Here is a 117,157-nt window from a genome sequence, read left to right as displayed (position 1 = left end):
TGATGGTAAAGTCAGTTCAGTTTTCAATTTGTGAAAGTGAGCTTCAAAAGGTCTGGATCTGACTTAACACATAAGCTTGAACTTTTGACTGCTTATCTGAACAACTAGAAATCTCAAGAGAGAAGGCATTTTCATGAGCTTTCTAATAACTCACAAGGTAGGGCAGGGGTGGTGAAAGAAAAGAAGGAAAATAAAAAAAACAACTTCTCTTACAGTATTTCATAGCTGTGGATTTCCAAGCCTGGTTGAAACCTAGAAGAGAAGCAGAACACTACAATGTAAAATACTAAAAAAAAAAAAAAAAAAAAAAAAAAAGGAAAAAGAACATTTTGGGGGTTATAGTAAATGGGGTTACATTGGGCTGGTGACCAGTCACTAGCGGGGTTCCGCAGGGATCCATCTTAGGGCCAGTGCTCTTCAATATCTTCATAAATGACTTGGATGCAGGATTTGAAGGTTTGTTATCAAAGTTTGCCGATGACACAAAACTGGGAGGAGCCATTGACACTCTTGAGGGCAGAGAGATCTCAACAAATTAAAGAGCGGGGCAATCACCAACTGTATGAAGTTTAACAAGGGCAAGTGCCGGATTTTGCACCTGGGATATGGCAACCCTGGATGTACCTACAGACTGGGGAACAAGAGGCTGGAGAGCAGCCCCACGGAGAGGGATCTGGGGGTTCTGGTCGACAGCAAGTTGAGCATGAGCCAACAGTGTGCCCTGGCAGCCAGGAGGGCCAACCGTGTCCTGGGGTGCATCAAGCACTGTATTGCTAGCCAGTCGAGGGAGTGATTGTCCCGCTCTACTCTGCACTAGTGCGGCCTCATCTTGAGTACTGTGTGCAGTTCTGGGCCCCGCAGTACAAAAAGGATATGAAGCTACTAGAGAGTGTCCAGAGGAGAGCCACAAAGATGGTGAAGGGTTTAGAGGGGAAGCCGTATGAGGAGCGCCTGAAGTCACTTGGTCTGTTCAGCCTGGAGAAGCAGAGACTGAGGGGAGACCTCATCACGGTCTACAGCTTCCTCCCAAGGGAAGGAGGAGGGGCAGGCGCGGATCTCTCCTCCCTGGCGACCAATGATAGGACCCGAGGGAACGGCAGGGAGATATGCCAGGGGAGGTTTAGGTTGGGCATTAGCAAAAGGGTCTTCACCCAAAGGGCAGTGGAGCACTGGAACAGGCTCCCCCGGGAGGTGGTCATGGCGCCAAGCCTGACAACATTCAAGAAGCATTTGGACAACGCCCTCAGACATATGGTGTGATTTTTGGGGTTTGTCCTACGCAGGGACAGGAGCTGGACTCGATGATCCTTGTGGGTCCCTTCCAACTCAGGATATTCTACGATTCTATGATTTTAAAACTTAAGTTTTGTTAAATGAGGCCTGGCCAGAAAATAAGAATTCCTTTAACCAAAAATGCTGCAGTTTCTACAGCTTTGTTCTGCATCCAAACAAAAATTGAAAGCTTCAAAAATAAATTTTAAAAGACAGCAGAATTAAAGAAGCCAAAACTGTCCACAGTAAAAATTCTAATGCTGAGTGTTCCGGAATAATTTATTTAAAACCTTTGTCTCTCTTTATGTTCTTTGGAAAAGGAGCCACAATTCATATCTATTTTACTTCTGCCTAACTATATAATTAATGAGTACAGTCTCTTACACGGACTCCAAACACTCCCCACCTACAGCAGCATTATCATTTTAGTCTACTTACCCATTTACTTACTTGGCAGGTACTATGCATGTATCCGAGGCATGACAAATAATTCCCTGACAAAACTTTTGGCAGAAAACTGCATTTTCAATTAAGTTTTGGGTAATTTGGGGTAAAGTTCTTCCTTAAGCATTTGCAATGCTTCAGAAATGTTTTCATTTTTTTAATTAGTCAATTTTCTGCTGCTATTTTTCCTGATTCTAATTTGGCTAGAACTGCTGTTGCTTGCCTTGCTAAAGTTTCTCCGTGAGTTCAAATGGGATACAGTATTCTCCTTTTCGGTGTCTAGCGAGGGTGTATTCCAGCCACACCTATTATTCATACATTTCTCTGGGACAACGGGGCAGTTGAAGTACCTAGCTGGTAGTACATTTCTAGGTCATTTCACTTTCAAAACATAACACCAAACAAACATTAGTTAAAGCTTCAGAGGTACATTTTCAGTTAGGAAAATATCAGGAGCCAAGTAAATCCTGTTAGTAGAAGAAAAACTGCTTTTGGAGAAATAACCAGAAGACTAAGTCATGAAATGCCAAAGTTAGGAAGCTGAAGTCCTATTAACAGTCAATACTTTCTAACAAATTAATCCCTATGTGAGCTGAGGGAGGGAGTCAACACTATTCTGGTACAACATGCTGCCACTCGTGAAAAGACAACCAAGGACAGAGTAGCTTCTGACTACAGAGGTAACTGCAGTAGGTCAGCTTCAAACCATGTTACCAGATTAGCAATGGTGACAGATTCCAAACTGCCAAGTAATTACTAAGCATCAGACCAATTCTCATGGCAGTAAAACCAGCACTTTCTTACTTTAAAAGCATGTAACACTACAACATCACACAACCAAAAGTACATCTAAAAAACAGCAGGAAGCAGTGGTCTGTTGATACTCTCTGAACAATCTGGGTGAGCATAACTGCCCATTATCAGAAAGGTGGTATGCTTGCTACTCTTATTTAAGGACAGATGCTTACATTGGGACAGAAAACAATTATCTGTTGTTTGGCACACTCTGACATTCTTTCTTCTTAATATTTATATTTACTAAAAGCTAGAAAAACATACGTTGCCTTGCTCCATCTTGTACTTTTGTCCCCTCTCAAAATCTTAACTACAAGATTTTGTAGTTAAGCAAAGCCATTACAAGGGGTTTTTCTAGAAACCATAATATTGGCAGAATGTCAATGTCATACTTAAAAGCTTTTAGATCCAGATTTAAAAGCAACTCAAATAGCCAAGAAAAGAGCTTAGCCTGTCAACAGCATTAATTCCCTATCTAATTTTCTCAGGGCAATAAATTAAATGCTTCAAAAGAAGTCAAAAAGACTTATTAGCCAGCAACTTCACAGACAACTAGCTAGGGTTTCAGCAGAACAGCTTATGTGCCAGAAAAGCTCAGATGGAATGGTTTTAGAAAAGCCACCATGTTGTAATAAGTAACATACCTGATAACTTAGTGTTATTATACTAGTAAAACAAGCCAGACTATCCCAGCCGGGCTCATAATTGCAAGCAAGCAAATATTAAAAAAAAAAAAAAAAGACATTAAATCCATGCCACCCTTAAGACCTTGTTTCTGCAGTATCAGCTGTAGGTGTTTTATTCAAGTGTACGTTTTAGGCTTACCTTGAGGACATGCTCATTGTAGGAAGTTCTGATTCTGTCAGGTCATAGGCTGCTCCTTGAAGAGCCTGAAAATTTGTCTCAGGGTAATTTCACCAAGGTCTTAGCAGCAAAACTAAAAGAAATACAAAAAGCGGTTTAGAAGTCTAATTTTTAGGGGACAACAACAGCCTACATAAAAAGACAACACTTTCAAACACAACGCCTCCTATGGAATCACAAGGAAAAAAAAATAACCCTGCAATCATCACTTTTGACCATAATTATGTAGAAGGTTAATTTATGTTCTCACAGCATGATTTCAAATATATGGGGGCAAACTGTACCAACCCACTAGGAGTACTACACAACCAATATTCTGCCATTCAAACTTTTCAGAATTTGCTTGCCCAGGTCCTAATACCAATTTCTCCTCTATTAAAGGTAACCTAAACTACATATGCTTTGCTAACTAAAAAGAAATAAGGGGCTGCTTCTACAGGTAGAAGTCGGATAAGAAAAAAAACAAAATCTGTTCAGTTTTTCTCAAAAATAGAAGGTTCTTCTTGTCTCAATGCAACAGAAAATAATTGAAGTACTCATAAAAATACAAATAAAGTTTTATACAGTCACAGAATTTTCCAGCTAAAGGTTACAGGTCATTGAGTCAGGACTAGTTTATGACCAAGTATATTAGTAGATCCTTGCCTAGAGCTGCCTTTTAGCTTCTGGCTTTCAGTGATCTCTCACACATCCCAAAATAACCTAGGTCCTAGATTTGGATACATTATTTGCTTCTTAGGTTCTTCTTCAGAGTTCCAGCTAACAAATGTGCCACTGCACACATAAGGCTGCTCTTCATTAATAGCAGAATAAAAAAAAAAAAAAAAATCTATTACGGCACCAAATCTTTGTGCTCGCCATCATGTGAAACTAGCCCCTCACAGTGCCTGCTCCAGAGTAGGTGAGACAATGAAGGCAGACCAAATGTCTGACCCAACTATCACCTCAAACTGTTCCTCAAGCTTTTCTATTGCACCAGTACACCTGCCAGTTTCTGCTCAGTGTTTAAAAAAACTTTCAATGAAGCAGACAAGCAGTACCACCACAACTTAACTGCCACTTCCAAGACAACTACTGATTTAAAATTAAAACCTGTATCTGATGTAGCTGAAGTTACACCTATTAAATGAGGAAAAAGATGGGAACTCCATGATGCATCACAGTCACGTATCGATTGTATTTTCTCTAGCAGCACAGCATTTCACCTACAGTTACATGTTGTAACCTGAAAGCTGCAATTTATTTACCATATTTTGAAGTTCAGAGTATATTTTTCAGTTTCTCTCCAGGCGAGCTTTTCTGTATGAAGTACGCAATGTGGTTTCTCTTCCCCAGTGCACCAGTAGAGCAGGTACTCTCCTATTCCGTCTTGAGGCCCTTCCAGCCAGCATTGCTGGGTGAGGAACTCCCAACAACAGCTCAACACCCCCACTTATTGCCAAGTTCCCAGGCAGCAGGGGACGAGTACTGCCGGGCAAGGCAGTTTCAGGCTCTGCCTGCATAAACCGACGGGAGCCGCCGGCCGGGACCCGCGCTCGGCTTCTCCAGGACACGGCCGAGCTGCCGCCGCCTTCGCGCCTTTCCCTGAGGGGAGCGGCTGCCTTCGCGCCCCCGCGCGCCGGGCCCGCCACCTCCCCCGCGCGCGGCTCCGCATGCGCGGGGCCGAGCCGCCCCGCAGCGGGGAGCCTCGGCGCGCTGCGGGCGGCGCCGCCTCTCAGGAGCCCGGCGACGGTGGCCGACCCAGCGCCCCTCTCCTCTCCCCCCGGCGGCGGGCCACTGCTGGCCCGGCCGTCACTGCCGGCCCCTCCGCTCAGCCCCTTGACCAGTGCTTCCCGCCGCGACGCCCTGGCGCCCCCCGTGCTGCGGCCGAACGCGGGGCTACGCTGGAGCCGTGAGACAGCGGACAGTAAATCAGAGCGTAGCCTGCAGGTGGTTACGGGTGGGGGTTGAATCGAGGTGCCCATGGTTATTTGGAAATGAAAGCACTCCTGAAGTCAGTGCTACCTCAGGCATAAAGCTTCCCTCTCTCCCACTGGCCTTCCACAGCAGCTCAAACAGCAGCTTGAGACACGAAAGCGCTTGCTCGCTGCAGAACTGGCCTCTTGGGATAACAGCGCAAGCGATGAATCCGAGCTTGCAAAAGCTGGCAAGATGGAAAGTTAAATGCTTATTTAAATCTCAAACTTGTTGATACACAAGTAGTCACCTGGCAAACAGATCTGCCACAGCCTTAAAAGGTAGAGTGCTCAAGACTACATCTTTGTGCCTCACAATGAAAAAATCTGCTTACCCACACTTTTAGCCCATTCAGTAACAGCTATCGTTAGCTGTATTTCAAATCATGTGACATGCCATTGCTTTCCCCTCAGTCCTCTGTACCTGACATAGAAGAATCCTTGGAGGGCCCCAAAGGTGTCCCAATCAAAAATTAAGTTCTTAAATTCCGGGTTACAGATCGTTACATAGACAGCATCTGGTCAACCCTTCCCACCAATGTAAAAAGCAAGAGGTAATGATTAAAGGAGAAAAGAGGACAAGACGGATAAGAGCTCTGGGTCCTAGCAGTCAGTGCTGTTTTCATAAATGTTCCTATCTAACCAGTTGCTGGAAGTACTAAAGGTCAATATCTACCATCTATTTAAATATCTGGAATTAGATTCACAGGTAACATGCCTATAGCAAATGCTATTTATCAGTGCAAAAGAAAACTGAAAGACAGTAGAGGTCCCTTCCATCTTCTCTTTTAATGCCTACAGGCCTGCCTGGGTATCAGCTGCAGCATTTAGGGTGGAGGGAAGATGAGAAGTAGCCACTTACTGTTGCAAATTCATCAGTAACATTAGCACAATTGTCTAACTTGGTAAACTCCTTCTCACCAAATATCAGCAAAACTAAAATTACAGTTTCCCCGTTACTAACCAGACTTCTGGACTAGTTTCATGGTGGAAAACACTATTTATACCATTTTTCAGAAAAAGATTTTTACTACTTGTGACTTACAAGGAGTTAGTAAATGCAGCAAATTGGAAAATTACCTATTATGTCTTTCCATGTAAACAATTATAACTAAGGTGACCTTTGCACTTGCTGTTTGCTTTTTGTCTAGTCTCAAAGTATATTTTGTGCTAAAATATCACAAAAGTCCTCAAAGAATGAACACTGCAGGAGAAATTAAGGTTATGTTTATTCCTACACAGGTACCTTCTAGTATGGTTACTCTTCAGACAAGATTTATGGGAAAGTCTGCAGCCACCAGAGCTGCAGCTACATACAAGCTATTAGAACTGATTAAAAAACACAGCCCTAGTTCAGCGCTGTAAGACCACCATTTAACATCTGCATATAGGTAATCCTTTTTAGAGTGTCACAAGGGTATATATACTGAAGCACCACTTGCTCAAGCAAGCTATGCCCAAACTCAAACAGAATAAAGCCTCATTTGCTGATCTTACTTTCCAACAGTGGCTTCCACTCTGACAACTTGTTGCTCTGTTCTCAAAACATGAAACAGTTTTGCTTTCACCTACGACAGTATGAAATGCTTCATCTATACAGTAAGGAGCAGAAACCAAGTGAGTACTCTGGGCATGGTCTGTGGTCATGCACCCCCATTCAAGAGTGCATGGCTTACCATTTTTAATAATCTTGATAATGTCAAGTTTTCTGATGGGTGGAAAGTTTCATACAGTAAGTGTAGTTGTTATGCTGGAGTCCCTTAGAATTTGCATTCAGTTGATGAGATCTACTGCGTTTCAGGGGTTAGAATAAAATTTGAGTCCCCTTAGCTCTCCACAGCATGCATAGAGAATGATACATTGTAAGAGAAAGTAATACCAAGTTATAGCAGATATATTCTGCAGTTTCTCCTTTTCTTGCAGGCTGTGCAGCACGTTGAAAAGCTTGAGTCTTCTGCTTCTGAAGTAGATTCCTCCCTGTGCTTTTCGTCTGGTCTGATTTCAGCTGAAGGAGTTACAGCAGTTAACATTTTCTTTTAATCACATGCACAAGGGACAAACAAGATTGTTTATACAGTTTGCTCACTGTTGGAAAAGCAATTGAGGCTTGATTGTTGTTGTAGTGTTTTTTAAGACAAACTAGAACTTGAGTATTTAGCCAGAAGTTGCCACCTTTTACTTCCTTAGTGTTGCACATGGTCTAACATGGGAATAGATTATGAAATAAATGTTTGGAAGTTAGTCAAGCAAAGGACTGCTGATTACTACATTATCAAATGATAGGGTCTGTTGTAGGAAACAAAAGGAGCAATTTCCTGTCCTACATTTGTTTCCCTTCAGAGTTGCTATGTGAAGTAAATCATCTTTAACTCAGCAGCTATTTCTTGTGATTCTGGCTGCACAAGCAGTCATGAAAAAGTCAGCTAGGTAAATGAGATAGCACATCTCTAAGCAACAGCTGTCAGCTGAAGACTTTCTTAGCAGGTAGGGCAGACTGCTCTCCAGTTCCATCAGTCAGGCAGAAAGGTCACCAGCAGGCTCTGTACTTCTAGAAGGCCTGTCTAGTGCCAAGACTCTTCCATACTAAAGAGGAGCAGGAAGCCTGTGCAGGAAGAAACATGCATCTTTGGAAGGGGGAGGATATGTTAAGATTGTATACAGCCTTGACTTTTGAAGAGTCCAAGAAGTCTTGTCATCACAGGGAGTTTCTGCTGTTCTTTGTGGAAGACCTACCACCTTCCCAGTATCCCAATTCCTGCATGACAAAGTGCACTGAGAGCATACATTGTTAGCTTGCATTCACAGAAAACTGGACTTAAGTCATGGGCTATGATCTGTATGTAGTGGTTTCTCCATTCCCTTTCATACTACAGTATCCATTGTGAGAATGACAGAGGTGAAGCATTTTAACTTCATTGTAATGAGGAAACATTCTTTCCTCTGCCCTCTCAGCAGGATGGCCTGCTGGCTCAAAGCTAAGAGTGAAACCTATTATTCTAGGAGGAGGTAAAGGGTTGCTATTTTCACTCACCTAGCTCCGGTACTCTGCATGTGGATCATTCTTAGCAATACACACCTTCATTGTTCCTATAAACACTGAGTGGTAGGAGGAACATGCAATTCCACAAACTTTGTCTTAAAATTCTTTGTAATCCCCTCATGGGTCATCAAACCTCTTTCATGAGTCCCAACAGAACAGTAGCAACAAGGACTAAGTCTAAGGTAGAATCACAGGAAAAATGGAAAATGTGTGATGCTGAGAAGGCTCACAAGCAACATGATCAGACGAATATTCCTTACTGCTTTTCCATACTGCTGTTATGTCAGACAGCATTGGCAAACACCAGGTGAATCTAGGGAATTGTTGTTAGGATCTCAATGAAGTCTCATTAGTCTCAATGAAGTTCCCATTTTTATTGTTATTTTTTTTTTCTTAAGCTGATACAGACCATAAACTATCCTCTACAGACTTTGCTTCTGCCAGCCTTGAAAAAAATAGCTGAATTAAAGCTAAACAATGGGACTCTTTTGTCATCTATAAACATTACCAGAAACAAAAGTGAGCCCTAGTGAGGGTGAAGAGTTATTTAAGCTAGAGGTCAGTTTTGTTAAGCGATCGAGTGACTGTAAACTGGGAATAAATCTAGGTTCGAAATTAGAAGGCTTGAGAAGAGTTCTTGAACTAGATCTCATATCTTAGTAGCTAGGCAAAAAATCCTAGCTATTTGAAATGTAGAACTCAAGTTTGCAAGGGATGCATCCTGTTTTCCCACATTCACAGAATAATTAGATTTAGTTCAGTCCTATCATCATTTACAGCTTACTAACTTTTGAGCAAGCCAATATGCTGCCCTAAACTCAATATATGAACCAGTTATTTTATATCTGCTGTTCTGAGAAGTGAGGATGTTCACAGTGTATTCCCTGGCTAAAGAAAGTCATAGTCATTGCAAGTCTAAAATATCAGAAATTGTATCTCTGGCCATTTCAGTGCATGAGCTGAGAGTTCTTCCAGGTGGAATATAAAGACTCTTAGGAGAAAAAATAGGGTATTTTGCTGGTAATGAAAAATACAGAACAAAACAAGTTATCAGTGCAATCATACATGTACACTGAATGTAAAGCCTTATTCCATGAGGTTCTTCAGGCTTCAGCAACTGCTCTGGATTTTGTCCTGCCATTGTTCCTCCACTATTCTTTGTGGTAGAAAGTTCCTAATGGCAGGGAACAAGGGCACCACTTTGTCTTACCTACTTCTTCAATAATCACATTAGCACTAAAGTTAATGAGTTAATGTAACAGTGTTGTCTTGAATAGATAATAGTAGTATTAACTGAACATCACAGATGGGCTAAGCCTGAACAAAAGTCACAATGGTTGACACAAAGTACCCCTGGGAATATTGTGATATTTAGGGAAGAGGTAGAGCAAGCATAGTTTGCGAATAGATTCTTTACTGCATGGCAAATTTCCCCCTTTTGTTGTCTGTCATGACATACTCCTTCCTTGCCTCGCACTTACTTCCTTTCTTCACCACAAAGCATTATTGCAAAAACGCTGTTGGCCTTACAAAAGTTACTTTACTTTTCACAACTTCTCCATACATTCTTCCCTGCTACAGCTGAAAGAAATCCCACAATACCACATTAACAAGGCTGTGGAATGAGGTGTAAGAGTTTATTATTTACTGCAAGAACCAGACTTTGCTGCAAGTGAAACAGCAGAGGCTGGACTCCTCCAAAAAAAAAACCAGAATTGACTTTAATTGTTGTCCCTGTGGACATCATTAAAGAGGTATCATCACCTGCTGTGCTGGGTTTCCAGGATGAGATCTCTGGTGCATATCAATTCACAGGTCTGTTGGGTTCTGTATTGTTTAAGAAGTCACACTACTGCAGGGTTTACCATGCTTTCATTGCTGGCAGTAGCCTTGAGCAGACCCTGTCCCTTCTGAAGCTGAACACTCCAAGTTCCCATCTAAAATGGGGGTTCAGGAAGAACTGGGAACTGTAATATAGCCACTCAAAACAAAAACCCATAAGCTTCCTGGAGGCAACTTAGTACTTGAGCAAAACTAGAGTTTGCTTAGTGCTGCCTCCTGCTCTAATCAAAAACATGGCTAACTTTAGAACATCTAACTTAAATCTTCATTTCTTAGTACAGTCAGGAGCATTCTCCATAGATGATAGATATTAGTTTATAAACTCAAGTTCACAATGAGCTTGTGATTACCACAGAAACTTCATCACATCTCATCCCCTAGTTGGGTAAAAAACATTTCTTGCCCCAGACAGATTTAATGAGACAAAATAAACACTATACAAAAACTATATGGAAATGCAGCCTTCCTTTCCCCTGCCCACCCTAACAACCTTTAATTCTGATCAGTGTAAGCACCCACCATAACTGACAGTTGTTCCCACCCCATAGAAGCACACTCCCTACTAGCCACATTCTGACTGCAGCTGACTGACCACAGACTCCATATCTCAGTAACTGGGCTAAGAGAATTAAGAGGTAGGCTGTTTGGGTAGAGAGGAAGGCAGAATTTGCCTCCTTCCTTCTTCTTTTTGCTCTCTTAGATTTAATATCTTTAATTTCAGTCAAATTAGCAGTTGTCTCCCCACTTAAATTTTTCAGCCATACAGCTTGCCAGCAGTACATTCTTCCCAAATCAGACTTACTGCCAGCTCACAGGGCATCTTTAACATTGATTACTTCACATCTATGTATTTGCTTTGCAGCTTTCATGGAAGAAATACAACTGGTCCCAATTTTAGAACAAGCTTTCAGTGCAACAGGAGTAGAGATTGGTGCTGTCAGTCACATGGGTACCAGCATTCCCGAAACATTGCTACACTTCTACCATACAATTCCAGCAAGTGCTTTGACATCTTTCTTGAAAGGATGTAGATAGAATCATTTATTCTGATACATTGGCTGTGAAAGCGATGATTTTGTGGAATGAATGCTCCACATAAAAACTTCTGGCAAAGGTCTGCTTTGTTCTCTGACAACTCACATAGGTACCATGTACACATCTGGAACAGGGCAACACAAATCAGATGATAGAGAAAGATGCTGTCAAATTTACTTCATTTCAGGTTGTTAATCATCAAGTTTCATCATACAAAAGGTCTTATTTCTTACTTTGTCTTCATTTGGGAGATGTTTTTATAAACAAAAGGTTTTTTGCGTCGTGGAAATTTTGTCTCTCAGCCAACTCTGATTATGGTTCTCACACTAAATATATCATAAACATGTATTTTGGCAGGGGCAAAATTAATGTCTTCCAAGTATAAAGAAACCAGAATCCTGCTGGTTTGAGCTGTCCTAGCTCCACCTTCAATTCATTGTCCTTCTGAACTATAAGATTTTTTTCTATTGCTTCAATTGCAGAAAAAAAAAAATCTAGGTATATTTGAATCATGCATACCACTTTTTCCTGCAGCTGTCCATCTAGAAAAAATATATATGTAAAGTATCCTGAAAAATTAAATATTTCAAACAAAAGTCTATACTAAGGATACCCAAACTTTTTTTATTTTTATTTTTTAAATACAGCCATGAGCAGAAGCAGTGACAGCAGGGGACCCAACTGCTGATAGCTCACAGCTATGTGAAAACCTTCATACCACTCTGAACTAGCCTGTTTACTAGTAATATGTATCCTCAACAGAGGAACTGCTCCTCTAAGCCATAACAACCAGCTATCTATTTGATTGCCACATCTTTTATGCAGGCCAACCAAAAATACTCGAATAAAAGCTGCACATGTAAGTCATTTGTCTCTGCATATTCTTTCCTGCATTGTAGAACAGAAGGAGTATAGCTCTCAGATCATCGTGGCACACTGAGAAAAACGAGTATTTTCCATACTCCATCATGGAAAAGGAGCTGCATAGGAGCCCTTCCCAGTGCATTTGTAACCTAGCCACATAAAGAACTACTGCAATAGTTCATACTTCAAGGGCATAGGACAGCAAGAGACTAAACAAAGGCAATTCTAGCTGAATTGCTTTTTCCAGAGCCGCAATACTGTCCATGCCTTGCTGGCTTTGTCTCATAGAAGCAAAAAGAAGACAAGCTTTAGCAGCATTAGAAGAGCAGGTGACAGCAAAAGAAATCTTACTCCTCCTCCCCCCTCCCCAAGTACTAGCACCAGTTTTTAGAAAAAAGTGGAAAGCAAGGCAGACACTAGAGCAGTTTGCAGTCATTAAGAGGTGACAGCCTGGAAGTTATCGAATGGGGTCCAATTCTAGAAACTGCATTTCAGAGTAACTTTGTAGAAGATCATTTATAATATGTTTCAGTGAGAGGGAAGACATTGGCTTCTTTCTTCACTTGTCTGAACTTTCTACAACAGTGCAGACAAACCTTAGATTTCATATAGGTTATCTTTAGCACCATTTCAAGACCACTACTGCAGGCGAGAGTTTCTGCTAAATTGCTACGCCTTATTTCTGTTGCAGTGTGTGGGTTCTTGACTGTACAGAGTCAATGGTCCCCAGTGTGAACTCCAGAAAGGAGAACTTGTCCACAGTCAGGGGTATTTCTATTACTAGACTGTTGTTAGTAACTGTTGTTGCAGACTTTGGTCTCATAACCCCAGAAAATGTAGGAACTAGGCTATTTGAGATAACGTCACCACATCAGAGAAATCCTTCTGACATTTAATCAGTTCTCACTTAGTCCCTTCACATATTGATACAAATCTCATTTATCCTGGAAGGCTCATAAATGAGTGCAGTCTCTGGAACTTCTAGGGAGATGTTGTTGAAGAGGGCTTGTCAGCAGTGTATTCACTTGAAAGCAGTCTTAATAGAAGTTTACAAATGTTAAGCTAGGGAAAGGTAAACAGGACAGGTGTTCTGTTTACAATAACCAGCAAATCTCACTGGAGCTTTCAAGACTTGATGTCTATCTTGGAGCTTTTAAGACTCAACATCTCTTGCAGTAGGCTATATATAGGCTATTGAGACTGAGATAAAGAGACCGGTTCCGTTTTACACATTAAAAGGCTCAAAAACAAGGGCTTACTGTAAAATAGTACACATAGGATTGCGTATAACATAAGTCCTCTCTGAACTGGCAGTTTCACCTATTCTGTGACACATGCTTTGTGAACACAGTACACTGTTTGCAACCCATGTAAGAGTGGTGTGCTACCAACAAGCTCTTACAAATTACAGTTACAACTCTTTCTCTCCCCTCCCCTTCCCAACCTGAGAAACTTCAAGGTCAATACTCGGTAATGATGGTTTCAGAATGAATTTCATAACTGAAAAGGCAAATCAACTGCTCACTGCAAGGTACCACAATTTCGTCTTTTCCATCCCACAACTTAGACATCAAAGTAATATTTGTTCACCACACCCTTCTGACCATTTCCCAAGATAAGTCACAGCAGTTTTCCCATAGACTAGCCAGGTTTTGCACCCAAAACAAGATTTGGTGTCAGTATTTCCAGTAACCCCCAACGGCATGTAGTAGCAACAGGCTGCCTTTTATTCTGATTACTTGCAGGTCGTTTGTCTTTTGTTCTCTTTACGAGGTTCTATGCTACTTTGGCCTCCTCACTCTTTCATACACCTGCTTCTTAAAGGATTCTTCTCCAGTGACTGTGGGAGCACAGGTTTAATCAAGAAAAAGCCTTATGTTTGTGCCAGATCCTACACAAATCAGTGGCAGCTTTGCTCAATGCTGATACTGGGGCACCAGAAATTCTTGGGAGATGCAGAGGAGAAAACTCTTTGGAATTACCTCAAAGTTAGAATGACAAGCTGTGGGATCCTATTGCTTGAGCTACAGTCAGCTTTTTCTTGAAGAGTACTTCAGATCTTGCTTAGACTGACAGTAAAAAGGCAAGGGTACGGCACTCTAGTGCCTCATTTCTGCTGTAGCTGTGAGCCCTCACACAGGAGTCGGATTTCTGTCACTAGGTTAGCTGTCTAGCAGGGCATGGTTGGTTTTCTTTAGCTGCAGGGTACCTTGTGAAGCCTCTAGGCTGTTCCATCGATAATCCTGTTCTGGCTTCTGGTAACCAGGAAATCAAGTAAGTGGCACCAGCAGCATTTCTATTTCTCATTGAGGCACTTTGCCCAAGGCACAGTGTTTTGAGAAGCTGCACCTATCCTCTCACAGAAAGCAATGTTCTACTGTTTGGTTAGCTCTGCAGGAGCTATCAACAGTCAGTAATGCAGGTATGCACATAAACAGGGCAGGGAGGATAAGCAAGGCAGCTTGTTTACTCTATCCCGTTTAACCTTTGTATGAAGGTTAAGTCTAAGCTTTTCACCACAAAAATCTCTAGGTCAATGTAGCCAAAACAATGAGATTAAGTAGCCAAAATGCTTCTCAATCTCTCTCTCAATAGGAAGAGATTTTGATTGATTACTTTAGAGGCTTTGAGCTTTTCTTCTTTATACCTTTCCCAGTTAGTTCTCCTATGAAACTGCCGTGTAGATCTTAGGTTTTAAAAGCAGTGGTTTACCTTGCCATCCTACAGGATGCCTTGTATATATCTTGCCCTTCTCTTTTCTGATACCTGAGGACCTTCTCCACATGTTTCCTCTCCTTACAGGGCTGCTCTTTCAGGAACTTGGTCTTATCTTTCAGGACCATATAATCATGTTTAAAAACAATTTGACTAAAGAGAAGAGACACCAGGGAGCCCATTTCCATATCTGCTTCTGATAAACGAGTCAGTCAGTCGAAGAGTTGGATTTTTCTGTCTGAGTTATAGGTGCTTAATGTGCTTGCCTCCTGCCCAGTTACTAACCCATAGTAGAGATGCACATGCTTGTTAACTCACCCCGAAGAGAGTCCCTAAGGTCAAACTCCTTTGTGTGGGTACCTGCATGTGAGGTGGCACAACCAGTTCCCACAGTCATTCTTACAGTTTATTCTAAAAAGACAGAGAAATAACAGACATTCATAGAGACAGTATAGCTACTCCAATAATCCAGTTGCACCTTTGACAACAACTTGCTATTCACGCCTCCAAAAGACCAAAGTACTCAAGAGCTCAAGGTAAGCTAGGAATCAGGAACAGCTTTAGTCACAGACACCACTTGTGTTACATAAAAAGCCTCTCACAAATTTGTTGAACAAGAGATGTAGTCTTGCAGAATTCTCACGTAGACATTTGGAGTACCGCACCATAAATAGCTTAAAATCCTTACTAAAAGATATCTGCAGCAGAGCACTAGGGCTTCTGGGTATCAAAAAATACTCAAAATCCCAAATCATACTGATCATAAACCCTCCAAGCACCAAAGAAGCTAACAGACTGAGAGGCAGTTTGCTTTCTTAAGGAACAGTAAGGCAAATAATTCTTTACAAGCCTCAGATGACAACCAGTACTTCCAAAAAGATAAAGCAGTGAAAGATAAACAACTAACCACAGGCAGATGCTGCTGGCGTACAGCACCACACTGTTCCCAAGGACTTCACTGTCAGGAAGGAAGCTCTGGTATATATGTGAGAGTCCATTTTAACCTAGTCAAAAGTTGCACTAGCCAGAAGCTTCAAGAACACAGGCACAGCCTTGAAAAAACAGGTCTCTTCCTTCCACAGGTGGTATTAATACTCATCAGAAGAGCTGCAGACATGAGTGGCAGTCACTGCTGGCCTATAGAAACCCCAAGGATCTAATTAGCATTGCTGTTCTCTGGACCTAGGAGTTCTGCATCACCTGTGGTGCCACCAGGTGCCCTCTCTGGGTATTCAGGATTCTTCCAGATCACCAGTAGTAACCCAGTGATGGGTTTCATTGCTCTCATGGTCCAAAACATCCAAATTACCTAGGGGCTACAGCCAAGTAGCATGCAGAGGGCAACCTGGAGGCTGGACTGTAAGCCTTGGTATCTCAGAAAGAGCGGTGCAGATATACAATATGAAGAAGGGACTGGAGTCGAAATGCTGGAGGCCCAACAAGGGAAAATGTGGAATAGAGAAGGATCAGCCTTTTACTGAGGAAAGAGAGCCCTTCTCTTAACATTATCAAGAGTAGGTGCTGAAATGGAAATGAACTCAATAACATGATAGGCCTAACAGTGGTATCCAGGCAAGTAGGCTGCTACGGGGTGGCACTACGGACTATCTCTATTCACATTTGGTCATAGTGGTATGCTGAGCATCTGGCAACTTCTGTTTAAGAGACCTTTTATTGAAGTATATCAATTCAGGGAAAAACAAACTTCTTCCTGAAGGCAGGTGTTGAAGTATGAAACTTCATGGAGTTGCCAGTGAGCACATAAATAATACATTTTGAAATGTGGAAGACTGAGCAACATTTAATTGCACAATTCCAGTCTTGAACAAGAAATTGCATAAATTCCCAAGGCTCCTATTCCTACGGCATGTCCTGAGAAACATGACATCAGTATACTGAGAACCTCCTTATTTTCTTTCAAAATTCAGGCAGCTTTTAGCAGTGGCTAAAGAGACTGCTAGGGATATGACATACATAATGTCACTTTCCCAGTGACATTAATGGAAGTTGTGTCCATTCATAACATGTTTAATATTTATTACAAAAAGAGCAGCGAATAAAAAGCATGGGGGTTTTCCTTGCTGCTGAGCCTGGCTGCAGAAAGGCTCTTTAATTCGTTCAGTTCATGTACTGAGAGTGGCCACTACGCCATCTGCGTTGGAGTCGGAGACTTTTTTTGCTGAGAGCAGAGATCAGAAATCTCAGCTTCTCCCTGAGGATGTACATGGTCCATCGGGCAATAATGGAGACAAGTTTTATTTCACATTCCTGGTACGGCAACAAAGACGACATTAAACCAAGCATATTTTAACTGTCCTTTTGAAAAGAACGGTTATTTGAACACAGGACTATGGGACCTGACAACTGAAATAGAAGCTGGATTTTTATGTTGCTACTGTCTGTTTAGTTTTCAAAGGTAAACCAAACAGTATGAAGAACCATGTATTTGTGCTAGTAAATAAGGTTTTCAGATGTAATTCTGATGAGGAGAGGAGTTTAACACAAGAAAAACTCTAGCCTCTTCCTTTGGCTTAGCAGAGGTACCTGGACCTCTTTAAAGTTTCTTTTTTGTTTTATTTGTGGTACAAGTAACCTATGGAGATGCCCTCAGCCTGCAAAATTTTCATCCAAATTCCACTGTAATCCAATAACTCAGACTCACAGTATTGCATTTGGAGTAATTTCTGATTTTAAACTGAACATCGAGTGTTCATTTTAAACTCCAAAATTTAACCGAAAAATTGGCCCAGGCTACATGATGACATCTGAGTCTTATTTCCTGAGGAGTTCAACAACTTCTGTGAGTGCTACTATCTCCAGGAAATTTATAGATGTCACAGGCTCGGTACCCTAATGCAGCACGTTTGGAGTCTCTCTCTGAGTGTTTGACGTGGGTTTCTTTGATGATGCCAGTATACAAAATGACTTGGACATCTGGGATTGCAGCATGTCTGTTTCTGTAGTTACAAAGGTGAGATTGATTGCTTGGCCAAGTTTGGTATCTGTGAGATACACCTTAAAGCAAAAGAAATGTCGGTATCAAGAGAAGGTCAGCTTTGCTAAAATATGTAGACTTTTTCCTCTAAACCTTTTATCTGTAGGACTATTGACTTTAAATCTTTTTTCTAAGTTGCTTCCTCCGCTTCTTAGAAAATTTACCACTGTATGCCCAATTTAAAGACATTATTGAGTTTCCCTAAAAATACTGACAGGCAAGTTGTAGTACCCAGGATTTGATTGTGGACATGTGGTTAGTAACAAGATTCTAATTAGATTTTGATACTTAAGCCTGGTGTGAGAAGGGTTGGTCTCTTAATCGTGTTAGACTTTGAAGAGATTACAGGCGTGACTTTTTCCTCCTTACAGACTCTGCGCTAAGAGCTGCCTCTCTTTAACTAGATTGCAACACTAAATGTAACTTGATAAATGTTGGCGCATTATGCTTTATAAGCTATAAAATCACACACACAAATTTATTCATTTTGTCACCCCAGAGCACTGAATTTCAATATGGAAAAGGGCACCCCACACATATTCCTACTAGAATAAACTCTTGGCATAATCACAAATGTCCAATTAAACAAGCACTGTGAATTCTAGCAGGATTTGTTCTCTCTGCAGACGTCACTGACAGAGGTGAATTAACACAGAAATAAGACTACCTCTAACTTCAGTCTCCTGGTAAGTTTTCTTTGACTTACTACTTCTGTGTAGATCAGAAATAATAGTAAAGAGCATCTCTGTCACTTCTACTGTCATTTTTGTTCTAACTTCATGCAAAAATGAGTGTTTCAGGAAAATGAACACCACTCCTGGTACCAGAGGAATGCTAAAGGGGAGAGGAAAGTGCAGGGCTGTAAATCCATGGCCTTAGAGGGCACGCGGTCTAAAACTTATGACTTGGCATTCTCATCTCACCTACCTATCCTCCCTGCACCTCCTCTCCAACAAGTACTAGTTTTTACAGCCATGAGACACCTTTCAAGTAACTAGATCTGTCCTACACAATTTTCAACAGCAATAGCATTTATTTATGTACATTAAAAAATTGACACGTGCTTTAGATCAGAGGCTGTACTTTGAGTTATCTCATCTCCCTGATCTTGCGTATAAGTTTACATTAACAGAGGTCAAGGAGCCTTCAAAGTGAAAGATCTCTAACTGTTACAGAAAGAATAACCTACTTTCTCCAGAGCTGCCATCGTACCCAAGGTACGGTCTGTACCTGAAGCCAGAAGGAATTCTGTGCATGAGGTGGCAGAAGATGCAAACATCAGAATTGGATTTAGCCCTATTAGGATGTAGCCATACTGACTTTCAAGACAATGTTATGTACTCTCAGTGTGCGTTCTTAAGATGTGTGGCCTGATTGTACAGATGCTGAGGTCAAACACTTCTGTTTTACCCAATTATATAGATTATGCCAGTTTCCATTCATTACTGACATAACAGCTGGCAGAAAGAAGAAGGTAGATGGAGTGTTCTGTCCCCAAACACAAGGAGTAAATCATGCCTGTTTAAAAGGAGTTGTTTTTAAAATCTGAGGAAAAAAACCCAACATTGTAGAAACGATGCACCGCTCTGGGAACAATAAAACTGCTAAGCTTTGTGCGTAGCAGAATCTTACACAGCTTTAGCTTTAGTGTGTGATAAACAGGGCTTTGGGGGTTAAGCTGAATCCACCTAAGAGACAGGCTGGAGTAAAACTCACCTGCTTTTTATTTTCAGTATGTTCATTTTAGTTGGCTGGCCTGCCTGACCACTTCAATAAGTACTTTTGAGGTGAGAAATATCTTCATAAATGCAAGCAAGTTGTTGAAAATGGTAATGAACGGAGCACAACCAAACACACTTTTATGAAAAACAGAGCTGAAGCCACTCTGACGAGACAAAAGTTGTGCTAGTTTGAAGCCCATAAACAATAAACAGGGCCGTGCTTCACCCCTAGCACAGCTGGCCTCTGAGGAAGCTAATTGTACCTGTCCTTGAAAGAGAAAAGAGCAGATAAGCCACAAAGAGTTATATTGTGGAAACAGCTTGTATGGACTCTGGCGAAGGACATGAAAGGAGCCAACTAAAAATACATTCAGTCCTGATTATGGCCAGCTTATTTTGATGGGGACTATTTACATATTCCATTTAGATCTTTAATGTTTCTGTGGTGAATTTGTTTCCTTTTTTTTTTAAAGCCTCAGCAATTGATTCCTTATTAGCTGTAAATTTAAAAGCAGACCGAAATTAATTGTTATACTTTTAGGAAATTGTTTCAGATGTGTAACAAGAAAATCCTATGTATTCGGCTGTATAAAGCAGGCAAGTTTGGCAAAACACTGCATTTGTATGACTTGCTACCTTGTGATCTATATTAAGTCTTGAATTTAGAATTTATGCCTCAATGTTAAGCTGTAATTCTTAAAATCCTTACTGTTGCTTGCAGATTGAGAACAGGTCTTATGTAGAAGTAGTAACTGCCTGACATTTCAATGACCCAACCAAAAATGAACTCCCACAAACAGATCATGAGAAACTGAGGAGCAATAATCAAGATCGGTTCATAAGCTTACTGACTTTGGGTTCTTTCTTTCTGTTTCTATTTCTGCAAACCCTTTTTTCATTCACATGCTCTGCTGGCTGCTGGTTTTGCCTGTGGTTGATGCACAGTGCAAAGGACTAAGTTGTCAGAGAGGGACTACACATCTTGGCGGGGACAGAATCATACACAACTGCTCAATGTAAGTCACAGTCTGTACAATAGATATATACACTCTTGCATTAAATCACATGGAAAAGAGAGGCTCACCTCAGCTCTTCTGTTTCAGTTTGCTGAAGAGAAGAGCTTTTCAAAGGTATCACTTTTTGAAACTTAAATGTCTGGATTGGGTTGGAAAGAAGAACTTACATTCGCTCGGGTTAATTGCCCTGACCTCCTGCAGAAGTGCCAAGGACACGCCAACCCCATCTTACAAAAATACGAAGCTGGTGTTTCTCTTGAACCCTCCAACTAAGAGTGTATGATGTGGCGCATTCCCTACACTATGAAAGCTATGGTTCAAATCCCTCCAGTACTTTACTGTAGTTGAGCCTTGGCAATTGCCTTTTGTCTGGAGGTGTACGGACAATATTGTGTCCTCCAGCAGTGGTATTTTATTGGAAAGAGAAGAAGCTGCATCAAGAGGACATCTCCCATCTTGGAGCTGGCAGGCAAAATATGTGGTGAATTGTCTACTTTGGTTCTTCTTAAAAAGGATCATTTTATGAAGACTGACTTTGCCAGACATTTAATTTTTCTCTCACATCCAATGCTGCAGTTTAAAGAGGAGTTTAAATGGGCATAACTTGTCACTGCTGTCAAAAGGCATGGTCCCATCCCATTGCTACATGGCTGTGTGCCTGCTTGTGCCAGCACAAAATGGGCAGAGGTAGAAGACGCAAGAAGATGCAGGAGAGGGCCAGCAGGACTGCCTCCAGAAGCAGTAGCGAGCTATGGCAATTCAAAACCTTTCATGAAATTCCCTAGATTGAAGCTGAGAGTAATGTTGAGCAAGAATGGTTAGATGTGTATCTGACAGCAGAAACATCATAGGCACCTCCTGGGTTGGGTGAAAGGAAACAGATGACTGGTATCCAAGTGCTGGATATTTATGCATCAAAATAGTAGCTCCCTGCTTTCGTCTCCCTGTTGAAGCTAACCCAGAATATCCTCTCATAGATCCTGATTGCCTTCACTTAGAAGATTAGTGGCCCAGCTGGTATTTTCCTCTTCTAGTAATTCTGTAAAAACACCTTCTTTGGTGAGATAGCTCAATTTTTGTTTTATTTATTTAGTAATGGATGAGATTTATGCAGCATAGAGTCTCATCCTCTGCCTCTTACATTTCTTTTAACATCATAGAATCACTGGTCTACTTGCACAACACGGACCCCTAAAAGGTTGAGGCCTCTGTCCGAGGTCTCTAACTTTGTTACTAACCCAGTAGCAATGCCACCTCTGTGGGCCAGGGACACATCCTGCCACATTGCTCTTTCAGTAGCGACATTTATATTATTGACTTTACCAGGGAATAGCAGACATCACTGCAGGCTGGAGAGCCTCAGACCTTGTGGTGTCAAGTACCGACAGCTATCTTGGGAGTCCCACGAGACGGTGCAGAGAAGTGAAAGAGAACCTCAGACAAAGCCCTGTGCAGAGATAAGTTAGGGACACCTCCCGTTGCCACTCAGCACTAGCCAGGTACCCCTTTACTTTGGAAATTGCCCTGTTTGCTCAGCCTTTCACCCATTTCTCAGCTCACATTTAGCCCGTCACACACAGTAAGTGCACTGGCTGTCTAGCACTTCTTGAAGCGTGAGGACAGGCTTGCTTCAGGAACTGACAGAAAAAATGACCAGCAGGCCTGCCAGTAATAAGCAGTATCTGCCCAGCTGGCAGGCGCCTTCCCCAGCTAGAGGAAGAGGCATGCCCTTACGATGCTTTTCCCAACAGCGAGAGGCCTGCCTGCATTATTTTAAGGGTGGAGAGGGAATTTCGGAGAGAAGTTGCCAACTATAGACTCCATTTTAGTCAACTGTCTGCTGGCAGGGCGCGTTCTGTTCAAAGAGCTGCCTGAACTTGGAATATAGAGTGCGACTATGATGGGAAATTTTCTTCAAAACCCCATCACCTCCTGGACTGCGCGGTAGTTCTGACTGCTGCTGTCTGACATGGCAAAGAGAGAGTGATGGGGTACCGCTCCCCAGGGGAAGACCTGGGCCAGTGACTATGCAGGGGGATAATTACTCCAGAACGGAATGAGAACTTTTGACCTCCGGAGCACAGCACGAGGCAGTTTTTCCCTTCCCAAGGGAACTACTGAAGAAGCAAACATTATTATGGATGACGCAGATGAGAAAATGAGAAATGGGGACAGGGGAGGAGGATGTATTGTTTAAATGGAAATTTTTTAATTTATCACGTTTCATTTCCTATCAGTGCATCTAGAATTCAAAGTAGTTCTGTTCAGATGAATAGCATGAAAAATTACCACTCAACGCTAATTTCCACATCATCTGGGTAACTGCTGTGGTATTTCTTCAAGCCTAGGAACCACCAAAAGAGGCAGCCCAGTGCCCTCTTGTGGGTCTCAGTGGCAAAACGTGTCCTGCAGACCAGTGCTATGAAAATGAGGGGAGCAAGGCACTACCCCTCACAGAAAGCAAAGCAGCTTTTTGACTGCAGGTTTTTTTGGTTGCGAGTTTTCTAGAGGCGAAAGATAAAGCAAAGTGACATCTTTGTGCTACAGCAGGATTTTTTTAATAACTCACTAATTATTAAAACTATACCATAGAGGTTTTCAGTATAATTCTCTACACTGCTGTACAAAGAGCTTAACTGAACTTTGTCTTGTTGTGTTTTAATTGCAATGGTCTCATCACCTTACCAAAAAAAGGTTTTAGAGTAGGCCCAGCAATGGAAGATGACCATTCAGTTACCCTCACAGAAGCTCACTCAACTAGAAATTACCTTCTTCATTGGTATTTTTCTTACGCGACCTTTTCCATGCCAGTTTTCACTGACATGTGCCCCTCGACTCTGCACTTTAATGTAAGCCAAGTCTCGGAGGAACTTATTTTGAACCTTCTATATCTAGAGCTATTTTACATAACTGGAGCCTATGAAATCCTTGGGGTCCACACAATGCTGAATTAGGATTTTTTTTAATCCACATTGCATAGAATCACCTCTGAAAACCTCACCTAATGTATCTGTAAGGATAGTCCCTTGGTTGGTTTGATGTTGAAAACATAATAAAGCCACAAACAGGTTACTTGGGTCAGGTAATGGATGGCACTGAAAGCCTTTTGTGAGGTGGAGTTACATCATCCAAATGCATAAAATTTCATAAGGAGTAAGTGTATGTATTTCTCAGCATGTTTATATTAGAAGTTTATGTTTGGTAAAAGAAAGTTAATATCTCAGTTAGACCTACAAAAGTCTGAGAAATAAAAAAGTTTTCATAAACTTTTTTTATTGCTCCTGTAAAAGAATGCTTGCAAATAGGTGTTAACCAGCATTATCGCTGTACACTTGCATACTACTACTCAGTTGTCCGAAGACATAAAAATGATCCCTCTACAAATAGCACACTATTTACAAATAAGCAAGCTTTATTCTTTCCATTGGTTTTAAAATGTGGGTGAAGTGAATTTTGATTTTTCAAAACCAAAAAAGCAAAGACTGTTGTTAAAAAAATAAAAAATACGCAGTAGAGTGTGCACCCGACTTGTTTCCTGGCTGTTGTCTTGCAGGGATCTTGCACACACTAATACCATCCTGCTCCCATCGAGTATGTCCTATTTCAGAGAGAGTAAAAACTTAGGCTTTAACTATAGAACTCTTATAAAAAGCCTTTTTTTATTATCTTATTCAAGATAAAAGCCTGGATAGTTTCTCAGATTTCTATCTCACAGACAAATTGGTCATGCTGTTACCAGTGAACCAACCAGGAGTACTATCCCAGCAGGGCTGACAGGACTAGTATACCAACTAGCAAGAGCACACGGGTCAGAGAATCACGTCAGTCCACACCTTTCTTCCCATGCTACTCACCCATCCCACAGAGGTTAGCTCACGCTTGTCCCTTGCATGGGATTACTGCTTTCCCAGTCAGCCAGAAATCTTGAGGGGGTGCCGGCTTGCATGTGTTTCATAGTCTACAGGTACAGAGTTCTGCCTGGCTGTTGCATAGGGTAGTAACTCCAGACCCAGAAGCCTTTACTCACTGAGGCATGCCACCAGGCTGCTTTAAAGACTAAGCTGGCACCTCCACAGTGCAGGACTTGTGCCATTTGGGGGAGCACCAACACCTTTCCACCACCTTCCCCTCACACAGCGGATCCACCGGTGCTGATGCGCTGAAGTCAGATCACAGCAGTTCTGCGCAGGGAAGGACAGATGGGGTTTTCCTAGGTAATTCACCATAGCACACAGAACAGAGAATAGGTTCAAAGTGTATGCAACATTTTATTGAAAAAATACGAATGTTCTGTACATAAAGTACAACTCAAGGGGCTTGATAAAAGCTCCAGAGACTTATTGGTTAATATAGGTTGTCTTTTCTTCTTTTTTCCTCTAAGGGCATAAAGCATACAATGAAGGAGCAGGTCCCCTGTACTCGTGCAAGTGCAATCCCATCGCTGTGCGTGCAGCGTAGCACCTGGCTCTACAGACGGGACTCCAACATGCTCAATGTACTTTGATGAATGGTCTGCAAGAAATTTAAAGCATGGAAGAACTGCACAGGACTGGTCCTTCAATCCACTGACGATTCAGAATTTATTGTGAGATCTCTGTTATCCTAAACAGTCTGCATCTGCGTATCCAATATTTCTGACAAATAAATACAAAAATAAATAGGGATCTGGCCTCACAGAACCTCAAGTCTCAGAAGCAACACAATTTGTAGCAAGCTACATACATAATTTCAACTATATCAACATAATTTATTTAAATCTCTATCAATAAATGTATTAAAAGTATAAATTCTTATCCAATACTGAGTTTAGTTCTGGAAATAAACCCAGAAAAACAAAGCTTTTTCAGTCCTCTCTTACAATTTAGTGTGCTCTTAGAAAATGCTTTAGAGCTGAACTTCAGCAGAAACTAGCTGCTATATAATGTAATTCTATTCCCCAAACCTAATATAAAAAGCTTTTAAAATCTTTTTACAGTAACTGGCTTTCATGTCCTAACTTTACATACAGTTACTAAAAATACTGCACATAGCAGTGCTGACTAAAAATAGGTTTAGTGTTAGAACTAGATGCACAAATGCTGGAGTACCAAAGCAGAAACTGAATAACGTGGCAGCTTCACAATTAACTTATGTTGCTAATTGGATGGTGTAACGATACAGCAATCCCAAAAGATATGTATGTTGCAAATGGAAAGACAATGAACAGGACTGGATGAGGAGAAAGTTAGGCAAAAAACCTTTTTTTCTTCTCCATTTAAAACTGGAATGTCCATTATCACCAAGAAGGTAAATATAGACCAGCGTTAGAAGCTTGTACTAATCAGGAGTAAATTGTGATGACTTCTCGGCCGCCGCCTCGAACAAGTAATACTCTCTCCAGACCCTCAGTCAAGACTTCAAGAAACTCCATGTCTGTTTCAATGAAGTTAAGGACAAAAGAAGTATCAAAACCAAAATACACAGCGGTTAGCCTCTGTATTGGGTTTCTGTGGCAAGGCTGTGGTAGCGGGGAGGCTGCAGGGGCAGCCTCTGTGAGATGAGACCAGGGGCTGTCCCCATGTTGGACAGAGCCAGTTTCAGCCGGCTCCAAAACGAACGCGCCGCTGCGGTGATGCTGGTGGCACCAGGTTACACGGTCACACTCCCTCCCAGCCACTCTCCATGACTATTGAGTGCTTTTCAATCACAGTGGCTCAGCCTCTCCAGGGAAGGGTGAAGGAATAAGCATCCTCACCCAAAACCTCAAGTTTAAAATCTCTCCTGAGCTGCAGTAGCTGTGGTTGAAACCCCCTTATGCTACGAGGAATGTTTTTATCCTTTCTTTGGCCAGCACACTGTTGTGAAACAGATGTTACTGCTATCTAGATTTAGGAGAAAACAATCGTTTGGTCTGTGATTTGTGACTCGTGACATAGATTTTTTTGGCCCAGGCCAGTGAAAGGCTTGCTAATTTAATGGTACAAACCAAGGCTGAAGAGCAGCTGTGGACGGAGAACTGCGGTGCCAACAGGCTCACCAGATCACAACTCTCAGCTCTGGCCTTGCTCAGAGGCACGGTGCAGGTATCCCTCTAAGTGCCTACCTACCGTGGGTTTGAATTTTAACCTTACCGGAGCATTGCACTTGGAGCTAAGCTCCCAAATTCTGATGTGTGAGCTATGCCTGAGATACACACTCTCCTTCAGGGCTTCTCGTCACTCGAGTTCAGACATCGCCCTGCCCAGAGCGCTGCCTGCTGTGAATGCTGCCTTAAACATCTGCTACATCCACTATTGATAATTAAATTAAATGAATAAAAAAATTAAATCAAGTAAGAATTTAGACAAGACTGATTTCAAACCTACAAGGCTTCCAGAGCAACCAGTGGCAGCTTAAGACTTCAGGTAATCACTACATAACAGCCACGAGCCAGTACCTGCTGCTCAGTGGACACTTCGTCACATATTACAGCTTGGCAGCATTTGTGGCAAAATTAATTCAAGAGCGCAGATTAAATGAAGATCTTCTACGTGGACCAGGCCTTGCCTGAAAGGATACAGTTTTCATCACCATCAGTATTCTTTGGAGGACCAGGCATGTTGAGGAGAACAAGTCTGGCATCATGGGATCTATTTACAATAACTTCATTGAGCTTCACTGCTGTGTGCATTCTTCGGACATTAGACTGGTTCCTGTAGAAGAAGCACATTCAGACTTACTGTTACAAACGTGCCTCTGAAAACTGAACTATTAAAAAGGCCCTTAAAAGCATACCTGAAATCTCCTAAATACCCTGTTAAATGGCAACACAGAGTAAAATTTTTCAAACTTAATGATGAAGATACAACAGAGATTTCACAGAGTTCTTCAGGTACTGCTAGTCCATCAGTTTTAAGATCCCTGGAGTTAAGTATCCAGTTTACGAAGTTATATTGCTCTTCAAGAAGCACGTTTTATAAAGATGATTTACAGTCTTGCATAAGAAATTTAAACGCATTTGGACAAGGACAAATTGGTCTTTGACCGTGGACGCTTGTGACTGCAGAGCCTTCCCTTCTGGCAGCCTCTCCAGATCCCCTCACTCCCATGGCAGCACAGAGCATGAACCTCTCTGGACTCAGTACCGGAAAACTCCTTCCCATCAGTGCACTTGTCTTTTTGTGTTGAACAGCAGTTGACATCTCCAGAGAAAGCCTGGTTTCCTACAGATTCGTAGGCTGGAACACAGCCTACAACGGCTGGATGTGTGCCTGCTTATGGGGCTTTTCTGGTGTATAATAAGGATTTTAACCTTTCCTTCGGTTGGAAACTAATCAACCTCTCTGCCTGGCTATTTGAAAGAAAAACTTATGACCCAAGTATCTTTAAAAATCTCAATCATGCTTTCAAATTTGAGTAGCCACTTGGTTCAAAAGTTATGGGAGAGAAGGGAATAGATGCAGCATGATCTCATAAGCCTCTGCTCCTTAAGATTCCAGGCTAAGAGAGGTAACAGGATTAATTATTCGGAATATATCATCACAAAATAACATCAATTCATGCAGTAAGAGAACTGTAAAGTATCCTTTGGGGAGTTTGAGCCAGGGAATATTTCCTTCCTACAGGAAATTAATGATTATTTTGGTAACATAAAAGGAAAAACAATACAGGAATAGACTTCTCAAAGGCAGAATATATTTGCAGCTTTGAGGATTTTCCACTTGTTCTTTTCTTCATTTTTATATATTAAAAACAAGTATTAGTAGAAACAAATCAAATATCAATCTGTAGTTTTGTTAATTCAGCTTTACATGTTATGAGTGAAAGTCTTTAGTAACCTTGCTGCTCTTCCAAATATTTTGGTTTGCAAAGAAATATTTTATACATACATAAAAGAGAAGATGCAATGGTAAGAATCATGTTTATTATACTAACACCACAATTTACCCACTTTGAATTACCTCTCTGTTATTTCATGTTCTTATGTAATTTAGAGCAAGGACATCCTCGGTCCTCACCACGTCAGCTTCAGAAAGCCAGGGCCAACACAGAGGCTGTGTTCCTGTACGTCTACAGGAAGCGAGGCAGAATCCAGCGCCAGAAACAATATACTGTTGTTAACTACGCATAGTTTTGGAAAAGCAATGGAAAACTAAAGGTTTGGTATTCTCTGAAGTGACATTTAAAATTGGCATCTCCCCAGTGATTTGAAGGTGTAGGCTGTAAGAAAGGGTTTGTTTAGTGTCCAGAAACTGCCAGAAATAACATTATAGCAGTGTTGTGGAACAAGAGCTTCTCTAAACAAGGGATGTTTCCCACTTCTTGTGTCATACTCTCCTTAAGAAAATAGGTTCAGACTTGTAATTGTTTTCTATCCTGACTTAGTTCTTGTTAGGACAACTCTTGTAGTTTATTACATGCTATTTAGAATGATACTTAGTGTAAGTGGCTAATCCTGCTCCCTTTAAAAACTTTGCTAAGACTGCTCAACTATAACTCCTTTTCTTCCATAATTACATATAGTTTTCCTGCTTTTAGTTGAGAAGATGAAGTCTTCCCTCTCAACCATCTTAAGGTACTTCTAAGTTAAATAACAAACTTACAAGTTTTCCCACTCTCTGAAAGCATGGAAGAGGAAAAAGTACAGGTAGTTAACACCAAATTCAGCAGAATGTCTACAGTACATGAACTACGTATGATTCATCCTAAACCAGATTTGAATTCTCACCGATTTATTAGGAAGAAGAATCTGGAACTTGCCAAGTATGCAAAGCTGACTGAGTGAGCTCTTCGTGTAAGACGTAGTACATCAAAGAGGTCACAGGAGATTCACACGTTTTTATACAAAGCCACAAATAGAGCTTTACTTGTAGCTATTCAAGGGGCACACGCATGGTAATACTAACGGTGCTGTTACGTGTCAGTGCTCCTTCAACAGCACGTCTGTCTTAAGAGGGTTTTATCACACACATATTCTATTCACAGTCATTCATCACCATCTCCACAGCTGCTTCCTTGCTGCGTGAAACATCCCCACTACTCATTAGATTAGTGAAATTATCAGTCTAGTTTTTAATTATGTGTTCTGTTGAGGTATTTGGGAGACAGGAGGAAAGTTATAATAGGATTTAACAGCTCCAACTTAGAATTTGACTATACCTAGTAAAATATTGAGAGATGTGTGCCACATTTAATTGGTTAGAGATTTCTCAGGAGGCTAACTGCTGTCTTTTCAGTAGTCAGGTCTCAATGTTTATTGCACAAGTCTAAACCAAGGATTAGGAGACAAAAGATAAAAGCATGGCACATCCAGAGTTTCAGGAGGTGCAAGCTGTTTGACAAGACTCACGGCTTAATGCTGATGAGATCTCTAAAGCTTCCCACAGCAGTGCCTCGGTTCCGCTTCTCAGCATCACATTTCTCTTTTGTCCAGGTCATCTGGATGTTCTCAGGAACTGGGTCGCCCTCATCTTCTTCATCTGAGTAGAGGCTCTCCAGACGTGCTATTGAATGTCTGTCCTTTACCAGCTGAGCCTAGAGAGCACATGAATGACACAGTGAACTCAGAGACTTTATTTTACGTTCTCTGGTTTTGTTGAAGCAATGAAAGACTTTTTGTTCCATTGTATCCTTTATTTTGTACAGTCAATTTAGCATTTAGGACAGCTCTGATACCAAGCATCTGCCCTAGCCAATAATCCTACATACCAAACTGACTTTAAACGGTTTTGATGGGTGTAAGCTGTGCAGAATTTGGTCTAACAGAGGCCTGTATCTATACAAGAAAAAAAGACAGGCTATCCCACATCATGACATGGTCTGAAACAATGGACAAGTCTGACTCAGAAGTGACAACAAAAAAAAGTTGGACAAACACATGCAGAAAAATTAGATCATTTGCACCCTTCATAGCTATGTGTCCTAACAGTCCAAACGGGAATGAAATCTTCAGTAGGAAAACAGGATATGCTATGAATTGGGACAAACCCCAGACATCCCATATAAAGCAAAAAAGAAGGTCAAGAAAGGGATGAGACTTACATCGTCAAGTCATCACCAAGCATTTACATCACAAAGGGGAACACACAAATGTATACAGTGTATGCTACAGTGTATACGCTGCCATCATTTTCCCCCAAAACAAATAATTTCTAGCATGGTTTTGCAAGTACAGCCAGGCTATTCAATGACTACATGCAATTTTGGGAAACAAAAAAGCTACACTAGAGGTATTTCCTTGCATCTTTAGAACACAGGAGTTAAATTTGAGCAGCGGCTATATAAAACACTACCAGGAAGGCACTTTGTGTCATCCACCTCAGCAGCCCATAGCAAATCAACCACAAATTACATACCTCCCTTTCCCTCTCTGTTTTTGTCAGCCTCATTTGCCTCAGCATCTGAGATCTCTGCTCCATCATAAGAGTTCTCTCATAAGTATATGCTGAGATATCGCTATTGTGCTGCAGAAATAAGAAAAAAAATACTGTGCTTGTAATCAAGTTATAACCACATACCACCATTTGCACCATAAAGTGGAAAACAGGCTCAAATCCCTTACCATTTCTACCACTTCTACCTCTGCCTCTATTCGGAGTTGATAGAGGAAAGTAGCCAAGTCCTTCTTCATCTGGATGCTGTTATCATCCATCTGAGCTACAGTAAAAATTCTCATTTTGCATTTTCTCCAAACCTGGTGAGGGAACGCAAACTCTCAGTATTTGAACCAATAACATTTTGCCCTACAAACCAGAAACTTGTCAATATATCCACTCCTGTTTATCAATACAGGCTCCACTACTGGACCTTGTTTCTTTAAAGTAATGCACACAGAAGTAGTTGGCTGACAAACATTCTTTGGCTAGCTCCTTACTTTGTGCTGTTTGAGAAGAAAAGGAAGCAACATCAACATGCCTCCATCATGCACAATCCACCACACGTCAATGTTGCCTTCATTGTAACGCTCATGGTTGCTGGGGTAGAAAGACACATTTTTGGGAACCAGCAGTGCGAGATGAGCTGCAGTTGTGCAGCGAACAGTACCTGCCCAAAAGGGGAAGAACAGACAGTTACTTCCAATTCTGCCAGAGTGAGCTATGGTTTAAAGAAAAAAAAAGTTACTCACTGAGCAAATGTCAGCAAACCATAAAAGTCATCACTTACGTAAAGAAAAGTAGGTACAGCAAGGCTTGTATAGACAGGTTGGACCAAAGGACAAAGCTAGGATAAAGCAGACTTACAGGAACACAAGCCCTATTTCATGTTTGAAACAAAAGCAGCAATCTTCAAAGCAAAGTATGAGGAGAAAGCATCTGCTCTGTTCTAATTTGACTGCGTTAAGTAACTGGACCACAGGGGAAGGAGAGGGATATAGGCAAGGAGAGTGTTAGCTCCAGTAGTGGAGAGAGATGGGTAGGTTAGGACCAGTGAAAGGACAAAGATTATGTAGGAAACAAATCATGGTTTGCCATAAAAACAGTACCTCTCAAGTCCATGATTTTTTAAGCATTCATTAGACAGACGAATTTTAGCTGCTAGATTAATCTTTGAAGACCTTTCACAGGTCTTTTACCTACAAGAAGTCGTAGTTCAAAATAGAGCAGTTTTGTGAGAAATTATCTACTTCACAATCAATACTAGAAAAAACAGACTAAAAACGAAAACGAATTTCACAAGGATTCTGTTAAAGTCCCCTGTGTGTATCATATGCGTAATAAACATCTCTGTTCACAACGTTTGATCACACAGAACCTTTAAAGCTCACCTATAAATGTCTTCCATGACCTTGGATCTTCACTTTGTCTCCAGCCATACGGCCATCCCAAAACCACGGTATTATGCTTCATGCCACCTAGTCCACAGGACTGGATCAAGTGAGCAATTCCTTCTCGAACTTTATTGGCTACAACTACTTGACAAAATCCTTTCACCTTCTCAATGTCCATCATATTCTTAATAGTCTGCAAGACAGACAAGGAAAAACCTCACAACCAAAAGGAACTAAGTATTTCTCTATCGTGTGATTACAATGTAAATTCCTGGTTCATACGTCCACACGTAAAACACATTTCAAAGCAAAGTTCTGCTCATCTGCTTTCCTTAATTAAACAGAAGAGAAAATACCAACTAATTGTGAATAATACTTGTTTAAAACACACATAGTTCCCTTCCAAACACAATTATTTCTAACAGATTAAGGGGTTTTCTGTTTGCACTATAATCTCTTATTCAGAGTAGCAGTTAGCAATATCTGTATTACTATGTCACTTTCCATTTTCTAATCCTGAAACACTCACCTTTTTAAACCCAAAGTGAATTAACTTCATTCAGATTTCCAGTTTCAGATTTCTATGTAACACGCTGTGTTATTACATTCAATTTACAAATATAAGCACCAAACCCCCACACCTATCAAAACCACCATACCCTTTATTTGTTTAAAAACTAAACAAACTTGGTCAACACATAGGCCTATGAATTACTTTTCCCTTTATAACAGTTTTCCTGTACAAAAAGCCTCTGGGGAAGAAAACAGCAATGTGCAGTTACTATACAAACAGGTCTATGGTGTCATGTTTATACAGTGAGGAAGATGAAATGATTTATTAACAAATTTTCAGGACCATCCTTCAATGCTTTTTGTAATCAATTTATCACCACACTGAAAGAGACAGAGCACATTCGCTAAGTTTGTAATAAGTGACAGTTATTGAAATGTGTGTTCAGAAAAATAAATAGTCCTCTTCCCTCCATTAATCAGCATACATAAACTTCCATAGTAATAACTTCTTATAAATGAAGACAGTTTCACGCAGGAAGGCTGTTTACACAAGTCGCAAGCATTGATCTTATTATATTCCCAAAGCCAGAACTGGCAGCTGAATCATGTTTGCAAGCCCTTTACTGAACAGCTGTAGTATTACTCAACTAGTCCTGTATTTCATGGAAGCCTTACTGATGCGCTTTTTTCCATGTATGATTATGAAACTTTTAAGTTATCTACCCCTCACCCCTTTTTACTTTAGGAATTTGTTTAAGACACTAACCTGTTCAGCAGCCTGGGCTTCTCCATAAGTTTCCAAGAAATTCCCTTGGATCACTGATCCTATGATAGTCAAACCTTTGCCAGCTTTCAGCTGAGATGCAAACGTTAACAATCTAGGGTATTTTACATGCAAATCTTCATCAAGTTTCAGAAGCACCAGCAACTGAGGCCTGGAGAAAATAAAAAAGGGAATGTATTTTTTACTAAGGCTTTATCAAAAACAATTCTAAAAAACTGCCCTGTCATCACTTTAATTGTGCTTGAATATTTACTCTGAAACAGTACATTCTTTCTGTATCTCACACATTAGAAAGGTTTTAATTAATGTTTTATTTCTCTTGATTCAAAGCAGCTTTGAAGCATTGAGGGAATTCTGCTGCTGCATTGCTTTGACAGTCATAAAACCCATTCATGTACTTACCTTAAGAGGCTTGCATTAGTGTCTTTTTTACGCAGTTGATTTTCAAGGCTCTTTTAAGCACTATTAGAGCACACACTGTGTTCATACTGCAAGGCTGTCCTTCCAGATCTCTCTGGATACTTGTGCCAAACAGTTGGGAAACATGAATATTTTCATCTAAACACAGATCCCACCTACTTTCTGTCCCTTAAGGCATTGCTACACATCAATTAAATTATTTTCTCTCTTAAGCTATGGTTGAGCAAGTATAAAAAGATTTATGTAGATTCCTAGTCCTCTTCTTCAGAGCCTAAAGTTGTGCAATGCGTAACTGAGAGGAGGGTTCTTGCCCACTTAATCTGTCTTCAACACATAAAGCCAGAGGGAGAAATGTTGGCCACTGTTCCAGTTTTTAATCCTAGAATGATAGCATTCACTTCTTTGTGCCCCCAGTGCAAATTACCACTGGCCTCTGGACCTCTGTACTCTGAGACCTCCACAGTTTCCCCAAGTTCTACTTCTGAATTCACCAATTCAGAGGTTGATTAACGATCCAAAGGACACGAAAGCTGGGCCCATACAGGGCCCACACAGCAGGGCTTGGGCAGTGACAGGGCAGCTTGCCTCAGACTCAACACTTTCTTTTTTTTAATATTCTGGGCATTTAAATTCATTCACACCGACCAAAACCATCTTGTTTGGAGTTCAGTTTAATTCCTTAAGTGATAATCATGACAGTGCATCTTATTAGTCTAAAATTAGTACCTCCAGTTCTTTGTGTGTGGAGGGCCCTCCTCCAGTCTGAGTAAGGCATATCTTGCTGCGCTGAGTGAAAGACCTCGGATACCATCACCCCATTCCTTCTCTGCACTGTGAAGAACACACAATTTAGCCAACATATGGTTTAATTGCACACTTACAGTCATGCTATAGAGAAATCATTACCTTATAATGAGTTTAATAACGTGATACATAGCATGCATCGCATGTACATTTATCATTTGTACATGTATGTTTGTGATACCACTTATCACGCGAGAGAAATGCAAATGTTTCAGTCAAATGTATACTACAACACTGTGGTAGCACAACACATTCTGCGTTTAATTTGTAATCAACACTCCGCTACAGAGAATGTGTCCCAAGCATAAACAGGCACTTCAATACCTGATTTGTTAAAATTAAGTTATACAGCCATACTACAGCCTGACTCCATCGGATATAACAATCTCGGGCAACCTAACCTGCAGATTCAGCTTTTCAAGGACTGCTCTAGACAGACCTTTGCACCAGGTAAATTGGAATAATGCGGCTGCCTTCAGGTGTTCAGGGCCTGAAGTAATTGTGTGCGACAGACAGCAGAAAGGTAGATCCCAGCCAGGGTTTCTGCTTCCTGTGACTCTTAAGTTTCACCAAACACCTTTAGAGGCTTAACAACAAAGCACTTCAGGGGCTTTTGTTTAGCACTGACACAGTAAAACAATGAAAAAAATGAACTAATAAGGGAAGCCCTCTAAGTCTATCTCTGGACAGATCCTTCTCCGAATGTGAAGGCTAGCGATAATTCATAAAAAAATAGACCCAATCTCCTTCCTACCCTTTTCTATCTAGTTAATACTTACCCTTGGTATTCAATGTACTTGTAAATCATGCCTGCAATAAGCATAGCTACCAAAGCATAATACCAAGATGAGATGAACATCAGTGCCAGGCAAATACTCATGCCTAAAAATGAGAGGGCCCTGAAACAAAAAGCAAAGATATTAGTGAGTAGTGGGGTAGACAAGATCAAGAACAAGTCAATTATTCTCTTGCTCTTTTTTCTTTAAATTGTCTGTTCTGAACTGGCAGTGAAAGTAAAGCTTCCAGTGAATCTCCTCAGTCCCCAACAGTTTTAGTAACCTGTTGTTGGAATGAAACTCTCATGCCATTAAATATCTGGGTCTGGTCCACTATGAATATTACATCAACATACTCTTGTCTAGAACTGATATCTAGGGAAACAAAAGATGCCCAAAACCCTCATGGAGGGAGTTCTTCTAAAACCCACACTGTAGTTTACAGACCGGGCGTTTAGCGTGCTGGCCTTTTGCTTACCAGTGATAGTATTTAAATCGGGGCCGCCAGTTTGGAGTTCTAAGAAGTGTTTGTACCGCACATGCTAGATTAACAAAGAGGTAACACATCAGGAAAAACCTGCAGGAGCAAAAAAAGTACAAAACCTTTTAGCACACACATTTATAGATTCTGGCACGTATTATAATCATGTGAATGATTTACAGTCAAAATACGTGTCACGTGTGACTATCCCTCTGATTTTTACTAGCCTGAACCATCAGTATAAAGTAGTTACAACAGTTTAACTGGATCTTGTTAGATCTATCCACAACATCATCGCTATCTTTGTTCTGTGACAAAAATAACATTTTCCCAAAGAAAACAACAATCCAGCTATACTAAAAACATATTTATTCACAGAATACTCCAGAGGAGAAACAAATAGATTTACATGTAGAGCCCGAAGTCAGAGAATTCATAGAAATAATAAAAGTGGAACTCGTGCTCCAGTTATTTGCTTTACTGGTTTAATACATGGTTCTGAAAGACAATCAAATTAGCAAAACTTAAGAGTATCGCTCTCCCTCCGCCCCTGCTTTTTTCTTTTCCTTAAATAGCAACCACCCTGTTTCTTACATTGAGAGAATTGGGGCCACCATGTCAAGTGAAGCAATAAGGATTCCCAGCTCAGCAATTAATGCTGTTAACAGAAGAGCCCATGTCGGTTCACCATTCGCTTTTCCATGACCAAAAATCTGAAGAAACAGAAACATTAAGCAAATCTTCCAAGTATTTCATAAGGTTATAATGAAGAAAAAAAAAAAATTTACATTTTAAAAAACAATAGTAATTTTCCTACATACTTTTTTCTCTAGAGCAAGGAGTCAAGTTATTCTAATAGCTTTCTGTGCTTCACTGAATTAGATGTTAGACTTCTTTATAAAATTACCATATATGTCTATTCAAACTCCTTTAAGATTATTCCTAGTTTTTAACAAAAGTAAACAAAGCATTAAAATAAAAAAATATTGACCTTCACTTCAATGCTGAACAAATTAGGGAAAACAAACCTGATTTCCAAGAGCATAAAGTCAAATAGCTGGCTAGTTACTATGTACAGAATGCCTTTTGTTTTGTGGTTTTTTTTTTGTTGTTGTTTTGTTTTGTTTTGTTTTGTTTTTTAAAAGATGTACAAACCCAGAGGAAAGGAATGATGTTGTCCTTTGCTATCGCCTGCAACAGCCGGGGGGCTCCGGTAAGGCTCTGTAAACCTGCTCCGCAGGTAGAGAAGAAGGATCCTATCACAATGACCCATGGTGAGGGCCATGAAAGGGTGCCCACCACTAAGTTCTTGTTCACTGCATCGCCATACCTGCGGAGAGGAACAGCCAGACATTCAAAGGAGTATTTTGACCCTCACGTTTGGTTTTTTGGGTCAGTTTTAAGATGTCATTTAAATATTATTAAATATTACATATTTTCTTGATTAGGAAATGTAGGAAGTAGCAAACAAGCTGAGTTACTTTTGATACACAGATAGGAAGTGTCTGCAGCCTGATTTCAACAATTCAAAAAATTTCTTTTGATTATATATCATAAAACTCTTACATTATTATCACAACATTATCTTCCACTTTCACCAAGAAAGATGCAGTTCTTAACAAAACAGGAAGTTTAATGTTTAACACACCCAATACAACGCAGTATCAGACATCCCTACAGAAGCCTTTGGGGGTTTTTTGGTTGGTTGGTTGGTTTGGTTTGGTTGCGGGTTTTTTTCTCAGACAATTATATTCACAAGCACTTCATTGCTTGTCCACTGGAAAGAGTCCATCAACATGAGGGAAGTTGTCAGAAAAAGTACTTGTAGACTCTAGCACTGGGAACACTGTTAATGGGTTTACAGACAGAAATGTTTGACAAATAATAATCCAAGAGCAGAGATAACCAAATACCAACTTTGTCCAGTTACAGATGTCTGGTTGCATTTCTTAATTTGGTTTCTATGCAAGAAAATCATCACAAATGCTACGAGGAAATACTTCTTCCTATGAATACCACTATGAGTAATACAACATATATCAGTGCTACCTGCCTGTCCTATAAGATTTTGCTTTGGCATAGGTCAGGGAATGTACATTATACTGGTTGCTGACTTAGGGGACCGTGGTCAGCAAGCACAAGAAAGATTAGAGCAACTTTGTGAGCTATTTGCTAAGATACTGTAGGCTCAAATCATTTCAGCTATTTGGCATACACTATTGATGTCACCAGTACTTTTACAAAAATCAGTAGTAGTACCTCATATGGCAATGAAGCTGAAAACAGTTTGCAAAGGGTAGTTTTGCCAAACTCAGCAATTAACAAAAAGCAGACAATGAATGAGGCAAAAAATTAAGGTTCATCTGGAGAAGAAAAAAAGGAAGGAAAAAAAGGGGGGGGGGGGGGGGAGAATTTTAGTTGTTTCATATCTTGCTTCTCTAGGGAAGAGAAAAAAAATAGAATTTATAGTTTACTATTAGGGATCTGATCTTTGAACGAGTACCCCTGGAAACTGAAAAGGGTACGTCGATACAAGACAAAATAGGTTTGGGGTGGGGCGGAATTAAGACATAGGATGGAAAAATCTGTATCAAGTCGAATACAAGAAGATTCCCAAAACATTGTTTACAATTTACATACAAATATGGTTTAAAAGGCACCCAGAAGGAAAAGCCAAAAAAAAAAAGGGGGGGGGGGGGGGGAGTGGGGGCAGGGGCACAAGATGGGAAAGAACACACTTCCCTGCAAGAAAGAAAAAGAAAGAAAGAAAGGAGAGCATTAAAGCAGTAAAACTTACTTATCTCTCAGGACGACACCTTCTATGCAGGCTCCAAATAATAATACACAACTGAAGTCTTGAGTACAGAGTGTGCTAAGGAAGCAGGATTTATTTAGACATAGCAGATGAAAACAACCATAGAAAGTATTGTGGGAAGTTCAACAAGTGCCTCTGTCCTACGGCATTTGCACTGCAGCATCTCTAAGTACGTGGTAAAGCTGGTGAGTAAATTAATGTCTCACTGCTCATATATACCTTCTCATACTAAAGTGACAAAGTTGTTATTCTAAGTTTCAATTTTTAAAAAAGATAGTTGCAAATGTTACAATAAAGGAGATATCTTCAGACACAAGAGGAGAGAGAAAACAAAGATATTTTAATATTAGTTTCTGTTCTATAGTAGCAGATTAAATTATGTTTACATATAAAATTAGTTCCTTTGAATTTATTTTGAACATATAGCAAACCATTACCTTGCACTTTCTCATTTTGTGGTCTCTGATGGCATTCACATCGCCAATAAGTCTTTGAATATTGGGTTTGTTATTAAACCATACTACTACTGCATTGGGGAGTACAAATACTTCAGTTTTTTTGGATCTGGCATTCCAGTAAAGTTTTTGATCTTGTGATTTAAGTCTACAGGAATGGTTAAGTCCTAAACTCTACCCTGTACCCCAAAAGGCAATTGTAAAATGCAGAGAGTAATAAAAGGGAAAATATTGATCACTCCTAAAAATTATGATGTAAGCCTTCCACTGGGTGGCGTATTAATATCTAGGTATAAAGCTATCCGCCACAAAATAAGTTTTGAACTGTAAATATTTTAACACTAGAGCTGGGGGTTACATCTGCGACCTTTCTGATGTTTATTACGTTCACAGGAAACGCAGACTTCTTGGTACAGTGTCAGTTCCCAAAGTAACATCTGAAAAAGTTACTTAGCACTCCTAAGAAGCTGGGACAAGTGAGCTGGGATCCTGATTTACAGCTTGGCAAGGTTTGGCAAAAAACAGGTTCAAAACAGAACTTCGAGGAGAGTCACCATCTCAGCCAGCTGCCCTCTGGGTGGGATTTATTCAGAAAGCTCTTACAAAGAAGTTTTGCAGTCGTTGCTCATATTACTTGCCTTCTGTCTTTTCTTTTTTTTCAATCTCCTATGTTGATAAATTGTAGTTCAGATCACCAACAGCTAGCTGAAGCTGAAAGACCTTGGCTTCATCTCTTCTTTAGCAGAAGAGAAGAGATTAAGACAGTCTTTCCTAAGCAAAGCTCCTGCGGTCCTAAGCCCTGAAGAGTTGAACCACATACAAAACCCAGCAACTTCAACTGGGACAAAGGCTGTTCCTCTGAACACACACTCAGCACCTAGAAATCTGGTATGAGGAACATCCTCATATTCTGCAAATTAAGTACTTCAGTCTCAGTGGAAACAGGCGGGAAACGACGAGTCATTCACAGCTATGTGGAGCTCACTACTGAGCACCGTGTTTGTAACACTTCCACGCATGCCAGCTGGGGATGTGGCTAATAATCATGGAACAGCATTAAATCAGATGACTGTGTTAAAAATCAAGGGGAAAAAAAGAAAAAAATACAGCCCTGTAAGCTGATGTAAGATGATCTTGTTTCAAAATAAATACATAAATCCATTGGTACCGGTGAGCAGCTGGTGTCATCTGCAAATTTACTGAGGGTGCACTTGATCCCCTTGTCCAGATTGTTGATAAAGATATTAAACAGAACCGTCACTCAAACTAAATGGCCTTTTTTTTTTTTTAAGAAACTGAGATTTATGATCTCTGCCATTTAAACCCTTCCCTCATCTTAATGTTCCACTGCATCCTACAAAATATAAACCTGTATTCCACCAGCCTGAAAAGGTACAGACACCGCATAGCAAAGAAAAGCAAAGGAAATGCAAAAGAACAAAACAAAAAAACCAACACAAAAAGGGGGATAGAAAACAACAGGATAATAATTCTGATGCTTTCAGCTCAAGGACTGTTTGAGGGTTTTCTCCCACTGATCAATCATACTCACACTGATAGTTTAGGCACCTGAAAGCAGTTCCACAAATCAGATACACAGTCATTCATCTGAGTCACTTACAATGTGCCAAAACTCTACTAATTTTAAAAGGATACAAACTAGTGATGTGGTGACAATAGCAAGAATTGTTCCAACGGGAATGGATTTCTGTGCATCTTTGAGGTCCCCTGATCTGTTTGAACCAGCCATGATACCTGAAAATACATTTTGGATGTAAGATCAAGGGAGAGAAGAAAGCTCAGAGACCCAAGATGCACTCTATGTCCCAGTCTTCTCACCAGTCACTGAAGGGAAGAAGATGCCAACCAGCACCATGAATGAAGTAGCTATATCTGAAAGCACATAGAGATGAAGGTTGTTCTTCTGGCCTGCTACATCAACAGATGGGTGATGTGCTTTCTCCAGTATCTCTCCTTTCTCCAAATAATTGCTCCATAAGTTATCTTCAATGTCATTATCACACCACAGAAAAGAAAAGCACGTTTCAGTTCAAACCTGTTCTCATTAATAACGGGTCTACAACTGAAGATTACAAATGAAATTCACACAATTCGGTGATCAACACAAATTAAGACATATACAAGTTACATGAAAGAAAATTTATATTGCATGCTTTCAAGGGCATCTGTAACAAAACCAATAAATACGTATGAATAGCCTACAGAGTCTAAGCACTTTTTATCCTTTAATATTACTAAATGTAACATTCTTTTAACTTTGTATCTATTTTAACCCCAATAAATACACTGAGTATTTTTAATGAACGACCACACCCACACATAATAGCTCAGGGAATCCAAAGCAGCAATATTGACCAGCTTTCTTTCTTTAGACAGTGGAAGAATTACAGGATTATATGGTTGGCATTTGAAATTTCACTAACAAATGCGAAGTCCATTTTAGAAACTAAACTACTGGTTTCTGTGAAAACGGGAACCTTAGGCACTTGGCACCTGCACAAAGCAACTGTCCTCTGGAGTTCATTTCAATAATGAACACTTTTCAATGATATTATATTCAGGAGCGGGCAAAGGAGGAGGTATGCTGTTTTTATACAAGTATTCTTATCTTTCAGGACATAATCTTAACCTGTCTAAAATGGAGAGTCATAGGTACACAGGGTTCTGAAAAACTTCAACAACTTACTCATGTTAGTATAGCTCATTATTATAGCTGACTTTCTGCTGAAATTATGAGATGTAGAAGGTAAATTTAATCAATTTTACAGCAGACAAGTACTATATCAGGACAAAAGTGCCATCTACTCTTTTTAAAGATTGTAAGACTTGGTTTTCTTTATTGAAGACAATTTTCTTCATTGTAATTACATTTCTTCAGTCCCTCTTTCTTAACCAGCAGGGAACAGTTCAACTCATTTCAACTGCCCAGCATGCCTTCTCTTTAAGGGAAAAAAAAATTCTATCATACCTTTTAAAATGCCACTAGCAGCTCCTGGAATTCCTGCTATCTCAGAGACATTGTTCATTACGAAATATTCATCACAGTTCTCGGTGGTTAAGTTTGTACTGTGGCAGAAGAGCTCCCAAAGCTTAGAGGCCACAGTAATGTTATCCTTAACGATGGTTTTGGCACAAACATCAAACTGATCTCTTGACAAAGTCCTGTTGCCCAACATGCAAATCCTGGAGGTGAAACATGAAAACCAGTGTTATTTTACAGTACCGGGAAAATGAAATCTGCCCTTCCCCATAATTCTTCTTTCATATCATGGAAACTTCAAGTGGCTCTAGTCCGCTGCATCATTTCTCAGCTTCAAAAAGATGGTGGCAGCAGGACAAAGACCATGTATCTGTTTCCTTTAAGGGTCAGAAGTATAAAGCTACTTTTCCAACAATTCTGGGAGAGGTATAAAAAGCTACATCAGAGTGATTTACCGAATTTGTTAAATTTACCTTAAACAATGAAAGGGAAAGATTAGGCCACTTTTTTTATTCAGTTAAACAGAACTACTGGAGTGGACGAGATCTGAAGAATACTAGCATTCAAATTACTAGGTATTTAGAATATCTAAAGATATTTGGAATCGCATTATCCTAGTTTCTGTATAGCAGCACTCAAATGACCCCTGACATTTTAGCTTCAGAATTAGGAACATACATTTCAATCACAATAAGCAAAGGTTCTTGTCAGAAGATACTATGCATAATTGCTAAAATCCCCCGGTGCCTGTTGTGTTTCACCTAACCACAGATATAGTTTATTCCAGCACTGAAAATTTTTAATCCACTTCTCCAAAGATGGTTCCACAAGACATGGTGATACAACATAACAGCTTGCTGCCACTGAATGTTCATTCAGCTTCTCTTCCCAGTGCCAGAAAAAAAAAGTTTCTTATATTTTAATAAGCTTAATTGTTTCACAATTGTTTCACCCACAGGAAAAAAATTTCACAATTGTTTCACCCACAGGAAAAAAAAAGTTTCTTATATTTTAATAAGCTTAATTGTTTCACAGGTCTTATCAATCACTAAAGCCAGGAAAATGGAAGAGACAGGGCCATTTTTGTAGGGTTTGCAGGCCTGTGAACTGTAACTTCAGAGAAGCCTTCCCCTCCAGAATTAAAAATAAATATGATATCTAGTTAGATGAACAAAAGAAAAATGAATACAGCCCAAGGAAGAAAGATAGGGAGAACATTCAAGAACAATCCAAGAGATAATGAGGGGGAGGTAGAGACATCGTTTTATTTTTACTGCTGTAAACCTGCCACCGTTGTAAAACATTATAATCACTGGGCCCTAAATATCTAAAGGGAGCACTTGAGGGTTGCAAGTACTTAGTTATGGTCACAACATTTTAAGATGTGAATAATTATGCAGACTCAACTCCTCTATTTCCATTCCATTCATCTCTTGTCAGCAGTATCAGGAAACACTGTTTGCCTTTCTGGTAAAACACATGTATCCACATTATTGCTGCTCCAGCTCTGAGTTTAAGAAACCATATTACATGTTTAACTGCCAACATGCCAAGGAGCACATGTTGTGTTGAGAGCAGGGCTACTCATATGGCAGACTAGCCTGCTTTCAGACTAAGGGGAAATTCCGCTGGAGCCTCATCATGGCCCCACCATCACACCTCCCACATCCCTAAGAGATGCCCTATTTCTCAGCAAGCAGCTGCATCACACCACCACAGTTTCCAACCACGAAGGCAGCACATCATGTCTGACTGGCCTGGGGAAAATGGACCTGCCAAACTGCTTCCTACTAACTGCCATAAATAACCCAGCAAAATTCTTGCTAAAATTTAACTCAACAGCCGTAGGCTAAGGTACTAGATTGTCTTTGCAGGAAGCAGAGAAATGTCAGCCTCCATCAATCTGTATACTTACCACAAGACTTCATTCTACCGAGAACAGTTAAAGAATGTAATAATGCTTTCATTGTAGCCTAAGAAGCTTCTACTTCACAAGCTCTGCATGCGGAAGACTATCACTGTTACTATATACAGCTAAAAAAAATCTGACGTAATTCACAAAAAAGATAGCTTTGACAATGTATTAGGCTCAAATTTTAAGTACCTTCCATTGAACCCCACCTTCCAAACCCGTAGGCAAAGCTACACCCCCATCCAGAAATGTTACTCACGGAAATTCAGGTGGATCAAAGATGGACTTGATAGCTCCAGCATAAATGGACAGTATGGATATTACTACGCAGGCCAAGAAGAGGGAAGCAAATTTGTTAACATATTTCACGCCTACAAAGACCACCACTGCCATTAGGATGAGGAATACAGTTCCATACACCCTCATGTTGTTTAGCATAGCACTGGATGCATCATGGGCACCAGATGGATGAAAAATTGCTGCTTGTGGCACAATATATGTCTGAAACAGAAAGAAAACAAGCTGAAGGAACACAGGAACAGAACTCTGTCTATATTACTGTAGTGATCTTGTACCTACAACTAGAAACGTAAATCACTTTCCAATCTGCAACATTCTCTTCACCAGGAATCTTCAGTTTATAGGAAAAGTCAAGGGAAAATGGCCCATTCTATTTCAGTGGTACAACTGAGACAACTTTATCAATGATGAGCATGTGTCTTTGATTAAGTCATACTTCCATCTGCGTTTTCAGGAGAGCTTCTATTCTGGATACCCATAGAGTGTGCAACTTCCAAAGGGAAGCACTAAGTGGTACAGAACTGGACACCGAGAAACTGGAGACCTTCTTGTCTCTACCTGTAAATGTGTATACGAATATGGGACAAGAATACTGAGGTACTTTCTATATGCTATTTGTCTTAAAAGCAGGACTACCCCAGTACTACTCACCAATAAAATCTCAATGGCACCAAGGATATACATTGCTCCTGCAAATGTTGTTCCCAAATAAAAGCACAGTCCTACAGCTCCACCAAACTCTGGGCCTAATGACCTGGATATCATGAAATAGGAGCCACCAGCTATGAAACAAGAAAATGAGAGTAAAATTATCATTTATTCATTGTCATAAATGGTAAAATATCCACAACAAGAACAGAACAAAATTACACACTGTGTCTCTGCCTTTTGGGGGGTTCAATTAAAGTATCTTGTTGTGAGCACAGGGGTAACTAAAAACCAAATAAATTAATCTTTAGCCTAACTGGTACTAAGAAGAAATACTAGATATGAATCCAGGCTTTGTATCCTGGTTTAAGCAAATTTCTGTAGAATAAAACCTTGTTAACAGCTAATAGCAACCTTTTTTTTAAAAAAAAAAAAAAAAACAAACAAACAAAAACAAAACACACAAAACAAGAAGTACCTGGAACAACACCATTTGTGGCAATAGCACTCATTGATATGGTTGTTAGCATAGTCTGGGGAAAACAAGGAAAAGGAAGCAATTGTATCAACAACATTTTTTAAAACATAACTTATTTCTTGATAGAGCAAAGCTGCCACTGCATATAGGATACAACATTTCTATTTATTCTGCCTTGACAGGTCATTATCTGCAAGAAAACAAGGGCAGCAGGAATTTAATCATCAAGCTGTTGAGACTTTTGCTTGAGAGATGACCACTGCTTTATCAGGTCAAATAACGGGTGTCTGCAGACAAAACAAGATAAAGGAATGCAGGTGTCCCTCCATCTGCGGAGCTGAAATTCCAACAAAAGCTAGTCCAGCAAAGCAGGCAGCCATGACCTGCGACAGGCACAGAAAACAGCTGTTTGCTGAACAAACACCATTTTTAAGACTGTATCTACACTATATACAGTTTTCCAGCTTAGAAATACTAGCAAAAAAAAAGGAAAAAAAAAAAAAAAAGAAATCACATGGCTACAAACACAGCAGAAGTGTCTAGCATAAATCTGTTTTTTCTTTACACATGCATCTACAATGCAGCCCCTCCAAGCTTCTCAATACTTTCACAGAGGTTATGTCACATGCATTATTTTATCTATATACTTACACAACAGCAGCAAAGTAATACAATCAGAAAGGACTGAAGAACTCCAGCCATTCCTACCATCCAAGTCAGCCGAAGGAAGAGAATAACCCCAAAGATATTCTGCATGCATGGTAAATACACCCCCATCAGGGTGCCCATGCTGGGTGACTGGGAAAAAAAAAAAAAATTTCATTGACACGCATTAACTGGAATTATTCACAGCATAGATAACCAAAAAACCCTACAACTTCAGTTTTTCAAATGGTAGAAATCTAGGAAACATAAGGTAGACACACACAAACACTATTGTGCTGGACTTCCACAAAACACAGAGCAAACTCCTAACACCAAACCCACAAATTTCTGAACAAAATGCTGACCCTATCACATCTTCACATTTGAAGTAATTATACTCAGCATTTAACACCAATTACTAACAACAGAACATACATGTATTTGTTTTATTGTAGAACCACGGAGCTTCTAGTGTGAAACCTCTTGAGTGCTGCAGACCCCGAGTGAGATCGATCCTACCCTACTCCCCAGAGTTTACAAATTAGTTTCATGGAAAACATACTTTTGTGATGTTACAACTAGAAAAGATTTGGAAGCAATCTGGAGACATGCATAATGTATTTTCTTCTATTTTATATATTCCATGTAAAACTACTGATTCTACCTTTCTTATGTTTAATGTTAGCATCAGACTCTGAATTACTTCTGACAGTGATTGAGAAAATTCAGGTTAGTTACGTGACTTCACAGGAACTGCACGACTGGCATTCAACATAGTATCTTACAGAATTCTCCTTTGCCCAAATAGTTAATGTCAGAGGATAGCCAGATCCAAAACAATGATATAAAAATGCCACTGATAAGGGTTTTATTTCAAGGAATACAAAAACGCTCCCTACATTGGCACACCTGGCACTAGCAGCAATTCAGAGTCCCAAATCTCTGTGGTTTCCTGCCAAGACATTTCATTGCTTCTGCTTTCTGAGGTTTTTTGTTGCATTTAAAATCATACAGAATGCTGAAACATAGGGGGAATAGAGTGTAACTTCTCAGAGGCTCATCCCTTTTCATACTTCTTTCTATAAATAAACCTGAATTCCAAAACATATTACAGATAGACAGCATTTAAAGAAACCCACGAACAATCATGGGAGAAATGAGAAGGATATTAAAGGAAGGTGACAACACTTGTTCAAATTTGACCCCACACAGCATTAACTAAATGCAAATATAAATAGACAACATGCACACTTATAGACAATTAGTCATGAATCAAAAGCAATGGTACTTAAGACAAGCATATTACTCTTAAAGCAATAAAATGGCTGTCAAAAACTTTGGTTTTGCTTTGTCTTCACTAAGGAAAAATTTAGTTACCTAAGCTAAGTCAAGAGTATATTTTATTGCACAAAGCAAAATCCTAGAAAAAGCAAAGGGTTATAATATCACCAGGTCAAGATGAGCAACCTACGAATTTAGTGCTTCAACTTGTAATTACACATTACAGTCCGAAATGCTCTCATCTGCATTAGGAATCTGCCCTGCCGGAGATGAAAGAAAACTGTGCCTAAGAACGTGATCTGAACAGTTCTTTGTTAGAAATGCCAGGAATTGCTGACTGAATTTTTTGAAGTCAGCTTGGAATTCCTTGTGTGACTAAAGCTAAATCACATCAACCAGACTTTCCCCATACATACTTCAACTCAGGTGAACCTCCTGAAGCAAAGTGGGCAACAGAACCATGTGCTTATGGTTTGCAGTGGACCTACCTTATGAGACCTACCAGCACGGGGCCAGAGAGCTGTTACTTAGCTGTTCCAATGCCACAGTATCAAAAAAAAAAATCCCTAAAACATCATCTGCCGTTTGTACAAAAATTACCATTCTATAGAACTAACCTGATCAGCTTTGTCAAAATTATGTATAAGGACAAAATGAGTTGTTGTCTTCTGATACTAACAGAAATGACATTTGTACGTAAGTACCCTGATCACGGTAAGGTAAGGATTTTTAAATGAGTTGTTCCAATGCTACAGTGGAAGAGGATCTTCTCAGGGTATTCTTTATAGTGTACCTGTTTCCTCAAGAAGGGGAGGTTTAGATACTTTTGATTCAAACACCTTCATCTGATTCACATTGTGTCTTCAACTGCATAAACGTTAACTAAGAAAGGACTAAATAATGTTGCCAGGCGCTGAGCAGATTTTGCCCTGCATAAGAGCTTCCCATTGTCACACTAATGTACTCTTTGCCTCTCTTAAGGAGACATTCCACATAATTTTATCATCTAGCCAACCATTCACCCATCAGTCACCCCCTCACAACATCTCTGAACCCAGCAGCCAGAATCAAGTGAATTTATCAGACGTGTGGGTATCTCGAATGCAAAGGAGTTTCTAAGAATCATAGAATCGTTAAGGTTGGAAAAGACCCTTAAGATCATCGAGTCCAACTGTTAACCTAACAGTGCCAAGTCCATCTATACCATGTCCTCAAGCACCACATCTATCCGTTCTTTAAATACCTCCAGGGTTGGAGACTCAACCGCTTCCCTGGGCAGCCCGTTCCAATGCTTGACAAGTCTTTCTGTGATGAAGTTTTTCCCTAATATCTAACCTAATCTTCCCCTGGCGCAGCTTGAAGCCGTTTCCTCTCGTCCTAAAGAGTTTGTCAAAACTGGCACCTGGGAAAAGGGAAGAAGCCCAACCTATTGCTGCTACGCGGGAGAAGCAGGTGGAGCACAGTTATTATATATTCTATGTGACAGTTTTCCAAGCAGTATCAAAGCAGGTGAGTTTTCAGCCTGCCCTTTACACACCTCCCAACACCTGCTTCCTTTGCATAAGAATTCACCTTAGCTCAGCTCTTTCCTATCTTCAGCCCTCAGTGGCCCCTGCAGCTTTGCTCTACTGTTCATCATCTTCTCCCCCTCCCTCTTAAGTGGCCTCTTATGCATATCAAGTTACGAGCTATCTTCAGCCACAGAGGAAGAGAAATTGTGCATTAATTGTATAGTTATGAGACTGCTGAGAGCAGAGCAGCCTAGGAAATGCGTAAGTGTCTGCCCGCAGACAAAACCCACGCCACAGTACTGCTAAGCGTACCTCAGGCATAAGAGTTTACTCTGGATTTTCTTACCCTGTGGAATAAAAAACACTGGTATGAAAGAATGATCCACAAATACTACTGGAACGAGGCTGTTCACAGCAATATTTAACACCAGTAATCTTCAGTGACTTGACCCTTTTTTATAGCATCTGATAATCAGTAAGTGATAGTAAACCAGTGCTGAAGTCTCAACAGAATGCAATCTGAAACAAGAAGGGTACTATGTTCAGTCTCAACAGCTACCAAATGAAAAAAATTAAACACCCTATGCTGCATAAAGGAAATAAACCACAAAGACATTTTGAAGAACGCTGTTTTAGATCGACCAAGAACGGACAGAAAAATCTCAAAAACAGTCTCTATTTCAGTGGTGTAGATCATGTTTCTGTTCACTCTAATCAGCTGCAGACACATAATTGATACAAATATTGATCTGAGTCTGAAGGACACTATTTCCACTGTGCCAGCATGATGGGTTATCAAAGCACTTGGCTGCAGGGCTCAGGGACATTGATCAGTAATGACAGCTCTTGTGGTTGCTCTGTAGCATGAGGACAGACAGCAGCACACAAATGAACTGCCTTATTAAAGATACATGAACTAAAATAGTTAATCTAATTTTCATGGGAAGGGGATATTTTTATAGCACTGCGCCTATTAAGTGCTTTAATACAAGACTGCATTTAGAAAAGATAAAAAGCAACCCAATTTCTACCCTATTACATGGAGTAGCGTCAATTTTACCTGACATCTATCTAACACAGAATGCTACTATCAAAAATATTTAATGGGAATGCTGAAACAGGGTAATATGTTTATACTAAGCTGTTTTGCACTGAAATTGTCCTGATCTTCTTTTGCATCTTCCACAAAGTCTGCAGCAATTATTCCAAGAGGTTAGAAGGGGGATAGTCACATAATGCGTTTTCCAGAGCTTGTGGAAACGTTCAGGTCTCTTTTGGTCTTGCCACTGTAGAAAGCAGGTGCTGACAACAATGAGCTCCACAGGCTAAAGCACACCATTCTCTAGTCCTTTAAGCTTAAACTTCTCCCCTCGGAGATCTGGCTCCTTCATGTGCAGACAACTGCCTAGTCTCTTTTTTTTTTTTTTTTTGAGTTTGTGGTTTTTTTGTTGGTTTGGGGGTTTTGTGGTTTCTTTCTGGGCTGATTTTTTTTTTTTTAGTAATTTGAATGGATATGATTTGGCATGCAGGGGTGTGCTAGGTCACAAAAAGGTACTCACTGAGAGACCTGTCTTACCTGCTCAGAGAATTATATATTCACTTACTGAAAGGACCGCTTTCTTCATTCGATTTTTGAATAGCAGATCTGGAGTCTGCTCACCCTCCTTGCTCCAATTCTTGTCTATAAGTTGCCAATTCCAGTAAGTGACACATCAGGACAGGCAGCTTACCTTTTCTCACACTGGCTGGGTACGTATTTGCTGAGCATACCCAGTATAGCATTCAGCAGTGAGCCAGTTAACAATGCTGGCACTTAAAAACAGAACCTGCTGTTGGGCTGGGGTGCATATTCATGCTTCTGTACTAATGCTCAAATGGGAAGGATAAGGTAAGAGCAGTGCATTGATTTATACTTCAAAGAATATTAAAAACAAATGGGTAGAAGAATCCCGTTTGCACAGTTTCTGGATACCTTCAATCCATAGTATTGTACAGTTGCAGCTTTTGAATTTCCTGGTTTTAATGGTGGTAATTATTGGCCAAGTTAATATTCAACCTTCTTATACTCTACAAGTTTAAAATTTCATAATGCTTATGGCAAGAAAGGGAGAAGAAATTCAAACTACAGTTATGATATTGCAGCTGATGTAATTTATCCCAGAGACAGACATGCTAGGCAAAGATTCACTTAAGGAAACTGCAGTGTTTACACAGAAAATACTGAGATATTAACACAGGATGATATTGTCACTTTTGGAATGGTTACCCAACCCATTCTACAAAAAACATCTGAGAAGTCTGCAAACACACATTTTTGGGACATGGGAAAGCGTAATGCAGAACAACCTGGGTATTAAGCTCAAACTCTATTTTACCATAGAAGCATAGCTTTAACAAGGACAAGAGTCCTTTTTTATGACAGTAAACACTTTGAAAATAAGCGTTTACATAAATCTTACCTAGATGTAGAAACATTAACACCAAACCTCACATGTTACTCTACCACGGATTTAAAACAACTTCTCCGTTTCCTGTTATCTGTCCCATTTTTACCTTACGAAGCTGTACTGCATTTGCTTTAACCAACTTTACACTACAGACCCACCACCAAAATCTCCCAATTCTTTTTCTAACAGGGAAGTAAGTGACTAGCTTTCAGATCAGATTGCATCTTACCCTGGTATTCTGGTCAGGCAATTAATAAGGAAATAAACAGCAAAAGTGATCAGAACTTCCTCAAAATAGTAAGGACTGTACCTATTGTATCCCACTCCATTCTGTCTTTGTTAGGGTAACAATCGATCTGCTTTTGATAGGAAGAGGCTGAAAATTATTTTAGATTATGCAATAACACCATGTTAACAGCTGATGCCTGATATTATTCCCACCAAAAGCATGCTAAAACAGAGATACAGCTGGCATTTCATATTAGTAATGCGAAGGTAAAAACGTTGGACAGACTCAGCAATTAGCATAACACCAAGTACCACACAAAAGAAATTCAGTTAAAATGTTTAAATTACTTTTTTGATGTAAGCTTATAGTACCAGAACACAGTTACTGCACCCAGACAACCTTCACTCAGTCTTGCAATGATGTCATATTGACCACAATATTACAGCACTTTAGTGCATGTGGTCTCAGATAAAATCGAATTTTAAGCTTCACGTTGACTAAACAACTTCGTTAACCCCAGTGTAAAACTGTGCAGAGTAAGGAACTGGAGTGTGAGTAAGGGAGCTAGAATCCGGCTTTCAACAGGGAGTAACATGCATTCTCTTTGAGAACAATGTGCTGTTTTCCAACATTATCACTGCCATCTCTTCCTGAAATGGCTCAAACTTCAGGGCAGTACTATAAAACCTGCAGAATTCAAGTGCTATCTTCGTTTTTAGAAAACTTTCCTTTGACAAAATTTGCAAGCAAACTGGCAGGCCTGCAAGTGCCATAAAATGCAACCATACCACTTGAGGGTTTAGCACTAACTGAAACACTTACCTGACTGCCAGAGCACTAAGAAGAGAAGTTAGAGCATAGCCCAACTGATAGAAATCTAACTACCAACAATCAAACCCCACCTAGTTATTACAAGGCCAGCCCAAATGGGCTAACCATCTAAATGCAGATCCTTTGGGGCAGAATTCAGTTGCCTAAGTGCCTAACACCAGAATGACACTTGAGCTGCCGCAGGGTATCCAATCCGACCTCCACCCACCACTCCAGGAGGGTGTTGTCTCCTGCAAGTCTTGTGCCATACCTACCAGGCTTGTAGAGATGTGTCAAGATACCGATGGGCAGCTAAAGCAGCACTAGGAAAAAGCTGGGGGTGTTGTTTTGTTGTTTATTCGATTCACTGCTAAAAGCCTCTCCTCCTATCTAAATCCATACCAAGTGAATGTAACTGCACTGTAGTGCACAGTGCTTAACCACTTCATCTGCCCCAATTCTTTGGTAACATCTGGTTACCTAGAGAGTTCTACATTATTTCTTTGCAACATTGTCATGGCTCCTGACAGAGATTAAGGTAAATCAGAAAGGAGTCCAGCTCCCCAAAAATCACATAGGGAATCATCCCCGTCATCAGCTGGCCACGGAGAGAATCTTTACTTACTTTTGATACTTTCTTCTTTGAGCCATCAGTACTTTCTGCTTCTTCATGTTCCTTAACACCTTGGGTAAGATTTGTGTAGTTGACCAACTTGCCAAGCAGAGATGACACTTTTGGTCGTATATCAAGTTCTTCCTGTGGAAAAAGACAACTAGTCAACTTCTGCAATTCACAGCATTTATGGAGAGTGGCTGGGGTCACGCCTTCCTTGGCATGCCCGAGGCTGCCAGGGAACACACCAGGAAAATCATCCAGGGAATGACAGACTATTTCATTGTGCCCAAAATGCTGATGAGAGGATTTAATTTTCTGAAAGGAGGGCAAACGTGACAGGAAAAGGCTATACCAACAGGTCTGCACCCTTCTCCTTAGGTGCTGAAAAACATGAATTACAGCAATAAAGAAGTCGTCTGAGCCTTGGGACTGCAAGAAAATGGACGTGTAACTTGCATGTATCTCTAATGTCAGCTTACATCAACAGACATACTTTCAAAACGGTCAAGTTGCCAAATAAATCAGAGATTTAATGATTAAACTCCAGTCACTGTAGGCATGCATGCACTCTGATAATTTTATTACATTTTTCAAACTATGCAATCTAATTTATGTGGATCTAGATAAAAATCCCAAAAGCCACATGTACGGAGGCCTCACACATTTACATTCATCCCATTCAACTTCTCTTTCTGAAAGTAAGTTCAAGGGGGGGGAAAAAAAAAAAAAAAAAAAAAAAAAAGAAAAAATCAGAACAAAATCATTCACTTCCCCTTTCTCTTTGAAATTAAAATGTCTTACATGTCTAATTGCACAGTAAGTAATGCATGGTAAAGAGAAAAAACTTTCTACGCAAGAAATAAAAAACGATTACGAAAGATTTCACTGTGTGGAGTTTTATCGTATCTTCAAATGAACAGTTTCTGGGAGGATCAGTAGCAGTACGTGCTTTGTACCTGATGGCAGAAACTGACCCCAAATGTCCCTTTCCTTATTCCTTCCCTTGATCTCATCTGCAGTTCACATCTTTAAAAACTTGATTATGATTCCTTCCAGAAAGAGGCTGAGGCAACACATGCTTCCTGTTCAGTCGAGCAGCACGGCCTTTGGGACACTACCTGCTCCTCCTCCTCCTCCGTACCACAGAAAGAGCCTGCAGCCCTGGTGCGGTACAGCCATGCCACCACTGGCCAACTCTTCACAATCTGCAAGTGAGTTTATGCTGATCACAGATTGACCATGCCTTAGAGGGAGGAGACACCACAGCTGGGAGCACGCTTCAAAGTCTTTTAGCTCCAGCACACTGCCTGCAAACGTGGTTGTAGCATTTCCACGGTGAGTTCCTATCTAGCAGCAGTTACTTATACTTGTCCAGGCTCTATGCCACGCAGCTGAACTCTGCAGGCGCCAACCTGGCGGGGTGTAAAGCCAGCTCAGGCTGCCCCACACCGAGTTCCCAGAACGGGAAACACTGGGTGCGTGTTGCCGGTATTGCTGTGAAGCTGTAACTCGGAAGCACAGCTGGAAAGCCATACAAAGACTCTCCGCACCACTCCCCAGCACCTGAGCTTCTGAAAACATTTTTTAGAAACTTGATCTTAGCACACCATGGTATATTTGCAGTTAACGCAGTGCCAGTGAGGTGAGGATGTGGAGGAGGATTCTGCTGGACTTGGTGTGGCTCCAACTGGCCTCCCGCATGAGAGTCTGGTCCTCCTTACTTCCACAAGGAAACAGCCATACCTCTCTGCCTCACAGTCCCGAGTGGTCATGACGTCGGAGCTTTTTCATCACACAGGATGTCTCTGCCTACTGGTACCTCAGACAACAGACATACACCCACGAAAAAGCATGTGGGGGAGAAACTGGTATTACTGATACACTGCAGCTGTAACGCAGGATACCCAGGCTAATTTGAGTACCTGAATTTAGGCACTCTCTTACAAAATAACATGGTCCTTCTCAACACGGTAAATCAGTCCATGCTCATTTTCCACACTGATTAGCCCACAGTGCCACAGCTTCACTATTTAAATTATTCATATCACCTCTGGTACCATTATATTTTGCTACTTTGTAGACACGTGTCTAAACACACCAATGGCTCTTAGGTTTGCCGTGCAGCGAGAGTTAGGTACCAACCCACTGCCTGCACCTTTGCAATGCTTTGTCTTCCACTTAATATGATGCACTCGATCCCTCCCACCTTGGAAGATCGCAAATCACATTAGAAGTATGAAAAACAGTTAGAAATTACCTCAAACAAGGCCAGATTTCTGTCATAGTAATCACCTCCCTTGCCAGCTTCTGAACTGTTCAGGAAAGGACTGTTTTCTTTATGGTTGCCATGACCTGCAAAGAAAAAAGCAGCAGGTTTTGGTAAGAGCAGAAAGACAGACTTTGTAACCTTGACAACAACCATAGGGCATAAACTTGTTTGGTCAATTGAATCTGTTTCTTTTTAGTATCTGATGTTATGCAATGTTATCAGTATCACAGGTGTTACTCTCAGGATAGAGTTATTTCTATTTCTACTCCTCCATTCTCATTAAAATAGAAAAAAAAGTCACCTCAAAGTAAAATTTACAAGTAGGGTCACAACTACAATGCTATCTGTGCCTTTATTCTCTAATTTTCCCCTTTAAAACTATTTCTTATATAGAACTGTAACAAGTGAAAAGACAGTTCAGAAGTTCTCAGATCTGTGGCTCCCATTACACTCCGCTTGACAAACAAAAATTCCTCTCTTTTGCCTGTAACTCTTCACTCCCTGCTCTTTCAGCCAATACAAACTAAAGAGATTTCCAAGAGTATCTCCTTAAGAAAGGATCAATCCAAGGAATACTTTTTTTTTCTATTTACAAAAAAGTAACCACTAAAGAAATTGAAAATGAAAGAAAAAAACTGATTATCTCAAATGAAAATACTGCAAGTTAAAGAAGCATTGTACACTGAATACATAAGAAGCAGGAGATTAAACAGATGGATTTTTGGTGCCTATTTTCAACGATTAAGGTAATCAATTCAACAAGGCTGCACTAAATTATTTTAATATAATTGAAGTGAAAGTATCTCTGCATTCTAAAATCTGAATCAACTTACACAATGAACATAACAGGGAAACAGAAGACTCCTCCCCTACATACAGTGATCAGCATGTACCACACCGTTACAAAAGTAATTGCTATAAGCGAAAAAATTATGAGAAAGTTCGGTACTCTTCCTACTGAGGGGAAGGGATGCATGGAAAGCAGTACAATTTGCTGGAAATTGCTCACAGGTGCTTTGAACAAAACAATGTTCACAAACAACAGAGGTCTTTTTAAGCTTCTGGAAGTAAACACCTAGCTGACCAAAAATATTTGTAGACAGCAGTCTGCTGTGTCTACGTGCCTATTGCTTTTCTCCCGGCTCTAACACCAAAATGTTAATTAGCAGCTGCCTTGCACAAGCGGGCTAGGCTTATTTCCTGACCCCACCTAGACGTGAGAGGTGTTTACGTTGCTGTACATTGTAGAATTTTTTGCACAGCTAGAAAAATATCAGTAAGCTTAGCAACACAGCATCAAAATAAAATGTTTATCAACTTCAGCAAAGGTAAATGTTTACCAAAAATCTGCAAAATCTACTCGCTTGCTGTATTTGTTATGTCTATATTGGCAGAAGGCGTATACAAGACCAATTTTGCTGCAGTATGTATTGGAAGCTGTGCTGCAGTCCATTCTGTCCTATTGCGGTTTAAGTACATTTGCGATTTTTGCTGAGGAAACAGAGTTATCTGCCATATTGGTTTTACTCATTAAACTGGACATGGGTGCAAACGATAATGACAACATTAACAGAAATACAGTCTACTTGGTTCTTCAAGACTTTGGTCTGTGCAGTATCTCCTCATCGCTACACTTACGAAACACAGCAAGGTCATGAGTAACTTTGGTTTGTTTTCTCATTTTCTGTATACTAGCTCTGGTAACTGAATGTTTGGAAAAAATCAAACTTTTTTTTTTTTTTTTAAATCACTGAGTGATGTTTAAATCAATTCTTTGCTGTCTTAGTTCCCCTTGTTCTCCCATCAGGAACCTTACCTTACAGATGCAGCTTACCACTGTCTCAAAAAAAGTACAACGGGCGTTCCCGTACTCGTAACGCCTACAGAAACTCTCACCCTTTTTATGTATAAAATCACACTGTTGTCAAGATAACTTATACATTCAATCTCAGATTTTTATATAAGATGACAATTGTTTTGCTCTTTCAAAACGCCAAGCCTCTCATTACCATCATCGGTATAACCTATCCTTAGTTAAGAAAGATTACTTCATACCATCTCTCTGAGCCTGACAAAGACCATTGACTTAACATGGATCTTCAAGTTAACAGGCATTATTTTTTAGATGCATCTTCATTTTACCTCCAGTTAATTTTTCACAATTGGTCTCTTCAGAAGCAATCTCTCTCAAAAAGAGCTTCCAGCTCCCCCGCCCCCCGATTCTCCATTTGCATTTTCAAGCATCACCCGATTCCTTCCCATTAGACTTTCCCTCTGAATCTGGGTCCTTGGTGTGCTTGCCTTATAGATCTTCCTGCACACAGGAAGCCCAAACAAAGCAAACTGCAATAGAAAAAAATCAGTAGAATTACTGATTGGAAATAGAGTACTGTTTTTGCAATTGCTAGGGCACATTTTTCTCCCGATGGAAAAGTTCAGATGATAGAGAAATACAGATGGCTTTTTACCACATTCACAACACTGTATATACAGATTACGAATTACTGTGGACAATGCAAAAATAAAAGTGAACTTTGAAACTGCATGATTCTACTGATCCAATGAAACATTAAACCCCCTCTCAAACACTGTACACTTTCAACAGGAAGCAAAGGAGTGTAAGTTTATATTCAAGTTCTTTACAATAACATCCTATTTTAATTTCACCAATATGTACAACTGGGTGCTGCAGAGATACGTGCCAATCCAAGAAGAGTACTGCATTGCTAAGTCAAATACAGCTAATTAAATGATAGCCAAAATCACCTTCCCCACAGTTGCATGTTTGGTGCAATCTCTACTTTTCAGACATATCAAAGTGTTCATCTCATTTTCTCTCTTTCCGCATTCCGTTTCCAGTTCCATGAGTAAAACCTATGGCAGATGACCATTTCCTCAACAAGAATCACAAATGTAACTTGACAAAACAGAACAGAACAGACTGCAGCACAGTATATAATATGTTCTGCGATAAAAAATTTGTCTAGTATAGTCCGTCTGCCAATGAGCAGTACCAGCAGCTTCAAAGACACTTACTTGCATGAGAAGAGCTTGTTATCTCCATCAGTTTTGGAAGAGAGCAGAGATGACCTCGGAAAGCTACTCCGGGGAATTCTTGCCCCAGCTTCACATGAGGACAGTTTACATTCTGAAGCATGAAGTCTCCTGGGCAAGCACCATCTTGTGAAATGCGTACAGTTTTCAACATTCTTAGTTACCAAGTCTTTGGTCTTGGACAGTGGCTATGTGGTGTTAGCTTTCATCATGCAAGACTGTTTTGCAAGGAACATTTCTTAAAGAGGGAGCTATATAGTCTGCAACAGAGAATAATTTATTTGTCTTAGTCCCTAATTAATCTCAATTTTTGAGGCAGGGAAGCTATATTCCAAGTAGGTTTCCTCTTCACTTGTTTCATTGCTTCTCAGTCTTCGTTATCTTTCAATAATTAAGGCATTTTATTTCTGAATGCTACCAGTTCTCTTCTAAACCAAATAATTCTATTTGCAGCCACCACTACAATTATACAGTTTATCTAAACATCTCTACCATAGTTCTCTGAAGTTTTTAGAGCTCCCCTACTCAGGTATGGACACAGGTCTGTACAACAAGGTTCATCATCATGTGGATCACCTGAGTTCCGGAAGATGGACCAAAGATGGTCCATGGAACAAAACCTAAAAATCCTAAGTGTGCATACTCCCATACACGCAAACACACAAACGCAGGAGACAGAATAAAAGCAATAAATGGATGTCCAAACTTTTGCCTAACTTTTATCTCATTGCCAAGAAAAAACACTGTGGCAAAACTGTAGCAGATATTCTACTGACTGGTTTTATTTTGTTCTTCTCCAAAAGGTTTATGCTGTCTTTATTAGAGAGAGAGAGAGAGAGAGAGAGAGAGAGAGAGAGAGGGAGAGAGAGAGAGAGAGGGAGGGAGAGAGAGATATTAAGAACACAGAGGACAACATTCACGTTACTGCTTTCCTTCTGGAAGGGCATTAGGCCAGAGACAAACAGTTTCACTGCTTGAGCACGCTGAGTGCAAGTCTTTCGTGCAAGCCATTCTGTTTTCTTTAGTAAGCGAGGGATGAAAACCAGAATTTAAAAAGAACTAGACAAAACACATACATGAAAGTAACTACAAGAAAGACAGATTAGTGAGGATAAATGAAAGCTGAACAATTGGGCACAGAGAGACTATCGTAAAGAAAGACCAGGAAGCTTCACAGTGATGAAGTCTACTCAGCCAGACTACTAAAAGAATAATCATCCCTGTGAGAACGTGGCAGGAACGGCTGCATGACTCTACCTGTCGAGGTTTTATTCTCCTCTATTGTCAGTTTTTGAACTCCCTTAAAGAAAAGCACCACTCCCCTACTTCATCATTGTTCAGTTCAATAAGTGGAAATTAATCTTAGAACAACTTCAGATCTTTCATTTTAGACATGACTAACTCAGAGACACTCACCTAGCTGTTATGGAGGCTCTATCTACCTGACAAGTTAAGGCATGCTGAGGGCACGGATGGACACAGTCTGACTAGCTTTAGTCTAGCCAGCACAGATAACAGGAGAAGTGAAAAATATAGTAATGCTAATTAAGCTGCAGTAAGGCTTAAAACATTAAATATATATATATATATATTCCCAAGAGGGCTGAACTTTGATAACAAACTTATGCCGCTGTGCTTTTACATGCATGTATCTGAGCTAATAAATGCAAGTTGGTAGAGGCACATACACAACGCTCAGGGTATCTCAAGAGCAACGCACAGACTCTCAGACATGCTTTGCTAGGCAGGCAAGCTGGACAAAGCTCCAGATATGGCTACGACCTGTGACAATGGCATGCAGAGTTGCCATAATCCTTCCTGCCTGAAATATCAGGAGCTAAACCTTAACTGAGGGGCTAAATTTCTTCAAAGAATTTTAGCGTGAATTAGAGTACAAATCAGAGTTAGAACTGAAATGCTAGGCTTGACAAAAAGAAACCCATTGGTTTATTTACCTCTTTGTAACTGACAAACAGCAGATATTTACTAGAAAACCAGCTCAAAGGACAGCCCAACACTCCTCCCCTCAACATAAGTTAATTTCTAGAACAGCACAAGAGCTAATATCTCACTTGTAATTGTACCATGTATGTACAGACTCCTTTGTGTACGCCACAGTAAAAAAAAAAAAAGTAATGAAATACATATTGAATAGCAGCTAACACCATTTTTTTCTGTTGTTCAGACACTATTTTACAAGCATCACTGGCCACAAAGCCAGCTAGGGACACAAACTGAACCATTTTCATGCACAAAGAACATTACTGAATCTTAGACTTTTTTTAATAAAAAAAAAATCACTCGTATTTTTAATATTCCATTTACAAATAACACTGGAATCTAAGATTAGAAATTAGAGTTGATGATACCCAAGCAGTTGGTGTGGACTTCTTTTAATCTAATTTCAGCTATCTAAACAGCAGACAGTTATATCCAACTCATCATGGAGGCTCGCTTTTTACTCAGAAAGAGAAGGCTCAAACAGCCCATCCCTGGAGTGCCTCTTGTGTACACGCATCTTGGCATGCTGCAAACTACCTCTAAAGAGAACCTAACTTAAATAAAAGCCTCATTTATAGATGGTTTAAGGTATGCAAAATTTATCCCACTTTGGAAAGCAAGTCAGTTCTGTTCCAGTTTATTTATGCTTTTCCAGATTTTCATGCGTCAAGATCTTCTGCAAATTTCTACACTACTGGTAATTAGGCCAGAATTCAGTTTGATTTTTTGACCACAAAAACAAAATAGGTTTGCTACACTTACTGTTCTCATAAGACCTAGAAGCAAATGAATACACCCAAGACAGGTATTCTACAGTAAAAAAAACAATGGGATTGCTGCAAACAGAAATTATGTTCAGGTAGAATATTTCCTCCTTGCATAATCAGGTAATTTTATTAGTCACAACATTATTTTTGAAGACATTTGTTCACAGCCTTAAGGATAAAGTTTTAATGTAAAAAGCTGTCCATGTCCATTTTTATTACACTTTGGGGTTTTGGTTTGTTTGCTTCTACAAAAGAAACTGTTTGAACACAGTTCTTGAGAAAGCATTTTCCAGATGTTAACAATGATATTACTTTCCCAAGCACTTGTATTGTGAGATAAAACTTGGTTCCCTCCGAAAGGCTGTGCTATGTTCAGATAGTGTTCTACTCATCCTCCACCAGCAGTGACGTTTTGCAGAACTGAGTATTGTTGAAGAACAGAAAACCCTAAACAAGTTTCCTGGCCTTTCCTAGTAGCTAAAGAACACCAATATCTCCACATTTCAGCAGCAAAGCATTCAAGAGTATTGCTGAAGTGTATCAAGAGACTGTCATATGAAGATAACCGAAGAAACATGTAGATGAAAATTTCATTTCAAATACATTCTGAAATCTGCTTATATACTTTATTTATGTGGCTCCTCACATGTGGCTGGGCTAAACGAAACTCTTATTCATTCTCAGGAGTGTTATGAAACCTCTTTCTTGGTTCATTCAGGAGACTATAACAAATTATTCAATTTACAATTATAATTTGGCAGAGATCATTACCTATAAATTTCATAAACAGAAATCAGATATTGCTTCTTTTCTTAAATGACTCCCTTTCAACTGCTTCGTAAAAATCCTAATCCAATGTCAGTAACAGTCCAAAGTAGAGATCTTATTTTAAAATAATAATAATTAAAAAAAGAGAGCCTATTAGAAATGTTTGTTCCTCCATGGACAACACACACAGCTAGCCAGAAACATGAAGCATTTCTAAAATGAAAACTCTGACTACAAACCCATTTATGGCAGCAGAACAGGCAGCTGACATCACAAACTGATAATGAGCAATACTTATTTTCACTTTAGCTACAAAATAGTCAATATTATCCAAAGCACTTCTTTCATGCAAAAACAGAAATTCATGATTTAAGATTTAACTTTCAGATTTTTCAAAACTGAAAATGAGAATTTCATTATTTTGCAGTGGCAAAAGACTGAGAGTAACATTTCAAGCTCAGAAAAAAAAGTTCTCAAAATATTTTGAAAACTTTACTAAGTTCTTGTGGGTGGTGGTGGGGTGTTTTAGGTTTTCTTTTGTTTTTTGTTCTTTTTTTTTATCAGGAGTATATTTATATCAGAAATAGGAGAAACAGGAAATAAATAACATTGCATCTAGTTAGATAAAACTCAATTCACACTACAAACTAGGCATTGGTAATGAAATAACTAACTGAAATCTCTTAATGCCAGTTCGCTTACGACCTTGGGCTACCAGGTCTTTTTCACTGAAGGTGGCAGAAAGCATGAGCTGTAAATTCCAGACTGACCCAGTATTTTGTTAAAATAAAGGCCAAAGTTGCACTAGATAACAACCCATGCAACAATAAGGCTGTATGAGAGGAAAGAGTAGCAGAATGAAAGGACAGATCTTTACCTGGGTAGCTTTTAAGGAGCAAAGAGATCCTCTGTACTTCAAACAGGCTCAAACTATAAGTTACACTGACGACACTGAACTCTCACATGCCAGACCCAGACACATGCTTCCATCAGAAACTGCAGCTTAAGGCCAAACTATTGCCATTCATGGGTATTTTAAGAATATAGCATGTTCATTCGCCATTTTAAGACTAATACGTAACATCATTTGCTTCACTGTTAAATTGACACTGTCATTAAAGTTTTGAGTTTACCGAATTTCACCCAACAAGTAAAGGTGTGCTTCTTAAAATTCATTACACACTACACCGCAGATGCCATGTACATATTTATAATCAGCAACAGCTTTGGCATCTACAAAAGTGACACAAAAAAAGCACACTTTTACCAAAACGTAAATTAAAAAGCTCTGTTGTTGATAATATATTAGTTCCTCTGAAACAGTTCAGAGTTCTGAAGGCTGCATTTGTTTGTGTTCTGCATGAAAGAAAGAGCCAAAGCTTTCCCAGACAACAACCTACGCAACGGTTAGGCTGCACCAGAGTACAGAATTCAGTGTACGATTAAGCACAGATCTTTGATTCATCCCTAGATAAACATGTGTGAAGTTACTATCAAACTTCTACTGTACTTTGCAAAACCAGATTAGAGAACAGCTTTACCAATTGAGTTTACTGACACTACACAACTCAAAGAATTTAGCAATTTAATAATCCTGTGTTTCAGAAAGCACAATGATTTTATTCTTTAGTTAAGATACACTGATAGTTTCAGAACGCTATAATCCTTTGTAGGTATTAATATCAACATGAAGTACTTACCCGTTAGCAACAGCTCTTTGCCATTTTCAGTAATTTGGTTTACCATTATTCTTCTTTCTGCTCTTAGTACATGCTTTAGTAAATGCCTTCTTTGTGAAGTCCTGAGGATCGGACAAGTTGAATAATATTGTATTCCCAAAAGAACTTTTTTCTGCCTCCTCTGACAAACTGACTGCTGGCTGCAGTGTTGAATGGGACTGATCTCCTTCAGGAAGCAAAAGGGTTTCTTACAGAAAGCTAAGCCGACACCGATATAATCCTGGCATTATAATCCTTTCAACACTGAGAAAATATACAAATGTCAGGATCTTACTGAAAATGCTATTTGTGAAATCCAAACCCAGCCACATTTAAGAGGCACATTGCCAGCTGTTTGCACACTTATTCAGGAAAGTGTGTGCCACAACTCTGCTGCTTGCTGAGTGTGGAATCAGACAGCGTTTTAAACCTGCTAATGCCACGAAAAGTATAGCTCTGTGACGTTAGCCCTCCAGGCATTTCAGCTTTCAAGTGAAAACAGTGATGTATTTCTTTCCATCTTCAATACTTTTTACTATGATTACCCATTAATGGATGAATCATATGCAAGATGACCAAAAAAAAAAAAAGCATCAGCATGATGAAATGGAGGTTTATATAAGACACATAAGTAAATACCAACTTAATGATTCTAAGCAGTTCATAATTACCAGAACCCACTCCATTCTGCTCATTCATAAGGAGGTCCTCCGGATACCAGCACACACCACGCTGAGACTTATCTATGTTATACAGTAGGTGCCATCACCAAGAATGCCTATGTAATTAAAGATGCCAAGTCACTTTTGAGAAATTGGAATTAGGAACTCACATCACTTAGGAGCTTTCATAATATAACTTGTCATTGCCAGCTGAAAAACACACTATAAAAACAAGCTTTGTACCTCACTGTAATCCACTTCAGAGGTTCTTTCATGTGGAACGACTCCAAATCATTTCTCACGACTATCCTCCCTGAAACTCCGTCCCTTCACATGCATGAAGGCACCTCAGATACAGCACACCCTGTATCAAAATATAGGGAGAAGCATTCTAGCATTTTCCCTGCCTTAGGAAAAGCCTCTTACCTTGCTGTAAAACGTTCTCACTTTTTCTAAGAGACATCAGCATACCTCTACGAGACCAGCATGCAGATTCCATGCAATGTTCAATTCACCTTTCTCTTCGATACCAAATATGGAAAATTGTTTTCAGCCCTATACCTGTTCAGCTGACCATGGCTAGGCGGTAAGAAAGATAAGAGAACAACAACAACAGAAAATCCAAACTCCTACAAAAAAACCCCCTACAACACACACCACAATTTCAGACATACCTGCTCCCTTCTCTAGCTCAACATGTGCCAAAGAAAGAATTGTACAGGCACAAACCATAGAGTGAGAACAAGCAGATGGGAACAGTGACCATTAAGTCAATATCGCCACCAGCTCAAAAAACTCCCTACAGGGAACAAGTGGAAATAGAGTAGATACAAGACAGGGTGCTAAATATCTCCAGATATACAGAAAATAACAGAAAAAGGAGGTTTAATTACTTTGAAAATTTCAATGTATGTACATTCTATGCATTACATACTATACAATGCACATTAACAGACACCTACTATTCGTTCCTAGAAGACAGTAGAAAGACATCTGTAATTGGTTACAGCTTATTGTGAAGCCCTGAATGTTTTAAGTTTTCAGTTAACTCATATAGAAAGTGCTGAACATGAGATTTTTCTTACATTTGAGAAGTACTTTGTTCCATGTGAAAACAAAGCATGTGAGAGATTTTTTTTAACTAAGGAAAATAGAGAAGAAAGAAAAAGAAAAAAGACAGATAAAAAAGAGCTAAGCTTGTATATGCTCCAAGGATGAAGAGCTGACCTTTCAGTGTGAAATGCTACAAACAGCCAAAACTCACTGTCACTCCGGTCATAATACTTAAAGAAAGTACAAGTCAGCATGAGACTTCTCCAAGCAAAGGAAGTCACTCCATCCCACTGAACGTTTTAGAGGGTGGAGAGCGCCCTGACATTACACATGGTAAGCAACAAACCACAGTACTTGTAAAATACTTATATTCAAACACACGTTTATAAAGAGCTCACAGGTCTTCCAAAATAGCACAAAATATTTCACACTGTGCAGCACATAGCACAGACCAAGACAAAGTCAGGTATCTGCAGACGCCACAGTGGCTATTATCATCATTTTTACAAAAAGTTCATCAGTTTGCAAGAGCATCAGGGCAAAATGAGTACAGCACATTAGCTTGCAGAAACTCTTCAAGGAGCAATGGGCGACATTAGATCACTTGGTCTTCTGCTCCACCAGTCAGGAATTAAATCAAGCACATGCAACAGAATCTAAGTCAGAAGAAACTCGGGACCTAGAATGGTGAGTGAACTGAACCACTCCTGCTATACATATGTTTCTACCACAAAGTCCAGAATACAGTGTCTTAAAAGGGCAAAGGCAAAATATTGCAATTAAATTATTCTCGGTGTGTTGCCCTGAGTTAGCTTTAGAGCTCCCTGCATGTATGCTAAAACACATCTTAACACAAGGCAGATAATCATCTCACTGTCTGGTCACATAGTATTGGGATTTACCAAACATAGCTCAACTATACTTCCCTTTATATGTTTGGCTGCAATGTCCCTGAAATTAATCCCAGACATTGCCACCCCATTCTCTGGAACATACAGCCACATCAAAAGTGAATGGTTTGCGTCTCCTTAGGCAAAGTAGCCAAGATGTAAGTTATATCCACGTGGGAAGTGAATTTGGATAAGGTTGGCAAGGGTTGGCTTGTGATGCTCTAAAAACAGCTGTGCCCTGGAGATCATGTCCCAGTACACGGTGCAGAACACAAATACAAACCAAGGGAAAGGAAGGGATCCTGTTGGGGGGAGACAGACAAGTGGTATTGCTGCTGAACACTTCATATTGTAAAATCACAGACTGGACAGTGAAAACCTTAGTGAGAGAAAGCCAAAAATATTCAGGAGCAGTAGGTTTTTAAATCAGACCTATAAGACTATTAAAGAACCTCTACTTCCGTCCTTTGTGTCAGCTCTGGATATAAATATATACTATAGCAAGCAGTAGTAAAAGTGATGTCAGTTATATTATTTAGAAGTGGATCAGGAAGGCAAAGCTCCTGAATGCAAAGGCAGAAAGCAGAGGAGAAACAGCAATGTGCTGTCCTCCATCACAGCCAGCAGCAGCTACACCATGTTCTTGAATTACTCTGAGTCCTGACTCAGATCTGACCTCCTACATGGAAATCCAGAGGTGGACTTTGCACACAGTAACTAAGCTCCAGGCTGCTCAGCTTGCAAGCAGAGACAGGGTCATAACATAAAGTAGCATCGCTATAGATAATTTTATGAAAAACAATTATACTCCAGGGCATAAAAATTGTGTTTTACTGCAGCAATCAGCAATTTAAGGTATGTAAGAGCAAGTCTCAACAAGTTTGCCCTCCTTAGGAGTTACTCTAACTCAGCAAATGGGTAGCTTCTAATGGCACACCATAAAAATCCTTTTTTCCCCTTTGACATGGAAGTCAAAGGCAAAAGTTTGGATGATCTAACCTGCTTCACAATAAGGAGTTATTTGCAATGACTGAATGATGTTCTGAATCCCTCAGATGAACACAAGAAATTGCTGGCTACTGGTAGGAGATGAAAATGAAGGTTGGCAATTAGATCGTAGAAAAAAAACACATACAGTTTTGTTCAGGCATAATTAGCTTGAACCTATACATAGTATAGCATGCCTCTGCCCTAAACACAGAGCTCTGCGTCATCTCTCCTCTCCCAGGATCTTGTTATACAATCTCTGCTACAGTTCCCTGCAAGCCAGCTTCCAACATCAGCTTACAGCTTTCATTCCAATTTTCAAAGTAATCAATGGATTACATCCTAATTATATTATAGACCACGTGTCAATCAATGAAAGAGGCAGGCTTCTAGGACAATGCAGGTCACTCGGCTGGAGCAGGGAGAAGGGGGCAAATTAAGCATTCTGGATTCAAGGGGATGGACCTGTGTGACAAACTTCCAGTGGACATCAGGCAAACCCAGAATCTGAATACCTTTGGAAATGCTGCTAAGCCGTGCCCTAAGCAAAGGAGCTTCCCCGTTTCCCGGCAGAGCACAGTGACCACCAGTACAAAGGTCGGATGGCCGTCCCCTCACCAGTACCAGCAACCTCCTCCCTCGCCCCTTGCCCCAGCTGCCCAGCCCAGCCTGGCACTGGCCTCTCATCTTCTGCTCAGCAAAATGCCATTTCATTTAAGTTTCTGACAAGTCTTAGGCTGCCTCCAGTCAGCAAAGCATAGCTAACTTGGCAAAACTGCCAAGTTATCAACCTTCCCCATTCATCCATAAGCTAATTGAGTCAAAGCTCTTTTTGGGTAATTAGCATTTTATTCTGCACATTAAACTCCACCTCTCTGTCCTACAGAGCAGAATGAAGATCAAAAGATGATTAAGAAAAAATTCCACCAAGTACCTTTAATAGCAACAAAAATTTTGAAAAACATGTATTCCCAGAACTGTTCTAACCTATGCCTCTGTTGCTCAGACATGAATCAAGACTGCTTGAAAGTAAACAGTCTTCTTTTCCAGGCCAAACCTAATACCTACCACAAAATCTAAAGCCCTATTACATGACCTATTAGGAAAAAATGCTACTCCTTTAACTCCAGTAACTTTTTATGGTTCAGAAGTGACAGTTTGAGACTCGGGAAACAATGTTTAAAATTAGAGTAGCTAAGGACAAATAGGCAGTAGACAGCCTACAAAATAACCTCCAGATATGTGTGCAGAGGATGGCAGAAGAAAGGGGACCTGTACTGCATAACAGTAGACAAAACGCTGTCATATCCAAAATCCAGAGAAGTTTACCCTACATGCATTGTAAGAGCTGTATTTTTCCTGGTCATGTAGACTTTTTATATTTAAAGACAGACCGTATTAAATGCATGTCAAGTATTTGATTTTGCTTAAAGACTAATATTTTTTGTGTCTGGTATTTCATTATTTTGCTTGCTTATAAAGAAGATATTGTTTGCTCAGCATTCACTACAGCAGCCACAGTGAAAGATGCACAGTTCTCCACGCATGACAAAATCCAAGTATACTGAAAGAAACCATCCAAAGCAGCTCAACTGAAAGAACAAGAATGGTACTACTCATTCCTAAGGGATCACTTGGCATCATTTAAACAGATGCTTATTGAAAATTCATTATTAAGAAAGAGTAAATCTAAATCAGGCAACAAAAAATACTAAAACTTTCTTATCTGTGAGAATAAAAATCAGCTTGGTACAATTAAGAGATTCAAAATTTCCAATTCAAAGGTTACTGAAGACAATGGAAACATGCCTGAAATGCAATTCCAATAGGCTTTAGACCATGCCTTAAAATAGTGCATTTTTTTTCCTCCATAGTTCAGGTCACAGATCAAAGTATTTAAAGAAAAACTGAACCAACAGGTTGAAGACAAACCCTTTGATCAAATAAATCTTGCTCCCAGATACTGGTGATAATAGCAATTTTTCTGTAATATAAATCAGTCTGCACATTAAATTATTTGTTACATCATAGTCAAGAACAGGTGTAAATCTTTAACTTGGTCTTGGAAGGGGAAACTCGCCAAATGCAGCTTTTCTCTCCCTGTAGCACTGGGTGTCCCCCATTCTACTATATGCGCTTAAAAAGAAAGCAGTGATCACTAAGTTTGATTTTCCTCAAAGATGTTGCTGTTCTTTAACCTCAGTGAATGGCATTTATTATGTTTGGCTACGCTTCCTAGTCAATGAGGCTGCAGAGTACCTTAATCTCCATTCTACACATAACTTTAGAGCAAAAGGCAAATTTAAACTTTACATCGAAGATGATGCAAAAACATATTCTTTACTTTTGCTGCAGTGGGGAAAAGAAAGGAAATGTCACTATTTTCTTTAAAGAAGTGAAACACTTGAAGAAATTTGCAAGGGGAAATTGAATAACACACACAGATCAATTTTATACATGAGATAGATATGTACTACAAACACAATACAAGAAACCCCAAAATTTATTTTAATTTCTTTAGAAAAGTGCAGAGATTGGATAAAAGATATAGCCTCGGCATGTAAAAAAATCCCCAGACTTAGTCTCAACTCAAGTTTGAAATGGGTGCTTAGCAAGTCAAAGGAACAAGCATTTGCAGGTAGAATTAGATGGAAAATCATGTCTTTTCATGTGCAATTGCTTAGCCTTCTAAAACAGGTGTTCTTCAAAATACAAAAAATCAGCAGCTACAAGAGATCAACAGAGGGTTGTTTGGGTTTTGGGTTTTTTTAATCTTCTCTTAGTTTTTTGCAACACACAGACCCAGACATACACATTTACGGGAGTTGCTTTCAAATCACTTAGACATATCACAAAGATCCTTCCCCGAGCTTTTCCAAATAACCGGAATACCAGAGAACCCACAAAAAGGCCCATGTTTTTCTATCTTTAGCTAAGTCTGCTGGCCACCAGCAGTTGGCACCAAGATCCCTTTGGTACCGGACAGCTGCAGCCTCTCCAGCTCTGTCTTAATCACTGCACAAATTAGAAGAGGTATGAGAGACATGCTTAGCAAAAGTAACAGTTTATGCAGTAGCATGAACTTGTTTCTCTTTCTAGACAAGCATTTTTATAGATGAATTAAACCTTACAACATTCTAAAAGAAACTTGAGGTATCCACCATGGCCTCTACTAAAATGAGCTGCTTGGAGAAATTCCTTTGCTTACAGGCTACGAAGAAAGTATACACCATCTCCTTCACCCACCCAAGTAATCATGTCACAAAGCACTTCTCCACTCTCATTTTTCACATACCACACTCTTATCTTTCCTTATCTGAAGCAAAAGTCCACTTATCTATCCACCTGTACTGTTGAAAAAAGTATTCTGGAGTTTGGCACTGCTATCAGTACGCTGCTAATTGCCGACTGCACAAACAGAAGGAGAGAAGAGAAAAGAAGACTTCACAAGGATGACCCTGCTGCTAAGACCCCTTTCAGGACCTGCATTTCAAATTATAACCATTGTTGTGCGTCCTACAAGTATCTTACAAGTATCCTTTATGAAACAGGAACAAATATTGACATAGTTAGCACTCACAGGACACCTTTCATATCTCCAAATTTACATGTTAAACTTCAGAGAGAGGGAAAACAGATGCCAAGCTTAGCAGAACAGAAAAAAACCCTTCCTCATCAAACTGCAACTAAATGGAAGAAGATGCAGCCTCCATGCCATTTTCAGCAAGACAACAGTAAACAAATCACCAGAAGAGACAGTTCACTGACATCAGTGTATTTCTAATCTCAGCTTACTTTCTTTCCTCGCAAACAATTCAGAGCTGCTGCCTCAACTCCTCCCCAGGCTCCCCCCTCCATGACTTCTTCCTGCAGTTTTGAGGCAACCTGAAAAATGCTGAAGATGCACATGCTACAGAGGTCACGCAAAAATATTCTGCTACGACTACTGTAACAGCACCGTTTACCCCACTGCTGCTAGCAGAAGTTCTTGAATATAAGATAACCCAAAATATATTTGGACACATGTTTCTGTCACTCCTATTAGCTGTAGTATCTAATCCATTATATGACTAATGTTATCTTATCTCTGGATTTTGCCAAAACACCTACGTATAAGAATTAAGTGCTTTGAAAAGGAATTTTTGAATTATTTATGTATCCTCATTGAAGGTATCTTCAGACATATTTTACATGAGCTTTGTTTTAAGTCTTACAAAAGACTTAAAACCTTTAGTAGTAAGTTACCACATATTAAAAAGCAGTGAACCAGGAAGAGGCTTAAAGTAGAAGTGCACTGCCATCACACCAGAACTTTCTTTAGCCGTCTTCTCCAAAATAGCTTATTGCAAGTGACCAGCATGATCTGTTGCTGCACAAGGGCACTGTACATACCGATACTGTAAGCATGAGGAAAAGGTCTCAAGTCTAGTTAGAAAACTCTGGGCTGAAAAGAAGCCACATGGTAACTGGAACATAAGCAGAGCAATTCATTGGCAAAACCCAAGGGTGGCAGCTGACCAAAGCTGGTTAGTGACACCAAGCTGATTAGTGTCTCATTTCCACAGACAAAAGTCACAGGAAGATAAATAACTTCCCACAGGACACATGACATTGCCGCACTTCAGTTAACAGGGTGCACAATCACTGTGGAGCTGAGATTCCTATTAAAGCAAAGCTTATTTGGTTTTTTCAAACACTATTCAGGCCCCACTGTCCCTCTTCTTGCCCTGTGTACCTAACCTAACATGCTGGCATTATTTCAAAGACTGAAGAGATGCCAAATTCCCGTTTCTCATCCCTGCCAATCCATAAAGCAGGGCTCACATGTTTGTCATAGGATCACAGGATAATTCTTTGTACTTCTTTTTCTAAATGGAAGATGTCAAAATCTATTACAAGCAGTGGCAGTTGGTGGAACCTGCTTAGAAAAAAAAGGCTGATTTTATTCACAAGCAAGCACTGGAGCTCTCTGAGAAGGCTAAATTATTGCACACTGACTAATGTCTTCTTGCGGAAATGGTTGACAAGAAATTCTACTGCAGAATGGCTTCACATCTGTAGTGTTTAGATGACACCGTATCACTTGATGCCCTAAATAAAGCAAAATTCAGAAAAAACATTCAAAAACAAGGCTATGACAAATAAAGGTTGGAGTGAAAAGGTCAGAGTGAAATAAGAATCTGTCAGAATCATAAGCAACAGCCTAAGAGATTGTGCAAGGAGCACTGGACAACAGAACCACTACTTTGCACGCTGTTACAGACCAGCTATACACAGAGAGCATTATGAGGGAAACAACGTTATGAGAGGCTACGGTACTCTGCGTAGGATGTAGAAAGAAGCACCAAAAACCAAAGGAGTAACACAAGGGAGTTCAGATTCCCCTCTATAGAGCCATAAACCCAAGAATCCCAGGAAGAGACAGAAAAGCGTAGTGGGGAAGAACATGCTTGTCAGTACAGGTAGGCAAGACAGCATATCTTTATACATACACCCTGAGGATATGAAACAACACTTAATTACTGTGAAAGTAAATTAAAAAATAGAAGGCAGTTATAGTTCAAACAGAAACAGAACTAACTACCGTACATTAATAGAGATGGTACTAGATATTTATCGATTTCAAAATAAAGAGACTTAGCTAACTTCCACCAGCATGGTTCTGTGCTGCAGTCAGAATAGCAGTGCTTAAGAGATCACAGCTTGCCAACTACTGATAGACTGTGACGGGCAGCTGAGTATCTTGAAGCGTGTTGTTTGCACACATCCTACAGGCAACCTCACAGCCAAACGACAGGCAGTTTGAGTTGACCTTCCTTTATCCAGCATGGCAGTAGCTTCCACAAGTCACACTTACCAACCCGTGGCCAAAGCTAGCTACTGGAAAAAGTACTCCACGAGGTTTCCACCTCAACCTGCTGAGATGGGTGAAAAACACCTGTTACTTTCATGCACATGAACTGTATGTTAAGTAACCCGGGAGTAAAACAGACCTTTTTTACAAAATGAAGTCAAGGCCGTGTACAGCCTTTAGGGCTAGAGCCTCAAATTGTCTGTGATAACAGGCATCTACCTTTCATCATTCCAAAATGCCCACGCTAGAACTGGGAAGCAGCTGACATAATGGACATCAGGCCTATATAAGCTACTTGACATATGAAATCTAAAATTCCTTTAAAAACTATGCCAAGAAAAAAAAAAGAAAAGAATGCCACATATCGGAGACTGAAGCAGAGATTCACAGAGAACTGAACAAGGTGACAAGGCAGGAACTGGACCTTGATCTCACGATAGCTGAGTATCATTCACCAAAATGACCTTTTTCTCTTCCTTGAGCACAGGCCTGAGCAGTGCAGGCTCCCTTCAGGGATTACTGTACATCCAATAGCATTTGCATTCGAAAAGTTTGACTGCACGGGCAAGGAAGAACAGGTCAGGTGTTTACTGATTTTTCTTTTGTTGCCTAGAGGCAGGCATGATTCACAGAGGGCAAGTCAGCTTCACCAGCTGAGCCCATGGGAAGATCCTCTTCCTAAAGGTTACAGAACTAAACATAACCAAGAAAGAAAAAAGAAACAGATCCCACAAAGAGCTAAAACAACATTTTAATGGAACTACTCTACTCTCCAAATCTAAGCGTCCTTCATTTTCTCACTAGAAACGCTTACTGTGTTTAAATTGACTTATACCTAAAAGTCACAGCAAAACACCGAGACAGGCTGAGCACTGTTACTAGCTGCCTGATGAAAAAATGTACTTCTCAACCCCCAAAATCCCCTCCTACTTACGTGATCCTCTTCTGTAATTGGAATAAATTAACCGCTAACAAAAAGCAGCTCTGCCTAGCAGGAGCAGTTGTGAAAGCCACACAGACACAATACACATGCTGTAGTATTCAAGGGCCCAGTTTGAGAGAGACAGACCTAGCTGGGCAGGCGCATTTTTTAGGATGACATAAGCAAGAAAAGCAGCCACCTGAGATTCGGCTAATTTAACCGAATTTTCTCTCACCCGTTTATTTTGGGAGCGGAGCACTGGAAGTATCCGAGCGCATCTCCACGTACTCCTATCACCTCTGGAGGCTGCAATTTGTGGCAGCAACGATAACACCCGGCCCCCTGCGCCGGCCCCGCTCCCCGCTATCAACAAGTGGCTGCGGAGCGGAGGGAATCCCCGGGGCGGATCCCCGAGGGTGCCCGGCTCGGCTCGGCTCGGCTGGGCTGGGCTGCGCGGCGGGAGGGCGCCCCGGCCCCCGCACCCCGCGGGCACCGCCGCAGCCGCGCTGCCGCCGCCCGCCCCGGGCCGCAGGCGCTGACGGTCGGCGGCAGCGCTCATCCGCCGGGCCGGGCTCCCCGCGGGCCTCGCCACGGCGGCGCGTCCCGGCCCTGGCAGCAGCGGAGCCGCCGCCCGCCCCGCCGGACCCCGCGGGGGCTCCTCCCGCGGGCGCGGCGCCCCCCCAGAGCCGCTGCCGCCGCCCCCGCCTTTGTCTGCCGCGGCCGGCGGGAGCGGAGCGGCGGAGCCAGGCTCGCCCCGGGCCCCCCCCGGGAGCGGCCGGCACCGCCGCCCCCCCGCCCCGGCCGTGCCCGCTCACCGTCGGAGCTGACGGTGTCGTAGGAGTCGCCAGCGGCGGGCGCCGCGGCCGGCTCCCGGTAGTCCACCCAGCTGAGCCCTTCTACGCTGTCATACTCGGCGCGGTGCTTGTCCTCCACCGGCACCACGGTGAAGTGCGGCATGGCTGGCGGGGCGGCGAGGGCTCCCCGCGGCACCGCAGCGAGGCAGGCGGGACGCGGCGCGGAGCCGGCGGCGCATTCCTGCCCCGTGCGGTCACTTCCTCTCAGGAAACCGCGCTCCTCAACTCCACCCATTCCCCTCCGAGCGCCGGGGCGGCGCGGCGGCCGCCGCCCCCGGGGCCGACGGGCGGGCAGGCCGGGGCCGCCCCGCAGCGAGGGCCGGGCGCGGGGGAGGGGGTCGCTCCGCCGGGCGGGCGCGCTCAGCAGCGGGGGCGCGGAGGAGGGGCCGGAGGCGGCGAGGCGGCGCGGGGAAGGGGGAGCCTTCCTCCCGCAGTCATCGTGACAGGAGCCGGGCCCGGAGGCGGCGGGAGCCGCGGGGCGGGGAGGGGCGGGCCCCCTCCGCGCCCTCCGCCCGAGGCCCTCCCTTGCCGGGCCGCCTCGGGGAGGAAATTTCCCTCCACCGTGCCCCGGGCCGCCTCCGGCAGCCCCCCCCCCCCCCCGCCGCCATTGCTGGGCAGGAGCGATGCGGGGAGGGCGCTGGCGCGCCGCGCGCAAGGGAGGGGGGCGATCGCCGGGGCGGGGGCCGATGATCGCCGGGGCGGGGGCCGATGATCGCCGGGGCGGGGGCCGATGACCCCCGGGGCGGGGGGCGATCCCCGGGGCGGGGGCCGGGCGGCCGCCGCAGGCCGCATCGCGGGAAGCGGCGGTTCCGCCGGCGGCTGCCGGGGTGAGGGGGTCCTGCGCGCTTGCTGCGGGGCCCAGGTGGCCGCGAAACCCCAGGAGGGGCCGGGCGGGAAAACATCAGCAAGTGAGGCGCTGGCAGAAAAACCGGGAGCCCTGCTAGGCTGTGAAGGGGCAGAGCGCGACAATTAAAAATTCTTACGGCTCCAGCAGACTGTTACACCCCGGCCTTCGGCTAACCAACAACAAGCTGACGACAGGCTTTATTTTTATGCAAGTTATCGTTAACTTCAGAGGCGGCAGCTGCCCCCGCTTCCTGCGTTTGCGGTGGCAGCGGGGTGGCTTCTCTCATGCTCACTCTCTTCTCTGGCTGCATGAAACCCTCAGAAATAACGTGGCACACGGAGCAAGCCCAAGGGAGACAGGAAACATGGCTGCACAAAAGACTCAGGGGGAGCGCAGGGTAAAATACGACGCTGGGGAAATTTGAATGCTGGCTGGAGCCAAGGGTATTTCTAGCTATATGCAAAGCAGACAGTTGCTAAGGCAGCAGACTGCCAGGGCAGATGAACTGTGGCCCTGCTGCTCAGGCAGGGGCCTGGGAGCCGGGCTCGCACCATTGTTTTGTCCCACTAATGGAGGCAGTGGGGTGTGCCACCCCCTCCCAGCAGCCCGGACCGACACCTCGGTGGCGGCAGGTCCATAAAGCCCGGGGGACGCCTGCCTCTCAACGTCTTGTCCCCAAGGGAGCAAAATTCGATTTTGCTTCACATTTGAAAAAGCTGGCGCCGGTGATGGGTATCTTGGCCTTCGTTTCATATATGGTAGCCTTCACATGGAGTTTAAACATGAATTAATAGTTGATAATGCTATTTCTTGTCTGTGTTTGAAAGCCGGCCTTGAAAGTAAAAGGATCCCCTTTTAATGCATTATGCAGTTGTCAGAAAAAAGCTCTAGAGAACAGTTTGTGTATTTTACTATGGAATATCAACTCAAACTAGTTCTGTAGATTTTTGACTAAAATACTCCTTAAGCGAGAAATCTGTGTGCAGTGACAAGTCAATCCAGTAGTGACGTAAGTTTTGTCTTCGGATTGCATAGGAGTCTGTGGGAGAATATAAAGCTTAGAGCAGAGGAAGAGGGCAAGACTAGACATTTCCTGTGCTCCGAAGAACCTTAGCCCTGGCTTTCGAATTTGTCCAGCCTTTTTGAGAAAGCAACCCCCAGGTCACTGGGAGGAAAAAGAAAAGTGTAATGAGGAGAAGAGAGACAAGAGGGAGAATGCTTTGTTCATGAGACCTGAGTCTACTTTTAATCAGTTGGGTTTTGAAATAAACAAGAAGGATCCATGCTGTGAAGTGACTGCTGCCAAGGGGGTACAGGTCTCTCAGTTCACTTAACACAAACTCGCTGGTGGACCACCTCTGGGGAACGCCAGAGCAATTACACCTCTTAGTATTGATCAGACAGGTGGAAGGACTTCTAAGACTCCTGTGCTTTCATATAACCTACATTTTACTTTTGTCTGTTTGCTCTGTTAAGGAAAACAACAATGATCTTCATGTGGCCATGTGTATCTCAATAACAGCCTCATCAGTTTTGGAGGAGAGAGAAAATCCCCAGATTTTCCTCTGTTCAAAACTCATGGTATCTTGAAGACCTAGGGTGAGATTTCCCCTCCCCCCCCCCAGTAACCCTAAAATGATCACATTTGTAAATACGATCCCACTGAGGTCTGTGAACTTTTACCAGCAATTTCTGTGGGTAAGTTAGGCCAATTTTGATGATCTAGAAAGCATTTCTGTTCATTTTAGAAGCATTAGTTCTGACAGACTGGAAACACCCTAGTGCTCCACTTAGTCTGCTGTCCTGTCTCCAGCAATATTTTTCCCTCGGAGGAAAGTGGAACAATGGGCCAAAAAGTAGCATTTTCTGTTTAACCCTCTTTGGTTGAATTATGTTTCATTAGTGTTCATAATAAGTATGACCTAATAAGCTACAGTCCACCAAGAAAACAGGAAAATTAAATATTAATTGATAGGGGGCAAAGAATGTTATATAGAAAAAGGGCAAGATGATAACTCACCTGTAAGCAAGTTAGTTCATGCTTAGGCTTCTGTCGTCTTCTTTCCTGTTTTCCACTTATAAAACTTTTGAGTGAAAGTGTCTGGTTGAAGTAAGCTGTCCTAGAAAAAGGAGACAGGGATTGTAAGAAATAAGTCTCAAGAGTTAATGTTTTTGGAGCATGTTTATTCAGGAAGAAGAATTAAACTGGGCACTTCCTTCTCATCTTGCTTTTGAAAGCAGGTCTGGCAAGGAGCTATCTTTCTTTAGGCACCAAAAAATGCATCTATGCCGCCATAAAATGTTTTAGTATCATGAAATCAATGGCACTGAAATTGTACCCCATGAGGGGAAAAAATAAATCAAGCTCATGCACATATACCAGCAACTCCCCTCTCTGAAATGGAAACTATATACTTGGGAGAGAATTTAGCCCTAGGAAACTATTCAAGTTTATTGAAGCAAAAATATTTCTTTCGTCTAAAGACAATGGTTCTTCACTAACTTGTAGAAAGCCCATATTTAAAGATAACAAGTTATCTACCCATATCAAGCTTGTTGTTTAGCATCTGGTTTGTAAGAGAACTGAAATGTTAACTGGGGTGATTGACTTCCCCCCCCGCCGCGTATGAATACTGGTTGTTACTTCTGAATGGTGTGAGTGGCCATCATAAGCTTAAAAGTTGCCTGACATGAATATGAGGCTGGCATGAAACTAGATGATCTGCAATACTACAGTATTTATCTGAGACAACATTGCGCTCTCTCATTAAATAATGGGGATGAAAATTACCTGTTTTCTACAAAGCTAAATGGAATTTGGGAATGATTTCACATGGGTACAGACTGGTCAGTGAAAACAAAACAAAGAGCAGAGAGAAAAATATTAATTTCCTCCCCCCCCATGCACCCCACCCGCCACCCCACCCTCGACAGAGAAAAACTGCACTTCTGAGAAGTCTCGTGGTTTCACTCCAAAAGACATTGAGACCAGCTTAGCAGAATCATGGCTGAGATCATGATGAGAAAAGGCCTGAATTTTTGATACTCTAGTGTAGATTAGCATCAGTGAAATCAGCAGCCTAAAGATCAGCAAATTCATGATCTCTCTGATACACCATCAGGAATTGCTTTTAAATTGTTTGCTTATTACCTGTAAATCATATAAGCAAAGACACAGTTCAGTTCTTATTTAGTAAGCCACTGCGTATTTGTGAACTACCTTAGGAAGGTATAAGCTTCCAGCTGAAAGGTCAGTACTCTTCCACAGTAAACAACTGTGCTATTCAACTCAAAAAAAAAAGGTGGTGTGGGAAACTCTGAGTCTTCTGGAAGGGTGATTTGGTAAACTGCTGAAGGGCCTGATATAAATCCTCAGGGCAGGCAAGCAAGGTCAAGTTTGCGTTGAACACTCCTTATTACAGGTAACACCACTCAAGCATTAAAAAAAGCAGCTCGGCTTTTACAGCCCAGCATGAGAGAGTGAGCGCACACCACATCGGCTGTTACAGGAACAGACTTACGCGTGCAAGGTGTTTTCGTCCATTCCCTGAAAGACAGCAATTTACAGGTTCTCATACGGTGCTCACACAGTCATCCTAGAAGAAAGTGAACACAGAATTAATACCAGCATTAGTGATCACTTTTAAGGATATAGTAGAGGGAACAGCCTGTCTCAGCCCTCACAAAGAGATGTAGTACACACATTGGAAGGCCCTTGTAAATGAGCTCTGGAGTATGGTTAGCTTATGGATGTGCAATATGTGATGTTAACCTCAGTCAAACAACAAAAAGTAACGTCATTTCAACTCCTCCTCAATGAAAGTGATTTGCCATTTGTTTAAGGATAGGAAGATCCAGCATCTGAATCTGTTTGAGGACAGCTTTTCTTATCTTCCCTTCTTCCTGAATTTCATGGGCAGATGCCTAATTTTAGATAAACTAGTTTATTTTTTCTAACTAGGAAAATCAAGGCTAAGCAAAAAGTATCATCCTTAGAAATAAATGTCATAAAGTTACAATTCAGATTATTTTTTTTTTTAATTCATCTGTAAAATTGTGTTGCCCCTAACATTGTTTGGAGTGCTTTATAATAACATACCTCAAAAAGCTTTGTAGAAAGTTTAAATTAACTTTCTGTAAATGAAGCTTTGAAACGCCTCATTGGTAGAGTAACCTGCCCAGTTATTGCTGTCGTTGCTGGCTGTAATGTTTATGTCCCCAGGCAGAATACGTGGCCTGCTTAGAGGTACATGCACAGGATGCACTGCCCTGGAAGCCTGAGAGATAACATCCATAACTGTGTTCATCCAAAATACATAAAACTTCTTGAGTGGAATACCTGCATTCTGATGTTTTAGATAATAATCATATTGCACCTCTCTTAATACAGACCAGTATAATGCTTCTCTCCTCTTTGTCGATGGGACAATCTATGAACTTTTGCTTTGAAACCATGGGAAATTTCTAAACCATATGACATGAAAAGTATTTCTGAGATACCCTGGATCATCAAGTTAGGAGCAGGGTAGTGGCCCAGAAAAAATATATTCCAGTTAGAACAAAAATAGGGTTGTTGGTTAGAGGAAAGATTTGCAGGTTTACGGACAGCATAGATCCAACATAGTAAAAAATCTCTGGGTAACTGAAACCCTGCTCAGTTACCTCCCGTACAGTTAGGCACAAAGCCCTGATAACTAGAAGAATTAAATATTTGCAATTTTAAAAGCCAACATGTTTTTTAAAAGCATAAATACCGATATTTAAAACTGTGTAAAGAGAAAGGCTGGGATCTGCATAGCAGTGGATCCATAACTATTATTATTATTTATTGTTTTGAAAGATTTGTTCCACTAGAGTGGAACCTAGGTGACAAATAGCCCGGAGCTGAAAAATAAAAATAAGCAGACAAAATAGCAAAAGAAAAATTGCCACTTCCCTGGACATGAGGCTTGGCAGAAATTCTGCAAGTTCACGGCCAGCATTTCACCATAGTGAACTTACGTTTTCAGCACATTCCTGCTTCTCCACATCCGAGGATCACACCAGCCTTGTGGACAAAGCAGGCCGGAATTTGGCAACCTGGCTGCAAAGGTTTCTCACTAACAAAGATCAGGATCTATTTCATCTGTGGCAAAGATAAACAGTTGCTGAAAGAGGTCCTTTGGAGAGGACCACAATATGTACATCCACATGTAAAGAACTGGGGACAGAGTAGTAAGTGCTTACGGGAGATGAGATGTGCAATCTTCCATATGCCATTTCCAGGAGAAAAGTAAGGCAGGGAAAGGTCATGTTATACTTACACAAGAGCTCGTATGCTACCTGCAACTGAAAATTTTGCTGCTGTTCGCCTAGAAAACATGTCACAGCTTAGACATTAAAAGACCACAAGAGGACACTATGGTGCCACTTATCTTAAAATTTATTTACTTCAGGAACTTCTGCCTCACTTGTAAAATTACTCATAACTGTATTTGGTCTGTGGAATAGCCATTTCTACAAAGATACCTTAATCTCATCTTTAGAGACTGAAAAGTTACTAAGTCTTTGAGATTTTTTTTCCCCCTCAATCAGATGCTGTAAATTCAAATAAGATCAAACTAGGTCAAAGTTTTCTCCACTAAACTTGTTAAACATTGCAATAATTTTCAGGGTAGGATTAAGATGCTGGAAAAATACTACTCAGTGGTTTGTTTTGGGTTTTTATTTTTTTCTTTTTTTAAGAGATCAATTTTCAGTTCAGTTACATTTTTAGCATGGATAGATTTGTCGTGGTCTATTTAATTTTTAATAAAGGCTCAGAGAAGAAACTGAGTGCAGGCCTAGACAAGATTCCTTAGATGTTGAGTTTAACTACAGGAGGATACTCAGGAAAGTTAATCCAAACGGACTTTTCAAAACAACTGTATTAAACTTTTTTTAAAATGTTTGTATTCCAGACTAAAGGGACCTGCTTTTGATTTGTCTGACAAAACCTGTATTAGCTTCAGTTTTAACCTTAGCTATTTTAATCTTTATTTTGTTTCTCGGCAACAACCCACAGGGGAACTCAAATTCTTGCTTCCTGGGCTCTGTGCTTTTCTTTCATTGCAGAACTGGCAAAAGAAATGCTTTATGAAAACAGTGAGACCAGGTGCTGAGAAACGGCTTCAGAGAAAAATACTTACCTATTATGTAGGGGAAAGAATCATCCTAGTGAAGTTTACAAAACAATTTGGGGAGAAGCAACAGAAACAGAGCAAAATTAAGTGCCCTCTCATTTCAGTTCTGATCGTTAAGGCTAGAGCCTTGAGATTTTTTTTTTTTTTCACAATTTGTTGACCCCTGACAGAAGCAGCTGAATCAAGTCTAATATCTCTCTGAGGTCCCAGCTTTAGGAAAGAGGGGTGGGTTGTTGCTTTTGCGTTGCAAGAAAAAAAACTTCACAGGTTGTAATAATTTCTCAAACAGTATCGACACTGGGGAATGAATGGCCACCTTTGCAATTTGAGTGCCAGAAAGCGAAACAGGCTATGAACGGCTCATCTGGCAATACGGGACCAAGGGACTGAGAGGTTCTAGCTCAATCACCAAAGATCCTGGACATCTGTGAAATACAGAAATGGGACAAAAATGCTTCCCGTTTCCACAAATTTTGTTTTTCCTCTGACAGAAATTACATAATGAACTTATAAATAAATAAGAAGGTTAGTAAAAGCTTTTCCATTTCTCTAGTTTCAGAAGATAAAAAAGGGAAAATTATAGGAGCACCAAACACCCACCACCATCTCAAGTTGTTCTATGTAGGGTTTGTAGGTAAGATATCAAGACAAAAATCAAGACCAGATTAAAAAAAAAAAAAATCCTTCTTGAAACACTGACTCAAGCCTTCCAAAAGGCTCCAAGAAGGGCTATCCAGCACCACAGTCTGTCCTGAAAACAGTTCAACAGATCCACTAACATACCGCTCTGGGTCTGTTAGTTAAACCCAACAAATCTTAAGAGCAAATGAAAGCCACTGTTACTGGGAAGAATCTTCTAGTTACTTAATTTTTTGTACTTTAGACATGTTACATTTTCAGAATTTGAAGGAATTTGATCATTTCTGTATGTGTAAACCCAGAGAAGAGTGAACAGAAGAGCTGCTGCTTTCAGTAGCAAATGGAAGAAAGGTGAGTTGCTGCAGTCTCATTCTGCTTTTCTGCTCCTCCCCTCCACTAACACTGAACATCGTTAACCCAATCACTGACATGATCAGCAGGAAACCCATTACTTGAGGCAGGAAACCAGTTTTCAGCTAGATCAGCTCCCTGAAACAGCTTATCGTATAGTTACACAAACACCAGTGCTGTCACAAGGGACAGGGGAGACAACATGCAGCCAAGAAACAGGGTAAGACTGCAGCAGCCAAAGTTGACACTGGCATAAACTGCTATGGCACGGCACCTTACTCCAGAAGGTGATGGAGATGCAATGATATACGGTGCAGATGCCCACTGAACACCTTATGTTTAAGATCGAACAGAAGTTAATAAACTTATATTTATATAGGTGGTTGGACTTAATGCATGATGTTTACTGACCTTGAAACATAGAAATCTGCTGGCATGTTGCTTGAGCAGCTCAATGATATGCAAGAATGAATGCAGATGTTAAGCAGCAGCACAGCTCAGTAGCCCATATCCAATGTAAAACATGCAAAAGTCCTTCCATGGCCCAAGCAAGTCACCTACTGAGTAGAAGTTAGATACATGAACTGAACTACTCAGATTTTACATAACATATCAGCTGTATATGTTAGACCAGCAACAGACTTTTTAGGCCTGGTTTCTAGCATCACGACTTACCCAGATGAGACAAGTGAGGATTGAAGTTGTTTATTTCTGTGGATGCTACAGCCCATTAGCCTGGAAAAGGATAGTACTGGGGGAAGGGCCCTGGCGCCAGCCTTCTAGGATCAAATCAATAGTCTGCATCAATATTATGTCTGTAGTTTTGGCTGTTCATCTCACACATGTGAAAGCACGAGCCTTGGATTGTTAAAGATGCCTTGAAGTTTGGGTCTTATTTAGAAAATCAGCCTAAAGTACTTCATAAGTACATTGATTTTGAGATTTACAGAAATAGTAATAACTATTTTCAGAATTCATGTTAGCGCAACTCATTATTTAGAAGAGGTAAATAATGACTTGTATTCTTCCATTTGGCAGCCAACAAAGCTTATTACAAAGTTGGTATCTCAATTAGATCTGATACTTTAGTGATACCACAAGCCATAATAGAATCTGTCAGTTGAGCTAGCATGCATTTCAAATTACCAATGCAAATTGCTGTTATTAATTGGTGCAGGGCAAAGGCATTCAATTTCAGGATGAATAATCCTCTCCATTGGGAAGCAGAGATCAGAGTGCAATCATTTTATGCCTGAGCTGTTGGAAAGGCAGTGTTGTGACTATTACTACAAGCTGCTGTCAGTAGGACTGGAGACACTAGCACTCAAACTGAAGGGTCACTCTAGTTTTTCTGACAGCAGTCACAGCCATATCTTACATGATTTTATTTTTGAAATGGAATTCTAATGAGATGGCTTTCTACCATGTTTCAAGCTGTGTGATTTTGATCATTTAAGAAAAATAAACTAACTGCATCTATTAGGTAAGCTAGATATCACATGCATAATCATTGCACAATCCACAAAATCCCACTTCTTGCTTGATGACTTTGCACTCCGACGCTGGTTTCACACAAGCAGCTTATTTGAAGTGTTCTGAATTAACATTATAACTAGTAATGGAAAAGGGGACTTTAGATCATCGCACATCTGTGATAAATGCTGTGAAGCAGAGGTTATCCTAACCCTGGTGCAGGCAACCTGTCTAGTTGCCCATAAGCCTTGTTCTCTCTGACTTGATGTGCTTAACCAAGTGATTTGCTGCAGGTAACACTGTCATCATGGACTCGCTGCAATGACTGGGTCATCCATATTCCCTTTCCATAGGCACTTGCTCTGACTTCTCTACAGATTAGGCAGTATCTGAGTGACTATGTGGCTGACTGCCTACATCCAGGATGCTCTAGGGTTAAACCTACCTGACTTTCTCCTGCCTGCCATGGGGGAGGCTACCTTCCCTGGAAGAGCAGACCCAGAGCCCTCATGATAGCCTGGCCTTCCTTCTGCAGCGGAGAGTTGCATGGTTCTTTCAGGAACATTTACATTGTTTTGTGAGATTACACCAGTATCTATACACAATTTTAAACAATATTTTATTTAAATTTCATGTATATGTTGTACCACAAGGTTACAAATTTTTCATTGCACAATGCAGTCAAACAAGTAAGTGCAATACACTATAGATAAAACAAGGAAATAAACTACAAATATCTATAGTATGGTGAAATCAGTCATATAAAAGTATTATCCATATGTTTAAGGAAAGGAATATCTTTTTAATCCATGCCGTAGTATGGAAAAAAAGGTAGAAATTAGCAGGCAGGAAAGGGACAACACGTTAGAAAGAAAAAGGCTGGAAGGAATAAGGAAACATCTTACATTTCAAATATGTAATGAAGTTACTATCATAGTACTAATTCTGTGAAAAGAGACCGTGGATGGCAGTTTTCCAGTGGCTTATGAAACTATTAGCAGAAGTACTGATGGGAAGTAAATATTTGCCCTATTGAATTTGTCATTTTACCAGTAAAACAAGTTCTGATGCCAGTCAAGCAGTATCAGGAAGGCAAGACTTCTGAGTCAGTGCAGTAGTTCCCCAGTGTAGATGCATAACCAGGATAAGTATTTATTGAGAAATTGTTCTTAAAAACTTGGCTTGTATGCAACTAGGTTATTCAACATGATTTGTAAAGAATTCAGTAAGTGGCATAAGTATATTCAGAATATACTTATCAAGGAGACCACCTTATCAGGAGAAGTAATGAAGCTTCATTTTGAAGCAATAAAAGAATAGTCTTCTTCCAGAAACGCTACTTGTACATGGAATGCAGAAATGGATGGCAGGAACAATCTCAAGTGACTCTAGGAAACAACTGACTTGCTGTTTCCATTCTGTTCATCTTTAGCCTTGTCTTTCAATTGTTAAATACTTTGTGTGTTTAGAAGTGCTGTCCTTATATCAATTACAGGATTTTTATTCTGTACTAGGGCTAAATTCTGTAAATATCATATCAGTAAATAAAAGCACATATCATGAGATAAAAATCACAATTAACAGCAAGTATCATAAGGCAGCATTTACCAGCAAGCACTAGGAAATGACCCTACAAAGATGTAGTGCTGCCATCTTACAACTTCATCATGAATCTCAGGATATATGATTAAAATTCCAGGTTTGAGCCATATTAGCCTACCAAGAATAGGCCTATCGCAATATATGCTCTTCTGTATAAGAGTAGCTTCTAACCTCACATACCTTGTGTATTTGAAAACGTGTTCCAACGGCTGAAACAGCAGATTTATAATAAAAATTTTTCTTTCTAATCTCATGCCTATGAATCCTTTGACAATGGTCTGATCTTAGCCAGCTAAAATAAAAATAGAATAATAAAACTTGTTATTGATAAGGATCACTGTTTAAATGTGAAAAAGATTTTCACAAAGCTGTGGAACATTCTAACAAAATTTTTATTTAAATATTCATTTTATACTGTTCAGACTGCAATAAAAATATCAGAACAAGATCTCTACCCTCTGAGTAGCCAGAATTCCTGCTTTGTCCTGGGTTATGCTTGCCCCCAGCTTCATGAACATGCAGCAAACAGCAGTCCCCAAATAGAAAAGTATCTACAATACGTATTGCCAGGGCAACTCTACCTGAATGAAGACACCTACCTCCACCCTTCAGTAACTCTCCAGTTGCCCACTGTCCTGGTCATGGTCCAAAGATAAGAGTTTAGTACTGCAGGATGGATCCCTAAAGCTAGTGGCAGGCATGAAATCTGAACTGAAATAGTCACGTCATCCATCTTGTCTTAAAAAAAAAAAAAACCCAAAACAAAATACCGCTTTTCTACATATACCAGGGGGTTGGTCTTCTCTGACTAAGCCATCGACTGATGATGGAAGTCACATGATTTAACAAGAAGTAATATCTGAAAACATCTCAGTACAGCTGTCTTAATTGTATTCTCTAGTTCCTGTGTGAAATTGCTGATTCTGGACTCCCAATATTTATACCAAGTGACACAATACGGGTACCAAAACCATGTGTCATGTATTAGAGAATTTATTCATTAGATGTGAATACTTTCCATTAACAATGTTGGTCCTGGTTTAGCCAAGATGACACAGAATTTATCATTTCAAATTCTAAATGCTTTTGCTACAACATTTAAAATCTACAGTAACTTTCAAGTATGAAGGTGAATTTATAGAAATTATATCCAAAAATTTACCATAGCTTTACATTAACAAAACCCCAAAAAAGATAACTAGTTGCATTGCAGATTACTCCATCTCTCTCTCTCTCTAGACTCCATAGGTCTTAGGATTCATAATACAGTATTAAATATGATACAATTACAAGTGTCAGACTAAAAGGTTGTGCCACAGAAGGAAATCCAAAGGACTTGGCTGTCTGAAGCCGAGGATTACGTAGGTCTAGGCGACAGGAATTTTGTACCACTTCTTGCGGAATTTCATTTTCACCTACATCCATTAGTTGACTCATGTTCCGCACCTAGAAAAAGTAAAAAGGTTGCCTGTGAAAGCCAGACTGGCACAACAGCAAAAAGCTTTATGCAGCTAGCAAATTCAATGCTATTTCAAGTGAACCAACTCAAACTATACTGCAAAACAACATCCGAGTGTGAGGAAATCAACATCATTATCCTGATGTTTGCATTCCTATGAAACACTTCCCAGAATTCAGTAGACATACATTACAGGCAAGAGTCACAGGTCTGGCTGTTCTTTGTCTTAGCTCCCTCCACATATGGGGATGCATTAGCTGGAAACCCTTCAGCAAACTCATGAGCTTTCTTCCCCAAAGTCAGCTCACAGTCTCAAGACAGAACTTCAAACATCTCTAATTTAGAAGGGAAAAAAAATTACTAAATCTCACAGATCAGTTAGGTGTGATGAATTTCAGCCTCTTCATAAGGTCAGTCTGCCACACGTGAAACTCAGCATTAGGTAGATATTTTGGCAGATTAACTGGACTAGTACAAAATTCCCTGATTTCTGTTCATCTAACATACCCCAAAAAGGCAACTGGAAAAAAGATCATTGTGAAATATATGTTGTCTATAAGGCTTTGTGTATAATATCTACTTACTTATCCCTGTAAATAAAAATGGTAGGAGGCAAGCAGTTCACAAGTTTCAACGGAGGCTTTTGAGAAAATTACCATTTAGGGGGTCCTTACTCTAATACAGTCTCCTGCCTTCCCTACTCTCTTCCCTCATCCTTCTGGATTAGCTTCTACCATTTACACTTAAAGCTCATTGTAATCTAGTTGTTATGTTTATGGCTTGTTAGTGATCTGGTCATGGCAGGAGCCTTTTGGATAGCAGCCCAATCCCATGACAAGAATTAAATTGCTTTGCAAGTCAGCATTCCTTACTGCACCAGTGAACACAGCCAGACTGTGACGCTGGTACGTCCACAGTTTCTCCAAACCATGAAGTGATTCCATTTGGAAGTCAGTGATGTGCACTTATCACCACAGAGAGAAAAAGTTTCAAAGAGCTCTGTCCACTCTCTCTCGCTTTCCTTTATTCTGCTAACACTCTCTTGCCATCTTGGTTTCTTTCCCAGCATTTGGAATTATTGCATTAAGTGCTTACATTCCCTCATAGCTCTCTCACTGAGCCAAAAAAAAAAAAAAAAAAAAAAAAAAAAAAGCCAGCAAGGCACCAATGGTTCCTCCCTCCCTCCTAGTAAGAATCAAGATTCAGTTTAGTTGTTAATCTTACACGTTCCACTTCCCTGAAGACGCGGAGAAAGTTCTCACGTAAGACCCCTTTCAGTTCAGTTTCATTCCACCCTCTTCTAAGAAGTTCCTCAATCAAAGAAGGATATTTAGAAACATCTTCCAGTCCCTCAGGGAAACTGTTGGCGAGAGTCACACAAGAACATTCAACACACATCACTGAAAAAATGTAGAAAAAGATTTTTAATTAGTCTTTTGCACATATTCCCTTTTGGAATGAGCTCACTTTGGACCCAGTTCTTCCTTGGAGAAGTTAAAAAAAAAAATTAAGAATTCAACTGACAAACAAAAGCAGGACTGGGACAAAATGAAAGGCTTTTTCTGCACAGAGGATCCTATTAGCAGAACAAAACTGTGCATTCTGGAATGAAGATGCACTTGTGTAGAGGCAGAACAACAGCATGGAGAATATTAAAACTAAAGAAAAAACCTCCAAACTCATGTATGCATTAATCCACTCTTTATATCTGGCTTTTAGAGAAAGAGGAAACAGCTGCATCACAGATAGAGTTGGTGCAATCCACTTGTGTAACTTTTGTTGTGTTCTCAACAAAAGGGAACCTGCAAGAACCTAATGAGCTAAGGAGTTGCAGGCAATTTTGTGTACTTGGTTATTTACCAAGTCATTTTTCCAAAGAAAATGCAATTGGAATAATAATATTGTTTTGAATTCAGCAGTTTAGGTAGTGAAAAAAAAGCTATTCAGAACCCTCTACTGAATAAGCAAAAACTCTCATGGAAGCTCATTGGAGTCAAATCCAGTTGGCAGCCGGTCACGAGTGGTGTTCCCCACGGCTCAGTACTGGGGCCCATCCTGTTCAACATCTTCATTGATGATCTGGATGAGGGGATTGAGTGCACCCTCAGTAAGTTTGCAGATGACACCAAGTTGGGTGGAAGTGTCGATCTGTTGGGAGGTAGAAAAGCCCTGCAGAGGGAACTGGACAGGCTGGAACGATGGGCCGGGGCCAACTGTATGAGGTTCAACAAGGCCAAGTGCCGGGTCCTGCACTTGGGTCACAACAACCCCATGCAACGCTACAGGCTTGGGGAAGAGTGGCTGGAGAGCTGCCTGGCGGAAAAGGACCTGGGGGTGTTGGTTGACAGCTGCCTGAACATGAGCCAGCAGTGTGCTCAGGTGGCCAAGAGGGCCAATGGCATCCTGGCTTGTATCAGGAATAGTGTGGCCAGCAAGACCAGGGAGGTGATAGTGCCCCTGTACTCGGCACTGGTGAGGCTGCACCTCGAGTACTGTGTTCAGTTTTAGGCCCCTCACCACAAGAAGGACATCGAGGTGCTGGAGTGTGTCCAAAGAAGGGCAACGAAGCTGGTGAAGGGTCTAGAGCCCCAGTCTTATGAGGAGCGGCTGAGGGAGCTGGGGTTGTTTAGCCTGGAGAAGAGGAGGCTGAGGGGGGACCTTATTGCTCTCTACAACTGCCTGAAAGGAGGTTGTAGTGAGGTGGGGGTTGGTCTCTTCTCCCTAGTAACAAGCGATAGGACGAGAGGAAACGGCCTCAAGCTGCACCAGGGGAGGTTTAGGTTAGACATTAGGAAAAACTTCTTCACCGAAAGGGTGGTCAAGCATTGGAACAGGCTGCCCAGGGAAGTGGTTGAGTCTCCATCCCTGGAGGTATTTAAAGAAAGGATAGATGCAGCGCTCGAGGACATGGTATAGATGGACTTGGCACTTTTAGGTTAACGGTTGGACTTGATGATCTTAAGGGTCTTTTCCAACCTTGACGATTCTATGATTCTCTGATTCTAAGCTGACACACTGTTTTTGTGGTCCTACTTTACCGATGCAAGTCTGACTGTGACTTTCCTACCCAAGTGCGTCTGACCCTCCCCCCCCCAAAAAGGAGGAAATGAAGATTCAACAGAAAGATAAAGAGCAAAAACAGATTTACAGTTATGCCAGCAAATGCCACCCAATCTGCGTTTATTTCCTGTGCTGTAACAACACTAGCCCAGGAGTAAGCAGGAGAGGTTATGTTATAGGCTGTTCACCATGCTCTGCTTTCCTCAAACAGTTCCCAAGCCCCAAAAGCAGGAGTGGTTTCATAGCCCCAAAAACGCTTTGGGCTTTCACCACTAGAAAGTAACAGCGGAGGAAAGAGTTTTGCAGCATCTCCCTGGGCTAACCCATTTACCATCTAAAGGCTGAGGCAGCTTTTCTGTCATTCATCTTTGGCTTCTGGAGGAAAGCACCCTCTATCACTGTTTTTTTATGTGCAAACCACTGCAGAGTTCACAGGGCAGTAGGATCTGTTTCCACATTTGTGGCACTGCTTCATACAGTTCTAAAAAGGAATTCATTGTATTCCTCTTTCATAAAACTTGTTTTAGTACTCATCGCAAGACAACTTGCTACAACTTAGCCTGCCTTCATAATTTAAGGAGCAGATGTCAATGTATGTACAATTTTACTAACCGTTCCACTCCATCGTAGTCACCACCAATTCCTATAGATTCTGAACCTGCAATTTTTTTTATGTGGTCAAAATGGTCTGAAAGAAAATATCAAAGAAAACAACATCTAAGCATCCAGTAAAAAGAAATAATACAGCTCAGACATATTGGCACTAGACGACTGTTCTCCTTAATCATGGATTCTTAATCAAATCTTTTAAAAAAAGTCAAAAGACATCCTGATAATACAGATTAAAATTTAATAAGGCAGTTGACATATTCTTGATATTTACTGATGCTTAAATAGATGTTATCTGTTATTAAGCACATCAGGCAGCAATCTTCAAAATAACAGCTACACTGATGAGATGCAAATGAGGAGAAAAGACATGATCATCACAGCACATTAATTCCCATCCAGTAGCCCACATATACCAGCAGATTTTTCATTACCCATTTATATACGTATGTTTTCCACTCTTAATTACAAAGGCTTAAGATGTTTTCCAGAAAGTAGCAACTACTTTGGGATTAATGGTTCTTGGCTCCATTTGGGAGCATCATGTCCTCCAGCTACACACCTTGTACCTCTTGTTCTTGTTTAATGAATATTAGCTCCAAAAATACCTAGAGCTGTGGTAAGTTGTGGAAGGGAATAAACAAGCAGTGTAATTTACACGATCTCAAAAAATTATGCAGATACCAGGAAATTCACAGAAGCCACCCACGAAAACCTACAGTATATTAACTTCAAACCTGCAAGGGTAGAAATATTAACAACTTTTCTGCCACAGGCCAGTACATCTGCATTGAAAGTCACCATGATAATTCCTTTGTTCTTTTTCTGAAAGATATGAGAGACAGGTGATGAGTGGATACTCATGTGTCCTGCAAACCTCACGGGCATCTCATATAGATCCTTCTATATCCATCCATCAGTGAGCATAACAACACTCTAAGTCAAAGCTCAGATGGCAACACAAGGGTTTGCCTCTCTGTCCTTTACCCTGGATTCGTTATATTCTCACGTAGCCTGAATCAGCAGAAGTCCAGTGACTACGTCAAACAAACTCAACCAGAATTTCAAGGTATTTGCAAACACTTCATTTTTGTAGCCAAAGACAAAACACAACCCAAATAAAATGTCTCAGAAGCAAACATGTAACGTGCTGCTCAGGGATCTGCTTATAAATCCAGATGAGGTGGTGAAAAGTAAACACCACGACTTGAATGCACAAGTTTGCCTCAGACTAGCCAAACATTGCCATTAAAACAAAAAGCCCCCCCCACTCCCCCACCCCCCAAAAAAACCAAACAACAAAACCCATATCACTCACCAGTTGCTGGAGGATATCATCAGGAACATTTCTTGAGTGATGACAAATAGAAAATGCTGAGGAATGGCTGAAAATTACTGGTGCTTTTGAGATACTCAGTGCAGCTTTTGCTGTGGAATATGAAGTATGAGATAAATCTATCAGCATACCCAGGCGATTCATCTCCTTTACCACTTCCTAAAACAGATTTACAGACAACAGTGTCAGTATTAAGTTTCCTTAAAGGAAACCATTTAGCTGATGTATGTAAACAGATAAATACATTCTGCAGCTGTCAGCTAGTCATAAACATGCTGTGCTTGTATGGGTTTCTATTTACCTATTAATTTAACAGTAATTTATTCACTCACAATTAACTAGCATACCACCACATACTCAAAACTTAGGAAACTTAGTCAATCTAAAATAAGTCATTTGAACTGTTATTCACATCCAACTACTTCCACATATTAATTCATACATCTGATCTGCATAATACAATTGTTATAATTAAATCTAGCGCTTCTTTTACCGTAAGGAACATTACAGGGGATTTGGTTTGACTGAACCCTAATCAACTCCTAACTATCAAGAACTTCCAGTAATTAATTTTTAATGACAAGTTGCTTTTGAAAAGATAAGGCCAGAAGTTGTTAGTTGCATGAGAGATTGCTTAGATTAGCATTCAAAAGAGAGCCTTACTTGGCCGAATGCAGTCAGACCAGTAACACTAGGATAAAAGTTGTGTATTCCTTTAGACGATGATTCAGACCTTAAAAGGGGGAGTGAGGGAGGAGAAACATCATCTTATTCTGGAGACTACAGTATCAGCAACTGAAATTTCTTATGCTACACACAATAAAAATCATTACCATGTCACATAGCCAAATGTAGGGATAATGAGCTACATAATACATATCTTGTTCACACAGTGCTTTTTATGTTCGTAGCTGTTTTTTGGACGTTATGCCTTCAGGTTCAGGACTGTTGTATGTTTGTGAAACAATGCAAGACAAGCAAAGAGATGCTTGTCAGAAATTTTCTGATTAAAAAAACCTTGATCAGAGAACAAAGATACACTGAAATGTCAGTTACCTGTCAGCCAGAAAGCCTGCTTTTCAGCCCACTCTGCATACAATTCCCCTTTCCCTGAGTCAGTACAAGACAGAATTTTGTCAATCCAGCAAAGAGTAGGTGCTAATATTCTGATACAGGAACTAAGTACCCATCTATGTAGCTGCATATGGGCCTGCACTTTTGAGCTGGCCAGAGAGGACAGCATTGAAGGCTGCTGACTGCTGAGTTCTTACATAGCATTTACCCTCTTTTATCTACATCATATGCATTTTTAGTACTTTTTTTTTTTTTTGCCTGTTTTGCCCTATGTAACTTTCCTAAAAAAGCAAAGAGGATAGCAAGTTTACCATCTTTGTGTTGTTAACAAGGTTTAAAAGTTCTCAAACTGTCAGCATAACAAGCACTACATACATAACAGATCCCTCAGTCTCCCACTTGACACATGGCAAACCCCAAAAACCTATCATCCTTGACTTGGTTCACAGTGTTTCACAGGTGAACTCTGTGTCTGAATCCATATTTTCCCCATCTTGGAGCTGCCACTACTTTCCATTAGACTGTCACACAAAAACATGCACGTTAGTTACCAAGGTGTATTGCAGGTATGTGTTAAAGTCATGTAACGAACACCCAGGTCATAATACATCCTCAGTGTTGCCAAACTACTGTCAATGGAGTGACCACCTTCTATTCCAATCAAACATGCGATCCTTCTACTGTCAGAGATACCTGGAAACAACAAAGGAGGATAATGCCGAAGTAATTTCGTGACAGATAAGAAGCCAGCTCTACTAAGCAACAATTGTTATTGTAAATTGCAAGCAATAATACTGACATTTTCATAGAACAGGACCTTATACTAGTGCATGTTTATGTGACAAATTTCCTCTTGACTGCAGCGGGCTAGGACTGTGCACAGAGTCCATTATTGTGGTTCAGTGGAAAAACTGAAGCTAAAGTTACTCTTTAAACCAGGGTAACTTGCCTGCTTGCAGCCCTCTGTCTTTTGCACATACCTCCCACAATGCCATTAAAAAATTTCTGTTACAAGGAAGCATCACCTTGGGAAGTTGTCACAAGTTCAAGCTCTTCATAGCTGTTACACATCCTCTTGACAACATCAATTTGCTCTAAGGTCAGACGCACAGCATCTTTGTTCTGAGCGCTGCAAAGAACATACACTGACCAAAACTGAAAGAGACATTGACAAGTAAACTAGATAACTTGTGTTTCAACTTAGAAACATTCATTTGCTAATAGTGAAGTTCATGAGCACAGACTAAAATAAATTCCTACAGTTTACAAGGGAGTTGCCACTATAGCTTTTCCCTGCAAAGGAAGAGTTACAATGCAAGCACTCAATGCAAAGCATCCACTCCAGATATGATTAAAGCCTCCTGACACAGTCAGCTACTCCACAGTACACACGGGGAAGTGGATGTAAGTTTAATTTATTTATCAGAGAACAAATGTCGCTGTTTTGGTTAAGGGTACCTGGGTTATAAACCACAAACTTTTGAAACACAAATGTTATGGGGAAAAGTGTCTGTGGCTTTTCAGTTTCATTGTTTTTTCTCTTTCAACAGAAAAAGCCAAAACAAAGGCCAGGAGTACTTTTGTGATTGGGAAGGAGGCAAATGTAACAATATGTTCTCAGACTCACAACCATGGCAGTACATACCTGAGCTCCCACATAACCAGCCTGAAGTTTCACAAGGTTTGTGTGGGTCTTGTTGAGTTCTCTTAAGTTGACTTTACTGAGTCTATTTTGGTAAAATATTCTCAGCCGCAGCACAAAGTCATTGTGGCTAGAATTGAAAACAAATAGGGCTTGCGACAGAAACAATTTGTTCCCCTTCTAACCCAACTGTAATTTCTTCCACTGTTCAGAGTCCCTTAGACCATTAATTGCCAATAATCCTTGCAGTAACATATGCTTGAAAGTCTCCCTTCTTTTGCAAAGAAGCTTTATTTCTTAGTTAGGACAGCAAGAAACATTTTTGCTTCTCCCATTTTTATAGCTGTTGTGTTTCTGTATCTATTTTTCTCTATATTGTTTCTGAAAGAATGGAAGAACTGAAATCAGCCACCATGCTCCTTGGAAGCAAGTACTTGTGGTAGAATAATCAGCGCTGCCTGTGCTAGAATAATCAGTGTTTGTGTTACCAGGTCAAAATACACTCACCACAGACATCATTCCTTCCTGTTGTAAGGGTAACCTTTCAAGGTATGACGCCTGCTTTCTAGCTACATACAGAAGTCATTGCTAATGAAAGATGCCTTTAAATTACGGGAAGGAGACAAGGATATTATGTAAAGGGAAACAATAATTAAGTGGCAAAACCTGACCAGAAAATCACAAATGCATTTAGAATAACCTGATCCTATAGTAAGTACCCTGTGAACCAAAATTCCTTCCAGATAAATCACTGCAACAGTAACTAACTGCTATGTGCTAGTAACAGCCTATGTCTCTACTGATCCAAACACACTTTAGCATTTCCTCCTCACTTGTTAAGATTCACAAAGAGGGTTTAGTTGAACATATTTTTTATACCCATCGATTAAACGTGCATCTTGCATCAGCTCGATAGCTCGCTCTCTCATTGATTTCTCATAGCTGAATGGCACAGCATCAGAGAAGAAAATCAACAGCCACAACAACCACTTTGTTGTATTTCTTTTCATTTCCATTTTCCAGTTTGCTAAAGCAAAGAGATACCACAATTATTCGTTGATGACAATGAAACAGCAAGATTTCCAGTCTGCGGAGGTTGTAGGCTTAATAGTATAGGCAGAGCCGAAATGCCTCTCCTGCTGGTAAGGCTGAGGTGAATTCTGCAGGAAAGAAAGAAAGAAAGAGAATAATAAACAGACGGGAAGGTAGCGGTGGAAACTGCAAAACAGCTACCTTTTCCCAAAGATTTTAAGGTCTCTGGCTACTGTGTTTTTGCACATATAACCACTCCTTAAACTCTGCTGCTGCCACCAGCTGACTGCTGAAGAGAACAAACTCCTCAGTCAGAGCTGGCAGGGTGACCCTGACAGACACTGGACTTGCACCTCCCAAAAAGCAGCTCCCAAAACAGCGTAACAAGATAGTCTTCTCATTAACTGGTTTGATCTCATTATTTGGGAAACCTCACACTGAAATGAACACTGAAACTGTTTTTGAGAAATTCCAAAAATCAGCTTCCTCTGAGTAAATTGTGTTTTAACAAACACACAGCACATCAGAGTATTTTCAGAGGAAAGCTATTGAAATCCAACACTTTTCCATACCTTAGCAAGGACAATATGTGCCAAACTTGAAAAGGTCACTTTATTTCCATGTGAAAATTGGTATGACAACAACTTCAAGAGTAATCCAAGCACCCCTACTGGAATCTTATATGCATTTAAAACTGCAGCGGTTTGCTTACAGTTGATTTATTTTAATTAACCTCATGCAGAAAATTGGAAGGTACAATGCAGTGGGAATATAAAGTAAACTAGGCCCAACAGCCTGCTACTTCTCTTTCCCAGCCCTGGGGTACATAAAGCAAAGCACACCATTAGTCCCCATGGGACAAACCCAGAGTCAGTCTCGTGACGCTGCTCCAGGAACTGAAATACATCAGTTCTAAGTTAGGCACCGCAGCTGAGTCTCCCACAGACCAAAAGTCTGTCCCAAAGATAGATGTGTAACACTACAAGGGGCAATGAGCACAAAGAGAAAACTTTCTTCTTACTTTCAGCTCCACAAAACATCACGGGCTTGTAACATACAGACACACATGGTGTCGAAGAGATAAGGAGGGAGGTGCAAAATGCAGCTCTATCTCTTCTTCCACATTACACTTCAGAGCCAAAAATGTCTCTTTCCACATCCACCTCTGCATCTCTCATTGAGAGCATAACTGCTTTTCATCCCCACCATACCTCTGCACACAGGACAAGCACAGCAATTTTGGGTCATTGAGCTTAGAAAAGCCATCAGCCCACAGCCCAAAATAAACAATGACAGTTCCTGGAGAGCTGCAACAGGCACAGAGCGACTCTTTGCAGACACATGCTACAGAAATAAAGCTTTACTACTTCACACTAGTTAGCTTCTACCCTTGGTTTACATTCTGCAAGCTCTTCATGAACAGCTAGGAAGTTACTATGAATAAAACATGAATGCTGAGACAGTGTAGATTACACTGAGTGTTCCCACATCAGGGAGGACAGAGCTATCATGAAGCAGGATGGCCATATCTGCCATATAAGGATGAAACAAGGGGGGTCTGCTCTTTTAAAATAGATACATTTTAATGGAAAGTTTCACAGTAAGAAAGGAAAGGTTTTCTGCATGCTTCTGTCATTTACCATCTTCGGAAGTATGGGCAAGCTGCCTGGCCCGTCTTCTCATTTCCAGCAGGCAGGCCAGACCTCCGTGCAGAAGGTTCAGTAAACAGCTGCTATTTAAGTGCAGCAAGTCTCAGTTAGGAATGGCATTCCTTTCATCCCATTTGAAGTCCTTATTCTCCATCTTATTCTTTACTAAAAAAACTTCATGGCATCCATTACATTAAGACTCAAATTTGTTGAATTATTGTGCCCAATCAAATATATAAAGTGCAATAAAACAGAGCTCACAGCTCAAGATAGTAACATATTGTGAAAAATGAAGAAGGTTCATATCCCCCACCCCACCCCCCCAGTCCAGTTACACTGAGAGCTCGTGCAGATAGTCCTAGTGTAGCTCTGAATTAACTACCTCAGATCATGGCAGCAGCTTAGTTGCAACAGCACAGACAACACAAGGTGACCAGGACCCTAGGTAAAAACTTCCTTGCTGATTGCTGGTAAAAGCATGGATTCTCCCTATTCCTTAAATAATAATTAAACATAACTTGTAATACATAAGTATTAAACATACTTCTAGGAGCAGAACACGTGCATCATACTATGAAGTATGTTTTTAAGAAAAGACACTGATCCCTTTGAAATTCACCTTCTCATCAAGACAGCCTTTCAAATCTTTCTCAATTTTTGCTTAAAATTCCTTTTGCTGTCACCAGCCCTGAATCATGTCAGGTTTATCTGTTCCCCTGCTTAGAAACCTCCTTAGTGCTGTCCCAATACAGGTAATACAATTTATAATTTCCAACCTGCTATTCCTTCCCTGGCTGTGCAAAAGTGCAATGAAGTGCCACCAAGCAATAAGAAAACATGGTGCTGTTAAAACTTATTGCTTAAAACAGGGATAAAAGGGAATAAATACAGTAATGGTTGGAAGGCATTTCAGGATCCCTAGGGAAGAGAAAGGAACAAGCAGGACAGCTTGTCCCAAACTTCCTGGGAAAGAGGAACCCCCTAGGGGCAATTACAATACTTCCATGTATAAAGTCACGCTTAGCTTTCAGCCTTGAATTTAAGTGGATGTTACACGTGCTACCCACTGCACACGTAGACAGCAAGTTTTTCAGATGCAATATAACCTCAGTTGGCAAGACTTCTTTGCAACTGAAGTGTAGGAGATTCATTGCTTTCTCCTTTAAAACAATTCCGTAACAGATTTTAATATTACAGATAAAAATGGTGTTTTAACTCCAGAAAGATTTCTCATAAACTTTCCTTAAGAAAAGGACAACTACTGAATTTCTTTCCTATTAGCTTCTCATCATTTACTTCATCGTTGGTTTTTCCTGTCCACAGTTTTTAAGACCTTCTGACAAATTCAAATTGCTGAATCCAGTAATTTTGAAGTAAATAGGAGTTCTGCTAATGCTATGCATCTTTTATCTAATTACTAATGATGAGGACTATTTTCTCAGAAACCCTAAGTTACTGAAATTCTTTTAACTTCAAGACAGATACACTTTATGGCATAATCTCCTAAAGGCAGAACAAACCAGAACAGCCTGACAACTACTCCTATTGCACTGTAGCAGACCACATATTATCAGGCAAAACTATGTCCAGCTTAAGAGTGCTGACCTCAGTGGAAGGGAGGAGCGTTTGATGCAAGGAGTCAGCTGGCTTCTTTGTTAATGTGCAGTCTCCTCTTTCTCTCATCTGGTGATACTGCTTTCCCAGAACGCAAACTAGAATCTGTTGAATAGCACATACGGACTTGAGCAAACAACTACTCCAGGGATCCACTCTGCGAATGTACTCCCTACTATACGGACCGCAACAGGTTTCAAAGCTATAGACAGCAGATTATATGAAAGGAATGTTCTTCCTCACAGTCACCCCATTTGGGCCCCCTGCCCATGCCCCTGTCCCTTGTTTAACATGTGCTCTTCTCCATGCCAGGGTCAGTGCAAGCCATGTCCCCTCCAGCCCCTAATCCTGACAGGCTCATTCCTTTTGGCAGGGTTTTGCCCAGTTCCAAAATATTTCTAATATTCTGGAAATTTCTGGATACTGCTTTCAAAAAACAATGCTGCAAAATAGTGAGAGAGACAGACAAGGGCCACAAGGATGAGCATTACTGAGCATTAACAACCGAGTTTAACCATAATGGATGCAGCCTGCGGAAATACTGCTCTCACAGGAGGTAATAAACTTTGTTTCAGCAGAAGCAAGCCTATTTGAGTACCTGTACTATAGTGGAGTTTACCTGCCTCTCCCTCACAGCTGTTAAAAAGAGAGCATTTTCAAACACACCATGGGATACCTTTTTTTTTTTTTTTTGGTGCTGCCCACATTTTTTCAATCTAAAGGAGAGCACGGCATGCAAATGAAAGATTTTGAGCAACAGCAGTTACTGGAAATACAATCATCCTCAAAATCCTTCCTTAGATGGGAGTGCAGTCTTAGAGAAGAAGTTTTTCTTCCATAAACATGCATCAGAAATATACATGCATTGCGAGGCCCCAAAAACTTGAGCAAAACAGCACTTCTACAGAACTGTAAAGGATAGAGAGCAATCAGAAGTTGTTTCTTTTCTGCTTTGTGGCAACCATAGATTTCCCTCAAATATCAAAGCACAAATACGGGTTTACCTTTTTACCACAAATACAGGCTTTGTTACCACAGTGAAAAAAATCCTTGTGTCTCTAGTCTAGAAAACGTTAAATTTGTTTGTGGCAGCTCAGCATGCAAAATGTTAAAAAAGAAAGTTTAAAAAATTACCCACGCGTTGGAAGTCTGGCAAGTTGGCATCACAAAGGCAAATTAGTTTCTGCAGGCATTTTTTGGTTTCAAATTCCTTAAACCAAAATATAGATCAGATCTGCAACCTGTATCTCTAGAACTCTGCCAAATCCTGACAAACTGACTCTAACGGGAACAGTAGGATTTTATAGCTTATTAATTTGTCAGTTCAAAATACTTAATGAGAAGGTACCAAGCCTTGTTCACACAATAACACTGTTCTGTTGCTAGAAAAACTGCTACACATTGTAAGTTTTGGTCCAAATATTTACTATTTTTCTATCAATATGAAGTCCATAGCAATTTTCAGGAAGATTTTTAAGCAGGAAGTGTACCTACATGTTCTTCAAGCTGTCCAACTGCTGAAAGAAATTATACTTATCTATACATTACCAAATCTCCATTCCATGTATTTGTACAAAAATGCTGTTCTTGGTAGCTACAAGAATTTCCTATAGATTTGCTATATAAAAGTACCTTCTAGATTTGATGCAAAATATTCTTTATACTTTGACAGTAAGACTCATTTGCCTTTGAAACTGTTTAGGTTAAAAAAAAAAAGACACATAAGTATATCATCATTCAGAAATCAGTTCTTGAAAACTGAAGGCATATTGCAAGCACTACACAGAATTAAGAACATGGTATATTAGGCACCCCTATTTAAACAACATTTAAAATACAAAACCCACACAGCTTTTTTCCATGCAGGCTGAGTAGAGTTGCAAAGTGGAAGTTGACATGAGATTTATAGCTTTTTCTTGTTTATCTAAAGGCTGCTTGGAGCAGGTTACCTTCTTAGGAAAATGCAGCAGAGTCGAAATCCACATTCCACTGTGTTGGATGCAACAGCTAAAGCTTGGCACCGGGTCCTCCTGGCATCGGAGCAGCAATCAAGAAACGTCCTCTGTCTCTTTAGCTTACAGGTCACAGGCTTCACACTCAACAGGCATCTGGAGACTACCCCTGTCAGAGGTATAAGGTCTGTGGGAGGGCTTCCAGCTGAGCTGCCGCCCACCCGGGAGCCCCGAAGCCGCGTGCTGCGCCGCTCTCAAAGCCCGGCGTTTCCTCCCCCTGGCGGCGGGCTGCTTGCGCGCTCCGTCACGCGGCTGCTCGCTAACGTTATGACGTGTTTAACGCTGCTCGGTTTATGTTTTAGAAACAGGTGCCCGTCATCACAGAATAATTTAGGTTGGAAGGGGTTTCTGGTGGGATGCCATCTAGTCCAGCCACCTGATCCCCGCTAAGGTAACTTCAAAGTTAGATCAGGTTGATGTCTTCAAGGAAAAAGATGATACAGCCTTTCCAGGCCCCTGTTGCAGTGCTTGCTTATTCACATTGTGATTGGTTTTTTTCAAAAATTTTGCTGCAGTCTGTGGTGGTTGCCTCTCATCCTCTTGCTGACCTGCTCCGAGAAGGGTCTCTTAGATTTGAACTTTCAGTAAACACAGGTACCGGTAAGCACCTTACTGCTGGCCTAATTTCACCACGTTGACTATACCTAAGCCAATGAATATCTGCCCCTTGTAACTATACCTGCCGGGTTTTAATCAGGACATACAGTGCCATTGTGTGATATTTGTAAAGGTCAAAATGCTCGCAAGTTACGGGTGACCTTTTAAAATGTACTTATGTCTCTGAACCTACCAGGACTTTTCACTGCTTTTGTGAGAGCTGACAGTTTGGAAACAAAGAAATATGTGCAAAAACATGATGCTGCAGTTCCACAAGAATTAAGGTTTGCTTATCATCATTTTTATTTTACTTCATATTTTGTACAGAAAACCAGAAGAGCATCATGCTTTTGTTTATGAGTCCGTTGCAGAGAAATAACCAAGTCTCACAATCAAAACTCCCACAGAGCTGTTGCACAAGTCACGTCTTAACTGGAACACACGTTTGTCATCAATACTCTAGTTCCCAGTAACTGGAAAACTTAAACAGAAGCCCCCACATCACTTGGAATTCTGCTGCACATTGCTAATTTGATGAACTTTACTTATAAATATTTACCATCAACTCAAGTGGACTAAAAAACCCTAAACAATACAAATTTAGTATCAAGAGAAAAGACAAATGTTTTCTTTAGAAAATATCCTTTACATAATCTGAAGCTTGATCCAGGCCAGGCCCATTTGTAGGCCTATGACAGGAAACTATCTCCCAAATTTAATTTAAAGCAGCAAATAACAGGCTCAGATTAGTTTTCCCACTTGTGGTCTAGTTCTAGGTCATGTTTTCTTATTAATTTTCAACTTTTCAAACTTCTTCCAAAGCAAATAATATCACATAACCATCATTGCATGCAATTTATTTTTCCTATTTTCTCAATTTTCTCTCCTTGCAAAGTCAAGTTTAATCTCTGATCTGATTTCTATCTAAAACTCCATGTTTCCACATGCCTCCAGGAAAACTAAGCTCACCAACTCCTTGTTCAAGAACAATTTTTGCTGGGCCACTAAGCTCCTGCTAGGACTTTTAACAGCTCACCTCTTTGCAGATTCAGAATGTAACTAATTTTTAAAGCTGCTAAAAGCAAAATTCTTCCTTTGGCTCACAGTCAGGTTTCTTCTGTCTTTTTTTCCAGTAGCCCTGGATAAGCCTTAGCAGCTGATTGTGTATAATAATTGTTATAATGTGGCATTTCTGATGTACATCTTTCCTGCAGAGTCCGTCTGGCAGGACTGTTCTCTTAATAAACATCCCGAGAGCTCCCTTCATCATCCAGAATGCTGTTACACAGCTGTCTTTCCCTGATAATAGCTATCCCTACATTTATATCATGTTATATTCACCTCAGACATATTTTGGAGCAAGCTGAGAAGCTATAAAATAACTGCAAGCACTTACACTCATAGCAGCTGCTGTCAGGGCACAGAGGGATAACATGATGTGTTGGAACTCTTTTTCACGCTAGGAAGGCTTGTTCCAGCCACAGAGCAGTTTCACTAATTTCAATAGTTACATATTCAAAGCACTAGTGGTTTTACAACCAGCACAGATGAAACTGTAGATTACTCCAGCTGGGAAAGTAGGGCTTTGCAAATGCAGATGCCTACTGTGGCAGCCATTTTTAACTGCAATTTGGTTTCTCCATAAAATCCTTGCAGGACGAAATGAGTACTGCACTGGCACCCATCAATGACTCTTGTCAACAACTTTTTATACAAATACCAAAGTTGTTTTGGGTTCTTCTGGCTCAATACTCTACTTCCACAGAATTAATTTCTGTAGTGTTTTGGAAAGAAAGATGGAGGAAGCAGCTGCAGGAAAAAAAAAGTTGCAATCAGCTTATCTATTCATTTAAGTTATGTTTATTTTAAAATACTAGTAATAATTACAAGTGATAATGCCCAAATAGTGAAGGAAACCAAAGCCTCTGGTCTCCCTGCTTTCTGTTTGTTTCGCTATACATTTGTTCTACAAAGGTATTAGGTATCCAGTTTAATTCTTTTGAGTCAAGAAAGGTGAAAGTTCTTGCCACAAGGTAGCAGGAGCTTCCCAATTAAAATCATACCTAATCTGTGATCTAATGACAGATTGCTAATTGTCAGGACTATAGGCCATTTCTGTGAACCAGGATGCAAACTAGCTTGCTTCAGATGGCTGGGGTTTTTTTGTTTTGTTTTGTTTTTTCCCCATAACAAGAAAATAAAAAGAAAAATCTTTTAAAAAAAACAATAGAAGAGATCACAAAAAGCCTTGTGGACAGCAGAAGTTGTTGCCTACTCAGTTTGGGAATTATAACTAAAAAGGCTTCCAGAAACAGTTTAAAAAAAAAAAGTACTTGGAAAAATTGTTTTCCCACTCTGGATTGATTCCTATATAAGCACTCTTTCCTGTTTAAAAGCAGAATTCTCAAAGTTCTATTTCTGCCACTTTCCACTCCAATTTTTCAGCAAGAGCAAAGCCATTCCTATCTTTTTAAAGTAGCAGCTGCCCTTGTGACATTAGGCACACACAGCCACACAGGGCAGTAAACTCTACTGAAGGCCATGTTTCCTGCTCAGCACAGGTTTCTGAAAAGAGTGAATCCTTTTGGTATCAGTCAGAAAATCCAATTTAGAGCAAGTCTACTCGGTCACCTTCATTTCTGCCACCTAATAACAGGTTGGTTTTTTCATTGAGTTTCAAAGACTTTGCTTTGAGTTTTGGAGGAATGCCTAAAAGTCATCATCATTGTCGCTGATCTGCAGATGATGTCCAGGTAATCCTTGACCCAGGCCTGAGTCCTCCCTATTCCTTCCTTTCCTTCCTTCACTGGAGCTCATGCCCTGAAATATAGCAGCTGCACTGTTTTTGGAGATGTTTTACCCCTGCGCTCACAGCTGACAGCTCTGCTGATACAAGTATGGACCTAGACTAAATCTTTCAGTAATGTAAAATGACCAACGTTCATGAACGCAGCATTGCAAATTACATTTCTGTGCCTTGGCCCATGTAATATTTGCATTTTTACTGATTTTTTTTTTTTTTTTTTTTTTTTACTTGTGTTTACTCTCGAGATTGTTCTGGGGAAATGGAAGATCATACAGCTCAGGAAGGACAGGAGTGTTTCATCTGAAGTCATTCACACTGCTGTCAGTAGCAAGAAGGTTACTAGGTGTGACCTTCAGGTGACAGTGTTCACTGGTGCTTAAGTCTGTCTCCACAGAATGCTTCAAATCTAATGTCACATAACAACCACCAGATTATGGTGGCAGAGAGGATGGTATCTTCTGGGTTTTTTTGGTTGGTTTTTTTTGTCTGTTTTGTTTTGTTTTACATAGTAGAAGAGTATAGAAAAGTTTCAAGTATTCCATCTTCCACTGACTTTAAACTTTTTTCCTACGTATCTTTGCTTTAGAGTTCTTATTGTTTGCTACTTATTCTGCTAAATCATAATTATTATAAATTCTGCTCTCAAGACATAACAAAATCACAAAGATATTTCTGCATAAACATAATTGAAGTTGCACATAGTATTATTTGTAGATTACAACATTTTGTTAACAAGAACAATTATATTTAGTTCCTGACAAATTCCATTTTAAGTTAGAGCTGAGGATATTGCCCTTCTCTCTCTCCCCTTCTGTCCCAAGCAGCTAGCCAGGTATTTTCAGCAAAATTTTTCAGTTTTGGGAAACAGGCATTTCCACCAGAAAATCATTATGAGTAGAAGCTCCCAACCACCTTCAACTGCAAGCTTGTCAGCATACTCTAGGATATTGAAAGAGTCAGGGTTCTACTGATTTTAATTTTGGCGTTCTGCCCTCTATTTAACTTAGGCACACACCCACCCTTTTTTTTTTAAATGTCAATATAAAACACAATTCCATGGAGATGGCCAAGTCAGTAATTCTGTAATATGCTGGTGAGCAGAACAGTATATCAAGAAACTTGGGGCTGGGGTTTTTTTCAGTTTAACAAAATATATTGAGGCAGCCAAGTTTTTCTAAAAAATCTTTCCAGTTTCACGTGTCAATCCTGAAATTAATATTCCCAACAAAACAATAGCTTTTGCATTTATACACACACATACACAGAGTAAAGACCAGAACTAATTATTTGGAAGAGAATTCTCTTTAAGTGAATCCACATCCACCTTCCCATATTTCTTGGGAAGGAAGGGAATCCCACCCATGCCAAAGCACTTCAAGTCAGCTCCAGCTTGCCTTTTGGGTAGATGGCAAGAATGCATAATCTCAGACATCAGCCCTCCTGGCCTGCCTCCTTCCCTCCTCTTCCTCCCAGGAAATCTCACAGACTGTCTGCCAGTCTGTGGTCACACACGTGCGCTAGAAAACCAAGAACTGCCCTCAAATGACTTGAGGTCTCTGAAACTAAGGATTTACCAGAAAGAGCTCAAACATTTGAGAGCCATTAAAGAGGTCTCATGTATGTCTGTCTTGACAAGACTCAGGGTTAATGAGAACAAAATATCAGCAAGGGATCTAGACAAAAAGTAATAAGCCATTTTCTTTCCTTTTCAGGAGATGACTCCTTACCAATATTCTGAATTTCATGACTGGTTTTCAGCCCTGACAGATGGTGAAAGGAGTTGTGTTTTATTTCCTCCTCTCCTGCACGGAGCCTGTTTCAAGCCTCTGCAATGGTCCAGGGATTATTATTAATCTATGCTTTTTGAAGTGGCCCCAATCCAAAACAAGACCTTTGGATTCTACAGTAGTAATGTATCGACCAAGTCACACGCCTAAGCACAAGTTACACGACAAAGGAGAACAGCAAGCTAAATATGAGTAGGGCTACAGAGGGTCTAATATTGACTGTTATACCTCACTATACCACAACATAGCTACAAATACAACAGACATCCATTATATGGTAGATTTCTACTATATTTACACTGAATCACATTCATGTTCTTATACCAAGTTTCTAAATAATCCATTGTGTGCCTGACACTTCATTAGCGATTCCTAAAGGCTTATGCAATGACTTCTCTTTGTTATGTATCTGCAACCAACTGTACTGGGCACATACAGAAGTAGAGGTTATTTTCCTACCTCAGAAGTATTATGAACCTAAATGCAGCATGGAAATAAATTGACTACTTGTGCCTCTTGTCCACACCACACTGAACCAACTGGCAACTATGTAAAATTGCTCGTTTAAAGTCTATCAAAGGCTTTCAGAGAAATTATTAACTCAAATCTAAAAAATCTAAAATTTGCTGCAAGTATTTTAAGTTAGCTGCTCCAGAATCTGACATGAAGCACAAGGATGCACTTTTAAACAGCCAGAGCTGTGGGCAAATAAGAGATCCTATATATAATATTAATTTTTTTTTACAGAATTGTTGTTAAGAGACTTCAAAGTACCTTTGTCTTGGGATGTCTTTGTCAGACCAGAAAATTTGCCAATTTAGGATCCATTGTTTCTGAGGTACTTTATCATCTGTACAACATATTGTGATGCTTAAAAACGGGTTTCGTTAATTGAGGAATTTGTCAGTAATCTGAATAAGGTGGTAGATAGAAAATTGCTGTGGTTCTACTGGAAAGAGAGCTCCCTTGCAACTATGAGAGAAAAACACCATGGAAACTTTTTGCTAAGATGATATTAAAGCACAGCATGTACACTTATATCTCTCCTTTTGTAATAAGCAGCGTTTTGTGATACAGTCTGGAGTTACTGAGTAAAAGGGCTATTTGCACAGCAAGAGACCAGGACTTACTCAGGAGAACTATTGCAGAATTTTGTTATGCTCCAGAGCTGGCCAGTTGACAGTGTATCCTGTTATAGAAAGAGGAGTATTAGGAGATGAACCGGACAAGTGGTCTTACCCAACCAGCTAGGTAAAGTCAAGTTGACACACACACGAAAAGTAGGTTTGTGAACAGGCCTTAAACTAGTTTATCGCCATGAGAAACTAACTAAGTGTTTTCATGCTGTCATAGAATGATCTGTTTTTCAAATCAGGATGGGCCAAGCTTATAAAGTCCAGTGAAGTTGTAATTATCTTCTCACCTTTCTTCATCTAAACACCAGCAAGTCTGGTATTTAACAAGGGGAGCAGTGTCTCTCCAGGGTGACGTTCTGCTTCTAGCTTTCACAACACAAATATGTCTCCTCAGACCCTGCACTGGGATTTCATTACACCTTGCATAGAGTCATACATGTGTTTACAAATATATCACATATGAGGACCCAAATGAAGACATCTTGTTCTTCTGTGTAAGGCCAAAATGTGAGACATCACTCTCATCGCTTTGACTGCACTCAGTTCACAAAAGAGCCGTGCACAAAACCACTGGAGCACACAGGAAGAGATATGTTGTCTTGAATCTGATGACACAAGCCAGGACACGTTCCTTATTCTCTATAGAATAAGCAACAAGTATCAACAAGCATCCTGTTTTGAGGTTTATTATGGTTTTGGCATCTTCTTGTCCTAGTTTTATATATACCTGCCAGCACTGTATGCCCAACAGTCTTCTCTTTCTGTAGCTTTATTCCAATGTAATTTCTATTAGAGACAAGATCATAATTTGTTACTCGGTTGGTCGTAAGTGAATAACAAGCTTTGTTAAACAACTCTACCTGCCTTATCAAAAATTAAACTGCAGAAGAAAGTCTGCAAACAAAGTATGGATACAATACTTCTGGCTGTTCAAATGGAGTTGTTTTATTATAAATTCTAGGTAAGGCAAAATTAATTTGTAGGGTATTTATAATCAGCAATAGTTGCCATGCATCTACCTGTCCAGTAAGGAAGACATGAAAAAAATCATGTGAAGGATTTATCCCCACACTAAGGAGCATCTAAACTGCTATGTGTTTAACCAGACCTGCCTCATCATGCCTGTGATAGAGCCAGTTTAGGGGACATCAGCATGGCAAAGGATCTCTGTGGATATTTTGAGCATATTCACAAGTAATTGGAAAGTATTGTTACTGATTCTTTAACCAAAAGGAAAGGTCTCACTAGAACATTTACGACTAACGAATCAAAGATAGCTGAACAGTTCAACTTCAGTCTTCCTAGCCAGTTATTCAGCTTGGATATGTTTCCACCAGTAGGGCTGAGTTGTACCTTACTTTGAAGAGACTCTCACTGGAGTTCACAGAAAAATGTACTCAAGAGTTCCTGTCATGTTACAGTTAACCTAGAAAATTTCAAAGAAAGTTAAAAGAAAGAATCAGATCTTGGATTACTGGGTCATACACTGTGGGAGTTGAAAGATTTCAAACACAAGTTAAGTTAAAATGGATTTTGACAAATTACCCTTTATATTACCTAGAGCTCCTGCAATGTAGAGAGAAGGATGCAGGTTATTTATGTTATTCACCGATAGTTTGGAACTACATGGTTGTTTGTATATAACAAACATGGGAGAGTGTTTTTAGTTAAGCTCCATGAACCTTACAGAGTATCTAATCACAAAAGACTCAATCAGCTCAGGCACATTACAGCCTTCCCTGACCTAAGCATATACTGCGTACTGAATCTAAAACCTATACTATAAATCAGTGCAAGTTTCACGTGACTTACTTTCTATTCCTAGTGAAGAAGTTAAATTAGAATAAGCTGAACACGACATGAAGTTAAACTGTAAAAAAACATTTTGAACACTGAACATTCAAATTACAGAAGACAGGGAGCAAAAGACATTCTGTTTTTTTCAAAAAATAGTCTCAGCCCACTGTACAGAAAATAGAATTAAAAAAATAAAAAAAATAGCAGATAAGCTATTTTAACAGAGCATATGAAGTGTGTAAGAGTTATTGAGAGCCTTAAGTCTTTTACCAGAATGGATATTTAAGTTTCTTTCTTTAGCAGATGGTAGGTTCTGGCATTGAGAAAGAAAGTCTTTATCTTAGCATACAATATGAAACACCACCTCAAGAGATGAAACAGCTTGGCAAAGATATTATTATCAGTTGTTTTAGTAACTATATGGTAGACTGCTCAGAGGAAGATCGGACAAAATGTTTCTGGTCCCTTGATCTGTATCAGGATGAATGTGATCTGTTTATTACCAACATTATCTTGTACCTTGGAGACTGACTTTACAAGTCATTATAAAACAGATCTTCAAGGATGAGAAAGGCAAATCTCTGATTTGTTTTGAAGCTTTCTACAGACACACTCTTAAAGACAACTGTTTGAACATGAGCCACATGTCTGGCTTAGGAGACACCAAATTATGTACACACTGAAGTAGTAATTCTTTAGAAGTTGTTTGAGTGTTTTTTTAATTCTATCTGTTCCATAAGCTTCTGAATAACCACCTTAGTTTTTTCTCATACATCCAAGAATGTTCTGTAACATTGGATTTGTCTCCTCACCACTACATTAAAATGGATGAGGGAAAGCTGGAATTTGCAAGAGCTGACACTCCTGGAAAGGACCGTACTCCTGAGAGCAGTACAGATATACTACTGAAGGACTTGGAACCGAAAGGACTTTTCTTAGTTCAAAGTATCTTCTACTAAATCAGCCATTTCTTTAATTAACAGTCAAAAATCAGTTAGAATTTTATCTAAAATTATTTAACCTGTGGAAACAAGTTAACAGTCTACTCATTTGAGGGAAGAATATTTACTTTGGATCAGCTCCATGCAAATTTTAGAGTGAAATATAACACGAAGTTCTGCCAGATCAGAACATTTCCAGGGTTTAGCAAATTTGTGTAGATAACACCCTTATGATCTTCCTGTCCTTGCTGAGGATGGAGAGCACAGAAAACTTTTGCTTGGCTTGTCACAATTTCAGTATTTAATCTTTATTTACAGTTAAGAATATGCTTTGTTTTGCCATTTTTACATGGCTGTATACTCCATGAGCTCTTACCTCAGCCAACACTTAAGCAATACAAACAAAGCAGCTCCACAGAGCCAGCCAACAGCCCACTCAAACAGTTCCATGATTAAGTCTTATTAAACAGAAAAACAGTACAAACTGATCTAACAGATTAAGAATCAATCAATAAACCTCCATCTGCTTTAAATCCTGACTATCATCTCAATGGCAACATCACAGGGCTCACAGCAGCTGTGCTAGAAGCTGTCATCAATTAAAATTAAAGGACTCTCTTCTCACTTACATTCAATCTAAACTGCTTTCACCGGGAAAAGTTTTACAGCCTAATAAACTGTTCAGATCGAGTTGAAACCCTTCAAAAGAGACCAAGTGAGTGATCTTTGGTAATTGTGACTTTATCATAGAACCATAGAATGCTTTGGGATGGAAGGGACCTTTAAAGGTCAGCTAGTCCAACCCCCTTGCAATTGGCAGGGACAACTACAACTAGATCAGGTTGCTCAGAGCCCCATCCAGCCTGGCCTTGAATGTTTCCAAGGATGGGGCATCTACCACCACTCTGGGCAACCCGTTCCAGTGTTTCAGCACCCTCATAATGAAAAATTTTTTCCTTGTGTTTAGTCTAAATCTACCCTCCTTTAGTTTAAAACCATTACCCCCCGTCCTGCCACAGCAGGCCTTGCTAAAAAGTCCGTCCCCATCTTTCTTATAAGCCCCTTTAAGTACTGAAAGGCTGCAGTAAGGTCTCCCCACAGCCTTCTCTTCTCCAGGCTGAACAACCCCAGCTCTTTCAGCCTTTCCTCATAGGAGAGGTGCTCCATCCCTCTGATCATTTTTGTGGCCTCCTCTGGACCCGCTCCAACAGGTCCATGTCCTCCCTGTGCTGAGGGCCCCAGAGCTGGATGCAGTACTCCGGGTGGGGTCTCACCAGAGCAGAGTAGAGGGGCAGAATCACCTCCCTCGACCTGCTGGCCACACCTCTTCTGATGCAGCCCAGGATACAGTTGGCTTTCTGGGCTGTGAGAGCACATTGCCAGCTCACGTCCAACTTTTCATCTACCAGTACCCCCAAGTCCTTCTCTTCAGGGCTGCTCTCAATCCCTTCATCCCCCAGCCTGTACTGATACCGGGGATTGCCCCGACCCAGGTGCAGGACCTTGCACTTGGCCTTGTTGAACCTCGTGAGGTTCACACAGGCCCACTTCTCAAGCTTGTGCTGGTCCCTCTGGATGGCATCCCGTCCCTCAGGCACGTCAACTGCACCGCTCAGCTTGGTGTCATCTGCAAACTTGCTGAGGGTGCACTTGATCCCGCTGTCTATGTCATCAGTGAAGATACTGAACAGCACTGGCCCCAGTACGGACCCCTGCGGGACACCACTTGTCACTGATCTCCATCTGGACATCGAGCCATTGACCACTGCCCTCTGGATGTGACCATCCAGCCAGTTTGCTATCCATATTTAGTTACCTATGTGGAGCAGAATACCTTTTCATCCAGCTGTTTGATTAAACCAACTCCTCCTGTGCTTTGAAGGCGCTCTCTTGTGCACACACACACACAGGCTTGTGCCAAATGGGCAGCTATTTACCAAATTCCTGTCCAGCCCTCCAAGATCCACAAGTGAGAGGGAATGGCTCTTTATCACCCCTGAGGTTCCAGTTTAGTTCACATACCAGCATAGCACAATAACAATTTCAGACTCCTCATAAAAGATGTTTCTATCTTTTCATATCATACAATGTTTGACATTTTCATGGTCAGACTGAGATTCCAATCCCCCACCCAAGAGACTAAAACTTTACATCTCACAAAAGTTGAAATGATTTACTTATTCATTATATTGACTTTTTAACCCTAAAATTCACGAAGCAGAGAAGTCACACTTCAGAACCCCTTCTTTCCTCCACCAAGTGCCTAGCTTGAACAGTCAATTATTTTTCTTTTGGCCCTGGGATGTTTGTACTCTCTGCAGCACTTCATCATAGTTCCTACATGAGCAAGACTACCCTGTACATCCTGGCTTATGGCCTGGTGGACAAGTAACTTAGTGTCTAAGGGATGAAGGCTTCAGTTCCATTAGGAAAGGGATTATGCAGGGTTGGAAAGGAATTGAATCTGGGCTCCCATTTTTTGGGCCAATATATGCAGAGCAGGCAGCAGGACCTCCTGCCCCTCTTGGGGTCATACTTGAAGAGGAATGGACACTGTACCTTCTCTCACCAGCGCATAACCAAGCTCGGGATCACAATTGGAGAGAGTTGTTACAATCCAAGTGCAGAGATTTCAGACCTGCCATTGCTTGTTCCCTAGCAGCTGCATCTAGGTAGCTTGTGACTCAGACTAAAGGGCTTTTCAGCCCAAGTCAGCCTTCCGAAGAGCACAGTATACAAAAACAGATGCCAAACTCAAAGCCACAAACTGGACTTTTGGGGCTGGATGCCTGTTTGTTTTCCTTTAAATGGATCTGGATCTGAGATGTAACCCACATTCTCCAGACAGGGAGAGAACTGTGACAGTGAGGCTCTTGCTCGCTGTTATGCTTGAGTGCCCTCCTTCCACTCAAAAGTCAAGAGGCTTAGAGAGCTAATGCATAGGTATCAAAAAGCTGAACCATGACTATCAAAAGAGTGAGAGTGATTTGCAACATACCTGATATTCAGTGTAATTAGGAGCTGAAGCACCCATTAGCAATCAGAAAGTGGACAAATTAGTTTGTACCTACACAGGCTAAAAATGTTACCATTTAAATACTACCCTCTAATGTTTTGATTTCCCTATGCCCCCACCCTTGTCCCTAAGGCTGACATTCTCTCTCTCCTTTACCGTGGGACTGCCAATTTATCCATAAAGGTTCAGTGCTGTCCTCTCTCAGCAAGACACCTGTTTAGTCAGGGACCCACATGTGAGTTCAATGCTTTCATTTAGCCCAACATCAACTCAGACAACAGCAACAGCATCTGGCTTCCAGTTCAGTCTTGATCAAGGTGATGTCTGTCAGACTCGTACCTTTTTTTTTTCCTTCCACAGAGAATATTTGGTTTCCTCTTTCTACATCCTCTTACTCATGTTTAAATGTTTGTTGTCTTCACCCAGGAAGCAACAGAGTTTCTAAAGAACAGCAGAATTTGTAGAGCTGAGATATTTCATGCAGCTCAATGCAGAGTGCATTAATTGTTTCTGGTTTTCAGGTGAAACACCATGAATTTTAAAGTACCACACACAATGTGGATGCTCCCAGCAAATCATACATTACAAGTTCACATGCTATTTGTGCTCCTGCACTCAGTAAAGTGACTTGATCTTCTTCTCCTGGTTGGACTAATGAATATGTCTTATGGCAAGTACTTTGTCTTGGGATGGTCAGTTCCCTTCTGACTGCATTTGGGCTGTGAATTCTCGAGGACAGGGGATTTCTCCCTGTCAAAAACACACCATTTAAAGCACTTGAGAAGTGGCAAAAAGAGGGAAACAGAAGAAAGAATCTTTACCTTTTTTGGAACTTTTGAATGCCACGGTAAACATGGTTTCAGGACAGGTTTTCAGCAAAGCATGCAAATTACCGCTGGAAATTATTTCCTCCCAAGTAAGACCAGCCAGGAATACTCACACCAGCCAGCTTCCATTTGAAGTCAGATTTGCAGCATCTCAGTTCCCTAGTGAAAGCAAGCTGAGTTTTTGCACCTAGTTTACTGGATGTCTAAGTCAGCAGGTCACTGCCACTTTCCATCCAGAATACTTACCTTTCCTCCCACTCTCCCAGTTATAACACCCTCACTGAAGTCTGAAAAATAATGGAGCAGTCTATTTTTTTAAAAAATTTGCGTAGTATTCTGAAGATGGAGAAGAAAGCTGGTAATGTCCCTTCTGCAAGAATTTAGGAGATTTTTGAATTTATTTTTTTTTACAAATCTAAACAGTCCTGTGATCTCTCCCTCCTCACTGCTAGAGCTGTGCTGTCCTCTGCCCATTTCCACTTAGCATGCCATGCAATGTTTTAGATCTGCAAAGCTGTGTTTGTTCTGCAGGTGACACGTGCATCCAGTTCTCAAATTCCTGCATGCATTGTCTCAAATCCCGTGCAGTAGAAACCACTCATACTGCAGTTTTATATTATTTTGCCCAAAGCCACTAAAAGAAAAAACTGCATGCTCTCATTTGCTGTGATTGCTACAGGTGCTTCTTAAATAATACTATCTGGTATGACTGCCCACTAAAGAAAATGGAAAAAAACCAAACCAAACCAGATCTAAAATACAGCAATAGCTGTTGAAATCGCCTTCAATAGCCTTCTCTAAAATGTTACACGAAGTTATATGAATAGTATTACAAGAAGTAACCTTACAATGGTCACATAGTATCACAAAAGGAAAAGCAAGCATATTTAAGTTTCGTGATTTAATGGCGTGTACGTGTACAAGGATGAGAGGAAAACAAAAGCAGATAGAGTTCATTACTGAACGATGGGACAGTGTGTTTGAGGGAAAGAAGGGACAAGGACTGCCACAGGAGCTGTCTGAAACCAGCGAAGGGGATGAAATGCCAGCAGATGGCACTCAAATCAGCAGCACAACTCCAGAGCTTGCGGGGTCCCTGAAAGTGGTGCATTGCAAGCATCTGTCTGCAAGCTGAGGGCAGAGATCCTAGCAAACAGACAGAAGATTTGGGGAACTGGAAGACTTAATGGTGTCTGAGGTGCTGTGCTACAGCATGTGAGGCAGCCGGGCCGCAGAAGACCGAGAGAGCTGCAGATGGCATCCAGGTGGCTGGTCCCGCCACGGTGATCTGCTCACTGGCACGCAACAAGGGTAGATATATTTTCCACTGCAACTTAGACATCTTTCACTCCCTGGCCACTTCCCACCTCGCTCCATAACTACCCTCAAAACTATCAGGGGAAAAAAAAGGAGTCTACCTTCATAACAGATTTTAAACGACTGTATCAGAGCAGGCTAAGGAAGGCAGTACTATCACTTATCTCAACCAGAGCTTAGAGAAAAGTCACAAGGCAGCGCAATTCTCAGTTACTGAACTTTGCTTCAAAAATTAAGGGCTCCCTCCAGTCTAACCCCCACATCCACAGGAGCCGGTGGTGGGCTACTCTGACCAAGTGCCTAGACTTGTAACCACTGAAAATCGAGATGTGTACTCTTCTATGCAAGAAGCTGTCCTGCACACATAAATCACTGTGCAGGTACTGTTCATGTTTGCCTAAACTTTGTTCCCCTCCTCACTGCCTGTACAGTTCACAGAATCCCTTAAGAAATATGAGGAAACACACCATGAAAACCAAGTTATTTAGTGCCTTCTAAAACATACGTAATGTTTCTATGAGTAAGCATCAAAACCGCAATAACTAAGCCATTAATCCTTATAAAGCAACTTATTTTTTTTTAATCCACACCTCTGTTCCCTGGCAGGGAATATTACAGCTGCTCACAGCTACCAAGGCTGAACCTTTCCTTTTCCCGTGCAGATGCTCTTGGCACTACTGGACTCAACCCAGAACTTCTTTACAGCTGGATCAACAAGATCCATGAATATTCAGGCACTAAGGAATTTGGGCAGATATCCAAGAAGCGGCAGGACTCAGCTACTGAATCTAAGGCTCTCCCAGATTTTTGTGCTGAAAACACAACTATCCAGATTGCTTTGTGCTCTTATGTGAGCACATTAAAGACGATGAAACAAAAAAATCCTGCTCTGTTTATAAAAAAATGTATTTTAGCCTTTTTCCTCCCCATGCAGCCAGTTCCAATGCTGCTCCTCACAGAACTGCACATGCGATCACTCAGCAGCTGCTGCTCAGTCCCTCCCTTTGGATGAGAACTTGCTTTTGCTCTGCTCTTCCCCTCCTCGTGAGTAGCAATGTATGGGGACAGAGCTGATCAGGGTTTTTTTTCTGAAGGGCTCAGGTCACAGACAGCATTTGTTCTCACTGCCACAGCTCTGAGCGGAGCTGTGAGAGCAGGTACGACAGCCGCAGATCCAGGGACTGGTGTGGGAGGGAAGCAGAAGAGGAGGGGCGTGAGGAAGCCAAGCTGCAGCCGCTTTGCCTCTGCTCCAAGCTCCCAGGGCAGCTTCAACCTCAGCCCTTCTGGCACGGACTTTTCCTCTGCCACGAGAGCTTCTCCAGCAGCAACTGCCAAACCTGCAGTTACCTCTTGGATGAGAAAATT

At 40.7% G+C, this 117,157-nt stretch overlaps 2 protein-coding genes across 8 annotated transcripts; both read right to left on the bottom strand.

The window, feature by feature from the left end:
* Positions 1-24,802: 24,802 nt before the first annotated feature.
* SLC12A4 (solute carrier family 12 member 4) lies at positions 24,803-75,243 on the bottom strand (the record flags this gene model as incomplete). Of its 3 annotated transcripts, XM_082319663.1 has the most annotated exons (26): positions 24,803-25,970; positions 27,096-27,229; positions 29,866-30,050; positions 30,872-30,979; positions 31,078-31,209; positions 31,390-31,559; positions 32,281-32,476; positions 33,563-33,731; positions 34,727-34,831; positions 35,584-35,703; positions 36,059-36,157; positions 36,656-36,774; positions 37,217-37,391; positions 38,859-38,916; positions 40,988-41,086; positions 41,171-41,335; positions 42,321-42,535; positions 44,504-44,745; positions 45,196-45,326; positions 45,671-45,725; positions 46,322-46,468; positions 53,219-53,350; positions 55,467-55,561; positions 58,515-58,792; positions 73,236-73,296; positions 74,390-74,547. In XM_082319663.1, 24 exons carry the CDS (start codon positions 58,684-58,686, stop codon positions 25,879-25,881), a joined length of 3,315 nt encoding a protein of 1,104 aa, XP_082175789.1. In that variant the 3' UTR covers positions 24,803-25,878. The 3 variants fall into 3 exon arrangements, with proteins under 3 accessions (XP_082175789.1, XP_082175788.1, XP_082175787.1); XM_082319662.1 differs by lacking the exon at positions 73,236-73,296; XM_082319661.1 differs by lacking the exons at positions 58,515-58,792; positions 73,236-73,296; positions 74,390-74,547 and adding an exon at positions 74,970-75,243.
* Positions 75,244-83,098: 7,855 nt separating this feature from the next.
* Positions 83,099-101,773, bottom strand: LOC309594235 (dipeptidase 2-like). 5 transcript variants are annotated; one of them, XM_082319668.1, is made up of 12 exons: positions 101,506-101,773; positions 99,548-99,661; positions 96,141-96,421; positions 95,265-95,391; positions 94,645-94,774; positions 94,171-94,312; positions 93,209-93,278; positions 92,528-92,704; positions 91,947-92,034; positions 91,213-91,288; positions 88,765-88,900; positions 83,099-87,527 (listed from the first exon to the last, which is right to left on the bottom strand). In XM_082319668.1, the coding sequence occupies exons 3-12, from the start codon at positions 96,275-96,277 to the stop codon at positions 87,333-87,335; spliced, it is 1,278 nt and encodes a 425-aa protein (XP_082175794.1). In that variant the 5' UTR covers positions 96,278-96,421; positions 99,548-99,661; positions 101,506-101,773; the 3' UTR covers positions 83,099-87,332. The 5 variants fall into 5 exon arrangements, with proteins under 5 accessions (XP_082175794.1, XP_082175795.1, XP_082175796.1 ...); XM_082319669.1 differs by having other exon boundaries at positions 96,141-96,288; XM_082319670.1 differs by lacking the exon at positions 99,548-99,661 and having other exon boundaries at positions 96,141-96,288.
* Positions 101,774-117,157: the final 15,384 nt, after the last annotated feature.

This window comes from Platalea leucorodia (assembly GCF_965183815.1).
Source record: "Platalea leucorodia genome assembly, chromosome: 8".
NCBI classification, from domain to species: domain Eukaryota; kingdom Metazoa; phylum Chordata; class Aves; order Pelecaniformes; family Threskiornithidae; genus Platalea; species Platalea leucorodia.
Note: the sequence above shows the minus strand (reverse complement) of the source record. Positions and strands in the feature narration are given on the sequence as shown.

Excerpts from the sequence above, each read along its gene's own strand:
- LOC309594235 (XM_082319668.1), bottom strand. The coding sequence starts at position 96,277 with ATGGAAATGAAAAGAAATACAACAAAGTGGTTGTTGTGGCTGTTGATT. Across the intron at positions 95,392-96,140 it reads GATGCACGTTTAATCGATGG|CCACAATGACTTTGTGCTGC; the intron begins GTATAAAAAATA and ends TTTCAATTCTAG. Across the intron at positions 94,313-94,644 it reads ACTTGTGACAACTTCCCAAG|GTATCTCTGACAGTAGAAGG; the intron begins GTGATGCTTCCT and ends TGTTGTTTCCAG.